The sequence below is a fragment of the Microtus pennsylvanicus genome, chromosome 3 (genome assembly GCF_037038515.1).
Source record: "Microtus pennsylvanicus isolate mMicPen1 chromosome 3, mMicPen1.hap1, whole genome shotgun sequence".
NCBI classification, from domain to species: Eukaryota; Metazoa; Chordata; class Mammalia; order Rodentia; family Cricetidae; genus Microtus; species Microtus pennsylvanicus.
Genome location: NC_134581.1, coordinates 109691733 through 109835911, shown reverse-complemented (window position 1 = coordinate 109835911; position 144179 = coordinate 109691733). Strand labels below are relative to the sequence as shown.

Here is a 144179-nt window from a genome sequence, read left to right as displayed (position 1 = left end):
AAAGAAGCAAATAAATAAATAAAATGGAAAAAAAAGCATATTCATTGAATGGTGTTGACATAACTGAATATCAACATGTAGAAGAATGAAAATAGATCCATCTCTATTGCCATGCACAAAACTCAAGTTCAAATGTATCAAAGACCTCAACATAAAGCCAAATACATTGAACCTCATAAAAGAGAAAGTGGAAAGTACACTTGAATGCACTGGCACAGGAAACCACTTCCTAAATTTATATCCAGTAGCACAAAACCTAAAAAAAAATTAATGGATGGGACCTTTTGAAACTGAGAAGCTTCTGTAAAGCAAAGGGCATGGTCAGCAAGACAAAATGGCAGCATACAGAATGGGAAAAGATCTTCACCAACTCCACATCAGAGAGCTGATCTCTAAAATATACAAAGAACTCAGGAAATTGGTCATCAAAAGAACAAATAATCCAATAAGACATGGGGTACAGACCTAAACAGAGAACTCTCAACAGAGGAAAATAAAATGGCTGAAAGACACTTAAGGAAATATTCAACATCCTTAGTCATCAGAGAAATGCAAATCAAAACAACTCTGAGATTCCATCTTACATCAGTAAGAATGGCCAAGATCGAAAACACTGATAACAACTTATGCTGGAGAGGATGTGGGGTAAAGGAAAATGCCTCCATTGCTGGTGGGAGTGCAAACTGGTACAACCTCTTTGGATATCAGTATGGCAATTTCTCAGAAAATTAGGAAGCAACCTACCTCAAGACCCAGCAATTCCACGTTTGGATATTTTTTCAAAGGATGCTCAATTGTACCACAAGGACATGTGCTCAACTATGTTCATAGCATCATTGTTTGTCATAGCCAGAACCTGGAAACAACCTAAATGCCCCTTGACTGAAGAATGGATAAGAAAAATGTGGTACATTTACACAATGGAGTATTACACAGCAGAAAAAAATTATGACATCTTTAAATTTGTGGGCAAAAAGACAGATCTAGAAAAGATAATATTGAATGAGGTAACCCAGACCCAGAAAGATAAATATAATATGTACTTACTCATAAGTGTTTTTCAGACATAAAGCAAAGAAGAACCAACTTATAATTCACAATCCTTGAGAACCTAGACAACAATAAGTATCCTCAGAGAGACATGCATGTATCTTATCTACATGGGAAGTAGAAAAGGCAAGATCTCCTGAGTAAATTGGGAGCGTGGGTACCATGGGAGAGGGTAAAGGGGAGGGGGGAGAAAGGGATGGGGACAGAGAAAAATATATAGCTCAGTAAAAAGAAAAAAGAAAGACAAAACTAAAAACAACCATATATGATTAGGAATGGTCAATGTCCTTGTTTTCACAGCGGCTGACTGGTTTTTCTCCTCTCCTCACCTTCAGACCCCTTCTTTCTATGTTCTCATTCACCAAACAGCAACCTTTTATCTTGTCCAAACCAATAAAACAGACAAATAATTCCCCTCATAGGAAGTCATAACTCGATTGTCTCTGTAACAGGGTCCATTTCTTTTGGAAGTGGATAACAGTGAGTATGGATACAAATATATGATTAAAACAGGCTATATGAATTAGAAATTTAGAAAATTTCAAAGACTAGATATGGAAATCTACTGAAGATGTTGGTATTTATCTTTATTACTCAGGCATCCACCCCTATTATCCAGTGTCAGAATCTTAGAAACACTTGACCTGAAGTTTAGAACTAAAAAATATGTCTGACTTTAATTGCCAAAATCTTGAAATGTTTGTTTAACCAAAAGTTTGAGAATTATTTTAAGAACATGTTTACTCTGATTAAAAAATAATAGTAATCAAAATAAATAAACAAAATACCATTTCTCATATCCCTTTCAGCTCAAGGTAGGAAGTAAGACTTCCAAAGAGGACTACATTCTGTGAACAAACCTACATCAGAAAACAAACCTCACCTCTGTTTCCTTGTAGCCTGCAAACACATTACCAGGATAACTCAAAGGGTCTCAGATATTGACATTGGGTTAAGAAGTTTCCAAACCAGTGAAACTTCACAGGCTCCTAAGTAGCAATGAATACCATTATTTCAGGGTAATTATGTAGTACATAGGCATTATTGTACTTTTTGTGTAGACAAAAATAAATCCTGGTATATTTGCATATTTTAAAGGACTATACGGTATAATACATTAAGATATAGATGTATTTAAAAGTATATGTCTCAAGATATTTAAATTTATTTCATAGCATTGATGTTGTATGTGAAGATACAGAGGTCATAGAAGAAAAGAGACAAAATTCCAAAAGACTAGCTAGTGGAATTTTTACAAATTAGATTTCATAAAAATAAACCAGACTTCTTATGTTTCTAAGACTGAGTACCATGTTGTCAAGCAAAGTGACCAGGATGCAATGGCACTAGAAGCAAGAACCACTTAAAGCAAATACCTAACAATGCCACTTAAAATACTGTTTAAATTTTTAAAAAAAAATGTTAAAATAAGGCCTGGTGGTGTAGTTCAGTGATGGAACATTTGCCTCAAATGCATGAGGCCCTGGGTTCAGTTAACAGTACTTCAAAATAGATGATCTGGTTTGAAGGTAAATTGTCTCCTAGAGGCTCCTATGTTTGAATACTTGAACTCAAGCTAGTGTCTCTGTTTGAAGGCCATGGAACCTTAAGAAGGTGGAGAATCACTGAAAGAAGTGGTTCAGGGGTCGGGAAGCAAGTCGTGAAATTGTATGCTTTACCCTCCTTTCTGTTTGTTCTCTACTATCTCACTGCCAAGGCAATATGACCACTCAGCTTCCTATTCCAGCTACCATGCCGGCCTAGCATGACTGACTGTGTGCCTCTGCAACTGTGAGCCAAAAGAGTCCCCACCATCATGAAACTCCTTCTACTCAGGTGTTGGTCACATCAGAGAGAAAAGTAACCGATAGAGTGAGTAAGTAAAGGAGTTAGTAAACAAATACTTAACACATTGTAGATTGCTGGTTTACTATCACATATGGCTAATCTCTTAATGAAATCTCTCCCAAACTTTCTCAAAATGCAGCTTTAAGGCTCAAATAAAGACACATTAAAATACAAAAACTAGGTGATATACAACATAATACTGGAATCTAGAAGGAATTTTCACAGCTTCTCCAGCTGCTGGAACTAGAAGCAAAGTTCACTGAGGTTTCCCTCCACTCACCCAAGCATTTCCATGTAAAATGAAGAGACATTTTTTGATGTGGAGATTAAACTCAGAGCTTTGAACACACTAGATAATCCCTGTCACTGAGATGCCTCCCTAGTTGTAGATACAGTTTTTGAGATATTAACAAAACATTTAGTATCTCTAAGATTATCTTGATTCAACTTGTCAAGGAAATGCTATCTATATAAATCTATCATTTATCCTTCTATCAACTATCTATGTATCTATGTATTTATGTATGTATGTATGTATGTATGTATGTATGTATGTATCATCTATCTATCTATCTATCTATCTATCTATCTATCTATCTATCTATCTATCTATCTATCTATCATCTATCTAATCTTCTGTCTTACAAACAAAGCTCCAATTTTGATTGATGCTTCAATTTGTCTATCTCAGGTATTTGCTTTAGAGTAGACTTACAATCAAAACTGGCCTTGTGAACATTGCTCTGGTCAGTTTGAGTGCATGCGCATTAAATGTTTAAACTTCCAAGAACACTCTCTTCAAATGGTCAGTTCTCATGATTGCCACTTTGCCCACTGCACTTGCCCTTTCCTTTTCTTATTGCAACTCAAACTCATTTGCAAGAAAAAATTGCAAGTGTAGCAGCACCTGCAGAATTTGTAATAGCCTTGGCATGTTTGTGGTCTTTCCATTACATAAAAAACAGTCAAGCTGCCTCTTTCATCAGCATAGGTGAAATCCTATGTGACTCATATAGTGGAGGTCTCTAACCCACACAGAAAACTGAAGTTGTCTCTTGTCCACCTGAAGGCTGCCTTCCAGCGGGATGGAGATCCTCTGTTCTTCCACATCACTGTCCTCTGCGTGCATCTCTGATTCCTCAGCTCTCACCTGCTTCCTAATTCTCTAGATCATGGTTCCGTGCACTCAACCTTTGGTTGACCGTGCTGACAGTTCTTCAGCCTTATTTCTGCTAAGAGGTCTGTTTAAGGCTTCTTCCTGGATCTTAGACTTTATTGTCACTCCTATAGGAGTTTCTGGGCCACCCTTCCTCTTGTCTACAACCTCTCTTCATACATCCCACTACAACACTTACTTCGTCAGCTAACGGTCTGGCCTTCTACAAGTTGGTTACTCTATGTGTATGCATCCTGCATTTTCAACTACGGTGAGTAGTTCCAGATATGCCTGCTTCAGAATCCTCTCAGTGAAACAGGATGTATTTCACAAAGTTGCTAAGTGGATTAAAAAGTATAAATACATCTTTGCACATTCTTGATTCCTGTGATAATGGTGCAAGGTTATTTTCTGAAGTCTTAACATCTATGTCTCATATCTCACTCATTTCTATTGACTCTAAAAGAATACAAAGCAAAACTTGGTAATGTATCCTGGAGTGTCTCCTAGGCAACCATAATGACATCTTCCAGAATACAGGATACCTGTTGTTTCTCATCCTCTTACAAAACTGTCTATAAAAACGAAGAAAGAAGATTGCTGTGTGTTGCCATCTTTTGGCTTCATCCATGGTAATTTTGCCATATTAAAAACAAGGTATTCCCTGAGTTTTAGAGCCAGGGAAGTGGATGAAACAGATGTTCCAGTTAGGGCTGAGCTCTCAGTCATTTCTCAACACTTTGGCAAGTTGTGAGGTTCATCAAAGCACTCAAAGCAGTTGCTGATGAGTGGGGAGGAAGGGTCATTTTCCTCTGGGTTTGTAGGTTGCCCACACTCCAGTGGATGGCCCATGTGCCTATGGACAACACTAATTATACTCAGTGGATCTGAAAAGTAATTTTAAAAGAAGTAAAAGTGATATTATGAGGGGAAAATGTTGGGTCAGGTTCAGGAGATAGAGGAAAGCAGAAGAGGGTGAATATAATTAAAATATGTACGTGTATGAAATTTTCAAAAGGTAAATTTAAAACACAATTGAATTTATAGTACTAAAAATTTACATGTCAAAACATTTTACTTAGTAGAATGTTGTAAATTAAAGCATAATCAATTTGTTCCATTTTTTCAGTTAGAATGGAAAGAAAAATCAGTGTAATTTCAATATCAATTCTGTGTTTCTTAAAAGATATATAATTATGTCTACTTAGTAATGACAACTACAATCTGCTAGGCAATTGCATTTGTGAAGTGTTTCATATCTGTTTACTCTGTTATTCCCCTCAGAAAAGAAAGGCAGCAACTGCGCCCACCTCTGTGTGAACCCAGCACGTTAGGTGATTTACTATGTGAGCTGAAACTATAATCTGTCCATGTCTCATAACTCCATATCCAGATGCACTTTCTTATTCCTGTTGAACTTCAAGGAGTTTCCATATAATGTATATTTGATTTAATATCAATAAAAATAATAATCCTTACCATCCCACCAGAGTGGTAAGGTGGACATGAAGTTCCACTCCCAGATGAGAGCTATCAGCAAATGTTACCTTCCAGAAGCGGGGAGAATCAGTTTTCCTTAAGAGTGTGGTCTCTGGCATGTTGACCACACTCCAGCGAATGGCCATACACAGAGTAGCATATGTTGGAATTGATTTAAGAAACAAACAAACAGACAAGAAGTTGGGTGTGTAGGGAAGGGTGATAGATCAGGGAGGAGTTGAGAGGAGGATGAATATGATTAAGGCATAGTGTATGAAATTCTTAAAGACAGGTTTACTACATATCTTACCCCATCCAAGCCTTTTTTTTGCTGTGTTATTTTCTTAAAATACAAAATGTGACAATCTCACAAAAGATTCTGGAGTTAGAACAGACCTCTAGGTTTGTGGGAAGCCTTAGTTGCTATGACTATAGGAAACCCCCTACCTTCTCTCTATCTCAAATTCGTCCTACAAAGTTGTGCGGTGATGGTCTTTAACAGCTTGATATGATAGCAAAGTGCTCACCATAATATTTAGCCACTTTTCAAAATGTTATTTATTATCGCCATTTTCTTGGATATGACAGCCCCTCCCATTTTTAGTAATATTTGTGGATTGTCTATAATCCAGACACTATACTGAGCAATTTTTTATATTGACACTATACTGAGCAATTTTTTATATTGACATTATACTGAGCAATTTTTTTATTGATGTGGCTCAGTTACTTTTCCAGATATTCAATCATTCCAGCTAAATGTCACCGTTACCAATCTACAAATAATGATCTTGGAGTGGAGAGTGCTGATGGCGAGCACAGAGCCCACCAGTGGGTAACCTGCCTAAATGTATCTCCATCCAGCTGTTGCTTATTCCATCACTGTCTGCTGCTTCCACAGCTGAAAAAATGAATTGGATTTTACACAGGCCTTACTTGGTAATATCTCGGGGACAGTATTACTGTGTCCCCAGAGGACACAGTGGCAGGCGCTTCCAGCACAGAACCAAAAGCACATCTGTCCTCGGCCAGTGCAGACTGACTCAGGACAAGGTGTGCTGCTGGAGAGGAGTTCCAGGAGGAAGGCTGTTCTTCACCCCAGCTTCTCGCCATCATTTTGTTCAACTCTCACTTTGCTCAGTTGAAAAGGAGATCAGTCCCAAAATAATTGCGCTCGCCCACACACACACACACATCTTGGATATAATGTTAAACTATGAAGAAGAACATAATTTAGTTTGACCTTTCTATTACTAAAAATCTAACAACTTATTTTGTGAAGGGTTATGTATAATACAGGAAAAATATAATCCATGGAGCTATTTGAGTAAACTTGAGAACACCTCGCAGTCTAGAAAGTGAAGGTAGTGAGAAGAGTCCTGGAGACTCATTTAGGTACTATTGTATATAATCCTGGCTTCTCAATGGTTTAAGAAAGGTCTCTCTGTTTTCTTTTCATCAAATTAAATGTGACGGGGGTTCTATCCTATACATTTGACAAGAAACTCAATTTGAATCTTATATCTCTTACAGTAGTACCAGAGCAGGAGGGGCCTCAACAATCTAGGAAAGCTATCTGTCCTCTGGTCTGCTTCAGTGCCAGGCCCATCCACACACAGCCAAAGTCCAGTGTCTGGAAGGCAAAGGGTCTTAGCACAAAATGGATGTTCCTAGATCTGTACTTCAGGAACTCTCTTACTTTACAGCCTCTCTAATCCACCCTGTGGTTGATTTAAAAGCACTCATCATTAACTTTTAGCTCATATCCTTATGTCACACTGACCCATTCCTAATCCAAGCTATAGTTTCTGCTTCCGGCTCTGCTGGGCTCTCCATATGGCTACAGACACAGCATGGGGTGGGGCAGAGCTGCAGCTGTCATGGATGCCCTGTGGCTCTTGGCCACTTGTCAGGAAGCTTAACTCTGACTTTGGAGTTGACACAGCCTCCATGCTGGATACAATTTCATTCCTATGAAGGACTGATTGGCCAGGTTCAGGTCATTCACAGAACTCAGTTCCACAGACATTTCTGAGTATGAACAATTCTCGACACATGATTACTTTAGTAAGTGAATGTGAAGTTTTGTAGGAGTTCATACCCATGTTAAGGTAGACAGAGGGAGAGTTAAGCCCTAAAGTGAAGGTTAACGAGAACACCAGCTGTTTCTGATGTCTTTCTTTCAAGAAGAAAAAGAAAAGCCATACACTTCACCATGTCTCAGCTCTTGCAATAAGGTCTAACGATCCTGTCTTCAACGAAGGAGCTATGCTTTGTATTGTGGCTTTGTTGAACACACCACCATTTTTAGGATACACCTGGTCTGCTCAGCAGCTACCCAGCACCTAAGGGAAGCTGTGTTAGCTGCCGTGGGGTCTTATTGGCAGCCCTAACCCAGACTGCTGCCATGGTAAGAAGGCAGTGTGGGTGAGAATTTGTTCCCATGTGCCTATTTTGATTTCCTGGGCTAGTTAGAGGGTTAGAAGGAGCCATTTTCTGACTTCCACTGGACTATCACTTACTGCCCAAGCCAAGAACCTGCTATTGTGATACTGAGTTTCCCAAGTATTTTAATTCTTACTATTAGCTTGAGAACTATCAGATACTCACAAACAGATTACAAACCATATTCGTGAAGGATTCCATTTAACACCTGTCTCTCACAAGCTTCTGTTCTAAGAGAAAAACTTACTTTACTTTGGGTCTCCAGACAACAGCATCAGCTCAGTATCTGCACCCAGTGGTCCTTAAAATTATGGATATTTCCATCTCCCCACTGTGTCTAGATGGATGGGTATAGGGATAGTGATGTAGCAGCATGTGCTGTGAGAGAGAACCTCTATCCCAGTATGTAGAAATGGTCCCATCATCACCAGTTCCAAGCTTCCATTAAAAAACAAGATCTAAAAAATGACATCTTTCAATCTCCAGACATAGTCAGAGTCAGCTGTGGTTGTAGGTCCCTTTAGGACCAGAAATGCTACAGTGTTACCAAGCTATTTCTTTGAAAACTCACTGGTGCCAGACCTGAAGGTTGGTTGACATTCAGGAACTGCGGAAACTCTCAGAATCCTGCCCCTCAGTCCTCCTCTTCTGATACAGAGTTTATGTATTCTTTTTTGCTGTGGCTGTTATATTTTGTCAGTAGATGCACACCAGACTTTCAGAATCCTCTCAGTCCCTATAACAACCACTGCTTGGCACTGTGGCTGAGCTGCCTGAACTCAAATGAATAACACAGCGAACTGTGCTTTATTTTGTTCTCTCTTCCCTGTGACTATGAATGGATTCAATTTATAACCGCTTCTCCTTAGACCACTCCTAGCCAGTGCGAAAAGTCTGCCACACAATGTATTAGTGAGGCGCATTTCTCTACATCAGCCCAACCCTCATGAACTTCGTGAATGTCGTTCTTCTGGACCCACCCATGGGACCCTGACCTCCTGTGAGTCTCCCAGCCATTCAATATATACTCACGTCTTCATTCCATGCTATCTGCCAGAGCAACTCAGACACTTAAATTTTACTTAATACGAATAATTAGTTTCCCAGCACCTTTTCAGAGATGAGTTTGCTTCTTCTTCTACGAACCTTGCCAAGGAGTTTCATCTTGTGTCTTTGGGCAGTGGTTTCAAGTCACTACACCCATGCTTTTTCTGTCTAATATTGTAGATTCCTGGATCAAATGCCCTCAAAAGCCAGTCTCGGGTCTGCTTTCTTTTCTCTCCAAAGCCTCGCTAATTCCTCGAAGTTCCTGGTCAAGCTAAATTCCATCTAGCAAATGTCAGAATTTAGTCTTAACACAGGTCTGATGGCCAGGAGTAGGAGTATGAACAGTTCTCTAGGAGGTCATGGGAGGGCTTATAGAAGACAGATTTATGTGGATGCATATGTTCATGTGTGTAGAAGTGTGTATGTACACATGAGTGTGTGTGTCTGTGGAGGCCAGGGGACAGTCTTGGTTGCTGCTCCACTGATGGAGGAAGGTCATTGGTTAAATAAAGAAACTGCCTTGGCCCTGATAGGTTAAAATTTAGATAGGCAGAGTAAACAGAACAGAATGCTGGGAGGAAGAGGAAGTGAGCTCAGATGCCATGCTCCCCTCTCCTGGGCAGACGTGATAGCTCTGCTCTCTGGAGCAGATGCGATGAAGCTCCGACTTAGGATGGACATAGGCTAGAATCTTCCCGATAAGCACACCTTGGGGTGCTACACACATTATTAGAAATGGGCTAGTCCAGGTGCAAGAGTTAGCGGAGAAGAGGCTAGATATAATGGGCCAAGCAGTGATTAAAAGAATACAGTTTGTGTGTTGTTATTTCGGGTAAAGCTAGCCGGTGGCGGGAGCTGGGTGGCAGAATGCAACCTGCAACTCCTACAACAGAATGGCTGCCCAACATGTGGACAACTGAATCCACAGAAAGCCTGAGAAAGTTTGGGAAAGAATAGAGTAAAGCATGTTTTCATGGTAGCAGCAATTTCTCGGGTCTGCTCTGCTTACTGGAGGCAGGCAAGTGCCTCTTCCTGACTCGGCTTTAGCTGCAAAACCATGCAGGTCTTTAGAGGTCCTGCCACGAAACACTTAAACGGTGTTGACGAAAACCTGAAGGAATGCTTTTTGGTTTTCAGCTATAGCAGGGAAAAAGTTGTGCCATTTTAAAATGCCAGCTTTCTGGGTCATCCTGCCAGGGCAAACTCTGACACTTTCAAGCAGGTGGTCCTGACTATGGAGGTTTTGAGTGTTACACCACTCAACTTGCTTGCTGGCAGGGACCTTGAAACACCATAGAGTTATGATAAAAAATGGCTCCAGTGGTATCTCCGCCATGAGGCTGGAAAGCTAAGGAATGGGCTGGATCCAGGCATCAAAGCCACGGCTTTAATCCTACCCAAATTGCTCAGTAATTTAAAGGCTCATGTGTTCAGAAAAAGAGAGAGAGATACAGTAAAGAGAGATTCAAAAACAAAGAAAATCTCTAAATGATTTACAGTGTGTTGAAAATATATGCAGACTAAAAGTTAAAGTTCTTAAAGTAAAAAACAAAAAAAGGAAGAAAGAGAGTAGTTGGGTGTGGTAGGACACACCTTTAATCCCAACACTTGGAAGGCAGAGGGAGATTGACCTCTGTGACTTCAAGGTGTGGTAGCACACGCCTTTAATCCCAATGCCTGGGAGGCAGAGACCAACGGATCTCTGAGAGTTCAAGGACAGCCTGGTCTTCAGAGTTATTCCAGGTCAAAGATATACAGAGAACCTGTCTCAAAAAGCAAAAAGTTAAAAGTAAAAATGAACAAAATAGAGGTTAAAATAAAGCTGCACAAAGATGCAAAATACAATGAGAATCTTGATACTATATGCTGTTATGCTCTGTTTGAATTGTTTGAATGCTGAGAAAGGAGCAACAGATGCTAAAAGATATTTGTTATAAATGCTGCTGAACTAGTCCAACATATATATTTTGAAAATACCTTGACTTCAGAATTTGGATCTAACGATATGATACTTTGGAAAAGAGATTCTTCTTTTGTTTTCACAGACGATGACACCCTGTGGATTGCTTCCATCCCAATATGGTATGATAGACCACACCCTCCTGAAAGGTTGCTGTGAACACCTTCAAAATATTACGTCACTCGACTGCTGACTGAGATGAATCTAGCACACAGGTTATACCATGAAAGACCTAAATAGCAGTGCCCCTATACAGCAGGAAGCAGTTTGGAGAGAAATGACTATGTCCATATTCCCAGATATTGTTTATAAATGTTCTTTTACATTTAAAGGGGGAAATGATAGAGGTATGGATAATTTGCATTGATATGGATTTTGCTTTAGTGATTTAAATTTAAGGTCAATTTTGTTATATGTATATGTGTTTCTGATCTTGATTAAGGTATTGTTATTGTGTAGTTCATTAAAAAATGTAATGTATATAGGTTGTTAATGGAAAATCATCGATAATAGGCTTGTAGTCATGTTCGATTTTCTAGATATATAGAGATATATTTCAGTTAGATAGACATTCTTCATATCTTTCAAAGACTGCAGAATATGGCATTTAATGTTTTAATAACTTAGATTTTTCATGACAATGAGACATGACTTCTCCTGGCAGCACCAATCTACTTCAAGAGGAAGATGGGCATAGAAGAGGATCCTTATGGAGTTTGTTAGCCATTTGGGCAAGAAACTGCTCTTGCCTGGACTGTTGCATAAAATGGACACAGAGAACCCGCAGAGAGAGGACTACTGAACTTGCATAATGGGGGGTTGATCTTTTGGGGTTCCTGACTCATGAAAGAGTTTGTGAGACATTCTGCAGGACACAGCAGATAGTGACTGAACTGCCTTTGAAATTTCCTGCTTCATGGAAATGTCTCTGGATACTATGGGCCTGAAGGCTGAAGATGGATGCCCCAATGGTACAAAAGAACTTTGGGTGACTGTCCAGGCAGCGAGATGTCTCTGTTAATTCTAGAGTTTGGAAGTTGCTTAATTCTTGTTTACTTAGGTAATAATATATCCTTCTGGAGTCTTTGATGGAGTTAAAGAATATATAGATAGTTATAGTTTTCCTTAGTTATGATAAAAGATAAAGTAGATGTAAATATTGTAACTGTAATTCTTGCTTGATAACTGTTTTGCTATATGTAATTTTGCTATGTTAAAGTTAAAGCCTTTCCTTTTTGTTTAAATAGAAAAAGGGGAAATGATGGAGGAAGGTCATTGGTTAAATAAAGAAACTGCCTTGGCCCTGATAGGTTAAAATTTAGATAGGCAGAGTAAACAGAACAGAATGCTGGGAGGAAGAGGAAGTGAGCTCAGATGCCATGCTCCCCTCTCCCGGGCAGACGTGATAGCTCTGCTCTCTGGAGCAGATGTGATGAAGCTCCGACTTAGGATGGACATAGACTAGAATCTTCCCAATAAGCACACCTTGGGGTGCTACACACATTATTAGAAATGGGCAAGTCCAGGTGTAAGAGTTAGCTGAGAAGAGGCTAGATATAATGGGCCAAGCAGTGATTAAAAGAATACAGTTTGTGTGTTGTTATTTCGGGTAAAGCTAGCCGGTGGCAGGAGCTGGGTGGCAGAATGCAACCTGTAGCTCCTACAACACTCCACTGTGTTTTTGGAGACAGCATCTCTGACTGAGCTGAAATGACAATCCAGCTAGGCTGGCTGTCCAGTGAGCTTCTGTCTTTCCATCATTGGGATCACAAGGGCATGCCCCCACACTCAGCTTTATTATATGGATTCTGGGGCTCAAATCCATATCTTGATTCTTGCATAACAAATATTTTGCCAACTAAGTTATCTCCCAAGCCACATAAGTACACATTTCATTCCATTTGTTTGCACCATGGCGAGGCCCTTTAATAGATAGAGAAGTCTTTGTGAAAGGTGCCTGAGAACCAAGAGATTAATCTCCTGCTACCTGAGGTATAGAAACCTTTCGAAACCAAAGCGGTGGCTATAGACATAGCCCGACATTTTTGTACTTTCTTTAATCTCTGACTTGCAAAAGTTTTTGAGCAGGTTCCATGTCATTTCTTGCTCAACCATGGTAACAGCAATGAAGTACAGCACACACAGGAGGTGTGATTTTTCTCAAACATTTCACTTGAATCTTCAGGTCTAGAAAGCACACCATCTTGTAAGTTACTGACATCTGGGTGATACAGATGTCAGCAAGACATCCGCAGCTTTTCCACACAGAAATCCGGATCCAGTGCCACATTGGTCTTTCTTTTTAGTTCTGTTCGTGTGTGTGTGTGTGTGTGTGTGTGTGTGTGTGTGAGAGAGAGAGAGAGAGAGAGAGAGAGAGAGAGAGAGAGAGAGAGAGAGAAGACAAGCACAGCAATCACAGGCCGGCCTGTGGTTGACTGGGGTTCTTCTTTCCTTGTTCTTCTTCTACCTTGTTCTCTGAGGCAGTGTCTCCCATACAAAATTGAGCAGGTTAGTGTGGCTGGTCTCTCTAGCCAGCTCAGTCCAGGAAATCTCCTTTCTTTAACTTCTGAGGCTGGAATTATATGCAAATCCCCACACTCACCAGCTCCCCATGGCTTCTGGGAATTAGAACTCTGGTCCTGTTGCTTATACAGTAACTGCTTTAACCACAGAACCTTCCTCCAGCAATTGAGACTTTTGTTTGTTTGATTGATTGCAGAGTCTGTAACAGTTGCTCTAATACAGCAAATGTAGTTTAAGCTATTCCTGCAATGGTTTGAACAATGGTTCCTCCTGTCAAATTCAGATGAAGCTTAATCCCCACCCTAATTCCATGAAGAGGAGTGGTCTTTCCGTAAGTGATGAAGTCTAGAGGCCCAGGCTCTCAGGAAAGAATCAGTGTGCTTATGAAAGGCACGAGAGAGTGCATACCGTTGTACTCTCTGCCCCTTCTGCTCCATGAGGGCACCACACTATCCTCCTCTGAGAATATGCCTGGTGACAAAGTGCCATCTAGGAAATGGAGACAGACCCTCCCTAGATAACAAGCCTGACTGTGGCTTGACTTTGTACTGCCAGTCTCCAGATCCAGAAAATGAGAAGTATGTTAGTATGGTTTATAAACTGACAGTATGAAGTGCCCTGTTACAGAATCTCAGCTGGGCTAATATGATTAGTAACCACGATGAAATAATGCTCTGGCAGTTCATTTCTTTCTCATTGGCCATTCTAAAGAGAGACTTTTAGGTGAATTGACAACCGATGGATTTTCTTCTCCAACAAATGACTTAGAAGGCAACTGTGGTTATTATGCTTCAGTCCATGGATCATGAAGCACAAAATAATATGAAAGAGACATTCACATTCACATCTCTGTTTACACATCATTGGGACATTAATCTTGTGAATAATCCAAAGATGCCCAGGAAAGGTATTGGTACATGGCTTAATTACAGTTGACTTATAGATGAAAGTGAGAATGCATTCAAACCAACAGTTTTCTGTCTCCTTCCTTATGGCCATCAGGCATTTAGGATAGTTTTATTCTCAAATGTGATTGGCCAAGAGCAGTATTAGTGAACCCATTTCCATCTGCTCTTCTATTTTTTTCTATATTTCTTGATGGCACTGCCATTTTTATGTCCCTACACAATACAATGCAGTAACTGTTGATCTTTCCCTGGTTACTGACAACCAATGGGCTGCCAAACATTGTTCTGGCTGGCTGGTATTTCTCTTCCCCTTTCTGTTTCTACACAACAAATGCTGGTCAGTAATCCTTGCCACCTCATAGTTATGAAATGCCTGCAGTTTCATCAGGTGATGGTTCATTTTAAGTGTTAGCATAAACTGGAATCACCAAAGAAGAGTATCTCAAGGAGGGTTTACCCAGATCAGGTTGACCAGTGGGAATGCCTGAAGGGATGTCTGTGGGGATGTCTTTGGAAATACCTGTGCAGATGTCTGTGGGGATGTCAGTGGAAACTTTTGTGGGGATGTCTGTGGGGGTATCTATGGAAATGTCTGTGGGAATATCTGTAGGACTGTCTGTGGAGATGTCTATGGAAATGTCTGTGAGGATGTCAGTAGAAATATTTGTGAGGATGTCTGTGGGGATGTCAGTAGAAATATTTGTAAGGATGTCTGTGGAACTGTCTGTGGGGATATCTGTGGAAATATTTATGGGGATGTCTGTGGGACTGTTAGTGGGAATGTCTGTAGAAATATTTGTGAGGATGTCTATAGGTGTGTCTATGGGGATGCCTGTATGCATGTCTATGGAGATATCTGTGGGAATATCTTTGGAAATGTCTGTGGGGATATCTATGGAGATGTCTGTGTAAATGTCTGTGGAGATATCTGTGGGAATATCTGTGGGGATCTTGGTGGGAATGTCTGAGGAGATGTCTGTGGGGATGTCTGTGGAGATGTTTGTGAGAATGTCTGTGGAAATGCCTGTGGAAATGTCTGCAGAAATATCTGTGAAAATGTCTGTTGGAATGTCTTTGAGAATGCCTATGAGAATATCTGTGGAAATGTCTGTGGGGCTGTCTGTGGAAATGTCTGTGGGGCTGTCTGTGGAAATATCTGTTGGGATGTCTGTGGAGATGTCTGTGGACTTGTCTAAGGGATTATCTGTAGGAGTGTCTGTGGGCATGTCTTGATTACTAGTGTGAATCAGTGTGGGCTGACACAGGCCACTTTGGGTGGGACCTTTTTGTTGTCAGAATATTTTAAGCTGCATGGGTAGAAAGAAAGATGATCATAACAAAGCATGCTGGTATGACTAGCTGGATCCTGTCTTTTCTGCTTTGATAGGAAGTAACTGGAATTGTGGACTGAAATACTATTAGCTGTGCCACTGGTCTTGTCTAAGACAATTCCCCAAGTGTCAATGTGCTTGTTTGTGCCCGAGCTATCATGTATTTCTGCTGATGTCATAATGTCAGCATAGACCAGAGTTTAAGGAGAATAAGACAGATAGAGGAGGCCCAGGCATAGTCCGTGGCTTGGAGTCAGGCCCACATAAGACTTGTCTTATCCAGACAAAGTTTAGTTAACACAAATGTAGGTGTGAGAATAAATTATTTGTTATTTTTAGCCACAGAGTATGAAATGATTTCTTATAAAATATTTTAGCAGTGATGAACATGAACATGGAATGTCAAATGGTCAATCAATAAAATATATAATATTGGGCATAAGTAAGTCACAGGGATAATTGTTGGGCCAAAATTATCTCACGGCCTGTACCTTGAGGCCTATGGACCCAAGAAAAGCCTGGCTCGAGTTTGAAGGATAGTCTTAGAGTTACTGAGGGGGAATGAGGCAGCAAAATCTGGGCAGATGCCCCTCCAGTCAGAGGGAGGGCTCGGCTATTTCTCATTGGCTGGAGGTTCCCCCACATCACAGTGGTGCGGAAGAATTGTCTGTAATCTGTCAATCATGTTTTAAATAAACGCTGATTGGCCAGGCAGAAAGTATAGGTGGGAAAACCAGGCAGGAGGTAGAAATGATGTAAGGAGAACAGGAGAATTCTGGGAAGGAGGAAGCTGATTCCTCCCACTCCTGCCCAGATCACCGAAGCAGCAGGATGTGATCTGCCCCATTGAAAAAGGGTACTGAGCCACATGGCTAACATAGATGAGAAAAATGGGTTAATTAAGATGTGAGAGTTAGCCAGTGAGAGGCTAGAGCTAATGGGCCAATCAGCTTATAATTTATGGAGACCTATGTGTGATTTTCTTTGGGGCTAAACAGTTGTGGGATACCGGGCAGGACAAAAACCACAATTTTAACATAGTAAAATTACATATAACAAAACAGTTATCAAATAAGAATTACAGTTATAATATTTATATCTATTTTATCTCTTATCATAACTAAGGAAAACTATAACTATTTATTCATTCTTCAACTCCATCTAAGACTCCAGAAGGATAAAATACTACCTAAGTAAACAAGAAATAAGGAAAGTCTAGAAATGACAGAGACATCTTGCTGCCTGGACAGTCACCCAAAATTCCTCTGTACCATTGGGGCATCCATCTTCAACCTACAGGCCCGTAGTTTCCAGCAGACATTTCCACAAAGCAGGAAATTTCAAAAACAGTCAGTCACTATCTGTTGTGTTCTGCAGAATGTCTTGCAGACACTTTCATGAGTCCAGAACCCCGAAAGATCATCTCACCTTTAGGCAAATTCAGCAGTCCTCTTTCTGCGGGTTCTTTGTGTCCAGTTCATGCAACAGTCCAAGCAAGAGCAGCGTCTTGCTGAAATGACTAGCAAACTCCATAAGGATCCTCTTCAATGCCCATCTTCCTCTCGAAGTAGATTGGTGCTGTCAGGAGCAGATGTGTCTCATTGTCATGAAAAACCCTAAGTTATTAAAATATTTTAAATGCCATATTCTGCAGTCTTTGAAAGATATGAAGAATGCCTATCTAAAATATATTTATGCACATCTAGAAAATCTAACTAACATAACTACAAGCTTGACTATTATTGACGATTATCCATTAACAACCTAAATATGTTATATTTTTAAATGAACTACACAATCACAATACCTTAATCAATATCAGAAATACATATACATATAACAAAATTGACCTTAAAATCCATACCAATGCAAATTATTCATACCAATATCATTTCCCCCTTTAAATGTAAAAGAACATTTATAAACAATATTTGGGAATATGGGCGCAGGTTTTTTCTCTCCAAATTGCTTCCTGCTGAATGGGGGCGCTGTTATTCAGGTCTTTTATGGGATAACCTGTCTGCTATGTTTATCTCAGTCAGCAGTTGAGCAAAGTAATTTTTTGAGGGTGTTCACAGCAACCTTTCCGGAGGGCGTGGTCTATCATACCATATTGGGATAGACACAATCCATAGGGTCGCATCCTCTGTGAAAACAAAAGAAGACCCTCTCCAAAGCATCATATCCTTAGACCCAAATTCTGAAGTCATAATACCCTTATAATATCCATTCTGGTTCCACTTGGCAGCCCATATAATGAAATGTCTCTCTGTACTTAGCTCCTTCATAGTCAAAAATTTTAAAGAAAACACAATAATACAAAGAATCCAGACTCTGTGAATTTTCCATTTTTACGTGGCTTATTTTTACTCTATCACTTTATTCTGTCTCTTTAAAGACTTTATACTTTTTTAAAGGCATTAACTTTATTCTCTATATTTATTTTTTTTACTTCTCTGTCCCAAGCCTATGTACACATCCAACACTGTGATCCATTTAAAGTTCTTTTATGTCTGAATCCATCCTATTGTGAATCTGTAATTCTTTACTGTCCAGGAGCATTTCTTAAAATGCTAATCACTTTTTAAAAACCTAAGTTGCACTATGTATAGGTAATACGGTACCACCTGTGTCCTGTCCAGTCTAAATCTTAACTGCGCTGTTACTATGGTAATTATGGTAGTTCCTGCCTGAGACCAGAACAGTTCAGCATGGTGGAGCTGAGCCACTGCTGCCTCATAGCCATTCAGTGCTCCTGAGCAGCACACAGTTCCAGGCACACAGAAGTCCACATTGCCATCAAGCAAGCTGTAACACTTTACTCCAAATGCTCCATTCAAAATATCTGTCTTTAGCAGGATCCAGGCAGAGATCACAATAGTGGCACAGCCCAGAAAGCCGGCATTTTAAAACAGCCAATTTTTTTTCCTGCTGCTGAGTCAGGAAAATTTCTTTGTGGCAAGCTGGGCGCCACTCTGTAGTGAGGAGGAGTGGGTCTGCATCCTGCCACCAACCCACAAACAGCAAAAAAGCTGTCTTAAATTCTCTCTCCCCCCTTTTTAAGCCCTCTCAGGTTTTTCATTATCACGTTGGGTGCCACTCTGTAGTGTGGAGCCACTTCCCTCCACCCAGCTCCTGCACAGCTAGCTTTATACCCGGAAATAACAACACACAAATTGTATTCTTTTAAACACTGCTTGGCCCATTAGCTCTAGCCTCTTACTAGCTAGCTCTCACATCTAGATTAACCCATTTCTAATAATCTGTGTAGCACCATGAGGTGGTAGCTTACCAGTAAGACCTTAACCTTCATCCATCTTGGAGAGAAGAGCTATGGCGACTGCCTGGAGAGGAGAGACATGGCGTCTGCTTGAATCTGCTTCTTTCTCCCAGAATTCTGTTCTGTCTACTCTGCCTACCTAATTTTCTGTCCTATCAGAAGGGTCAAGGCAGTTTCTTTATTAACCAATAGACATATGACCCACTTCCATCAGCTGACACTCACTGTAATAAACTGATTTCCTGCTTTGACTTGACTCCTTATCGCATCTGATTGCCCTGTGTTGTGGGGCTGTGTGCAAAATGGGCAGATAGCGCACTAACCTTTCCCTGGAGGAATAAGACTAAGGAGGCCTGACAGATAATCTTAATAATGCTCATCAAATTGTTTTAACCTTTTCTTTTCTTTCTGTTTTTTAAATGAGAAAATGTTATCAAGCTTCATAATAAAAGGATTTTTTAATTATTTTTCTAACATAAACTTGTGATTCATATGCTAGCACCTCAACATGATAGTTCACTCTCAATGAATGGTCACTTTGACATGACAGTAATCAGTGAGTAACTTAGCAGAACCATGGAGTATATAGTATCCATCTCTCTCAAGGTGATTTATGTAGAACAAAATTGGAAATTCAATTTTAAGTGCACCTAGGAGTTTTATCAAATATTTCCAGGAAAAGTAATAACAGTTTTTATTTACCATACTACATGCCAGGAGCAGCAATGAGTAGCTTGCAGTATACTATACTTTTTAAATTCAATTAAAATTAACTCCATGACACATGTATTGTTTTCCTCACAGCTTAAAATATTTATCTTGAGTCATGCACTTAGTACATGACAGAGCCACACTGCAAAAACAGATACAGCTGACTCCAAACTCATTTTCTTTCCATTATGCCACACACTGAGATGAAAATTGAATTTGCTTAGATATAGTCGAAGGGGTGTCAAAACTAACCTCCATAACTTTCTAAGGGGAGGCCATGTCTTCTGACTTAATCTTCATTAAACCCAAATTTCATAGATAGAAATAAATATAAAGTCATATAAATAGAAATATGCATATTTGTGTATTAATATATGAAGTAGATTTTTATTTAAATATATATATATGCACATTTCTATTTAATAAGCAATTATTTTTCTTTCAGTAATCTAAGGGACTATGATGAGTTAATTCACCTATTCAACTGTCTAATAGAAGGTTATTAATTCTGAACATGTTCTACATACTTGTTCAGAAAGTTTGGAAATAATAAAAGCAAGAAGCCCATGACCTATACTTCAGGGAATTTACAGTACAATTATAAGAGTGATATGCCAGTAAATAATCATTATTAATTAGAAAATGCTAATTAAACACCATGTGTATCCAGTGGATCAGAAGAACCCAGGGTATTGTATACTGCTAAGTGTTGACAGGGAAGTAGGGACATGAGGTCACTCCACACAGAGGATAATGAGTTTCTTCTAGATGTGCTACATTAGAAACACTCCTGTGCAATACAAGGGAAGACATCCTGCAGGAAACTGGATATAATACCTTTAGAGCCAGGGTGCTCTCCGGTGAGGGGACTTTTCACGGTAAAGCCAAGGAGTCAAGCCAACCAAAGCATAGGTTGCAAGGTCACTGTAGAAATGTCAGACCAGGTGAGACACATTTTCATGAACTGTTGCTAGGCCAGTCTAAAGGAGGGCATGTATTAAATGAGACCAGTATTAGATGACATCTGCAAATGACAGATGGGGCAGATGGGGCTTTGTATCAGTAATTGTAGGTTACTGGGCACCCCCAAGACTGGCCCACTTCTACTTCCTTTAGATTATGAGTTTCTCAGAGAAATTAATGAAAACTGTAAATCCTTCCTCAGATAAAACAAGAAAATACCATTTCAAGTTGTTTCAGGGTATTAGTGCATCCTTGGATGGGCTCAGGGATTGATAATACCTGGGAAAGATCAATTGTTGCTACCCAGCCTCATTTTTTCAGACTCCTTTCCAATCATCCTCCGAGGTTCTTCTATAACCTGTGAGTTAGTAGCACTGGAACTGGTGGCAGGTGGCAGAAAAGGCCATTGGTTCCCCTGGGGTACAGGTCCCATCTCCTCTAAGTGGTTGTTTTAGATCCTGCTCTTGTTTCTGGGAATCTATATTAAAAAGCCCACCATCCCCCTATTTCCTTTTCTTGTCTCTGTGACTGTGTCAGGTATTTTACTACTCTTCAGCAAGCTGTCTAATGGGTCCCCCTTTAGAAGCCAAGGGAAAGAATCATCATTGAACTTGTGCAGAGTAAGAGCATTAAATACCCAATGCTATAAAATTTACACAGTAGATTTGGTCACTTGGACCGAGTGAGTGCTGATCAAGTAAACAATAAAATAATAAATAAATAACAGCCTTGGTAATGAAAGGGTGGAACTTGCTTTTCTCATTCATACCGCTGTGAAATGAATGACAGGAAAAGATGTTTATCCTAATGGACATACTGTTTATATTCCTCTTCTTACTGCTTGACATTGTGCTTCCAGATCACTGTTAAGTCCAAGCTCATGACTTTTGAAACCCACTCTCCTAGTACTAGAGACCATTTCTGACATTTAAAAAACAAAACCCCAAACGAAATCTAAGACAGGTTTTGCTTTCTATGATCATTTATCTGTGAACAAAGTGAAACAACAGAGGACAAAGGGCACCGATTAAAATCAGAGTATCTGGGATCCAGTCCCACTCCCAACAGCCATGCTTCTTGGAGCTTGTCCCTATACCGTCCTGATCTTCCAATTTTAGAATCTGAGAACAATACACCCTCTGTGCAGCTCCAATGAGGTGAGTTATACACAGTACTCTTGTTGTTTAAGGTTGCATATCTTTCCCCCCCCTTGCAATGTTTAAATGAAGAAGCCGAGACTCAGACAAGTCTTGAGTCACAGAATTAAACCTCATGATTTTAATTCTAAACTCCTTGTTCTTTCTTTATGGTGGAATAGATGAACATATTCAGTGTAGTGATTAATATTTAGATATACTGCTGAAATAGTTGAATTTGAAATACTGTCTGCACCTCAAGAGACGGCTAGATTACAAGCAGGTAGATGGCTATTGAATTACTTTATGAAGAGGCAAAGCCCCCAATAACTCCAAGACTTTTTGTTTTGTGAAGTGCTATATACAAACTTAAGGCCACAGCTGTGTTGTTTGCCATAACAGAGGAGCTATGAGATGCAAGGAGAAGCAAGAACATCCGAGTTTCTCATGATTAAAGGAAATTTTTAAGAGAACAAATAAGGTAAAGGAAGCACATTCAGCTGTTCTGTTGTGAAGCATGAGACAGAAGCGTTCTCTGCAGAACTTTGAGAAACTCTTATTACAACTTTCTTGGTCAGTGGTCCATGGATGTTTGCTTTCTGAAGGAACGCTGTGGAGTCCTGAGTAGCCCTTCTAGCAAGGCTATGGAGGAGCAGGGCTGGAGGTCGCTTCCTGGAGGACAGCCAGGTGGGCTACAGTACCACTAACAGAAAGAGCCCCACGCTGAACTCCATAAATATCAGCAATTGTGTTACTATAGTCAGCCACCCTCCAAGTCCACAGGGAGCACTGCTGGAGCACTGTGAAACAATGTATGGTCGTTCAACTCCTCACCATAGCAACAAAATCTATTTAAAGCCACATGAATAAGTGAGGGTAGATAAATGAGGATAGACTCAATGTGCTCTAGTTCATCATTAAATTTTACTTTCCTCTAGACATTCTGCCAAGGTGTACCATATTTTCCTTTAGAATTAACCTTATAAAACATTCTTCTCTCTCATTATAGTTACTCAGACCTCAACTGTGTGCATCTTCCTTACACCTACCTTCAGTAGTTCACTCTTTTTTTTGCCATGGTCAGTATAAAATGTGTTTTGAATACTTCAGTTCTTCAGAAGCCCAGCTGCTGCCAGCTAAATGTCTCCTTTAATATACATAGGACCTTTTCTCAGATGCTGTCCTGACCCATCAGGACAGGGGGCAGGGTCCCTTTCAGTGAATTTTACTTCAGTGGTTTCTGCAGGCTGGAATGGCAAAGTCTAAGGAATTTCCCCCAACCAAGGAAATGGAAGCCCAATAATCCTCAAGCCCCAAGAATCTCCCGAGTTGATTTATCTACTTGCTTTTTTAGGCTATTATAAGAAGTTTTGGGAAGGTCTCAGGCAAATGACAAGGTACAGAGTTCAAAATCTACTTATGTCACATTTGGGACCGTGCAGTATAACAATGTGACTTTTTAGGTGCCATAGATAGGGAGATGGGGGAAGGCAGAACTGACCCCAGCAGCCACACAGGATGTTTGATGTCCCGGCTGCAGTTAACTTACAGAAATCACTAAATTGATAGAAACTTGGTCAGCACAACTATTGCTAAAAAATATATCAATGAAAAGCTAAATAAATAACATCAAGAAACAGCAAAAAAGAAAAAAGAAAACCATGCAGTTGTATTAGCTGAAAAATAAAGAAGTAAATAAACAGGCAAAACTCAGAAAAGCCTAAACTTTTATGCATTTTACCTAAATATAAATTTTAATTATTATCTACCTCATGTCAGAATTTATGCTTACCAATATTCCTGATTTTAAAAAAAAGTATCTCAGGCTGTATGTAGTGGCTGGTTCAAAAGCATCTTACAAGAAGACAACTATTGAAACAATGCATCTTTCTATTGTGCCTACCACTCATAAGTGAAGCGAGACAGCTTTTGGCTTTCATGAACACTGCAATTTGAGGGACTGAACATATAGAACGTGATGAAGGCGCCTGAGCATCCTATAATGTGAAGGGTAGTCCTATACACAGAGTAATAACCTCTATAGATGTCGTATGCCCTTACTGGGAGACTTGTCTGTGTTCAAACAACAATGGTGACAGAGGCTCCCAGGCCTGTGTGAAGAGACTTCCTGCATGTAGAACTGCTAGAATAAATCTGCTACCGAGTCATTTGGCATGTTTTCCACTCTATTACAGCTACTCACGTCATTATAGCTCACAGTACTGATTGAGTCTATAGAGCAACCAAATGCAGCAAGACACACATTACTAACAAACTCCTCCCACACCAGGGACTGCACACTGCTCTTAAAGCATCGACTTTGTTTCTATTTTCTGCCATTAAACCACTTAATACAGGGTAAAGGGAATAATCATTTAATGGTAAATCAGTAAAGATAGCGAAAATATTTTGGATTTCTTGTTGAGTAAGAGTACTCATTGCAAATATATTTGACAATAATCCTTCTTAAAAAGCTCTTTTTGAGTAAGACTACAAATTAATGATATTCATGTTGATATTTTCATCTGTATGTTATCACACTACTTTCTTTTTTATGCACCCTGACAAAAATTCTTGGATGATGTCATAGGTGAAAGTCAAACAAGTCTGTCATAAATTATCAATGGCACTCTAGATGTAAGAGGAATTCTCACACCACAGATCTGCTATTGGTTTTCAAGGTATCTACATTTCTCACAGGCATATAGAAACAGAAACCTTATGGTATTCAATAAACATGACCTCTGGAATACCATCAGATTTGATTGTGGTTTTGCTGGTACAGGATGAATCCATTGTTAGAAAAAATTTAATTTCTTATTAAACACGTGCCTTGATGATTAAAATAAAACTGGAAGGGAGTAAGGAGGGTCTATAGAAAGAAGGCAAGAATGAAAGAAAGCAATTTATGTATTTAATCCATGTAATTACAGTGGCTTGGGCAACACAATGCCCAAGAAACAAAGAGTATTCTTCTTATTCTATGACCCATGACTGCTCTTACACTAAAACAAAAACCAAACTTTATCCATCGTCCACATTTTCATTGATTCTTATCCTCTCTCTATTGTAGCTGAAGTTATTTTTTTTAAAGCTGCTCTTGTGGTTTTATTTTTAACTTTATTTTCAAATGCAGGATAAGTTTGAGATTTACAAAAGATTGAATTCTTTCTTGATTTCCAGAGACTAAGAAAGCAGATATTTCTGATATATCCAAAAACATTTTTCAGAATATTTAGAACCTGCAGTTGTGCTAATTTTTCTCATAACTCAAAAAAAAAAACCCCATCTGACCAAAGTAGAGATCTTGATAATAAATGCCCAACAGTTTCTCAGTGAACCACTGAGACCTGGGTACTAACCCAGGGAATTCAAAGCTGTAGAGATTGTATGAGAGTGGGAAATATACAAAAGAGCTACTTCACAATACATGGGAGGAGATACACCGAGAAGTATAAAGTGTTTTCAAGTCAACCATTTGGGATCTAGAAATATTAGGTAATTAAAATAAAAAGAATGAATATTCTGAAATGAAGATCAATACATTTGCTATTTCCAAAGTTGGCGTTGTGGTTATCTTTATCATAGTTTAAGATGTAAAAGTGATTGTCATTCATTGTGAGCCCAGAGAGCTGACGATCAGCCAGCCTGCTGGTGAGGACATACTCTGTCTCACCTTAGAGCCGTGACACATGCTTTCTACACTCTGAACCACTCTTTCTTCGCCTCACTTAGAGTTTATATGCTGCTGCAGCCAATTCAATTTGATTTATCAAAGATGAAATCATTAGTCCTTCAAACCAATAAAATTCTATTTTGTTAATACATTTTTATTAATAAGTTTTACTATATGTCATAGCAGAAATAATAAGTCAAAGTCCCACTAAAAACACCTGTTATGATGACTAATTTTAGAAAAAGAAGCATATAAAAATACCTTTTTCCTTTTATTGAATCTAGATTAATTTTTCATACAGTATATACCGATCACGGCTTATGTGCCTCTACTCCTCTGTTCCTCCCTCCTCCCATCCCATCTGGATCCACTCTCGTTCTGTCCCTCATTAGAAGACAAGCAGGGAAAATAAGAGTTTTCTAAGGGAAAATAATAATTTTTAAAGAGCCATGAAGGATATCTTAGGAATTCTTTTACGGTAGTAGGAGAAAATTAAGGTTTCTGGAGACTCTTTAATTAAAAATAATAAAAGTCCAAACATCATGTTGGAAGTGAACTTTTAACTGAAAACATACTTTAAGTGAAACTTGAAAAAGTGTAGACACGAACCGAATCCCAGATGCTGTACCAACTTCTGAACATTGAGGTAAACTTTTATAAATTGATTTGTCAGTTTATCAGAATGAGGACTATTTCTACTTATTATAAGTGGTTTCTCAAACTATCAATCAGACTCCTTACAAGAAGTGCTGTGAACTTTCTGGTTTATGGGTCATTTGTTTGTTTGTTTTGTTTTCTAAGCTTTGAAGGTGTGTGCTGTCTCCATACACCAAGACTCTTACACAGGTCCCTCTCTTTCCTTGGCCACTTTAATCCCTTTTCTTCACTGGAAAACTTAAAAAAAAATCTAGTGAAATATGTCTCTGTAAAATCTGTCTAAAATTAAAACATAAAATAGTTTAGGCCATGTAAGGGTTAATTTTAAACAGTAAATCTGAAAATTTGGCTGCTGTGATTATAATTTGTAATATGCCCCAAGGCTTGGGAGTTTTAAGACTTGGTCTCAAGTAGGGGGCTCTGTCTGGGAAGATTACACAATCTTTTAACTCATGGTCTTAAGTAGGAGACGCTGTTTGGGAAGATTACACAGCCTTCAGGAGGTGGGGTCTTGCTGAAGAAGAGCATCACTTGGGATGGGCTTTGAGGCTTTACATCTTTGCCTGACTTCTTATTCTTTCTTTGCTTCATTAGAGTAAATGCAGTGTGATCAGACAAGTTCCTGCCTCCCCTGACTGTTCTCCTCCCTCCATCCCTGACTGTCCTCCTTCCTTCCCCAACTGTCCTCCTCCCTTCCCTGACTGTTCTCCTCCCTTCCCTGACTGTTCTCCTGCCATTCCTGACTGTTCTCCTCCCTTCCCTGACTATCCTCCCGCCATCCCTGACCTCCTCCCTTCCCTGACTGTTCTCCTCCCTTCCCTGACTGTTCTCCTCCCTTCCCTGACTGTCCTCCTCCTTTCCCTGACTGTCCTCCCGCCATTCTTGACTGTCCTCCTCCCTTCCCTGACTGTCCTCCTGCCATCCCTGACCTCCTCCCTTCCCTGACTGTCCTCTTCCTTCCCTGGCTGTCTTCCTGTCTTCTCTGACTGTTCTCCTCCCTTCCCTGACTATTCTCCCGCCATCCCTGACCTCCTCCCTTCCCTGACTGTCCTCCTCCTTTCCCTGACTGTCCTCCTCCCTTCCCTGACTATCCTCCCACCATCCCTGACCTCCTCCCTTCCCTGACTGTCCTCCTCCCTTCCCTGACTGTCCTCCTCCCTTCCCTGGCTGTCCTCCTGTCTTTTCTGACTTTTGTCCTGCCTTCCCTAACTGTCCTCCTCCCTTCCCTGGCTGTCCTCTTCCTTTCCTGGCTGTCCTCCTGTCTTTTCTGACTGTTCTCCTGCCATTCCTGACTGTCCTCCTCCCTTCCCTGACTGTCCTCTTCCTTCCCTAACTGTCCTCCTCCATTCCCTGGCTGTCCTCTTCCTTTCCTGGCTGTCCTCTTCCTTCCCTGGCTGTCCTCCTGTCTTTTCTGACTGTTGTCCTGCCTTTCCTGATGGTGTTCTGGCCTTCTCTGACTGTTGTCCTCCCTTCCTGCCATGAGGGACTCTCCTTCTGAAATTGTAAGCCCAAATAGGCACTTCTGTCCATAACATCTTTAGTCCTGGTATATTATCACAGTAATGGAGAAATCTTGAAAACATTGATCTATGCTATACCACATAAAACATAGTAAAAATTGTCCCATGGAAGATGTTGCATGCTGCCTGGAAGCACCCTGTGGTGCTATAAACATCTATAGTTTTCCAAAATGACAGGCAATTGCTCCAATTCCAATTTTCTGCTCCAAATCCAATGTTAGTAACTTTCCCATCAAAAAAAGAAACCACTTAGGTAGAATATAGAATGATGATCGAGTGGGATGTAAATGTCTCTATTGTCAAAGAGAACTATGTGGAACACGCAGGAGAAGGCCATTTCTAGCTGACTAATGCCACACAAGAGGGTAGGGCAAACTGATCAAAGCGAACTGCCTACTACTAATAAAATACAGTCTGAACACACTCTGAGTTGATGCAGAAGCTAGAACGAGAGGGCTAGAAGCAAGTGAGTTTATAACAAACACGGCATGACCATCACAGAATATGCAGCTGAGAGTTTTAGTCTGGCTTTACTTTCTTCAGGTAGTGCAAGGCCCCATGATTAGTGGGAAAGACAGTGAGAAAGTGCTGGGAATAAGCAGCCCAGGGTTAAAAAGGGTCGGTGGAATTTGAACAAAAGAGTAAAATAAAAATATAGACAAAAGAATGTAACAAGATAAGAGGACTTGAGAAGACAAAAAAGCTTAGTGGAGAGGAAGAGAATGAGGAAGGGGAACTGGAGGAGAAAATGACTAAAATTTATTGTATACATGTACGAAGTCAAAGAACTTAAAAATGGGGAAAATAAAACTATTGTATGTGCACGCCACTGCTGCAGAGAAGAGGCACTCCTATTGCTCATGAACTTGGGTAGACTCGTATTGTTCATGTGGGCTACTAGGTGTGCATGGATGCTACTGAGAATTTGAATATGTTAGGATATAAATTGAGAAGTATCCTAAATATAGGATACCTGCCAGACAGATTGAAAACTATAGTTAGTAAAAGTTACACACACACACACACACACACACACACACACACACACACACCAGAGAGAGAGAGAGAGAGAGAGAGAGAGAGAGAGAGAGAGAGAGAGAAATCAAATCTTAAAAACAATAAGGTATATTATTTAGGCTTATTAATTTACTATATTCTTTTATTTTTTTCATGCATTTCATACATTTTACCCAAATTTTCAGGTTCTTTAGGTAAATAATCTTTAGCATTAGTCTGAAGCTTGAAACATAGGCTGTATATTGTGACTAAATACTGAAAAGTTCCTGCTAAAATCTGGGTCTGAAAAGAGGAAAGTAAACACTTTGGATCTCTGCTTTAGTACTCACACCAACTCAACAGAACAGCATGACCTGGGGCATAGAAGGACAGAAATATCTTAGGCAATTTATATTTTTAAAAAATCACCAGACAAGTTTGAAACCACTGATTCTCTACCACGACTTCACAGAAGTAAGTAACAGGGAAAATGAAGCTTGTAAAATCTATTAGGCAGGTTGGGAGAATGCTTATTTGGATATCATGAGCCAAAATCACAGGGATCTTAGCTAATAGTTAAAAATGTTGCATTTACCACACACCCCAGGATGAACGACTCTTTCCTGATTTCTCTTCAATTTCAGTTCTCCGAGTCTTTGACCAGCTGAACTGCTTGTTCCAGGTCATCAAACCCCCTAGTGACTGAAACTCTTGATGTCAGACTGAGAAAGGACACGGCTGGGGCCAGGATGTGACAGCATTGGTGGAGTACTTACACTGGGTTTCATCCCCAGCACTAGAATAAATAACCCAGGCATGGTGCGAACACCTGTGCTCCCAGCACTTAGCAGGAGGAGGCAGGATGTTTGACATTCAAGACCATCTTTGTATTCACAGCACATTTTATGCCAGCCTGAGATGCATGAGACATTGTTTCAGAAAACTAAAATAAAAAAAACCAATACAGCTGGCTTCATATTTCTTTCAGTTTACATGGCAGGAAAAGAGAGTTATGTCCACACCCACACACCCACAATTTCTTAAAAAGCATGCAACAAGCTTTTTGTCATGTTAGGGATAGATGCCACACACTGTGGACATGGGATGTGGAGGAATAGAGCTGGACAGAGCTGGAAGCCTCCAATCTGAGGACTAGATATTGTTTCCAAAGATGTGCTGCAGGCTTCTAAGGTAGAAAAGCACTCACAGTCCTACTCAGGTGTGGCCTATGAACCTCCACCAACAGCCTCAAAGGTGTAGTGCTGACACTGATATCCTGGGATGAGCAACAGAAATATAATTGAGCTTAAGGTTCCTGAAATAGGATGCGATTCATGCCTCATACTGTAAGCTTTTCATGGCTGCTGAGGTCACAGACCCTAATAGAAAATATACTACTGCCTCCTTCCCAAACCAATATAATTTATATCTATATTCTAAATGTTTTCCCTTATAAGCAACACTCTCACTCGCATAGAGAGTTTTTCTTTCAGCAGGCAGAGACAAAATAACCACAGCTGTTGAAATGCTGAGAAGCAGACTCTAGTTGGTAGTAAGGCAGTTCAATGCTTACATGTCAATAATAGTACATAGATTCGTATCTCATACAATACACCCTGACCACAGTTTCTCCACCCTCCACTCCTCCCTGCTCCCCCACACCTACTCTCTCCTTGAGATCCACTCACAGTCCGTTTTCTCTTCAGAAAAGAGCAGCTGTCCAAGAGATGACAGCCAAACAGGAAAAAACAAGATACAATAAGACAAGGCAGAAGCCCTCATATTAAAGCCGGACAAGAGAGCCCAATAGGAGGAGGAGTCCCAAGAGCAGGCAAAAGAGTCAGAGATGCATCCTTTTCCACTGTTAGGAGTTCACAACAGTTTAACATACACACAGAGAACCTGGTGCAGAGCCATGCAGGCCCTGTGCTTGCTGCTTCAGTCTCTGTGAGACCATGTGAGACCTGCATAATTGATTTGGTGAACTATGTTTTCCTGGTGTCCTTTCTCTTTGTTGACTCGTACAATCTTTCTGCTCCCTCTCCCTGGGGTTCCCCAATCTGTAAGAAGAGAAACTAGATGGGGAGCTCTAATTTAGACTATCTCTCAACATAATGTCTGGCTGTGGGTCTCAGGACCCACTCCCATCTGCTACCAAGGGAAGCTTCTCTGATGACTGACTGGACAAGGCACTAATATATGAGTATAGCGGGATATCATTAGGAATCATTTAAGTATTTTTTTGCCAGTCATATTTGTTTCTACCCTAGGTCTCTGGACTATCCAGTCTCTGGTTCCTGGCCATCCAGGCAGCATAGGGTGTGGGTTTCCTCTCATGTCATGGCCTCTCCCACAAATTCTGCACCACTGTTGTCCCAGCCACAACTTGCAGGCAGAACATATTGTAGGTCTAGGGTTTCATGGCTGGGCTGGTGTCCAGGTTTCTCTTCCCATATACTGTAGAATAGCTTCTTGTGCCAATGGGACTGGAACATAGGGGTGAAGGTTCCACGCCCACACCATTTCCACCTCCCTGTGTTCAATGAGCTGTGTGGAAGTTGTTATAGACAATGGGTCAACTGTCAGTTTTTAGAAAGTGACTGCTTGTCCTGGCATCAACCTGGGTTGTTTAGGGATCTAAACCTAAACCTCCTCGGCCAACAACTCTACTGAATGTAACCCAGTTCCACCATTGGAAGCCTGGCCTGGCTATAAAACATAGCCAGATTAGATTCCATATCTTCCATTACTAGGAGTCTTCATGGGATCCCCCTCACAGATTCCAGGAAGTTTCCACTGCACTGAGTTTCCACACCATCCCCAAATACCCCCAACTCCAGCTGTCTCTCCCTGCACTCTCTCTCTCTCTCTCTCTCTCTCTCTCTCTCTCTCTCTCTCTCTCTCTCCATACCCACATCTGACCCTCCCTGCTCCCATCCCCACCTGATACCAGTTTACCCACAAAATTTATTCTATTTCCTCTTTACAGGGAGATCCATGCATAGCCCCTAGAGATCTTCTCTTTACCTAATATCTTTGTATCTGTGGATTATAACTTGATTACCACTTTCTTAACAGATAATGTCCACTTATAAGGGAATAGATGTAGTATTTGTCTTTCTATTTGTCTGAGTTACCTCACTCAGGATAATTAAATTTTTTGGGAGCTGCATTCATTTGCCTGAAAGTTTCATAATGTCCTTTTTTTTAACAGCTGAGTGATACTCCATTGTGTAAATGTGCCACATTTTCTTTATCTATTCTTTGGTTGATGGGCATCTAGAATGTTTTCAGATTCTGCTATTATGAATAAAGCCACTATGAACAAAGCTGAGCAAATGTCCTTGATGTAGGATGGAATGTACTTTGGGTAGATGCCCAAGAGTGATATGCTGGGTCTTGAGGTAGATCTATTCCCACTTTTCTAAAAAACTACCATATCAATTTTCGTGGCGGCTGTATACGTTTGCATTCACTCCCTCTAGAAGTGGAGGTATGCTCCCCTGCTCCAGATCCTTCCCATGCTGTCGCTTCTGACCGGGGTAAGACAGAATCTCGGAGCTATTTCTGTCCTATCAGGCCAAGCAGTTTTCTTTATTAATTAACCAATGAAAGCAACGGATAAGATAAAAGACCCACCTTCATCATTTCCCCTTTTTCTGTTAAACAAAAAAGAAAGGCTTTAACTTTAACATAGTAAAATTACATATAACAAAATAGTTATAAAGCAAGAATTACAGGTACAATATTTGTATCTATTTTCTTTTATCATAACTAAGGAAAACTATAATTCTCCATTCTTCAACTCCATCAAAGACTCCAGAAGGATATAATACTACCTAAGTAAACAAGAAATAAGAAAACTCTAGAAGTGACACAGACATCTCACTGCCTGGACAGTCACCCAAAGTTCCTCTGTACCATTGGGGCATCCATCTTAGGCCTACAGGCCCATAGTTTCCAGCAGACATTTCCATAAAGCAGGAAATTTCAAAGACAGTCAGTCACTATCTGCTGTGTCCTGTAGAATGTCTTGCAGACTCTTTCATGATTCAGGAACCCCGAAAGATCATCTCACCTTTAGGCAAGTTCAGCAGTCCTCTCTCTGAGGCTTCTCTGTGTCCAGTTTATGCAACAATCCAGGCAAGAGCAGTTTCTTGCCCAAATGGCTATCAAACTCCATAAGGGGCCTCTTCGATGCCCATCTTCCTCTTGAAGTAGATTGTGTTGCCAGGAGCAGACATGTCTCATTGTCATGAAAAGCCCTAAGTTATTAAAACATTTAAAATGCCATATTCTGTAGTCTTTGAAAGATATGAAGAATGCCTATCCAACTGAAATATATCTCTATATATCTAGAAAATCTAATTAACATGACTACAAACTTGACTATTATTGATGATTATCCATTAGCAACCTATATTTCCTAATTATACATTACATTTTTAAATGAACTACACAATCACAATACCTTAATCAAGAACAGAAATACATATAACAAAATTGACCTTAAAATCCATACCAATCCAAATTATTAATATCTATATCATATCCCCCTTTAAATATAAAAGAACATTTATAAACAATATTTGGGAATATGGGCACAGTTTTTTCTCTCCAAACTGCTTCCTGTTGAATGGGGGCGTCATTAATTAGGTCTTTTATGGGGTAACCTGTGTGCCAGGGTCATCTCAGTCAGAAGTTGAGTGAAGTAATATTTGTGAGGGTGTTCACAGCAACCTTTCAGGAGGGCGTGGTCTATCATACCATATTGGGATAGACACAATCCATAAGGTCTCATCCTCTGTGAAAACAAAAAAGACCCTCTCCAAAGCATCATATCCTTAGACCCAAATTCTGAAGTCATGATACCCTTATGATATCCACTCTGGTTCCATTTGTCAGCCCATATAATGAAATGTCTCTCTGTACTTAGCTCCTTCACAGTCAAAATTTTGAAGAAAACACAATAATACAAAGAATCCAGACTCTCTGTGAATTTTCCATTTTTATGTGGCTTGTTTTCCTTTATTTCTTTTAACCTCTAAATATCTGTACTCTGTCTCTTTAAAAACTTTACCCCTTTTTTAAGGACATTAACTTTATTCTTTATATTCTTTTTCTTCTCTCTCCCAAGCCTATGTACATTTATCCAACACTGTGACTCATTTAGTGGTCTGAATCTGTCCTATTGTGAATCTGCAATTTTTTACTATCCAGGAGCATTTTTTAAAATGTTGAGGAGTTCTTAAAAACTTAAGTTGCACCATATAGGGGTAATACGGTACTGCCTGTTTCCTGTCAGTCTAAACCTTAAATGCGCTGTTGTTATGGTAATTACGATCCTTTCTGCCCGAGGTCAGCACAGTTCAGCATGGAGCAGCTGCTCCTGCCTCACATCCATTTGGTGCCCCTGTGCTGTGCACAATTCCAGCCACATAGCAAGTCCACATTGGACACATAGTCAGCAGTTTAACTCTGAGACTGAGCGTGCAGCACAGAAACTCTTTTCATCCAAGCTACAGCCAAATCTGACAGGCAGAGCACTGCGCAGTCTGAAAACACCTCTCTGTATGGCAGAAGGAATCCACCATGCTCTTCCACCTGCCTAAGCCTGATTCTGCCATCTGCCCAGGTGCAGCCAGGAGTGCTGAGCCATCTGCATGGTCTCAGAGCACTCTCCTTCCGATCCCAGCGGGAACACAAACATACAGTCCCATAAAAGCCATTGAAATGCTTTAAAGCAAGAGTTTGCACTGGCGGCACAGCCCCAGGAAGCCGCGCTTTAAAATGACAGTTGTTTGGTTTTTTTTTCTGCTGCTGTTGCCGAATCAAGAAATCTCTCTACGGCATGCCACCAACAAACAGCAAAAATCTGTGTTAAACTCTCTCTCCCTTTTTTTAAAGCCCTCTCAGGTTTTTAAGTGGATTTAGCCCATCATGTTGGGCGCCACTCTGTTGTGAGGAGCGGCGAGCTACTTTCCTGGCACCTGGCTGCCGGCACGGCTAGCTTTATACCCGAAATAACTACACAGAAATTGTATTTTTTAAACCTTGCTTGGCCCATTAGTTCCAGCCTCTTATTGGCTAGCTCTTACATATTGATATAACCCACTTCTAACATTCTGTGTAGCACCATGTGCTGGCTTACCAGGAAAGATCTTAACCTGCGTCTGTCTGGAGTGGGAGAATCATGGTGACTGCCTGACTCGGCTTCTTTCTCCCAGCATTCTGTTCTGTCTACTCAGCCTACCTAATTTTCTGTCCTATCAGGCCAAGCAGTTTTCTTTATTAGTTAACCAATGAAAGCAACAGATAAGATATAAAACCCACCTCCATCAGATGCCTGATGGGTACTGCTAAAGGACGATGGGGATGGACTCTGCCTATTCAGTGATGGACCACATCAAAAATATGGTTTTCATGCCAAGTCAGATTATTTCACATACTAATTATGGTCTAAAATGCTTAGAGTCACACTAAAGAGACTAGAGTGTATATCCCAGAAGCCAGAAAGTTGACTTGAAGCTATTACCAGGGCAAGGAAGGAAGGGTCCAGCCACTGGGACAGTGAATAGAATGTCTATCCCACAGTTCTGTCTTCAGGATGTTTCTGTTTTTAGCTTTGCTCTGTTAGCAGAATTTGCTCTCTGCTGGCCTGCTTTAGCTTTGATTCATATTGTCCAGTGATGCATTTTTTTAGTTCTACTGAGACTTTGCGTAAATTAAAAGGCCTAAGTCAAAAGTTAAAACTGTGATTTAGAGTATAGTATAGTATAGTATAGTATAGTATAGTATAGTATTACAGGCCTCACTAAATTGACCCTGAGTTTTATGCTTTATTCCAGACCTATTTGTGTTAAGGATTAAGTTATGTATCTTGAGTCCAGCATAAACCATGACTGGTGCTAAGATCTAGGAATTCTCTTGTTTGGGGGCTGCTAATTGAGTGTGTCCATCAGTGTTAACTCCACTCTTGGAAGCACTCAGGAGAAACACTGATTCCCTGTGAGATACAATGCCCCATTGGGCAGTCACTGGTGTGGAAGAGCAGTTACTATGTGGCATGCAGAAATCACACTCCTAAATGTAAATGACTCATTGTGATCTTATAAAATGGCACTAATGATCCTGAGTCTATGACTCGGCCACAGAAGCCAGTCCAGACCCTCTAGAATGTGTGGAAAATACCTGGAGAACACCTGCAATAGCCAAAGATTTGCACATTCACTACCATGAGAAAGGCTAGGGCTCTGGATGCTTCCCATTTGATGATCCTTTGAATAAGAGAATCACAAGATCAGGGTGGAGACAGCTTCAGGGCACCAAAGTAATCCAGCAAACATTTGGAAAAAGTAAGATATGGAGGGAGGAGAAAAGGGAGGGAGGGGAGAATAGAAAGAAAGAGAAAAAGGAAAAGAAAGAAAACATGTGATACAATAAAACTAGTCAAAAACGCAAACTCAAACAAGAGCCACAGGCCTAAAAACAGGTCTACATTTGGAAGCAGTTAAAAACCCAGTGTTTCTAAAATGATGTACTCCAAGAAAATGGCCAGATGCTTATCAGTTCTTGAGCCTCTTCAAAATAAGCCCCAAATGAACTTTAATACTCTTTGAAATGCATAAACTGATAAAACCCCATGGTCTTTATCCACAACACAGTTTACATCGCCATCCTGTCTGGAGATCTCATTAAATGCAGACACAGTACACCATCCTCTTAGGGAGTAATAAAACACAATATAGGGGATACTCCAACCTGAGTTGTTGGAATAGTTGCCGTACCAAAATTTCTCATAGGAAGTCCACTGCATTACAACAATCCATTGTAAGTGTAGACCTTTTAATTCTAAACGAAGCAAATTAAAACTAAAATGTTAGCATCTACAGTGTGAATATTAAATAGGACCTATGGGACATCCTTCTTTAGTTATGAACTGAAAAGTTTAACTAGAATCTGTTAGAGCTAATTAAAAAAGGAGTGATGACCCTCATTACTTCTGGCTTGTTTATAAAGTTGGAAAAATTAACATTGCCTTATAGACTTTCAACAGTATATTAGCCATCTGCTAATGTACTTATGCCCAAAATGTTTGAGTTTTTGGCTTCATTCAGTTGGCAACTTAGAAGTGTTTTGGTATTCTATGTGTTTATCTGTTGCTGTGTGCGATGTGTGTGTTCGATCGAGCACATGCTCATGGACATGCATTTATGTGAATCTGTGTGCGTGTTCAGGTGACAGGACAACGTCTGCTTTCAGTTCTGGACTTCCACCTTTTTTGAGACAGGATATCCTTTTTCCTGTTGTGATGGCCTGGCTCGTGATCTTTCAAGGAGTCCCAAGGCTCCCTCTCCCTTCCCCTTAGAATAGCTCAGGGATTACAGATGCTCACACTAAAAGGTCCAACTTTTACCTAGTCAGATCTTCAAACTCAGGCAAACACTTCTCTCCACAGCCATCTTTCAAGCCTGTATTCTGATATTTAAACTTGGGTGATGTTTGAGTCTATTTCAACAATCTTTCATTAACATTATCTTCATCTTTAAGATAGCCTAACACATTTGTTAAGAGTCAGGTTTTGTAACCCAACATTCATACAATGAAATCCTGTTACTGGTACCCAGAATGCAACTAAATTTTCAGAGAAAGTCTCTAAAGAGGTAAATGAGATCAACTGAAGACTTATGCATGACATGACATAACTAGTATCTACCTGATGAAGATTCGGGGACACAGACAATACAGGGAGAGAGACATGAAGACCCATGAGAATGCAGCCCTCGGTACACGAAAGAGGAAAACTTTAGAATATATGAAGCCTTCCAGTTCCTTGTGTTGGCCTTTCACCTCGGAGTCACCCAGAGTGTGACCCACTACAAGGAATATGCTCTCTGCTTCAATACCTTAGAAGGGGGGTTTATAACCACATGGAGAAACTCTCAGGCTAGTCTACCTGTAGCCATCATAAAACCCCAAGTAAGTTTCTTTTTTTGGTACTCTTAGGCCATCTGTAGAAGGTCTGAGAGCTCCTCTGCTTTTCTTGGGAAGTCTAATTCATTATTACAATAATTTTGTATCTCATGTCTCTCTCTCTCTCTCTCTCTCTCTCTCTCTCTCTCTCTCTCTCTGTGTGTGTGTGTGTGTGTGTGTGTGTCTGTGTGTGTCTGTGTGTGTGTCTATGTGTGTGTGTGTCTGTGTGTGTGTGTGTATGCGGGAGAGACAGACAGATATACAGAGAAAGACAGAGAAAGAGAAAGAAGGAAATGAGAGAGACATAGAAGAAGGGGAGAGAGACACTGTGACTGCCATCCATATTGACATATGAACTACATTTGATTGAGGTTTGTTCCCCTTTTTCAATCTTCAATTTATTCCTTGAGGATTTCAAAGACTATATGGATACAAAGAAATATGACCATATTCACTCCCATTTCTCCCCCAACTTTTCCTAGATCCACCGTAATACATTCCCTCTCAACTTTATGGTTTTTTAAAATAAAATTATTTGCTAATTTAATTAGTACTGTTCATATGTGCATGGGTGAGGGCCATTCACTGGAGCATCGACAACCTCCCATGGCCAAACCCCAAAGAATATGCAGCTATCCCAAATTTTCAAAGTAAACATGCTACCCACTAAATGAGAATTCTCTCATTTAAAACTATCTCCAAGTAAATTTGCATTAGATACTACTTCAAAATACTTCAAATCAGCCTCCTCTCAGGTAACATGGCTGTTTTGGGTTTACCCCTTACTCTATAAATCAGACAGTGCTCACTTTTTATTCCACAGTGGCAGTTTACTTGAACTCTTGTCATCATAGCCTGACATCCTTCAGTTGCCGTAACCTTCTGTCTGTGATCATCTGTCTTTCCTTTATTGATCTTTTACTACCTGGCTTATAATGTCATCTTTGGGGATGACCCACCCAGCCTCCCACTGCTTGCAAAAGCTTCTCTGCTTTTATGTTGTTTCATGTCTAAATGGAAAGTGTAGAATTTTCTCTTCTCACTGATGCTTCTTGTAGGCAGACTTTTCCTGTCCCACAGCAACTCTCCAATAAACACACTAAGGCTTATATTAATTATAAATGCTTGGCAAATAACAGGCTTATTACTAACTCTTTCATTTTCAGCTAACCCATGTTATGCTCTTATAACATAAATGCTCCTTATTTATGCTCTGCCACAAGGTAGTACCTTTATTAACATGGCACATTCACTTCTTACTGCCTCAGCATTTAACTAGCAACTCCAGACCCCACCCTTCTTCTCAGCTTTCTCAGTTTGGCTTTCCCACCTAACTCTATTCAGTTCAACTATTGGCCAGTCAACCTGTTTATTAAACCAATCACAGTGACACATTGTCACAGTGTACAAAGGGGTTATTCCACAGCCTGCTTGGTGTTTTCCTAGGTTCCCTTTGTGTGGATTCATATCTAATTATTTATCAGCTGTTACCTTTCTTCCATGACCTTTCTGCTGATTTTCTAACACTTTCTTCAGCTCCCATTGGGTCTGTGTTGCACTTAAGCTCAACAATATAAAAGAAAAGTATGGAAAATTACAGACAAGTGCTTTATTTAATATCCAGTTGATTTGAACTAGATGGGACAAGCTTTAAGTCAGTTGTTTGGGGTAGAGGAAGAGCCTCTGACCTCACACTCCAGAGGTTTCCTTAGCCTGTGCCTTATAATGGTCAGTTCTTCAACATATTGAGACAGAAGCACAAAGCTTGTGGTCATACAGCTTTCCAGATTCTAATCTTTGCATCCTCAGTAATTAACAAACTGTGAACAGACCTTTCAGGCAAAATGTGCCCATTGACACAGCAGTGGCATGATTGTTATCAGGGTAACAAACCAGTCTATCATTGGAATGATATTGTTCTTTTTTATGTGATAGAATATATTATCTCTTTTGTTCACTTTATATTGCTTTTTGTATTGCTTTTAGTGCACTTAATACCTTTTTCAGAATGTCTCAGTGTACTAGTTAAATTACCAAAACAGATACTCTTTCAAAACCATTTGTCTTTTCATCCTGAGAAACAGAGCACAGTTTCAGCTCAGCCTAGTTTTAGTTGGAACTATGGTGTGCAGTTTAAGGAAGGTGAGGTCAGACTCACTGCTAAGTAATTGTTGTATTTCATTCAGCACTGTGTCTTTCTGGAATAAATTTTCTAATTATGTAACTATTGCACTAAATGTGATACTCATGACTGTATATCTCTGTGGTTATTTACTAAGCTCCAAGTTAAAAGAGCAAACTGAGAAAATTCTCTCAGTAGCCGTGATTGAAAGAGCCTACTCTGATGATACAGCTAATCACCTGGGGTGGCATGAACGGTAGAAGACTGGAAGCACATTTATTGACTGATGTGGGACTCCCCTATGTATGCTGTGATATGCTTTCTTATCATTGGTTAATAAAAACGCTGCTTTGGTCTGTGGCAGGGCATAGGAGAGCTAGGTGAGAAAACTAAACTGAATGCTGGGATAGACTACGTAGAGTCAGAGAGAGGCCATGTAACCGTAGCAGAAGACAGATGCTGGATGCCAGATGGAACCTTAATGGTAAGCCACAACAATGTGGCGATACAAAGATTAATAGAAATTGGTTAATTTAATATGTAAGAGCTAGTCAATATGAAGCAGGAGCTAATAGGCCAAGCAGTGTTGTGTAATACAGTTTCTGTGTGATTATTTCAGGTCTGGGCAACCAGTAATCAAAGGACAAACCTCCGCCTACAATTGACATCTTCTAAAAAGAGTCACATTGTACCTGTGGTTTTTTTGGTTTGTCATGTTCTAGCCATGGAGATAAAAGGTTACAATGTGGAGTACTACTTGAAATAATCCAGAAATATTAAACAGGAAATGCCAAGGTTACCACTTCATGTTAGTAAACTCTCAAAACCCATCTCCCAAGAAGGACAAATACATTGCTATATTAGAAATAGAAAAAATGAAGAAAACCAATTTATGTGATTAATAGAAGTAATGCCCTGGTCAGACAATTTCTACCCCACTCAAAAGCTCAAAAGCTGGAAGAAAGAAACACCTGGAAATTTATATTTATTCAGTGCTAGTGGTTGAAACCACAAAGACTCAAACTGCTGAGGGCTGGGACAGCCTGGGACCCTTTGGTGGTGTCTGTGCAGTTGCAAATAAGAACATAGTGAATGATAAAATAGAATTTATTAGTAGGATTTTGTTTGGTTTTTTCGAGACAGGGTTTCTCTGTGTGTCTCTGACTTTCCTAGACCAGGCTGGCCTCAAAGTCACAGAGATCCACTTGCCTTTGTCTCCTTGAGTGTTGGGATTAAAGGTGTGCACCACCACCTGGTTTTATTAGTAGCTTTAGTTGTCAACTTGGTACAATTTAGAATCACTTGGGTCTGGAGAGATGCCTCAGTGTTCAAAGTACATTCTGTTCTAGAAGGCATGATTAGATCTCAGGCCCATGTAACCCAAGGTCTAAGAAAAAACACCCTCCTCTAGTCTCTGGGACACCTAAACATTGGTGGCTATACTCATACATAGAGACATATACATAAGCAAAACATTTTTTTTAAAAAAATCAACCTGGGAAGAGAGTCTCAGTTTGAGTGTCTAGATCGTGTTAACTAATGTAGGTTTGTCCTGACTGTGCTGATGCAGAGAAACCCAGGTCCTTTGAGTTTGGGGACACTGAGCTCTGCACTGCCACCCATGCATCCTGCTATTCTTTTCTAAGGAGGTAATGTGATTATATCACTATCTTCACAGTTCCTGCTGTCTCGGCTTCTCCACAGTGACGGGCTGTCTCCTGGAACTCTGAAAGAAAGCCTCAGCTTCTCCACAGTGACAGACTGTCTCCTGGAACTCTGAAAGAATGCCTCAGTTTCTCCACAGTGACAGATTGTCTCCTGGAAATCTGAATGAAAATAGAGCTACAGTTGCAAGGAGGAGGCCACTTGTTTTGCTTTCTGCCACCCAGACTCCCGAAAATAACCACACAGAAACTGAGTTAATTAAATCGTTGCTTGACCCATTAGCTCTAGTTTCTTAGTGGCTAACTCTTACATCTTATTTTAATCCATCTTCATTAATCTGTGCATCACCATGAGGTCATGGCCTACTAGCAAAGTTTCAGTGTGTCTGTCTTTCACAGAGGCTCCATGGCTTCTTTCTGACTCTGCCTCCTTTCTCTAAGCATTCAGCTTAGTTTTCCCCACCCAACTTAATTCCCCTCGTAGGCCCAAGACAGTTTCTTTATTAACCAATGGTATTCACAGTATACAGAGGGGAATCCCACATCACCTCCACTTTTCTGTTTAAATAAAAAGGAAGGTTTTAACTTTAACATAGTAAATTACATATTACAAAATAGGTATCAAGCAAGAATTACAGTTACTCTATTTGTATCTACTTTATCTTTTATCATAACTAAGGAAAACTATAATGATAACTATAAATTCTTTAACTCCATCAAAAACTCCAGAAGGATATGATATTACCTAAGTAAACAGGAAGTACATTGTAAGCAACTTCCAAAACTCTGGAATTGACAGAGATATTTCACTGCCTAGACAGTCACCCACAGTTCTTTTGCAATGTTGAGGCATCCATCTTCAGCCTATAGGGCCATAGTATTTGGCAGACTTTTCTATAAAGCAGGACGTTTCAAAGACAGCTCCACCTATATTGGCAGTTTGTCAGTCACTTTCTTCTCTTTAGCAGACTCTTTTTATTCTTTCATGAAGCAGGAACCCCGAAGGATCATCTTATCTTTAGACAAGTTCAACAGTCATTTCTCTATGGGTCCTGCATATCTGGTTAATCAAACAGTCCAGGCAAAGCATTTTCTTGCCCAAATTGCTAGCAAAATCCATAAGGAGCCTCTTTGATACCCATCTTCCTCTTGAAGTGTATTGGTACTGCCAGGAGCAGATGTGTCTCATTTTCATGAAAAGTTTTAAATTATTAAAACATTTAAATGCCATATTCTGAAGGTCTCAGAAAGATTTGAAGAATACCTATCCAACTTAAATACATCTCTGTACATAAAGAAAACCTAAGTAACATGACTACAAGCTTAACTATTATAGATGACTATCTATTAACCTTTATTTTTAAATTATACATTACACTTTTAAATGAGCTGTACAAACATAATACCTCAATCAAGAACAGAAATACATATACACAATATAGGAAAATTGACCTAAATTTGTATCAATAAACCAATATACATACCAATGCAAAGTATCCATACCTATAGCATATCCTCCTTTAAGTATAAACAAACATTTATAAACAATATTTGAGAATATGGGCGTAGTTCTCTTAACTACTTCCTATTGATTGGGGGTACTGTTAATCAGGTCTTTCATGGTGTATCCTGTGTGCTAGGTTTATCTCAGTCAGCAGTTGGGAAAAGTAACTTGGGGGTGTCACAGCATCCTTTCAGGGGATCTTACCATATTAGTAATCAAAACATATTAGTCTGGAAGGAATCCACAAGTTCTCATCCTCTGTGGAAACAAAAGAAGAACCTCTTTTTCAAAGTAACATATCCTTAGATTCAAATTCTGAAGTCAAGATACTTTTAAGGTATATATATGTTGGTTTCTTAGCTCCTTCACAGTCAAAAAATTCGAAGAAAACACAATAATATACATAATCTAGACTGTGAATTTTTCATCTTTATGAACTATTTGTTTTTATTGTATTTGATATGCATGTTACAGGGTGTGTATGAACTGCTTCTATAGCATATACATATGTGGGCACACATGTATATGCATATGCCTGTATATACATGGCTCTTTCTATCTTCTTGTTAGTCTATCTAAAGAAATAGATTGTCCTCTACTTCTTTTCCTTCTCTTCCTCTCTCCACACACACAAAGAGGTCATTCTGCAAGATAAGCAATTAACTTGATAGTACTTTGAGAAACATCTATTTAAACACTTTTTTGAGGCCTTCAGAGTTGCTTCGATGGTCAAGAACACTGGCTGCTCTTCCAGAGAAACCTGTTTCTTCTCTCAGCACCCATCTGGGCAGTTCACAACCATTTTCAGCTCTAGTTCAAGGGTATCCTACTCCTCCTCTGACTCACAGGTGTACATGCAGGCCAAAAGCCCATATACACTAGTTAATAGAATTTTTAAAAATGAAGAAAACAATTCTTCTATAATGAATGGATACAAGGTACTTTGGATTCACATTCTGATGATAAGGAAAGTGATATCTCTAGCCCTGCAGTGTTAGAGTGTCTCTTGAATTCCTTTTAAACTTGATTCTTAGAATGAATTTATGTTTTCACTTGATAACACATTTTAAATGAGCAAATACATACACAACTCTATAAGCTCCTGCTGAGATACAAGTCTGGCATGCAGTGTGTGTCAGCAGAGGGCCCTTCCCTGTGTTCTAAGAGTCCAGAAACCCAAAAACTCATAATCCAATGTGTGCAATTGGGGACAACCTCAGTTCTATTGTAGAGCAGTACTACTGCTTGCTGTTCAATGCTCTACCTAATTCCAGCCATCAGGGTTCAAGTCAGAGAGCAGGTTTTTCCTCTTAGTGTTGTATTTTTAAGGGGAGTAAATTGAAGGGAGATTGCACAGTGATTTTGTTGTTGATGTTTCAATGTTGCCCAAATGTCCCTGTGCTTACAGATTTAAGTAGATGCTAACAGAAGTCTACTTTTCAATACTAACAAGAATGTTCAGAAGTGACAAAACTGACAGATCTATGTTTTCTTTGCTTGTTAAACATATATAATAAATATATAGTCCTTATAATTACATATGCTACATATTACATTTTTTTAAAAAAAACTTTTTATTAATTATTTTGTGAATTTCTCAAAATGCACCCCAATCCCATTCATCTCCCCATCCCTTCATATCTGTTCTCAGTCCTTGCAATCTCCCCGCAAAGGAAAGCAAACAGACTAAAACCAAAACAAAACAACAACTAAAAAGCTCTTGCAGTAGAAGCTGCAGTGTGTCATCACATAGCTTTACTTGTGGGTGTTCATTTCAATGAGTCACTGAACTGGTTTGAGGTCTCTGTCTTCTTCTGTGCTATCAGTACTGTACCCTCCCCAGCACTCCTCTCAGAGTCCTGTTGTCCTGTGTCCTAGAGAGCCTGCAGCTTTGCTTCTGCAGGCCTGGTCCCTTCACATGCTCCAGCAGTTCTTGGATAGAGTAGATGTTGGGGTCAACCAACTCAAAGCCCTCTATCTGAGCCTGGATGGTACCTGAATTAGTTAGGTACAACTGCTCTCCCACACTGCTCAGGTGAAGGGAAGGGCCATCTCTCCATCAGGTAAGGGCTAGGGCCAGCTTTCCCACAGGCCAAGATCTATTGTGTTGGCTGCCCAGGTGATGTGCTGTCTTTCTCTTCCAAGTGCTGAAGTCAGCAAGCAGCGGGGGCATTTCATCTCCTCTCACACATTCCTGAACAATGTTCCTATATTGTCCAGGTAAAAGGAAGTTCCAGCTCTCTTATCTGTGGCTGCCATCAAGGGGCAGGGCCAACTCTCTCTTGGGCATCCTCCTGGCCTCAGATGGTAGCCCAGACCACAGACATCCAAATGGCCCTCATTGGCAACATGGTTACAGTGAAGGTCCTCAGCACAGATCCCAGTCATAATAGGGCCACAAACTCAGACATAACCCTAGGTAGCAGCAGAGGATTGGGTGTCAGAGAATGGTACAGGCCACTCAGGTCAGCATGGATGCCAAAAGCAATATGGTCCTCAAACATCAACATGGGTTCAGGTGGCAGCACAGACCACTCAGATGAATATGGCCCTGGGCAGCAGCATGCCCCCAGACGTCAGCCTGTCTTCAGGTGGGAGCACACTCATCATACGGGCCTGTTTCTCACAGCATTGCATCTCCAGTTCCACTTCTCTCCACAGTGCAGGAACCACTCTGCTTCTCTTTCCCTTCTATCCACAATGTACTTTATCTCTCCTATTTCTCAGGGTGGGTGCTTGGGCATCCTGTATTATTTTTCTTTTTTTTTCTTTTTGTTAATTGCTTTAATATGTAAAATAATTCCTGAGCTTTGTTCAACAAGTGTTATTCTACAAGACACTTAATTTGAAAACATAAAGATTAAAATAATAATCTTAATATGAATGTATATCCATTCAAATGCCTTTCTGGTTTTCTTTTTTTAATATTTCTTTTTTTTCTTGTTTTTATTTATTTATTTTTTTTATTGAGAAAAAAATTTCTGCCTCCTCCCAGCCCCCCACTCTTCTCCCCTTCCCCCCACTCCTCTCCCCCTCCCCTCACTCCTCTCCCCCTCCCCCCACTTCTCTCCCTCTCCCTCTCTGGTCTGATAATTTATCCATAATGCTTCTTTCTGATACCTTAATAGAACATGAAAATCAAAATGTAGTTTGGAACCCATCCAGTAAAATGGATTGCTAGAAGTGGGATAAATATTCCAGGATGGTTATCTACAAAGCTACCAGCCCAGGCAATGACTTGAATCCCTAGCCAATGTACTTGCGTGTAGCTTCAGTTAGCAGGTTAGGGTCTTTGGATTGCAGCTGTTAGCTTCTATTAGTCATGTTGCACCTAAATGGGCTTTCAACTTCATAATGCCTAAGTCTGAAAAGGAAAAAGATCAAACTTTTGTTATTTAAAATGCATAGTATAAGGGAGACAAGTACTGAAGGAAAAAGGACATAGTTTTGTGGATCTGGGGATGTGGGTCGGTCGATGGAGAGCTTCTTTCAGATATGCAAACCTTGCTCTCATGCCCAGTCCCACGTAAACCAGGCATAGGGAAGCAGGGCTGTAATCCACATGTCTGAAGTGAGTTTTTGGTATTTTGTTGTTGTTATTGTTTTTTTAAGAATAACTCACTTTAGCTGGGCGGTGGTGGCGCACGCCTTTAATCCCAGCACTCGGGAGGCAGAGGCAGGCGGATCTCTGTGAGTTCTAGGCCAGCCTGGTCTACAAGAGCTAGTGCCAGGACAGGCTCCAAAGCTACAGAGAAACCCTGTCTCGAAAAACTAAAAAAAAAAAAAAGAATAACTCACTTTATGTCTAAGAGCCACTAATGAGTAAGTACATATGATATTTATCTTTCTGGGTCTGGGTTACCTCACTCAATATGATGTTTTCTAGATCCATCCATTTTCCTGAAATTTTCACAAAGCAAATAAAACCAGACTACAATTCACAATCCCAGAGAACCTAGACAACAATGAGGACTCTAAGAGAGACATACATGAATCTAATATACATGGGAAGTAGAAAAAGACAAGATCTTTTGAGTAAATTGGGGAACATGGAGACCATGAGAGAGGGTTGAAGGGGAGGAGGGGAGATTCAGGGAGGGGAGCCTAGAAAAAATGTAGAGCTCAATAAAATCAATTTAAAAAAGAATAACTCACTTAAACGTTTCTATTAAAAAATTTAGAAATTAAGAACACTTATTTAAATGCAATAATTAAGCCCTGGTCTAGTTTCCTTTTTGATTTATCTTTTAGTTCCTTTCAAAGTGTATTCAACTGTGGTTGACATTTTTCCAGTTCAAACAAGTCAATATATAGTGTGATGATATATATGTGTGTCCAAATAACTAGGGCCTTTGGGGGTGGCACGTGATGTACGTCATCCCGCTTAACGTAAGGTCTGAAGCATAGGTTTTCTGAAATGAACCTTCCAACTGCCTAGATCTCAGAAGGGACTGTTGTGAGGGCAGGGACAGTGGTGAACTCAGTCTGTCTGCTTCCTGGTGGCTGTTCGGACCTCCTGTATTCCTACCTGCCTCCCCACAAAGTCGTCCTGGTTTTCCAGTTCTGCCCTGACACTCAGAACTGACTCCAATAGGAGAAGGAGCTGAACTGTATCACAGTCTGGGAGAACTGCTAGTTTCCTCAGTCTTTTCAAGTTAATTCCTTTATTTTATACTCACACAGGGATGGCTTTGGCTCTTTGAGAGATGTTTTCGTTTTCGTATGTACGGTTCATGTTAAGTCCCACTAACATAATACATAGTTCTTGCTTGGAGTCCTTTTTTGTGTATCTGATCAGTGCTGTGTAGCTGGATCATAGCTGTGATTTGAGATTCCTCAGCCTCTCAAGTCTCGGTATCCGTGATGCAATTCCTAGCTTCCTCCTGGAAAACAGAACAATAAAACTCCTCAGGAACAGAGTGTAACAGAATGCGGTTAAATCTGCGCCATAAATTTTCTCCTAATTTCAGTGTAATTTATGTTATCTCTACTTAATCCACCCTTAAGGTCATTAAAATATAAAAGATGATTCAGATGTTTGTTTTGCTGTAATTCATTATTCATTTGTGTTTCTAAAGACTAAGACAGTTATGTTATCTCCAAACAAAATTAGCACGTTCAACAAAGAATGTAATAATCAAGATCTTAGGTTAGCCGTTATGGCAAGGCCAAATGTGCTGGCGTGTCTTAAAGCTATTGATTCATACTTATGACCCAAACGAGGCTCCTGCCTATGCACAGAGACAGTTAACTCAAGGTTAGACTAGGAGACACCTCAAGCTCCAGATGGACACCAAGACATTCTGAAAACTCTGTATCAAAGCAGATTTTTATTATATTTACAAGCTTTGTTAAGTATTAACACGCTAAGTCTTTGCTCCTACTACTGAGAATAACTTTCTGCAACATATGTGTTGATAATATGTTCAATAATATTTACCCATGACATATTGACTCATTTACTAAAATCAATATTTCTTCAACTCTACACTTAAGCCACATTTTCAAAAAAAATAAAAGTGGCATAGGAAAGCTTCCAAATTTTCCTTTTAAAAGTATTCAGCCTTCAATTCTAGTTACAAGTATATTCTTATTAGTGTTCTCATATCTTGAAATATTTAACTCACCACATAATGATTAATGTGGTTATTATTTGTACTAAAAAAGAAGTTATTATTACTTAATAAGTAATCATATATTTTTATTTTGGGAAAAATAGGCTCTTCATTATTTATGTGAAGTTGTAATGAATTATAAAATAAGAAATATAGGGAATTTTGGAAATTATGGCATACTAAACTGGAACGTTTATGTTATCTGACATTTACTGTGTATTTGATAAGAGTTAAATTTCTTAAGTCTTGCCTATTATTTGTGAGACATAAATACCGTTTACACAAAGGGGTTTGATGTTTAGTAAATAAAAGTAGCTGTTCTTCTTAGATCTGTGTTTTGTGCTGCCACAAGATAAGGATACTGGATGAGCTAATCTAATTACACTCGCACTGACCTTGTTTGTAAAAGAGAACAAAACAACCATGAAGCACTTGAGGAACAGTTCCCGTATTGTGTGGAAGCCCAGGCTTTTCTGATGTGTCTCAGATGTGCAGCGGCTGCTTATCTTGGCATCAGCTTTACGTGGAAAACTGTTACACACACTCTAACATTATCAGGATGATGCTCCGTGCTGACTCAAACTCCAGCTTTTGGACTGCTAAGGAGAAGATTCTTCAAGTATTTTGTATCATTCAACACTCTGTACCCTCAGGAAACTCTCCCACCTCCATGCCAGTGATCTTCGAGTCCACATAACCTTGGTGAGCTCAAAACTGTTAGGATCATGTCCACTGCCAAAATTTACACTTAGTAGAAACATAAAAGACTACATTTGTAATATTCTCGTGATCCTCAATGTACTAGTTTCAAGTAGGCTCAACATTATTCTTATAGCCTTCTTTATTCAAAACTAGTACCATACTGTGTTCTCAAGGCTGAAGCCAGAAGAGTTGAGAGTAAGAACAAGCCTTTCGAAGCAAACAAATAAACCAAAATTATGCTGCCTGTGTTTCTAAACATCCACGTGGTGGTTTGGGCAATGCAAAGTTTTCTCTGACATATACTACTCCCTCTGTCTTCACCCCACTTCTTTGGGTCCTTACAAACTCATGTGTAGTCATAAACGTTAGGTCCCATGAGCAATTCCAAGCATTGCTTTAAAATCCTGCATCCTACTCTGGTTTTAAGTCTTCATTTTTAAAAATTCATGTACATGGTAAATGTTCCTTGGAAATCATGGCTAATTTAAATGAAATGTTATAAAAATCAGGCAAATAAACACAAATCACTGCTTCCAAAGGCATTAGTAGTTTATTTTCCCAACATTTTTTGTACTAAAATATTAAATAGTCAAACACCTTGGGGAGGGAGGTTTGAATTTAATTGGTTAATTGGTTGGTTAGTTAGTTATTGGTAGTTATACAAAGTGAACCTACAATCTCACATGCTAGTATTCTACCACTGTGTTATAAACCCAGCCGTGATATTAGTGTTTCCAATTCTTTTTAGAAAATACAGTGGAAGTGAGAGAAACCACAAAGGAATCTGGGGTAACCAGCTTCTGGAGATAGTAGCTACATCAAGCACATTATTAGAATACAGTCAGTATCCAATGTTGCAAGTTTTGTTTTTGAAATTTACAACCCCCTGGGCCTACCCTTTATCCTGATGCGTGGAACTTCAAGCACAGGACAACTCAGGTAACATGTTTAAACCTGGAAGAGTAGGGCATGAAATGAGGTGGACTAAAGGCTTATGCAAGAGCCAACTTTATTTAGGGCATCAGGCCATTTCTATTCTGAGGGCAGTAGGAGAGCTAGGCAAGGACATGTGAGCAAAGTTCAAGTTCTATTCAGTCACAGGATAAGGTCACATGAGTTTAAGATATATGTGGCAACAGGTAACAAAGGCAACCATGCTTGGGAACACCATCTAAACACTAGTGGGTAAGGTGATGGCTAATCTGAAGTAAACCCTCTCCTACTATTGCACCAGGGAGAGGCACAAAAGCACATTCCAAGAACCACCCATGTTATGGAGAAACAGAAGTTATAAGACTTTTGTCTCATTTCTTCAGAGTTTTCTCACAAGTTCTCAAAAATTCTCCTTACACGGCTTCATTCAAGACCATACTTTGACAACATGCCCAAACTATGGAAAGAGTACAGAATAACTAAATTTCCCTGGTACCTCCCAGAAACCATGACCTAACTAAGGAAATCTGTCAAATGTTTATGCACATATTTTACTATTTTATAGGAAACACGTGAGCTGATGAGATGGCACAGCAGGAAAAGTCACTTGCTGCCAACTCTGTGTTCTGATTTTGTTTACGTTGCTCTGATAAAGTATCCTGGTAAACACAACTTGTTGGGGGAAAGGTTTATTTGCCTTACAATTTCTAGTTATAGTTCATCATTGTGGAAATACCAGATTAGGAGCTACCTGGTCACATAACATTCGCAGTCAAGAGCAGAGAGGAATAGGTGCATTCATGCTTACCCCCTTGCTTGTTTGACTAAGGTTGGTTTCTCTACTCATATAGGTCAGAAGTTCTTGCCCAGAGAATGGCGCTGCCCTCAATGGGTTGAGTCTTCCCAGATCAACTAACTTCATAAGATAATTTCCCTACAGAACTGATTCACAGGCCAAACAAATGTAGGCCACCTTTCATTGAGGTTTGCTTCCCAGATGACTGTAAGTTGCATTAAGTTGACAATCAAAACTGAGGATTTTAATTAATTTAAATATTGATTAGCATTCATGTGCTTAGTGCTGTGCTCAGTAGTATGCAATGGTGAGTTTGCATTTTAACCTTAACCCCAAGGGATGCACAGTGTAGTAGAAAAGAGTAAGGTTGAGTTAGGTAAAAGCGATGCCTTTAAGGATGTCTGGGTCTCTGGTGTAGTTCACAGAACACATAGCAAAATTGTTAGCAGAGGTACAAAATGAATAAACCAACCAGAAGACAAGATAAGAATTTGAGATTTTCTCTTTCAAAAGAATGCAAAACCTGAGCCATATCAAAATAAATATGGTTCTTACTGATCTGGAGGTTGGAAACTCAAGATCTTGTGTCACATTGGTCCTGGGGATCAAACTCATCATCAGGCAAGGCATCAAATGCCCTTACCCACTGATCCATCCTACCACTGGCCCAAACAATGCCTCCTTTCATATTTAAACTGAAGCAGAATTTCTCAGTCTATATTTCAGAGCACATTACTGATAGGCTGCCACTCAAACCATCCTGTCCCACTAACTGCTCTGAATGAGTTCCACACCAATGGATCTGATGTCTTTGGGTCATACTCTCGGCATCTTCTCATTGTGCAGAAGAAGCAAGACACTCTCCATCACTTTCTTGAGAAGGTTCCTTTCCCCATCACTGGGGACTCTACACTCATTGTATAATCACATCCGACTCCTCACCACTTACTATTACAGAGGTTTCAATGCTTGAATTTCAGGGAACACTAATAGTCACATCACAGCTCCTGGTAACACCTAAACAATTAGGGGAGATGGGGAGAGAAAAGGTAGAAGGGAAGGAGGGGGGACTTGGGGAAACAGGAGGATCGGGATAAAGGAAGGTTGGATAGGGGAGCACGGAACCACAATTCTTAGTTAAGGGACCCACTTTAGGGTGGGCAGGAGACTTGACCCTAGAGGGGCTCCCGGGTGCCCAAGCTGAGGTCCCCAGTTAGTTCCCTGGGCAGCTGAGGATAGGGAACCTGAAATGACCCTATCCTAGAGCAATACTGACGAATATCTTGCATATCATCCTAGAACTTTCATCTGGCGATGGATGGAGATAGAGACAGAGACCCACACTGGAGCACTGGACTGAGCTCCCAAGGTCCCAATGAGGGGCAGGAGTGAGAACATGAGCAAAGATGTTGGGACCACGAGGAGTGCACCCACCCACTGAGACAGTGGAGATGATCTACTGGGAGCTCACCAAGGCCAGCTGGACTGTTACCAGAAAAAGCATGGGATAAAACTGGACTCTCGGAACAGGGCGAACAATGAGGGCTGATGAGACGCCAAGGACAATGGCACGCGGTTTTGATCCTACGCAATGTGCTGGCTTGGTGGGAGCCTAGCCAGTCTGGATGTTCACCTTCCTAGATATGGATGGAGGGGGGAGGACCTAGGACTTACCACAGGGCAGGGAACCCTGACAGCTCTTTGGACTGGAAAGGGAGGGGGAGAGGAGTGGGGGGAAGGGGAGAGGGGTGGGAGGAGGGGGAGAAGAGTGGGAGGAGGGGGAGAAGAGTGGGAGGAGGGGGAGGGAAATGGGAGGCTGGTGGGAGGAGGTGGAAATTTGTTTTTTTTTTCTTTTCTTTATCCTCCTTTTATCAATAAAAAAATTAAAAAAAAATGGCAACAATAAAATTAATTTCTTGAAGTGAATGTTTAAGATAAAGTGTCCTTTAAGGCTAATTTTTATTACAATGCAATTCTTATTCACAGGTGGAAATTCAGACAGAAGCTTCAAATTCATTGAGAAAAGCCCTTTAAAGATGTCAGTTTTTCAACAGCATCTCTGATTTTTCAGAGGGTAGTTTTTCTTGGGGACATTTCAAATTCTGAGTTCCCTGGAGTGAATTTAAAGTATAATCTTCCTTGTTAATTTTTGAGAGACACAAATATCTGTATAAATTTAGCTCTGCTCGAACAAGTGCTAAGTGCAGTTGTTGATGAGTAGCCTGGGGAGTGATTAAAATGGAAGGACCTGGAAGGACTAAGCTATGAAAAGAGAACAAAGTTCAAAATTGAAAGGACAAATGGACTGGTTGAGAACCAAGAAGTCAAGTAGATCCATAAGAAATGATGAAACAGATGACTTGGGGCAGATTAAGTACTCTAAGATATAGACTGGAAAATTTTATCCAATATGAAAGGAGATGTATCTTGGGCTGCAAGATGACTCAGTAGGTAAAAGCGCTTCTTACCAAGATTGACTACATGAGTTCAATCTCTGTGACTCCAAAGATGATTTATCTTCTTACTTTGATGTACAGGCCATCACACACACACGCACACACACGCACTCACCACACAGTGTAAAGATAGTATTTAAACAAGGCATTTCTATTCAGTTGATAAAGGATGGCCTAAATAACATGTGAAGATGCTGTCATGACATTTGTGCAGAGAAGGGAATCTGTAGGGATAAGATAGGTGAGGATGCTGATGCTAGGATACAGGCTCTGGGAATCATGATCAGGCAGTAAGCAGGGAGAAGGGGAGAGCCTGAGGTAGGACTGAAGTAAAGCATTCCATAAGGCAGTGTTCATTTATAGAGCTCCCATAGGACTAGGGGGAAGGTGCCACTCTTGAGAACTTCTTATCCACACAGACTATACAGCAAAGGGTCAGGATGCTGAAATCGTTATGAACTCTCAGATCTGAGCTCTGCAAAGCAGCACACTGACAGAACGAAAAGTGATAAAACTCAGTTCTTAACATTCTGTAAGCATATGAAAGGCTCTGTAAGGTCAGAGTAAATGTTACCATATTAGCTAAAGTGGAGTGGAGTCATCAGAATGCTATGACTGCATGATCAATTCAGAACCATTTATTGCATCAAGAAACTAGGTTTTCCAGATTACTAACAGAGGAAATGGGAATTTAAAAAACAAACACAAAACATGACCTAGAAATGATAACATTGTTTCATGGTCAAATGTCAAGTCTCTGACGCTTGTGTGATTATGTTAAGCCAAGGTTCTCTTTTAATCACATTATGCTGGTTGAGGGGGATGTGGGGATCTGACAGATCACATTTTAGAAAAGTGTTTACTTCTAACTTAAATATAATTGTGGCGATTGGTGTTAGAACTTTCTAGTTATATAATGCCTTCCTTTATATAAATATCAACATCATAAGTAGTCATCCTTAACAAATACACACACAAGCATTGCTAAATAGAAGCAATAAGGTGCATTTGAGTGTGTGTGTGTGTGTGTGTGTGCATGTGTGTAACACTAATTAAAGAGGCATGAACTTGACAGGGAGAGTTGCAGGGGGAGAGAGAAGGTGGAAATGATGTACTCACATTTGAAATTCTCAAACAAAAGTTTACAAACTTAAAATAACTGTCACATTTTTTAATAGCACAGAAACAATGTAAACAAAGTACAGTGAGTGCTTTTGGAACAAGAGCAAAACACAGAAAAGGCAGAAATGACACAGTTCTGTTAACCTCAACAAAGATGGGTTCTGTGCCAGCCAAGTTTATAGTGTGTATAACAGATGGGAAGAAAAAACATTTAAAAATAATATCTGAAATAGTTAATATGATCATATAAATTATGTGTCTTGTCAAGAAAATATTTGCCTGGTATGGACAATTTTAGAGATCCCACTAAGTTTTGAGAGTACAATATGGATACTTTCTTCAGATGATCTATGTAACTAAAATTGAAGACGTGAGATGGACCTGTATTTTGCAGTGGCTACCGACAGCACATAGAATGACGTTGTTGGGTTTCTGCGGTTACATCCAAAAATCATCATCAAGAAATTCCTGCATGAAAATATTAATCCCTTGTCAAGTGTCATAATTAGTACACATCTTTTCCCATTTTGTTAGTTGCCTCTTGACACTGTTGATTGGTTTCTTCTTAAATTATACAGCAACTTCATGGGCTGATATAGTACCATGTATTTTGTACATAGCATCTTTACTTTATGAATCTTTTCTAAAAATTATTTTCCATTGATCTTAAAGCACACGATTCTTCCAGTAACTTCATTATTTCCTATCTTATATGTAGGCCTTCGCCCCATTTTAAGTTGATTTCTGCGTATGGTGAGAGAGGAGAGAGAAAGGTTTATGTCATCTATTCAGTCAATCTACACTTTTGATTAGGACATTCTGTTTACATTCAAGGTTATTTTTTATATCCTATAATCGGTTAATTTCTGTGTGTGCTATTTATGTGCTCTTCATTCTTCTCTTGCTTATCTCAGTGGTTTAGTGGCATTATGGGCTAATGTTTGCTTCCTTTTTTCTTCTACATCTCCATTTCTGGGGCATTGTGTACATTAGTGCCAGGTAATGTCTTCTTGTTTCTGAATACAGGGCTCCCTCAAACATCATGAGTCTGGTCCAACAGGAATAAATTCCTTGATCTGCTCATCTTGAGAACACTGTACATCTGTTTCATTTCTGAAGGAGTGCTTTACCAAAATCAATTCCCTTGGTTGCCAATATTTTCCCCCTTCTTGCTTTTCAGGGCTCTGACCATCCCATCCTTTTCTCTTCAGAAAATTATGCTTTGGCTTCAGCGGGGATTTTTATAAGAGTGACAGCATTTTTCCTGTGCTTAGAACTTGTTCCGTCTTAAACTTTGGACAGTTTGAAGCACCTTTCGGCCTACACAGGCTCTATTTGTATTCTATGTCAAATCTCCTGAGCTACTGAGCTTGGTAGATCTGGAGGTCCATATCTTCCTCATAAGATGGGAAATTTGGGTATATTTCATTAACTAAGATGTTTATGTCCTTCCCCCGTTCTGGACTACCCAGCATCAATATTTGCTTAATTCATCGCCTAGGATTGGAAGCTTTCTTCATTGTTACTTTTTTGTATATGCTGCTGACTATTATAAGAGATTGCTTTCATGTTCAAGACTTCTCTCTTCTACTTCTGCTCTGCATTTTAGATCCAGGGTTTTGTTTTTGAATCTTATTATCAGTTGAGGTCTTTCATTCCAGGACTTCCGTTTGGCTGTTTTCCATGCTCTCTATCTCACAGCCAAGTTTCTTATTTGTATTGTGAATTACCTCTATGATATATTTGAAATGGCCATCTTCTCAATACAGCTCATTGGGCTTCCTCAGAAACATTGTTTTGATTTTTATCGCATAGTCCCTCCACTTTCCTCCACTTTGGATCTGAGCAATGGTGCTCCTTGGAGGGATCATCTTTCCTTGTTTTTTTTTTTTGTTTTGTTTTGTTTTCATACTTCTTGCCATCCTTTGGGAATATATACACATCAAGATCAGTGTTTCCACCAACTTTGTAGCATGGCTTTTGTAGTAAAGACTACTACATGCCTTAGAAAGACAATTTGGTGGGAGCTGGAGACATAACATAGTGGTTAAGAGGACTGGTTCCTCCTCCATGGGACCTGGTTTCAACTGACTGTTAAAGCAGGTCACGACTGTCTGTAACTCAGGTCTCAGGGGATCTGACTCCCACACACAGACACACATGCAAACAAAAAAAACCAATGCACATAAAAAATAAAAATACAGTAATTTAGCTCTGTTGATATATTACTCTGAGCTGATAATAACAATCACTTCCTTGACCACTTAAATAGGTGATCATCATATAATTTTTGAAACATTAAACAACATTTCTTAAATATAGATGTATATTTATTTATGTTACATTCACATAATTGGCACATCATCAAAATTTTACCATGTTAAGTATGAAAAAACGAAGGGAGAATTGGGGCTAATGGGGACTAATTAATTAGTGATTTTATGAAATAGTTGAATAAAATTTCCTGATAATTTAGCTGTGAAATGTCACCACACATTGAATTTTTGTAGCACAAAATAACATCTTGTCTACTTTTATGAAGTTTATACTCAGCTTATTTTTCTGCATGACATCTGATCAAATAAATCTAGATCAAATAGGTATAATAAAATCAAGCTATTAGATAACATCCTTTGCATTATTGGAAAAGTGGTTTTTGTATTAGAATGTTTTTGTTCATGTAGAAATCATCAATTCAAATATGTTTAAAAGATAGATGATTATTTTCAAGTATCAATAATAAATTTATGGTATCATTCCTACTCTCAAGCATTTTACAGTATTCAAAAAAAATCTATATAACTTAGTGAGCATCATTTTGGCATTACTGTATGTATAAACATCATAATAAATATCAAATTCTCATGTTAAAAAATAAAAATAAATAAATAAACAAATAATTTTTTAAAAAGAAGAAAAAAGACACTTTGGTACAATGTGCTGATTTAGCTGCAGTTGGGCACAGTGATGCTGTCTCTATAAACCTTCCTCATGCCATAGTCAGTGGCTTTGGGTGTGATGAGCGGGCAATAGCTCTCTGAGAAAGTGCAGCTCTTCACATCAGCATTTTATGTAAATGCATCATGGCACATAGAGGCATGAGAGGGCACCAGACCTCCCCTCAACCCCAGTTCTGTGGGCTTGGAGGTTCATGAGGTTCGTGGAAGCTTAGGGAACTGAAACTTTCTATGGTCATAATTCATGTCTTCACATCATATATGTCATATTCTTTCGTATCAATCTTTGACGTGCCTTCTTCCAAATGCAGGCCTAGGTGACGTTCTACTTCTGAATCCATGACCTCTGACAAGCCTCTTCTAGCAGCGACAATCTCTTCATGCTAAAAAGCTGGGAGTCAACTGCTGAAAGTCATCTTAGTCTTCTCTCATTTTGTCAGAGAACCAGCACGCTGCAGGAACTTGGCAAGAGTTGTTGCATTGTAATGCCCTTGTAATTCCTCTTTTCTTTTTACAGATGCTTGGTATGCAGAAAGGGCTTCTTTTTCCCTTCTACAATTTACAATCTAGTTGATCACTGCCACACACCTAGGAAAGTGTTTCACCACCCCCTTCAGTGATGGGGTAACTTCACGTTCAGATATCAAGTGACCTCACTCCAAACCCAACTTTCCAGAAATCTGCCTTCACAGACCACAGTTGTGGATGGTGGAACTCTCTGAGAATTAGACTCTGAGGTGTTTTATAGAGAGTGCCATTTAAGGGTACTTTGTACCTTGGGAGGTTTGGGGAGAAGAAAGTTTGTCTATGGTGCACATTCAGCAGCAAAGGCCACAGGGAACACAGCAACATGACGTTAGATAGACTTCAGATAAGAATAACTCACCCGTGCTTCACATTTGTCCACCACACTGGTGTGGACATGGCATGTAGTGTGTGCACAATAAGTATCTGTTGATTTAACACACTGCTAAATTCAAAGAAACCATTTCTAAAAGAAGAAAAGGAAAGCAAAGTGTAGTGGACATTGACAAGATGGCCACTAAACTTACAACCTAATATTCTCGGAGAGTTAACTAGACCACTTGTCCCAGCCTGCACTAAAATTTGATATGGCCAAGAAGCTAAACCCTGAACGATATAAGGTGAGAATAAAGGATAAGCTTGATATACATAAAAGTGCCAATTTTTCTCATCCAGAGGACTTGGGCTCTGGAAGATGGGGTGAGTCCCAAGGTATAAGGAGACCCTGTATAGAAAGCCCATGAGGGATACTGTCCATCATTAACAGAGTTCTAGTGAGAGTCAAGTTTAATTGAGAACCCCTAGAATTTGGTGACTTCTTTGTAGCAAAAGCATTTTCCTGATGGCACGGAGGTCACATGTATAATAAAGGAACTTAAGGGCGAGGACAAATTAGGAAAAAGACAAGTAAAGCATATCTCTAATGCAAGAATGAGTCATGTTTAAGTTAGTTTGAAATAGTCAGGGGAAGAGTTTTTAAGTAAAATGAATCCATTGAAACTGATTGAAGGTGAGTGAAATTGCCTATTGAAATGCATTAAGCAGAGACAATAGTGAACAATTTGACAAAATTTATTTTTAGAGGGACATTTTTCCGAGATGAGGACCAAGAGTGACAATGAGGATGCTAGTACTGAAGTCCTGTGTAGACTGTACTGTCTACATTTCATCTAACTCTGGGTCACAACCACTTTCAAATGGGTGCCTAGTCAGGTATTACCAGGTTTTTCTGCACTGGGCAGAATTTTTTTTGTAAAACCTGCCTCTACTAATTTTCCATGCACATAAATGTACATGTACTTCCCATTACCTGAGTGAAGGCAAAAAAAATGTGCTCATATCAGTGGCAAATAAGGTTTAGATGGATAACCACAGTGTTACAGTTTAGACTGACTGTGCAAATAAGGTATAGATGTATAACCACAGTGTTACAATTTAGACTGACTGTGCAAATAAGGTATAGATGTATAACCACAATGTTACAATTTAGACTGACTGTGCATTCTTTCAACCTCAATGCAAAATCCATTATTTACAGAGATATTTTGAATTTATTATTTACTAGTTTTATTGTGAAAATTAGCTAACTTTTAAAAATGGAAATCTGTTTTGGAATCCATCATTATTGCCTCCCAATACCCATAATTATAAAAATCTGATTTAGCTAAAGCAATGAGCCTTACAGATAGAAAGAATTACAATAAAGTAAGCCCTATTCACAGGCTTGATCCATGGAAATGTGCCCATTTTCCTATGCACATGTTATCACATTTCTCGTTACAAATGGCTCTCTACAGATGCCAACTTCTATTAGCAGAAGTAAGTCACAGAAGAAAAGGCTCAAACCCCTTGAAGGCACACTTGCTCCAGAATCCACAGACATCCATCCACTTCTCCTATCTTGCTTCTGCCTACTGCTTCTTGGAGGGGTCTGCATTTTCTGGCTGCAAGTCTTCTACTCTGTCAGTCAAGCAATGGATAGTTTGCCTTCTAACTCTGAACATATTTCTCATTTTCATCTTAAAATCTTTAGATTCTTTGGTTGAAAAAGAAATTGGATTATTGGAGAAATGGAAGAAACAAAAGAAAAACCAGATCATCATGAACTGTGCTTAATAAAGGAGATATGACATCAGTAAGGAAAAGATATCTTCTTTTTATATTAAAATCTTTAATTAGTTCTGAATTTAGTTCTCAACATAAACCAGACTTCCTCTCTTATATGTATTTTGCATAAAGTTAAAACTGTTGTACAGATTTTGGTGTTTTTTTTTGAAATTTAAAGTGGAAATACATAAAGGCCTCTGGAGGCCAGATCAATTAATCTATTGGAAAATCAGCCATCAAGTTGGAATACAGTATTTGTTAGGGATCTGAATCAGTGCCTCCATACTTATGTAGTGTGCACAGGCTCTGAAGTCAGTCAGCAACAAGGAACACATACATGTATATATACGTACTTACTTACTTTATAAAAGAAAAAGAGTCACATTCCAACTTGTCCCAAATCCTGATGTGCTACGAAAGTAAAAGCTGGGGGAAAGTTAAGCACAGCGCTAGACACTTGCAGCATTCATTGCACAGTGGTGTGAATATGGTGTGTGAACTGTCATGACCTTGCTGCTCTGGTCTCTGGTTGTGCAGCAGAACCTCCTTTCTCTCCTCACTGTTACAAAGATGGGTTTCATGGATGAGAAGAGATTTTTCCTCTCCTAAGTCTGCTTCTGTTGAGGCTTTGTTAATTTCAGTGGCTCTCAAAGATCATTCAAAGAGAACAGAAAACACTAACAATAGAATATCTTTGGTTACATTTTTATTTATTTATTTATTTATTTATTTATTTCTCTCTGCGTGTTCATGTGTGTGCTCTTGTGTGTTACCATGAAGCATGAGTGGAGGTCACAGGAAAGCTTAAGTGAATCATTTCTCTTTGTCCACTGAGTGGGTCCCAAGGACTGAACTTATGCTGTAGGCATGGTAGCAGGCACCTTTACCTGATGAGTCATCCCCAGAATATCTTATGTATCATTTAAATGATTAGCTCACTTTTTTGGTACTAAAGTCATCAGCATTCACTGGATCACTGATATTTCCATCCAGATGGAAGTGCCTCTGCACAAATAGGAAGCAGTTCAGTTGAACACACAGGTTGCCTGAGAGATGAGATTAGCACCACATTATTCTTCTTACTTTGCTCTGGTAATTATTCAGTTTTATTTTGAAATTTAAAGGAGAAGAAAACAGATGCCTAGTGAGATTTCACTTGATACAGGAGAGAATAAGCTAATACATATTGCTAGGATGGTACCCATAGATGAACTCAACAGGAAATAATGAGTATTAAGGCATTTGACTATAATGCTGAAGCTTGGGTAGGATAAGAAATTTTCAAAAGTGTGAGGAGACATCAAAATGCCAAATGTTTTAATTGTGGTAGAATAGGACATCTGAGAAGAGATTATAGACTAGGGATTTCTAGAAATATGTCTCCTCTGGGAATGGCAAGAATAGAAGATCTCAGTCTTCTGAATTATGTAGAAGATGTGGTGAAGGTTGACATTTTACCAATGAATGTAGATCACCAAAAGACAGACGGGGCCACCTGTTAACATTGGGAAAGTCCTTGGGAGGCTTCTGGCAGGCCCCCAGGTCAAACATGGTCCAGTCATTCCCAGTCACTGTGGAAGACATGTTTCACCAGGAAAAAATGGATGATGAAATAAACATAGAGGATGAATCAAAAATTACAATAGAAAATATAAAACATATTTTGGCAGACTTCTATAAATTATCAAAGACCAAAGCTAAGAGTACTGATAAATGACTTTAAAATTGAAGGATTACTGGACCTGGGTGTGAATGTAACTATGATTACTCCAGAATCTTGGCATCTGAATTGACCTCTTCAAGAGGCAAGTGTTCAATTCCTAGGAATTGAAACACTATCTCAAGTGAAACAAAGCACAAGATGGGTTGAATACATAGGGCTAGAAGGACAGAAAGGAAGGCTGAGACCAGATGTGACTAATATTGCAGTAAATTTATGGGGTTTTGACCTGTTGCAGCAATGGAATACACAGATTTATATTCTTGAAGTCCTGAAACTCATATTTCTGGAAAGGGTATTATAAGGTACTATTTTTTAAAAAAAGGTCACCAGCCATTCAGGTTACACAAGAACACAAAATAATTAGCAAACCTTCAGAGGTACTAATGGCCCTATCTGTAAAATGGTTAACTGAGGAAATAATATGGGTTAAACAATGGCCTTTAACAGAAGAGAAACTGCAGGCTTTAGAACAGCTGGTACAGGAGCAACTAGATGCTTACCATATTGAATAATCAACCAACCCTTGGAATTCTCCTGTATTTATTGTTAAAAAAAATCTGGAAAATGGAGAATGGTAACAGATTTAAAAGCTGTCACTAGGACAATTCACCCTATGGGCCCTCTACCATCTGGAATTCATTTGCCTTCCCTATTATCAAAATGATGGCCTCTTATATTTATTGATTTAAAATACTGTTTCTTCACTATACATTTACAAAAAAGGACAGAGAAAAAATTGCTTTCGTGGTGCAATAATTCTCAGCCTACTAGGAGATATCAATGGACCATCCTCCCACAGGGAATGCTCAATAGCCCCACCCTGTGCCAATATTTTGTAAGTCAGCCATTGGAATAATATGAAAACGATTTCTTAAATCTATAATGTACCATTACATGGATGACATTTTCCTATCTGATTCAAATGTAGATAATTTAGAAAGAATGTTTGAAGAAGTAAAGAAAGTTTTGCCAAATTGGAGGTACAAGTTGCTCCTGAAAAAATCAAATAGGAGATTCTATCAATTACTTATGTTATCAAATAGGTTTAAAGAAATTAGAATACAAAAGGCACAAATTAGGAGAGACAGATTGCAAACTTTTAATGACCTTGAAAGAGTGCTAGGGGACATTTCCAATCTGTGACCCATTGTTGGTATAACACCTGATCTAACAATTCATTTAAACAAAACCATAGATGATGACAAAGGCTTAAGTAGTCCCAGGGAATTAGTGACTGAAACTGAGAAAGAATTTACTTTGATTGAAGAGATATTACAGAAGGCACATGTAGATCAGGTGAATCCACATCTTAACTGCATTCTAGTCATATTGTCCTCTAGAATTTCCCCTACAGGAATATTAATGCAGAAAAAAGATATTATCTTAGAATGGATCTTTTTATCACATAAATTGAGTACAAAATTAAAAACTTATGTGGAAAAAGTCTCTGAATTATAAAAGAAAGTTGAGACTTAGTCAAATAGTAGGAACAGACCCAGCAGAGATTATAGTATCTTTTATGACTGATGAAATTAAAAATTATGGGAAGATAAAAGACTGATTCAATAATCATGCTTTTATTAGAAGTGATGGCCATCATGGTTATACTTTCCCAAATAAAAAAGATAATGGTCCAGCATATGTCTCTAAAAGAGTGAAAGAGTTTTTTGTTTATTATAATATAAAGCATATTAAAGGCATACCAAACAATTCTACAGCTCAGGCAGTTATAGATAGATCAAATCAAAGTATAAAGGATATGTTAAACAAACAGAAAGAGATGGAAAATAACTCCAGAAATAGATTGCATAATGCTTTATTAGCCATGAATTTTCTTAATGCTAATGAGAAAGGAACAATGGCAGCAGAGAAACAGGGGATAATAGAAGAAACTTATGAATTAAATCAGCCAGTATATTCCAAGGATGTGTTGACCTTAGAATGGAAACCAGGAGATGTGCTATATTGTGAAAGGGGTTTCACTCTTGTTTCCACGGGAGAAGAAAAGCTATGAATGCCATCAAAATTAACAAAGATTCAGTTTGCAAAGGACTAAGCTCCTGAGGAAGAGAAATGACAGCTCATCCACAAAGGTGACACTTATACAGGTCATAAGGAAACCTCATAAGGGTTTTGGCAGGGTTCTTTTCTTGTCTTTGCAGGAAAATACTTATCTTCAAAAAAAATGTGAGACTTTGGACATCTAGATGCCTAAAGTAGAAAAGATAACTATCCAGAAAGGATCACCAAGCAAAGAGAAATCTGACTTATGATGATATATCACCTTCAGGATAAAATTTCATTGCCTGAACATGTATACATCTCTACTTAAAAATTAAAGCTGGCTTTGGAGCTGGACAGTGGCCATCCTCTTCTAAATCCAATCATGCTGTTAAAAGAAAAATTCAGAGTCCTTGTCCCATATGTTATATCAGGAGCCAGGATGTATGGGGTGCACAGGATTTCTGACCATGGCAATTAGCTACAAATGCTTAATAACCATACCTGTGATGAGCTGTTTCATTCCTGTAAGAAAACAGATATTTGTAAATCAATTCAATACAAGGATGTAAGAGTGTAGTTGAAGAGGAGACTTAAATTTTCCATTCTGGAAACTCCCAATCAACTCAAAATGAAGCCCTCTACTTCTCTTTCAGGATGACATATACTTCTTGGATCATTGTCAATTTCATTATTATTAGCAGATTATAATCAAGAGTGAGCACTATGTGGGTTATTTTGACAAAATACCTTTGACCAGACGATTTACTCACAAGTCTGATGTCTCTCACAGGTTTTAAAGGATAAATGGCCAGATTCATGGTGCTAGGCCAGGATTTTTAGGAGGTTTCACTTCCTGGATTGCATATAGCAACCTTTTTAGTGTGTACTTCTCAGTTCTCTTTCCCTCCCCCCCCCTCTTTTCTGCCCCTCTCTCTATCCTTCCCTTCTCCTTCCCTCACTCCCTCTCTTCTTTGCTATCCATATCTGTGGTGTGTGTGTGTGTGTGTGTGTGTGTGTGTGTGTGTGTGTGTGTGAGAGAGAGAGAGAGAGAGAGAGAGAGAGAGATTGTGACTGGGTACAATAAGGAAAAAAAAGCTATACATGATGTTATAACTCCCATCAAGATATTGGTTTCAGATTAGCTATGAAATATCCCACTAATTCAAAAGATTATTTGGGAGAAAATTAAGGATGAAATAACAATGAAAATTAATTTTCAAGATATGCAGGTGACAGAGAAATAGCCTCCAAGATACAAAGTTTGCCAAATGTTAGAAGCAAAACTGGTAGCAAAGTCTTGCCGAAAACCTGGTATGTTAGGAGTTCATATCAAACAATGAGTCATGGAATGACCTCAAGTCACAAGACACATAAAAATTCCTACAAGAAGACCCAACTCTAAAAGATAGTGCTTGTCCTAGTCAGCTTCTCTGTTGCTGTCATGAAACACTGACCCAAAGCAACTCTGTGGAGTAAAGGGCTTGTTACTCCATCATTGAGGCTAACCAAGGCTGGAACTGAATCAGAAATCACAGATTACTGCTGCTTGTTGACTTGAGCTGGGATTGTGCTCAGCTACATTTCTTACACAGGCCAGGCTCACCTGCCTAAGTATAGTACTTCCTAGAGTGGGCTGGGTCCTCCTACAACAATTAGAAATCAAAAAAATGCCCAATAGACACTATTACAAGAACTTAAAGATGAACATGTTTGGAGGTAGTATTTCCTGAATTCGTGCACATCAAAGAACTATATTAGCAAGTGTTTTTAATAATACATTATTTGTCATTTGACAAGTTTACACATTTATACAATATACTTGATCATATCCATACACATCCCAGGTTTCCTTTCAACTTCCTTTTTCTCTCTGGCTACCTCCAACAAACTCCCCTCCAACCTTCATGCTTTCTTTTTTTGTCTTGTATACAGTGAGTTCAGTTGGTTCTGACCAGGTGTACATGAGTGTGGGACCACCCACTAGATCATGAGTAACCTATCAATGGCCATACACCCACCCCAAATGACCGACCTTTTCTCAGCAGCTGCCAACTGCTAACAGCCCCTAGCTAGGAATTGGGTCTTATGAGACCCTCTCCTTTCCATGCTGGAAATCTGTCACTTATTCTCAGCATTTTAAGCAGGTAATCTTTAAAAAGACAATAAACCATGTGATCAGACCCCAGAGATATGTGGAAGAAGATATTTGGATAACAAACAGAAAAAGAAAAACCAGAACCCCACTGAGATTCCATCACACACATCTTAAATTTTCTGAAATTACAATATTCACCAACTGTTTTATAGGTTATGGCATAATTAGAACTCTAACACCCTAAGAAGAATAAAAAATGGTGCAGCCACTGTGGGAAGTGGTTTGACAGTTCTGTATACACCTATTGCTTTGGTCCTTGGGGCTACTATCACAAAGTGTCACACACGCATTGGGTAGCTTAGATGCAACAGAAATTTATCTTGCACTAATCAGGACATCAGCAAAGTAGAAGGTCCAATTTCTGGTGATAATCTTCTCTCCAGTTCACTAACAGAACTCATCATTGTGTCTCCATAAGGCAAGAGGCAGTTAGCAGTACATGGCTCTCCCAACAGCCACACCTCAAAGGACCATCACGATGGCAACAGAGTCTATGTATGAATTCCATGGAGAGCATAAACAGACCTCAGAAAAGATAAACAAATCTAACCATTTCATTTGTAAACATTTATACAAGAAAAATTAAAGCATATTTATACAAAGATATGTATATATATTTGATTGTAAATTTCTAGCAAAACTTATAAATCATACAACTGTTTATCAGTAGGTGTATATGCAAAGATACCATAGTATTCACTGGATTTCTACCCAGCAACAGAGAGGAAACTATTGATATATGCTATAATAGAGTTGAAATTCAACGTATTATACAAAAATAATATAAGGAGAAATAAAATCTAATGTAGAGCACATTATAGAAACTGGAATAGAAATCTTTGTTTATAATACCTTTTTTTCAGATAATCGAGTGAACTTCCATTGAAATGGTTTATTTTAGGAGGGTACAGGTAGTATGCAAAATGTATCTGAAGAAGCTTGTAATACCAGGAAGCTGCAAAAGTGCTCAAAGTTCAGTTGTCCTTTGTATTAGTTGACATATTTCACTCCACAGCCACCCATCTTGACTACACAGCATAGTGAAATATGCCAACTGTCACAAAGGACAACTGAAGGATCTCCCAAACTCAAAGCTGAAAAACCTCGAGGAACAAAATGTATCCATAGTGACACATAGAAAGATGGGATAAAATAGTAATAAGGTGTGCTCCCATGCAGAATTATAAACAAAGCTTCCAGTTAGTTACTCCATCTTAATGGAAAGAGAACACAACTTTCCACATCCATACATTTCCACAAATGGCTCATAGTGGCCTCCTTCCAAAGTGTGGAAACAATAAGTATATGAGGAACTCTGAGACCCACTGCTTCACACAGGTACTCTAGGCCAACATCCTACCATAAGTCCTGTTCACAGTGAACTTTTAATCCAAGATAGTGAAAACAATGCTTGTCAACATTGACTTTCTTTCCCAAATCCATGAGCCTTGCCTACTTAGAGAATGCCATCCTACAAGAGTTCTCAGGACTACCAAACTGATGGAAAACAAGAGAAACCATTGTAGCCTAGAGGAGCCTGGCAAGCCATTACAATAGTGAAACAAGGTGTCCTTGGTAAGTCCTTGTGAAAGAAAATGGAGATTAAAGGAAAACTCTATGTGCTCTAGGTACTAGCTAAAAGCCACATACACAGCAAGCAGCCTGTGTTCTCTAATGGTGGGCTGCAGTCTGTATCTTGTACAGGAAGCAGACACTCACTTATTCTTTATTCTCTGCTAGATTTTGCTCTGAATCTACAAATATTTTGAAAGGCAAGGCCTATTAGTAAAATCTTAGAAACATTTATATCTAATACATTGTTGGAGGAGGGCTGTTTGTTTGTTTCCCAACTGCTCAGCCCCAAAATAATCACACAGAAACCATGTTATTTAAATCACTTTCTGGATCATTAACCCTAGCTTCTTATTGGCTAACTCTTACATATTAATTTAACCCATTTCTAGTAATCTGTGTATCACCATGAGACTGTGATTTACAGGGTAAAGTTCCCAGTGTCTGTCTCCATCAGGGCTACATGGCTTCTCTCTAACTCCTCCTTCTTTCTCCAAGCATTCTGTTTAGTTTTCCCCATCTAGCTCTATTACGAAATATATCTGCTATAGGCCCAAAACAGTTCCTTTATTAACCAATTGTATTCACAGCACACAGAGAGGAATCCCACATCATCTCCCCTTTTCTGTTTAAATAAAAAGGTTTTTTACTTTAACATAGTAAAATTACATATAATAAAAAAGTATCAAGCAAGAATTCTAGATACTATATTTATACACTTAAAATATATCTCTGTACATCTAGAAAATCTAACTAACATGACTACAAGCTTGACTATTATAGATGATTATCTATTAACCTGTATTTTTAATTATATATTATATTTCTAAATGAGCTGTACAAACACAATACCTTAATCAAGATCAGAAATACATATACACAGTATAATGAAATTGACCTTAAATTTCTATCAATAAACCAAGATCCATACCAATGCAAATTTCTATAGCATATCCCCCTTTAAAGGTAAACAAACATTTATAAACAATATTTGGGAATTTGGGAGATGTTTTCTAGACTACTTCCTGATGTTTGGAGGTGCTGTTAATCAGGTCTTTCATGGTGTATCCTGTGTGCTAGGTTCATCAGTCAGCAGTTGGGCAAAGTAATTCTTTGGAGGGGTGTTCACAGCGACTTTTTAGAGGATACTTGGGTGCATCAAACCCATATTAGTTTGGAAGGACTCCACAGGTTCTCATCCTCTGTGGAAACAAAAGAAAAACCTTGTTTCTGAAGCAACATATGCTTAGACTCAAATTTTGAAGACAAAATATCTTTAAAGTATATATGTTGGTTACTTAGCTCCTTCATAGTCAAAAAATTCAGAGACAACACAATAATTACATAATCCAGATTCTCTTTATATATTCCATCTTTATGTGTTTTATTGTTTTTATTCTATTATTTTTTAATATTTTATTATCTTTACTCCTTTAATCTATGACTGTACTCTGTCTTTTTAAAGACTTTGTTTTATTTTATTTCTTTGTAAACCATTTACTTAACTTTTTATATTCTTTTTCTTCTCTCTCCCAAGCCTACACACATTTATCCAGCACTGTGACTCATTTAGAAGTCTTTTATGTCTGAATGTGTCCTATTGTCTATCTGTAATTCTTTACTGTCCAGGAGCACCTTTTAAAATGCTAAGCACTTCTTAAAACTTAAGCCACACCATTGCTAAGGGAAATACAGCAGTGCCTGCTTGCCCTGCCCAGTCTGACATGGCAGAGCTGTTCACTGCCTCTGATAGCCAGGCACAATGCCCCATCTCTAGCCACACAGCTGGTCTATGTTGCCACCAAGCAAGCCATAGCACATTGCTCACAAACTCCATTCAAATGCTTGGTTTCCTGAAAGAGCCAGAGGTCACACTGGCAGCACGGCCCAGAGGGCCAGTATTTCAAAATGGCAGCTTTTATTTTCTACTACTACTATTGAATCACAAAAACCTCTCTTAAAGGGGCCATGCCTCTGCTTGCTTCTAGCAAACAGAGGCCACCCAAGAAAATGCTGGTACCGAACCATGCTTAACTCTGTTCTTTTGTGTCTAGGATTCCTTTTTAAACTTTCTCAGGTTTTATGTGGATTTAGTTAGCTAGGTGGGTGTCAATTTGTTGGAAGAGGGCTGCTTGTTTGTTTCCTGACTGCTCAGCCCCAAAATAATCACATAGAAACCACGTTATTTAAATCACTGTTTGGTTCATTAGCCCTAGCTTCTTATTGACTAACTCTTACATATTAATTTAACTCATTTCTAGTAATCTGTGTATCACCACATGTCTGTGGCTCACAAGTAAGGTTCCCAGCATCTGTCTCCATTGCGGCTACATGGTTTCTCTCTAACTCTTCCTTCTTTCTCCCAGCATTCCACCTAGTTTTCCCTGCCTAGCTCTGTTCCCATATACATCTGCTATAGGCCCAAAGCAGTTCCTTTATTAACCAATAGTATTCACAGCATACAGAGGAGAATCTTACATCAACACATAGCGAATAATTTAGTATAACACTTAGTGAACCGGGCAGGACTCCAGAGCCCTAATATACAATGACAGAGGCAGATCACTGGCGACTGGAGTGGGCAGTGAAATTGCAAGGAAGCAATGAGAAAGGATAGTAAAAGGGGATTTTTAAAGAGCATGAGTGCACTTTTGAAGACAAAAAGTCGGCATCTCACTTAGTCTGTGGCCAATGTTCTTCATATACATTATACATACACATATACATACATACATACATACATGCACACATACATATATACATACATGCATGCATAGGAAGATGTGTTTAGGAGGCCACTGCTAGCCTCATTTCTTTCCTTCCCACACTTACTCTCTGCTCTGTCCCTCCTTGCTGTTCCCACATTCCATTTTACCACTTGATGCCTTAAGGACATAAAATAACTGCTTCCTTTAATTCTCTTCTACCTCCCCAATTCTCTTACATCTAAATTAGTCAGCAATAACTCATTGCTTGGATAGTCAACGCCCAAACCCAGTGGTCCAATGCAACAGAAATTTACTTCTCATATGTAGAACCTCCCTGGTGACTCAGGCATTCAGGGTCCCTGCCTCTAGCAGCCCCACCTGCCCTGGAGCGTTGGAGCTTTGAATGTTTCTTCTAGACCTGGGTGAGAATAACTGCAAGGCATTTGCATAAATAGACCTGGACACACTCAAAAGAATTTTTCTAAATGGCTAGCTCAGTTTTGAATAAGGCATATTTAAGACAGTGTCATGATACCCACCGATCTTGGGGAAAGCATGGAAACAATTATGCGTGTATATGATTTATAGCTGTGTATGAAATATTTCAATTACTCATGTCACTCCACAGTGTTCTCATTAATTTAACCGTGATTTATTGTTATAGGTCAGTGAGAATTATTCTAAGAGTAGAGAAACATTGAGAGGAGAAATCACTGCTTAGCCTCCCCCCTGGAGCTCTTCAGATGGGACACAGGGTATTTACTTAGGACTGAAGGGAACCTTATGAATATATAGAGATACGTTAGGACAAGTCAAATATGACACTCAGCATTCGAACTTCCCATACAGGTAGAGATGTTACCAGCTGCCTTCCACTCCTAAACTGCTAAGTCACATCGGTGGCCCTCAAAAAGAATGTGACCCCCTTGTAACAAGAATAGTTTGAATGTGCCTCCTCCATTTAGAAACGGGTTAGACAGGCAGCCAGTAATACACACACACACACACACACACACACACACACACACACACACACTTGCTGTTCTTTCAGAGGGCTCCAGTCAGCCCACACAACCAGCTATAACTCCACCTCTAATGGCCCCCACCCTCTCTCTTCTGGCCTCTGAGCACAATGTGGCATGCTCTTACAGAGACATACACATGTAATAAAAAATCAAAATATTTGAGACCATTTTCTATATATTTATTTTAAGAGATAATGTCATTAAATGCCATTCTTTATGTAGAATATTTACAAATTTAAAATCCATACAGTTTAGCTTTTGATAGGATATATTTTTCTCCCTTCTGTGCCTGGTATACTTAATTGATAGGATAAAATCTGATATGCGTAAGAGGTTTCTTCCCAGAGCACTTGATATTCCAAGTGGAACTCAGACTAGTGGGTGGCAGGAATGCCAGCTCCAGAGTTTTGGATCTAGCCCGTGATTGGCTAAGGAGGGGCTTTGGGCGGGCCTTCCTAGAGTGTAAGGTTTGTTAGAAAGCTATGGAGTCAGTCTAGACTGTCACTATCAGTGATGCTTTGTAGTATTTGCGAGTGTGATGATTCTGCAAGCCCAAAGAGAACTTGCTTCCCTTGGGGTTTCCCTGAGGAACCTGAAACCAGAGACTGCTGAGACTGGAAAGAACCCAGGGAGCTTTAGAAGCTGTCGCCGCAGTAGGATGACTAAGAATGGATTGCCCCAGGATTTTAGCTTGGACTGTGGTGCAGACTTCCTAGATGTCCGGCTTTCTACCAAGGGAACAAGTCCGCAAATAGCAGAAGCCCTTTTCGCAGCACCTATCACTTCAGCGCGGGACGCTTGAGCACCCAGACAGACACAGAAAAAGTCTTTTGAAGAACTCTTCCAGTTCAGAGATCAGCTTGCTCTATCTACCTCTTCCTGCCCTCACCCCACCGCTGGGACAGCGCGACTGCCACCCTTCCTCTGCCTCTGGGTGGAGGGTAAGGACAGGAGCTGACCAGCACCGCCCCTCCCGGCCAGGAGGTGGAGATCCCAAGGGCCCTGCGCTTCAACACCCACTTCCCCCTCCCTCTGCCCCTATATCACCGGCACCCCCTCCTCCTTCTCTTTTCCCTCCTCCCTGGAGACAGGGGAGGAGAAAAGGGGAGCTCGGGTCGTCATGACTGAGCTGCCGGCAAAAAATCCGCGGGCACCCCACGCGTCGACAGCCGCGCCCTCCCCCACCCACGTCGGGTCCCCCTCGCTTGGACGCTTGGACCCCTACATCTTTCAGAGGAGCCAGCCGTCGAACACAGCGTCTGTAGTCTCGCCTATACCCATTTCCCTGGACGAGAGGCTGTTCTTCCCTCGGTCCTGCCAGGGTCCGGAGTTCCCAGGCGGAAAAGCACAGAACGAGCGGTCGTTGTCCGAAGTGAAAGGAGCGTTCACTGGAGTCGGCGCCTCTCGTGGGGCAGGAGGGAGCAGTCCCAGAGCCCCAGAGAAGGACAGCAGACTCTTAGACAGTGTCTTAGACACGCTACTGGCGCCCTCGGGAACTGAGCAGAGCCACACCAGTCCTCCAGCCTGCGAGGACATCACATCTTGGTGTCTCTTTGGATCGGAGCTTCCAGAAGAACCCCGCAGTGTCCCTGCTACCAAGGAGTTGTCCCCGCTCATGAGCCAGGCAGAGAGCAAGGCTGGGGACAGCTCCGGGACAGGAGCGGGGCAGAAGGGGCTGCCCAAGGGGCTGTCACCACCCAGGCAGCTGCTGCTCCCGACCTCAGGGAGTGCTCATTGGCCCGGGGCAGGAGTGAAGCCTTCTGCGAAGCCATCTGCAGTGGAGGAGGAAGAGGAGGAGGAGGAGGACTGTGGTCTAGAGACTGAGGGCTCCGCGGGTCCGCTTCTAAAGAGCAAACCTCTAGCACTGGAAGGCACGAACAGCGGAGGAGGAGTTGTAGCCAGCGCGCCCGCAGCGGCCCCAGGAGGCGTCACCCTGGTTCCCAAGGAAGATTCCCGATTTTCTGCTCCCAGGGTCTCCTTGGAGCAAGACGCTCCCCTGACGCCCGGGCGCTCCCCACTGGCCACCACACTGGTGGATTTCATCCACGTGCCCATTCTGCCTCTCAACCACGCGCTCCTGGCAGCCCGCACCCGGCAGCTGCTGGAGGGGGACAGCAACGACGGCGGGGCCTCAGCCCAGGGCTCCATTGCCCCTCTTCGAGGCTCGCCCTCCGCTCCATCACCGCCAGTGCCCTGCGGCGACTTCCCAGACTGCACCTTCCCGCAGGACGGCGACCCCAAAGAGGACGCGTTCCCTCTCTATGGCGATTTCCAGCCGCCAAGCCTGAAGATCAAGGAGGAGGAGGAGGGAGCCGAGGCATCTGCGCGCTCACCGCGCCCCTACCTGGTGGCTGGAGCCAGCGCTGCCACCTTTCCAGATTTCCCGCTGGCGCCGGCGCCGCCTCGAGCTCCCTCCTCCAGGCCCGGAGAGGCAGCGGTGGCCAGCGGCCCCGGCAGTTCTGCGGTGTCGCCCGCGTCCTCTTCGGGATCCGCGCTGGAGTGCATCCTGTACAAAGCTGAGGGCGCGCCGCCCACGCAGGGCTCGTTCCCGCCGCTGCCCTGCAAGCCCCCGACCACCGGCTCTTGCCTGCTCCCGAGGGACAGCTTGCCCGCCACTCCGGCTGCCTCGGCAGCCCCCGCCATCTACCCGCCGCTAGGTCTCAACGGGCTCCCGCAGCTGGGCTACCAGGCCGCCGTGCTCAAGGACAGCCTGCCCCAGGTCTACACGCCTTATCTCAACTACTTGAGGTGAGCACCTGCCCCGGGCCGCTCTGCCCCACCCTCCAGCAGCTCAAGGTAGCAGGGTCTCCACGGGAGGCCTAGGGTCTCGACACCCTCTTGCCTGTCCCTCCCTTCGTTTTACGTTTTCTGGGGGCTTAAAAGGGGTGCAGACAGTTTTGTTGCACCCTCCCTCAAACACTGAAAACTTTCAGAAGCGGAACTACCCTGTTTCAAAACCTGCAGAGATTGTCCTGAGAACCGGGTGTTGGGATGCCTTGTAGTGAGTGCTTCCTTAGATTCATTAAATACTTCCTGAAAAGTACAAGGACCCTCTCTCTCTCTCTCTCTCTCTCTCTCTCTCTCTCTCTCTCTCTCTCTCTGTGTGTGTGTGTGTGTGTGTGTGTGTGTGTGTGTGTGTGTGTGTGTGTGTGTTGGAGAGACTGAGGCACTAAGGCACAGGTCCTCTGGGAGGGGTGGGGCCTAAATGTGGCTTCAGAACTGAAAGCAGAAACTCCTCAGGGATCAGATCAGGTCTCTGGCCTAGTTTTTCCTAGGAATCTCAAGAGTGAAGTAAACTGCAGAAGGGAAGAATTTGGAAGGTGGGTTTATACTCAAGTACAGTGCTGCCAGAAAAAAAAAACGCTCGGATCTGTAGTCTTCTCTGTTGTGACCAGGCGAACTAAAGTCAGTGTGTTAACGATACCTTAAAATAACACCTACATTTATGTGTTAGAGCAATCAGTCATTACAGGGTGGTGTTTTCAAAACGGAACCACTGCTAAGTTCACTTAAACTCCCAAAACTCAGCCGTGTTTGCTGTGATCTCGCAATCAGGAAGGATGTCACATTTCATCCTCCAAAGACAAAATCCCTTCTGTATAAAGGACTCTTTTTATTTATTAAAAATATTTCTGCCTCTTCCCTGCCTCCCATTTCTTTCCCCCTCTCCCCACTCCTCCCCCCTTTCCCCACTCCTCTTCCCCTCTTCCACTCCTTTCCCCCTCCCTCTCTAGTCCAAAGAGCAGTCAGGGTTCCCTGCCCTGTGGGAAGTCCAAGGTCCTTCCCCCTCCATCCAGGTCTAGGAAGGTAAGCATCCAAACAGGCTAGGCTCCCACAAAGCCAGTTCATGCAGTAGGATCAAAACACAGTGCCCTTGTCCTTGGCTTCTCAGCAGCCCTCATTGTCTGCCGTGTTCAGAGAGTCCGGTTTTATCCCAGTCCAGCTGGCCTTGGTGAGCTCCCAATAGATCAGCCCCACCGTCTCAGTGGGTAGGTGCCCCCCTTGCGGTCCTGACTTCCTGAGCTTGGGGGAATGGGATGGTTGGGATAAAGGATGGATGGATATGGGACCAGGGAAGTAGATATCCTAATTAAGGGAGCCATCTTAGGGTTGGCAAGAGACTTGGCTCTAGAGGGGCTCCCAGGTGTCCAGGGAGATGTCCCCAGTTAGTTCCTTGGGCAGCTGAGGAGAGAGAGCCTGAAATGACCCTATCCTATAGCCATACTGATGAATATCATGCATATCACCATAGAACCTTCATCAGGTGATGAATGGAGATGGAGACAGAGACCCACAATGGAGCACCGGGCTGAGCTCCCAAGGTCCAAATGAGGAGCAGAAGGAGGGAGAACATGAGTAAAGATCTGTTTTTAACCGGGAGATCCTAGCTTTGTGAACGTGAAAGGATGTTCTGGCCCACCTTTTATGATTTTTAAAGAATGGCTAATAAATTACAGGTTCAACGAATCCATTATAGGCAGTTTATGAAGTTGCAAGTTCAGTTCACCTGACTTTGAAATGTGTGTGTGTGTGTGTGTGTGTGTGTGTGTGTGTGTGTGTGTGTGTGGTCCTGGGAGCTGGGGATGTGGCTCAGTTCCTAGAAAGGTGGCTGCTTGCCCATCATACACTAAGCCCAGATTTCTGTCTCCAGCACCTCATAAACTGGGTATGGGGGAAAATCCTCTATTCCTAGCACTTGGAGGCTGGAGACTGAAAGTTCATGAGTTCAAGGCCTGTGTCTGGTATGTAGGAAGTTTAAAGCCAACCTGGCTTTATGAGACCTATATAAAAAACTAAAACACAAACCAAAAATATGACTAAATCATATGTTTCTGTGTAAAAAAAGGCTTTGGTGTCATCAATGCCAGTTTAAGAAAACTTTCTTTATCAGACAGCAGTGAACCTAAAACTAAGTGGAGCCTATTTTGCGTTTCAAGGCCAGACTCGGAAACCAGCCAGAACCCACAGTATGGCTTTGATTCCTTACCTCAGAAGATCTGTTTAATCTGTGGGGACGAAGCATCTGGCTGTCACTATGGCGTGCTCACCTGTGGGAGCTGCAAGGTCTTCTTTAAACGGGCAATGGAAGGTAGGCAGACTCATCGTCAGCCTTCATCTCCGTTTCTGCGTCATGGAGATAAGCGAATACTTTTACATTTCAATTATCCCTTGTTTCTAAGAAACAGTGACATCTCTTTATACCTTAAACTGCGATGCTATTTTAAGAGTGTGTGTGGCCTACAATGCCCGAGAGTCGCTGTGGTTGGCTATTATAACTTAGTGATGTGTGACACATTTTCAACAGTCCATTTTAGTTCTGACACTGGGGACCGTGCTGCCGTTCAGTGATTCTCCTCCTCTCAATATGCAGTTTTATTCTAGTGCCACAGACATTTGTAGCTACTGCATAAATCAAACACTGGGTTTTATGGCAAAAGAAAAATTATGTAATTAAAGTTTTTTTTACATGTTCAGAGTGTGGTTATAAATACATGGCATATTTATACACGTTGGAGAACATCTGATAAAATTGCAAATTCTGTTTGTATTTTCTATAAATACATAGGGATATATATATATTATATATAATTCTAAACAAAAGTCTAGTTTTTTTGTTTAACATAGTCTTATGTGTACAAGAGGACAGGAGCAATTGCTTATAATAACTGGACAACCTGGATATCACAGTAACACAATTTCCCTAGGACTATCTTGCTTTAAGTAAAACATGAACTTTTTTTTCTCTTTGGTTTTTAGAGACAAGGTTTCTCTGTAGCTTTGGTGCCTGTCCTGGTGTAGTTCTCATAGACCAGGCTGGCCCTGAACTCGCAGAGATCCACCTGCCTCTGCCTCCCAAGTGCTGGGATTAAAAGCGTGTGCCACCACCGCCTGGCTAAAACATGCACATTTTAAAAGAACATTTTAGTTACCTTCTATAGAAGCATTTTAAAATTTATTCCATCTCAGTAAACTCCAAGTCAAGCATGTTTACCTTTGAAGATAAGAATACAGCTAAAGATCGTGTCACAATTTGATGCAGGAAATAGATGTATTTTTTAACAAGCTGACACAAAATGCTGAGGTCACACGTGGGCCACGGCTGAGATGCCATGACCACACATGTCAGCTGTCTGGTCTCCTCTTTTAACAGGCCCTGCCCACTTCTAAGTGGCTGTGGAGAAGCTGGCGCCTTAATACTTTAAGGGCTTCCAGTGGGGCTCTGCATAGAAATACGTGTCTTTTGTTCACGGTTAGAAGGTATTTCCTCAAAGTGATTGAAGTGATATTGAATGCACTCCACTTCAAGGGTCCCCAAGTTCAATGAGACACCCTTCAGCAGCAAGTCTGGGGCAAGCAGGAACACCTTAACTCTTCAGACTTGTTACTGGAGTCTTGAGTACTCCTTCCATGTTAGGGTTCTCTGTAATCTATAACATCCGTAGACTAGCATAAATTTATAATTGAGCATCTTCTTTTAGATCCTCCCAAGGTCAATTATTCTAGCCTATTTCTGTTTTACAGATAAGCCAGTCTCAAAGACACAAATCTGCGTAATTATTAGCTGATTCTCAGTGGATGTATATTAATGCTCTTAACTGTAATGCTTTGAGTTAAATGTGCTTTTGCTTTGCAGAAGTTACTCCACCAAACATATGCACAGAATGGGGATCATCTAACTCATTGCCATTGCAGTAACATCTCAATTTACTCTCAAAGACATTGTAAGGCACTGTTTTAAAACAGAGCAGAATTAAAGCACATTTTTCAGCGATGCTTACAAGAAACAACTAAAAATAGATATTTAGAAATACTTTTATAAATCCTTCGTGAAGTTAGAGCAAGGTTGTAATACTCCATGGGTATGTGTGTAGCAATTCTTATGTGCTTCCTATATGTAGATTCATGCTAAACGTTCTCTTGTATGACTTCATTTCCCTCTGTCCTGAACACAAAATGAAGAGTTACCATATACAAAAAAAAAAAACCAAAAAACGTTTCAATAAAGATTCTCTTTAAGCACCCAGATAAATACTCATAAAGCTTAGGAGATTATATGGTTTCCTGTGGGAGCAGAGGGAAGGGCTTGAGGGCTTTCTTTTTCAAATGTGTGTGTGTGCATGCGTGTGTCTGTGTGTGCGCGTGTGTGTGCATGTGTGCATGCGTGCATACGTGTGTGCGTGTGTGTGTGTGTGTCAGAGGACCACTTGTGGAATCAGTTCTCTGCTTCCACTTTTGCATAGATTCTGAAGATCAATCCCCACTGTCAGGCTTGCACATCAAGCTCTTTAACTTACTGAGCTGTCTTTCTGGCCTGTGAGCTGGGATTTGTAGGTTCTAGAATAATAAGGGGAACTTCGGGGAACATATATGCCCATCAATTGGCTAAAGGGCAAAGAGGTTTCTAAGCATGGAGGAGAGCTGTGAAGTATACACACTCAGGGAAGACAGAGAGTTGGGGTTTGGGTGAATTGGGAATCAATGAGCAAATGCAAGTGAGGGGAGAGAAGCTAGAAGTTTCTAGAAATTAGAGATAACAAGAAGAACTTCCGTGGTTTGGTGAAATTACAATAGAGCTGGACTGTGAGTTAATTAAAGGCAGAGGTCTGTGTACAAGCCAACAGGGTCAGAAGGAGAACAGCAAGACAGTTAACTGAGCTTATGTGAATGGCGGCTCTGGCATCACAAAGTACCTCCTCCTTCCCACTCTCTAAGTATTGTAGGTTCTGCTGGACTCACCTCATCTCCACACAGAGGCAAACTGTTCCTCCCTCCTTGCTCAGGAGGGAATCAAGCTGCCTGTGCGACAGTTAGGAAGTGGTCAAGTCAGGTTCCAAATCCAGATGGTGTGCTCCAGGTCTCAACCCTCAACCACACACTTCCTTTCAGACATGTTTGTCAAGTGAGGAAACATCTAGAATGCTAAACAAGAATATTAAGAGGATGTAAAGCTGGGGCACTTAGAAATGTGTGGTAGAAAGATGTGCACCACGCTCACATTTGGTGAGGAGTCCAGAGGAAAAGGCATCCCCAGTGTGGGGAGGGTGAAACGAGGAAATGGGCAGGAATCACACAAGGTCTAGCAAAGAGATGAAAAAGAAGAACACCTGCCAGTAACTGGTTTTATAGGAGAAGCAAGCATTTCTTACTGGCTTTCTCTGTGTACACAATGACAAGAAAAATACTAGGCATTCAGTAAACAAATATTTTCCGTATGAACTGGTCATCATAAGTAATTATTGCTGCATTCTCATTATTTGAATGTTTGACTACATGACAAGATTGCTAGTATAGATATTCAGTGTGATATGATTGAGCAAATACCATAACATAATTAAAATGTATTCTTTATAAGACTCAAGTCTACATAGCATGGATGTATTTGCAATTGTTTTGTTATAACATTTTAGTTTAGGTATTAATTATTCATGAATTAATTACCCGTTGTAAATTAGTTCCTTACTGAGTACTTGTCATGCCAAGGCCCTTTGATAAGTACTGGTGTGAGATTAATAAAGCAATGTACATATAACTGAGCACTGCTTGAGCAGTGATATTCAGAAAACGACATTCCATCAATACCTGCTCATAACTAATTCCATATGTAGTGGTTTATTTATGTGGTGGTTGGCTCCCTGAAACACTGGCCCCTTATCAGAAATAAGGGCATTTAGAAATTGCTGAATTAGCGAAGAACTATCATGGGTAGGCCACAGTGAAAACAGGACAGAGGTGTATTGTGTTTATTAAGAAAATGCTTCAACTGGTGAAAAGAATTGATGTTTTAAAATACGACTGACTTAGCATCAATTTCCTCCTCGGTACAGTTTAACCAAGAGGACTGGTAGAAGTGTGTCCACACCACCTGCATGAGCTGCATTTCCTCGACCTTTAAGTTCGGTACACTTTATCTTCTGTACTCCACAAAACTATCCAACAATCTCCTCCACTGTAATTTATGTAACCAGCACTTGGGCTCTTGAGAAGATAATTCACCAGTTGTATTTGCTTTAATGTGCTCTCAGAAAGAGGTCACCCTTTGGCAGTTTTCCCATTACCCTAAAAATAAATGTGTAGCAATTCACTGGACTTCATTTCCAAACCCACTGCCAACTTCCCAAGTGAAGGTCATTCTGTCGAGCCTGATGATTAATAAACATGGTGAGAGCTATGACACAGTAAAGTAAGGAGGAGATGGAAATATAGCCTTGAGTGTTATATCTTTGACCATTCTTAATGACCCTTTGGCACCTGTATCTCACTGACAGCAATGTACAGAGGGCATCCATACTAACCATGGCAGCTATGCTCCTGCTGGAACTTCTGAGTCCTGAATTTTCTTCTCACTGCCCAAAGAATATGACAGTGCATTGTACTTTAAAAAATTAAAACAATATTGAGAAAGTTTAAGTCTTCATGGTCAACACTGTTAATTTTCTCCCATCGCTATGATTCTTCTGTGTCTAACTCAGTGTATAATATTTTAAAGCGTTAAAACATAAATAGTATCACACTTTTTCATATAATGATGTGTGTATATGCATTTTCATGTGTATGTATATGTATGTTAGTGGATATATGTATATTATATATATGCAAGCTTCTGTATAAATGTGTGTGCATGTGTATGCCTGTATGGGAGCGGATATTCATGTGTATATACATATATGTGTATGCCCTTGTGTTTCTGCGTGTGTATGTGTGCATGTGTATCTTAGTCTTGTTCTATTGCTGTAAAGAGACACAATGAACATGGCAACTCTTATAGAGGAAAGCATTTAATTTGGCCTTGCTTGCAGTCTACCATCCTCATCATGGTGAGCATGATGGTAAACAGGCAGACATGATAGCTGAGATTTCCGTATTTGAATGCAAAGGCAGCAGGAAGAGGAGGCAATGGGTCTGGCTTGAGCATTTGTAACTCCAAAGCCCACTCCCAATGACACACTTATTCTAAGAAGGCCACACCTACTCCAACAAGGTCACACTCCTAATCGCTCTTAAGTAGTGGCACTCACTGATAGCTCAAGCATTCATACATATGAGCCTATTGGAGCCATTCTCAGTCAAGCCACCCTTGCCTCCATAAGTGCATGCATGTGTGCTTTTATTCATATATGCATGGGATTTGTGTACACATGGTTACATAAGTGGGTACTTGTGTGTACATATATGTGAATGGATGATGCATGCTGGTGTGTGTTCCTGTGTGCATTCATACATGTGTATAGGTTGAAGTGTATGTATATGTGCATACACATGCATATGTGTTTATGCTTAGGTGTGCTGTATGTATGTGTGCATGAATGTAGGGGTGTAAGTGTGAGCATATGCATATAGTTCTAAATTTATCTTTTAAATTCTCTATAATGCTTTGTAGAATGAAATTCCTTCTCTCCAAGCGTTGCTGAAGTAAGCATTGCTTGTACTTTGTAAATTTCTGTTCCAAATTCTCCAGCATTTAAATTATTTTAGTGAAACCTCTAATACACTAAATCCCACTGCCAACACTCTTTTGTTCACTCATTTATTCATTTCAAAGTTATCTTCTTTTGCTACATTTAAAGATGGATTGGGCTGGGACTACAGAGATGAATACATATGTAATCCCTGCCTTCAACCACCACAAATGTAAGAAGGGGAAACTCAAATGCAGCAACCAAATCTAGTTTCCCAAATGTGCACACACATGCCATGCATGCATGAGTGAATGCACGCAAGCATACATACACATGCATAAACACAAGCACATACCCATATATGCATGTGCACATGAACCTGCACTTCCACACAGACACACTCATGTACACACATATTTACACAGAAGCATGCACATACGTCCACATATGCAGCTATGCACACACATTCGTGCACCCACATACATGTACACACATGCGCATGTGCACACGCGTGCGCGCACACACACATTATTATATGGAAGGAATGTGAAAATGTTCTGGAATGTAATATCCTGGAGTTGTCGGAGACAGCACCACATTGCAGGAGTCCAGGGAATGCAGGATATCCCACTGCATCATTCGACGGTACACGAGGGTTCACTCTTCTAACAGACCCTGCCTGGGCACCAGTCGAACACATATAACTTCTTTATGAACCCAGTGAAGTTTGAAGTACTATTTTATATCTGTTTTTTTAAAGAAATACACAAAGAATTGCCATTTTCCATTAAGTCTGATTCTAATGTCTGTCTCTGTCTTTTAACTTCAGTTCTTTGCCTATTTTGCATTTGAACAAATATAATTACATTCAGAAGTAAACGTGCTCTTCCCCAGGAGACTGGGTTTAGAGCTGTGTTCCTTAACTCAGTGCTACTCCGTTTTCTGCTCAGAGCAGTTCTGCATTGTGCTGTTTATTTGATTTATGCTTCTATTCCAAACTTTATTTAAACAAATGATTCTAAGCCAACACACACACACACACTTCTGTAACAGGAAATCCTAAAGTCCTTAGTCAAGTGTTTAATGCTGCCAGAGCAAATCCTGGGCAGGTCCTTAGTTTGTGAGGACATCTTTGACATTGGTGAACAGATAAGAGGACACTGTTTGGTCAAGATTTAGCATGAGAACTCTCCCATAGTCTAGTTGAACACACACACCGACACCTGAAAACCATTTCTGAGACAGATACCTGTCTCTTGTTAGCAAAATAGTGTCTCCATTGATCTTAATTAAGACAGACTTTAAAATGGACACATGGGTCACTTCTCTTGATTTTTAAAACTTGTCATCATTTAAAGCATTTGAAAGTCACATAGGAAGGTGGTGGTGTATCTCTGCAATCCCAGCCTTAGGGAGACTAAAGCAGAAAATCTATGTGTTTAAAGTCATCCTAATCTACAAAACAAGACCATAGTTTCTAAACGAAGTAAGTCATATATTCCGTACTTGTTCAACCCTAACAACTTACAGAAGGGAATAAATACAATATTTACTGTTGCTGCATGAGTTCACACAATTAAACATTGGATGCATGCTCCACTTAATTTCTCTTTGGGAAGTTTGTTTTTTTCAATGAACTATGCTATGTTATTTTATAATATGATGATTCTTATAAACCCCATCTTCTTTCTTTCTTTCTTTTTAATTTCTATATACTAAAGAAGAAAAATTTCATGCTCACAAACTTTATCTACTATTAGGTCAGTTTTAAATTCATTTCATCTTAATTGCTGCTACATCTGCTCTTTTCTTGACTTTTTTTTCCTTACTAACCATTTTTTGGAGGCACATTATACAATATAATCATATCGTCTTTAGGAACACATGCATAGACTTTCCATTTTTGTTATTGTTCCATGATCAAGGAACAACATACAGGATTATGTAGATAGCATAAACAAAATTATAGAATGGTTATAACTAATTTTTAAATGAAGGGACTCTCCTGAGCTCATTTGATTCACTAACGCATGGTTAGCCACTATAGTAGACTGTGAGGCAGACTCTCTTTTTCTCCATATATCTATGGCTTTAAGGAACAGCAGAGCTGATTCCCTCCAGAAGGCCTCACCCTCTGTGTCTGTGGATACTGTGTCTTCAGTAGAAGAAGACAGAGTTCTTGGTGCTGAAGAGATTCAAGTGCATAGGGGAGTGGCCAATTAACAAGTGGTCCTGCAGTTTGGTGGAATGGCTGTCAGTGAAGTGGCCAGAAAGCCCAGATGGCTAACGTTACTGTTTTTATATGGCAGAAACCATGCTAAATACTTTAAATTATGTCTTCTATCCCCCACAATAGTCTTTCAACAAAATTTACCATTCCCACTTCAGAGGGAAGTGGGCCAGGCCTCATAACTCATGTCAACCAAGTCCCCCAAATAAGACAGAGCACTGGATGAGAGCACTCACTTCATCTCACAGAAGCAAAAGGCGGGCTTTAGGGCTTCCTTCTCTGCACATCCATGTGTCTCTTTATTGAAGCAGAACTTAAGAACCATTAAAGTCATTTTCCAATGCATCTTCTGCTATTGTTAACTCAGAGAAAATATCCTCAATGGGTTGAGCTAGCTCCTATCTCAAAAATGAAGAACAAAGTAAAATTGAGCAGAGAAAAACCAGGGAACCCTAGGTAAATCAATCTACCAATCTACTTTGCTGAGCAGCAAACAGAGACCAACTGTTTAGGAGTCAAGGAAAGTCTCCACTGATGTTTAGGCATGGTGTGTGCAGCTGGGACCGGGTGCATTTGGGCTCCTGCTCATTGGACCCACGTTTTCCAACTGTAAGTTGCCTGTTTCAATAAGGAAATCTATGGAAATAGTTGATGAATTAATAACGCTGATCTGCCCGGACAAGGTATAGTTTCAATAGTAATTGCTTCCTACGCTGTAAGGAATATCTTAGGGAATGACTGCAAAATCAGAAGTGAGATGCTGGTGTGATCCAAAAGAGATTTCAAGTTGAGGTTATAGGTCACGTGACATGGAAGTGCACTGAATTCCTCCTTCAGAGAAGTTAGCTGTTGTGGCGGGCAGCTCAGGGCCTTACAGGAGCCACTGAGGTTGATTTTAAGCAAAAGATGCAGAGAAACAGTAGGATGTTGAGAAGTGTGAGCCACTAAAGACTCTCTCAGCACACACAGTCATATCTCCTTTGCACAGTACCTAAAACTGGCTTTTCAGCCTAAAGACAGGACATCTACGATGCTGGCCTTTTCTATGCTGACAACTTTCTCCATAGAACGGCAGATACTGGACAGACTGCAAACACAATATGACTTGCAAACAAACATAATATTTTTTTGTTAGGAAAAAGAAAGTATCTCCGCATTGGGACGCATCTTTGTTGTATAGAGAAGGTTTGGAAAAGCAAAAGTACCTGGTCGTGAGTGCCCTAGACAGAGAAACTGTAAAGACCAAGTGCCCATGGTTACATGCTTGAACACTTGTAAACAGACATTCTAGATTGCTAATCTGCCTAAGAGTCTCAACAGTTAGTTCATGAGCAAGTTTAACAATAGTGACATTTATTCAATACTTCCTTCATGCCAGGAAGTTTCCCAGGCAAACAGTGTGGAAGTGGCAGAGCTGAGACAGGAGCCAGAACCTTCTCTCCTGTGATGTCACACGTCATCCATCTGAGAGTGTGAAGTGTTCATCAGCGTTTGTAATAAAAACTCATTGACATCAAGGAAGGTGCAGGTTGGATAACTGAATATTTAAAAAGAAAATTCCCTAAATAGGAGGAGATATTAGTGTCTTAACTAAGGATCTTTCCCTGTAAGGAGTCCTTTCGTTCTTCATGTTGTCTGGGAGACTCCCTTCCTTTCCCTCCCCTCTGCTCCCATCTCTTTTCCCACAGAGAAGGCCAACTGATAAACAAAATGGAAAATGCTGGCATGTGTTACCAAGTATATTTCTGTAAAAGACTTGGCTCCACCCTCCTCAGCAAGTGTCCAAAGCTTCATTTGTTCTAACCACCCAACTGACCACTTTGCTACAATCCCCCATGATTACACTTAGGGTTCATTGTGATGCGACAGCTTCAAATGGTCTCATCTCTATCCTTGCTTCCAGGTCCTGCTCCCATCTTAGATACCAAAGTGATGCTATTGAAACATCATTCCTCTCCAAAACCCCATCCCATGCCCCTGCGCTCTGCTTCTGCCGATAGACAGTGGCCTCCAAGTCCTCAGATAGTCTCATTTTCATGTTCTGCTGCTGTCCTCACTGGCTCTTTTGAACAACTGGGTGTGTCTCCGCTTCTCCACAGTGATCTCACTCTTCCTTCTCTAGTTTCTCTTCCTAGCATTTCCTTCTCACCCAGCACATTCTGGGTACCAGTTCAGATGCAAGAACTGAATGTGTCAAGTGTTGGTGACCTCCAATTTTATTCCATGTTCATTTCTGTGCCATACTAGCAGATTGTGTATTTTAACACTCTTTTCAGTCATCAGCACATTAGATCTTAGAAGAGCATACTTTAAATGCATTAAGTGGAAGAAATAGAAGGAAAATGTGAAGAATAACCTTTAGATTGCTATAAATGAGAACAGCATCTGAGAAACAAGAATTAATGTCAGAAGAAAAGAACTGAATGAGGTTCAAAGATGAACTTAGATGAGAGAAATACACCAAACAGTAAGGTCCAAACCTCAGTGATGAAATTAAAATCTCTACTGGGGGCCAGAAAGAGCAGAAGATGACCCTAATTTCACAGATCTCATAGTGAGGGTGTTATTTCAAACTGGTGAGAAAAGAGCAAGCCTCTGGAAATTATGCAATAATTTATTGCTAAATGCTACGTGTTAGTCATTGTGAAAGTCTCCCTCTCATTTAGCTCCTTTTCTCAATACGGAGGCTATGTATAACATCCATCTTCATCGCTCCATTGCATATGGAAAACAGATCATTTTTATGGGGTGGATACTGATTGAACTGACTTTGGAAATTTATTTGACTGCAATGAATGTGATATTTTCACTTTGTAGTTTGATAACAAGCCTGGTGAACAGAAAGTCAATATTTAACTCATTGAATAATAGGTCTCTGAAGAAGATAAAAACCAAATCCAGTAAAAGCATTCATTAGTTATAGAAAACAAACTTCTGGCATATTTTCAAATGGGATTATACAGGCAAATAGTAGATAGTAAATAAATATTTGCTTATTGAACCGTCAGAATTACTAATGAACATCTGGACCATGTCTGTTGAGGTGTTGCAAAGTTTATTTGCATCATTGTACATTGAACTACTGTTTTCTAGATAAAAAAAATGAAAGCATAGGAGATTAAATGAGTTATTCAAGGTCATGGGTATAATAGGTGGGAGAAATTGGAATTTAGATAGCAGAAGTAAGTTTAAGAACTACGTAAAAATCATATTTAAAAGAACAATGGGACTTGGTGTGTCCTAGGAACTTTAAAATTACTGAGACCCTAAAGATTGTGTGTATATAAGCATTATGCCAAATATTGACCACATTAGAAACTAAAACTGATATTACAGGGGTTGGAGAGATAGCTCAGTGCGTAAAAGTACCTGCTATTCAATCATAGGACAGGAGTTTAGATCCTGGCACCCTCGTGCCTCTGGCAACTCACAAATGTGTGTGTGTGTGTGTGTGTGTGTGTGTGTGTGTGTGTGTGCCATCCCTCCAGCCCTGTGATGATATATATTTTATAACTTTGATTTCTTCATTAAAAAATAATCCTTCAGTTATTAATTTTCTGAGCCAAAAATTTCAGTGATGAGAATAGCGAATAAAATTGTCATCATAGGTGTCTCTGATTATTACTATATTTTTCACGTTTTATGAGTCTCTGACAGGATACATGCACAGCAAATCCCACTTGTTATTTTTAATTGAAATTGACATATACTCATAAACCAAAAGAAGAATGGCATTGTTTTATAAGTTTTTAAGTAGTTTTAATATTGGCCTTTTGAGGACAGCTGGAGTCTTGTCTGCATCCACATTCAGTCTGCAGTTTGGCTGAAGCCTGGGAAGGGGTGACCACACAAGGACACACAGCTGGAAGACGGATGGTGTTTGGATGGTCTTTTAGGCATCACAAGTGGAAGCTATTTCCTTTGAGACTGAACCCGGATAGTTTTCTACTTTATTATTTTTTCTGATTTTTATCTCCTACAAAACATCTCATATTTCTTTCTTCCAAAAGGAAAATTTTCTATTTTTAAAATACAATTTATAATTGAAATATTGAGCTGGGCAATTTTTTTAAATTTAGTTATCAACTTTCAAGGCCTCCAGAGTGTGTGTCCCAGAAACTCCTAGAGCTTTCCAGTGAGTTTTGTGTCTTTCTCTCACCTTTTCCTTTTTATACTTTTATGATGTTTGTACATCCAGTGTGTTTTAATCCCTTGAATTTGTGTCAGTGTCATAGTTCACTTTCAGTTGCTAACAACATAATACACAGGCGGGATGAGTTACAGAGGAAAGGGATCTATTTCTAGCCCGTGGTTCTGGTCCAAGTTGAGGGGATGTTCCCAGGTCCTTCTTGGTTTCTGAGTTCTGAGGTGGTAAAGGGTACATGTTGAGAAAAGGAGCTAACCTGAGGCCCGGAAACTGGGTGTTACAGCAAACCCTCTCCCGAGATAACCCATAAATAAGTTATCTCATTCTCCTAAACCATCAATGACACTCACAGATTAACTCACTCTTATGAATCACACACTCTGCCTGTTCCCACCTCATTGCTGTCTCTTAATGGTATTAAACATTAGCATGAGTATTTGAAGGCACAAACCACCTCTAGTGCATAGCACCAGTGTGACTTTGGTACACTTTTCTTGGCCTTCCATAAAGTCAAATTCTCTGCTACTAGAGGTCATCCCATTCCCTGTCCACTACTTCATCAGCAATTTCTCAAAGGGATACAGGTTATTTTGAATGAAAATATTAGTCTTGAATACTCTGGTTCCTGGTGTCTATTGCAACCAATACTTGGGCAGACTAGAAAATATGTTTTGAGAAAATGAGAGGGCCAAATATGTGTATCATGATTTCACAATGCTATCCTCCAGATAGATATTTCAGGACCACATAGTTCTTCATTTTGAGGGATGTTCTGCCCATTGTAGGATGCTTGGTAAGGTGACTGGAGTCTCCTGCATAAGCACCTGTCTAAGTATACCAACTAAAGTTGTGTTCCTTCAGAGGTGCATTTTTGCCTGCTCCCTACAGCTTCACCTCCCATTGTAACCAAGATTCTATATTGTTTTGGTTTTTGTCCTAGACAATTTACCTTCTCATTCAAAGTTTGGGCATGTTTGTGAATTCATTGTCTTTGTCCTGGTGCATTTTCTAGACCTATTTTATGGCTAAAGTAGCAAACCTCTTTAAAAAGAGTTCAGTTTTTGTTACTTCCTCAAGCCTGCCCAGATCATGTCTTAGTCTCTCATCCAAGTCTTTTTTTCCTTTAAAGAGTTTACTCATACACATGAACAAATACAGACAAACGAACACACACGCATTCACACACGTATACACACACGTAAAAACAAACACATACACACACGAACACATACACACACGGGATCTTAACAATCTTAGCATCATCAGTCCCTTGAAATGGTGGCCCTTGGCTACCTCCAAAGGAGCTACTGTCCTGGCCTTTGTTCCTAGACTGGAAGATTCCACTCCAGCATGAAGCATCCTTTCTGGTAATATCTTAGGGATTTGGCTGATATTGCACAGTGAGTGTGATGTGTAAATGCCATGGAAATCTGGTCAAGACACTGTTTTATTAAGATTTCCGACACAGAGGGAAATGAATGGGATAATGGAGTGTATAGCTGAGGCCTTTGCTCCAATTTCAAACCAGTTGTCTTTTACTTCCTAGCTCCCATCCATCCTTTCTCCTGTCCAGGCCATGTTGCTATCACATATTTTATCCATAAGCATTTATGTCTGCATCTCTAAAACACAAGGATCCTTAAAACTCTTAAATGCAATACCTTGACACACTTAAAAATCGAGTAGTTCTTTCATACAATCTCAATGTGTTCAAATTTGTCCAATTTTCTCATTGTCCTTTTATGGCTTGGAAATGCATTTTCAAATTATTTATTTTGATAGAAAACTTTTCAGGTACTGAAGGCGTAAGTCACAAACAATGCCACACCAATTTGGGATTATGATTAATAGGGTGATATTTATTTAAAGGGGAAAAACTTACAGATCACTGTCCCAGGCAACTGCCCTCTACGCAACGCAACCAGGAGTCTAATCGCCGGCAGAGCAGAAAGTGAAGAGAGAGAGGAGAGGGAAGTGGCCGCTTTTTTAAAGGGAGAGAGACCACGCCCCAAGGGGCTGGTATCTCAGCGGCGATAGGCTGGAGGAGTGGGAGGACCTCCCGCAACACCTCCCCCTTCTGTTTAAATAAGAGAGTTCTAAACCTACTATGAAATTATATACAATAAGTACAAATATCCTATTCTAACTAGCTTAGGTCTTGTATAATAAATAACTTGGCCAAGTCATGAGAGAAAGTAACTACATTTATATAGTCTTCAACCCCATCAAAGATCTGAGAAGGGAAATAATGTTACCTGGGTAATTAGGAAGTTCAGTAAAACAACTTCTAAAACATGCAACAAATCACAGAGACAACTAGCCACCTAGGCAATCACCCAAAGTCACATTAGCAGCGTTGAAGCAACCAACTTTGGCTAAGGCCTAACATAACTGACACACCATTTTCAAAGGCAAGCAACTTTTCAAAACTATCTTACCCTGTCTTGGCAGGATAAGACAGCCCTGTTTTATCCATTAATGCACGCTCTGTATCTTTGTCAGTGGTTGAGGTATGGGCATTTCTTTGCCCCAAGGCCAGTTCTGCCAAAAGGAAAGGCTCCAGGTGGAGTTTCTTTGGTGCTCAACATTCTCTCGGGAATAGAGTGGTGTTGCCAGGAGCAATTGTGTCTCACTACCACAAAACTCTGAGTTAGATTAAAGGCCATTTTCTACAGCTCTTTGAAGAAGTTGAAGATTATCTATCTATACTGAGTATAATCTCTATATATCTAAAGAACCTGATTAGTCTAATTATAAATGACAAACTTAGATGACTATTAGTCTATATAATTCTCAATATCTATCTAACTTAAAGACTAAGACAATAAACGACTGTGAAACAAATGAGGACAATGACCTCCAAATATAAACAATGTACAAATATACATTGCAGTGGGTAAATATATATCAATACACAAACATTATATAAGTATCTTAATCAGAGGTAGAAATGTACACTGCAATATGGTAAATATATACAATACAATATATGTCAATACATAAAAAATGTTTTAAACAGAGGTAGAAACATGAATGCATACAATAGTCAATACAATTTAACTTTGTATCAATATACAAGAATCTATATCAATATATTTGTCTAACAACAGTAACTCACAATTACAAATCTATTATCCCATCATCCCTCTTTTTTTTTTCAAAAAGATCCCTGAGCTTATAAAATTCCTCCCCCAACCCTCAATCGTATACTAATTATAATCAACCCCTAAATGATGTCCCTAAACCCAAGGGCAAACTTTACTGGGAGAGGGGACGTCGTCCTCTAGAATTACTTCCAGCTGTCATAGAGGCGACGTTCTTTCTGGGGGATCCTGTGAAAGTAAAATGATGGTTAAATTTCAAGATCAATGTCTTTTAAAATTGCCAATAGTCTCTGAGTATTTTGTGCAGGTCTGGCCAAAATGTTGTATAAGATGTGCACCATTTCAGCTAACCAAGTTGGAACTGTCTTGTGCAGCTGGTACCCAAAGCAGGTCTTGTTGTAGCGCTATCAGTATCATGACGTCATATCAACCAGGTGGAGTTGTTGTTATGGGGCCCCATCTTCTTCCTGGAAACTTCAAATGTCACTTCAGGAAAAACTCATTGTTCATTATGAAAAACTTAAGCATTAATCATATAGACATATATATATATATATATATATTCAATGAAAGACATGATAGATATATTCAATGAAAAGTATGATAGATATGAAGAAAAGCAAAGATGTTTTCTAAACTCATATTTCTTTCTGTCCCATATCATGGCTCTTGACATGAGACAGAAACTCCAGAAACTCTGGGTTTTTCTCTTACTAACAGGCTTGGAATTGGAGAAGGACTGAGCCAGAGTCCAACTTCAAAACCAGCTTTATAAATTTAGAAATATGGTTTAATATTACTTACACAACCCTTTCAGTGTTCTTGATATTTCCTATTGGGCAGGTATTTTTCCATCTGTCAGTATCCAAATATCCAGGGTCCCTTGAATTTTTCAAAGATGAGTGTTTTCCTGTGGAGATAAGAACAGAACCCTGCCCCCATTCTATATGTTTTTCTTACCACCTGTATGAATATCATCATTGTGGATGAGTTGTCATTTCTCCTTTCCAAGAGGTTTCTCCTCTTCAAATCGAAACTTTATTAATTTTGATGGTATCCACAATTTTTCTTCTCCTGTGGAAACAAGAGCAAAACCCCTTCCCCAACGTAGCACATCTCCTGGCTTCCATTGAGAGGTCAGCACATCTTTGAAATAAATCGGTTGATTTAGTTCAGCAGACTTTTCCATTATCCAATGTCTCTCTGCTGCTGTCGTTCCTTTCTCATTAGTGTTAAGAAAATTCAAGGTTAATAAAGCATTATGTAATCTATTTCTGGGGGTATTTTCAGTCCCTTTCTGTTTGTTCAGCATATCCTTTATAGTACGATTTGATCTTTCTATAACTGCCTGACCTGTAGGATTGTTTGGTATACCTGTAATGTGTTTTATATTATAATAATCAAAAAAGCATTTCATTTTCTTAGATACATATGCTGGACCATTATCTGTCTTTATTTGTGCAGGTATACCCATGATGGCCATAACTTCCAATAAATGTGTGATTACTGAATCAGCCTTTTCTGAGCTCAGGGCAGTAGCCCATTGAAAACCTGAATACGTGTCTATGGTGTGGTGTACATATTTTAATTTACCAAATTCCATAAAGTGGAACACATCCATCTGCCAGATTTCATTTCTCTTAGTACCCTTTGGGTTACTCCCTGCAGGCAACGGTGTTTGATTATAGAAAGAACAAGTAGGACATCTCTTTATAATGTCCTTAGCTTGTTGCCAAGTAATGGAAAATTCTTTCTTTAGGCCTTTAATATTGACATGATGCTTCTTATGAAATTCTGAGGCCTGCAACACACTTACAATCAATAATTGATCAATCTCAGCATTGCCTTGGGCTAGAGGACCAGGCAGACCTGTATGGGACCGGATGTGTGTTATGTACATCGGACAAAGCCTGTTCCTGATTATGTCTTGTACCTGGATAAACAATGAAGTCAACTCTGTGTCATCTGGTATAAATTCAGCTGTCTCAATATGCAAGATAACTCTTTCTGCATATTGTGAATCTGTAACTATATTAAGAGGTTCTTTAAAATCCCTTAGCACCATAAGAATGGCATATAATTCTGCCTTCTGGACAGAATTATAAGGGCTTTGTTCCACCTTACTCAATTCATCTGACTTGTAACCTACTTTCCCTGATTTATTTGCATCAGTATAGAAAGTACGGGCTCCAGTTATTGGAGCATCACGTACAATTCTAGGAAGAATCCAAGAAGTTCTTTTTATGAGGTTAAGTCTACCACTTTTGGGATAGTTGCTATTAATTTCTCCCAAAAAATTAGCACAAGCTCTTTGCCACGGTTCATTGTCTTCCCATAACTTTTTTATTTCTTCAGTAGTAAAAGGCACTATAATTTCTGCTGGGTCTATACCTGCTAGTTGACGAAGTCTCAGCTTACCTTTTATAATTAATTCAGAGACTTTTTCCACATAAGTTTTTAATTTTTTACTTGGTTTATTAGGTATAAATATCCACTCTAAAATAATATCTTCCCTCTGCATTAGAATCCCTGTAGGAGAAATTCTGGAAGGCAATATGACTAGGATGCAGCTAAGATTTGGGTTCACCCTATCCACATGTGCCTCCTGTAATTTTTCCTCAATCATTGTCAGTTCCTTTTCTGCTTCAGCTGTCAGTTCTCTTGGACTATTCAAATCTTTATCACCATCTAAGGTTTTGTTTAAATGAACTACTAGATCAGGTGTTATCCCAACAGCTGGTCGTAGACTGGAAATGTCTCCTAACAATCGTTGGAAGTCATTAAGAGTCTTTAAGCGGTCTCTCCTAATTTGTGCCTTTTGCGTTTTAATTTTCTCTAACCCTATTCTGTAACCTAGGTAATTAATAGAGTTTCCTCTTTGAATCTTTTCAGGGGCAATTTGTAATCCCCACCTAGGCAAGACTTTCTTTACTTCTTCAAACATCCTTTCTAAAGTATCTTTATTTGAATCAGATAACAAGATGTCATCCATGTAATGATAAATGATGGATTTGGGGAATTGTTTACGAATTATTTCCAATGGCTTACTTACAAAATATTGGCACAGTGTAGGACTATTGAGCATACCCTGTGGGAGGATAGTCCCTGATATCTCTCATTAGGCTGAGAATTATTATAAGTAGGCACTGTGAAGGCAAATTTTTCTCTATCCTTTTCTTGTAACGGTATAGTAAAAAAACAATCTTTCAAATCAATAACTATAAGAGGCCATCCTTTTGGTAACAGGGAAGGCAAAGGAATTCCAGACTGTAGTGGGCCCATAGGTTGAATTACTTTGTTGACAGCTCTTAGATCTGTCACCATTCTCCATTTACCAGATTTCTTTTTTACAACAAACACAGGAGAATTCCAAGGGCTGGTTGATTCTTCAATATGGTGAGCATCTAGTTGCTCTTGCACCAGCTGTTCCAATGCCTGTAGTTTATCTTCAGCTAGAGGCCACTGTTTGATCCATATTGGCTTCTCAGTTAGCCATTTTAAAGGTAGGGCTGTTGGTACCTCTAAAGGTTTGGTATTTGCTGTATGTTCTTGTATAGCCTGAATGGCTGGTGACCTTTTTCCATAATACCTCATCATATCCTTCCCCGAATTATGAATTCCTGGAAATACAGGAATGTTAATCTGGGTATTCCATTGCTGTAGCAGGTCACGGCCCCATAAATTTATGGCAATATTGGCTATATATGGCCTTAGTCTTCCTATTTGCCCTTCGGGCCCTATGCATTCAACCCATCTTGTGCTTTGTTTTACACGAGATAGGGTTCCAATTCCTAGGAACTGAACATCTACCTCTTGAAGAGGCCAATTCGGATGCCAAGATTCTGGGGTAATGATACTTACATCCGCACCTGTGTCTAATAAGCCTTCAATAAAAGTGCCATTTATACAGACTCTTAGCTTTGGTCTTTGATCATTAATAGAAGTCTGCCAAAATATACGTTTACTCTGTCCTACTGGGTTTTTTGACTCATCCTCCACACGTAATTCATCATTTAGACCAGTATTACTTTTTACAGCAGAAATTGGAGCTTTTAATTTTCTTGGTGAGGCACGTTCTCCACTGTGACTGGGAATGACTGGGCCACTGTTGGCTTGGGGGCCTGCGAGAGGCCCCCCATGGAGTTTCCCGATGATATCGGATTGCCCCGTCTATCTGTTGTTGACCTACATTCGTTGGACCAATGCCTGCCTTTACCACATCTCCTACATATACCTGAAGGCCGAGGTCTCCTATTTTTGTCATTCCCAGAAGAGATATTATTCCTAGAGATTCTTTGCCTGCAATCCCTTTGTAAATGTCCTAATTTACCACAATTAAAACACCTGGCAGTTTGATGTCTCCTCATTGCTTTGGAAATCACTTCTCCTACCCAAGATTCATCATTATAGCTAAACGTCTCAACATTCATCGTATGCTGAATCCATTCATCCATAGGTGCTGATCTAGACTTTAAAGGCCCAATTATCTTTTTGCATTCTATGTTTGCATTCTCAAAAGCTAGAGATTCAAGAAGTATTCGTCTAGATTCTGGGTCTGTTACCCCTATGTCCAGAGCCTTAATCAATCTTTGCAAAAAGTCAATAAAGGGTTCTCTCTGTCCCTGCCTAATTCTGGTATATGATTCAACCCTTTTTGCTGGATCTTGTATCCTATTCAAAGCATTTAAAGCTGCTTGGTGACATAGACACAGTACTTCATCGTCATAAAGAGCTTGGACCTGTGGATCAGCATATTCTCCTGCACCAAGAATTTGATCTTGGGAAACCTCAATACCTTTTGCTCTTCCTTGCTGTTCCATATGTTTGGATTCTTCTCTGAAATAAATTCCAAACATCAAGGAAGGTCCCTTATCTAAAACTGCAGACACTAACTGATGGAAATCATGGGGGATAGCTCTAGCATTAGAAGCCCAAGTCTTTATCATTTCCTTTACATATGCATTGTGCAAGCCAAAATTAACAACAGCTTGCTTAATTTCTTTCAGATCATTCATTGCTATTGGTGTCCATCTAGCTTCTCTGACTCCCTTTGAGCCTTTAGAAGTTGACGCTTTGTCAGAATCAAGTATAGGGTATGTCGCTAGAACCCTGGGTAAGCCAGTTCTAATAGCTGGTGGAGGCATTGTATCCTGTCCTTGTGCCTCCTTACTCTGTTCACCAGCTGCAATAATTTCACCAATCTTTTCAAACCTTTTTATCATTGTCTCTCTTAAATCCTGAATCTCTTGACCTGTATATATTTCCAGTGATTTCACTGAGGTATCAATTTTTTGGTCCCCATTCTGCACCTGTGATTCCAAAGCTTTAATTTTTTCCTTCAAAGATAACATGTCCTCCTTAGACTTTTCTTGTATATCATGTAGATTCCCATCTTGGAGGTACATTCTGTCTGTTACCTTATCAAAACTTTGTGATAAACTCTGAAGGTCAAATTCAATAGCCCGAACCCTTTCAGGTAACTTTCTAATACCCTTGGATATGGAATCAATTTTGTCTGTCATAGTATCCACTTGTTCAGATAACCTCTGATTTTCAATAATTTTAATCCTGTCAATTAGTTGTTCATTATTAGTTCGTAAAGATTCTATCATTCTTAGGAGTGCCATATTCTTCCTTAATGATAGAATATGGAAAAGAAAACTGAAGCCTAGTAACAAGCAAATTAAGGTATTCCCATAATCATATAGACCTTGTATGATGTAATTCATTGTATTAGTAAATACAAAATTACTAATCCATTGTATTAGTGAAAACAAAGCAGTAAAATTTGCGTTAGAAACGAAAATTGCCATATTACCTATTGTCCAGCAGGTGGCGCTGTTGCAGAATCGCGATGAAAACATGGTCCTGTTTCAGTGCCTTAGTAGATGTTAAAAACTGGAAAACGCAAGTTTCTCAACAAAGTAAATGTAATTAAATCAATTCCAGAGATGGAACCAGAAACCCAGAATCCAGGGGTAGAGAAGAGCAATCTGGAAGCTGCTTATGCCTCCACGTGACAGAGTCACCCTGTGGGGTTGCAGCTTTCAGCAACCGCGTGCTCTGGTTCGCGCCACTTTAAGAGCTGTGCTTGCAAGGGAGATTTAAAAACAACTCAGAAAAGAGCAAACCACGGGAGGCCAAGGCTGCCGTTGCAAGGCACAGGCAGCGGCTGAGGAAGCAAGGGCTCCCGCCAAGCCGAACTTGCGGCCGCCAAGCCGAACTTGCGGCCGCCAAGCCGAACTCGCGGCTGCGAGCCGGGAGAGGTTCTAAAACCAAACGTTGGGTGCCAAAATGAAGGCGTAAGTCACAAACAATGCCACACCAATTTGGGATTATGATTAATAGGGTGATATTTATTTAAAGGGGAAAAACTTACAGATCACTGTCCCAGGCAACTGCCCTCTACGCAACGCAACCAGGAGTCTAATCGCCGGCAGAGCAGGAAGTGAAGAGAGAGAGGAGAGGGAAGTGGCCGCTTTTTTAAAGGGAGAGAGACCACGCCCCAAGGGGCTGGTATCTCAGCGGCGATAGGCTGGAGGAGTGGGAGGACCTCCGCAACAAGGTACCTTTAAAATAGTTTGCCAGTGTTGTTCTATGTCAAGGCGCTTCTATGTCAGGGAGGTTGTTAAAGTGAAGATTCCCAAATTCCACCTGAACGTAGAAAGAGGCCCCTAAAGTTCCCTTATCTGTGCATGTCTATCAAAACTCAGGTTTCTTTCCCCATCTCTTTGGTCTCTTCCTCTAAAGTGCCTGCTTATGTTGTGATTTAGTTGCAGAGACTATGTTTTGCTTTTTTGAATGCCCCCTTCATCCCTCTGGCATCGGCTTCCGCCTGGACTAAGTTCTATGGGATTCCTCATGTCCTTCTTCCCTTAGTTCTCTCCTGTTCGCCTTTGGCTTAGCTTCCATCCTCCCTCCAGCCTTCTCTAACCTTGACTGCAGGTCCCTCGTGCCTCCTCTCCTGTCAGAAGAGTCATCAAACGGCTTTGTCACAGTTCTGGACCTGCTCATCTAGAATCCCCAAGCCTCCCAAGAGTGGAGACTGCGTCATCTTGTTTACTCCTGCAAACCCAGACCCTGCCACGGGCCTGAACCAGAGCCAGGATTTGGCAAATCATCCTGGAAACGGAAACCAAATTCAGATGACGGTTTATTTCAGCCACATAAACTAGGGACAGTTCCGCTAGCAGAAAACACCCAAGCTTTGACTGTGTACAGTATAAAAAAAAAAATCTCAAGCATTCCCATGTCTGGGCAAAGCACAAACTCTAAACATCTCTTCCCAGGATGTTTTTCATCAGGTTTGCTGGCAGTGTGCTCACTCTCTTTTTCTCGGCATTTGCAGACAGATATGCAACAGGTATCCCTGGAGAACCGAGAACAGCAAGTAGAGTATCATCCACTGAGAGTTTTCTTTTGATCAAGGAATGGTGGTCATCTGGGTCAAGAAACGACATGTTTTAGAATCAGTATTTGCTCTTTGCTCACAAAACACAAGGCGCCCACTTCTGCACTGTCCAGCCCCTCCTGCCTGTTGAACATTGAGAATAAGGCTTGTCCAAAAGTTGAAACGTAGCGTAAATGTCACACACGCACGCCACTAAAGAGTTAGTAAGAAACGATGCAAAATATCTCACTGAAATTTGTGTGATGGCTTCATGTTCGAAATAACAGTTTGGACTTATTCCATTAAATGAAAACATCATCAAAGTTAAAAAAAAGAATTTACTCATACAATACATAGATAGAGATAGTCGTTGGCCAGACACTTCTACTTGCAAAAGTTCTAGGTCAGTCAGAAAATCCATCTTGAATAAAGAGTGGAAGGTTACAGCATACATGCAGAGGACCTGGTGCGGGCCATGCACACTGCTTCAGTCTCTGTTATTCAGGGGGCCTTCTTCCCCTGGGGTCCTTCTTTCCTTCTGACTTTTACACTCTTACTGCCTCCTCTTGCATGAGCTCTGAGAGTGAGTGGTAATTGATGGAGACATCCCATTTAGAGCTGAGTGTTCAAAGGTCTCTCCTCCGTGTAATGCCTGACTGCCGGTGTCTACATTTGTTTCATCTGCTGCAGGAAGAGGCTTCCCTGTGATGGCTAAACAAGCACTGTTCTGTGAGGATAGCAGAATGTCATTAAGAACCATTTTATTACCACATTTAATTTTTCTTTTTCTAGATCAGTAGTATTTGGTTTTCCCCTAAGTTCCTGAGCTATCTACTTTCAGTTCTTGATCACCCGATCAGTGTTGGGTATGGACTACATCTGGTAGAGTGGGCCTTAAGTCAAATAAGTTATTGGTTGGTTACTCCTACAAGATTTGTGCCACCATTGCCTTAGTGTATATATCCTCATACAAAAAGGGTTTATGTTATTCTTTTGATAGAATGTAGAATACCTTCCTGTAACAAAGCAGCTGGGACATATGGGTGGAGCTCTATGTAGGCACCAGCTGGACATCAATACAGGTGTTGTCTTCAGCAATGGGGCCTTTCTGTCAGTTTGTGAAGAACAACCCTATGGTTTTGGCAACAGCTTGGATCGTTTGGAGATTCCCATGGGCCCCTTTGGCCAACAATTTAATTAAATATAACTCAATCCCAGTATTGGAAGTATCACTGGGTGACAAGGATAGCCAATGGGGATTCTGTCTCCCCCATTATTTGTAAATTTTATTTAGATCAGTTTTATATATGTATATACTTTAGGAAGTTTCTTTTGTATTAGGTGTTTGTACTATCCTTCAAATTCCCTTGATTTTAGTGTCTCTTCCCTATTCCCTCTCACTTGCTATGTGTGCGAAGATTCTCTGTGTCTCTGATTCTAGTGCCTTCTCTTGTGATCTTCTCCTTCTGTTGGTTCGTCCTGTCCAACTTTGGTGTGATGGCTTTTGTTTTATGTTATTATATTTTATTTTGTCATATTTTTGAATGAATCGTTACCACTAGGATAACTATTAACAACTGAACTGTCACTTATCCCTGCTGGGAGAGGAGCAATGAGTTTTCTCCAGTAGAATGACAGTATATCAACCACTCCAGGACAGGCTTATGTCTAGTAGTAGCTGACAAAAATATAATGGACACAGTTTTTGTGTATGTGCTTCTATTTTGTTACAGTCTGATGTTTTCTTTTCTTTTGTCTTTAGGGTATGTCTATGTTTCGTTTTCTTAGTTTGGGTGGTTTTGTTGTATCGGATTTTTGTTTGTTTTTTGAGAAAGAACTTAAAGTTGGGTGATTTTGGAGAGGGAGAGGATCTGGAAGGACTTACTTGGGAAAGAAGAAACTGTGATCAAAATATATTTAAATTTAAAAGTTGTTTTAAATAATCAAAAATATAATAAAAAATTTATCATGATAAAAAATGTTTTAGATATCTACTATTCTCTATGTAGATAGAGTTTTTAAGATGTGGAAGAAATAAACACATAATCAATTGTGGGAAAAAGAGTGAAGAGGTACATGAAAACCCAGAGCTGTCTCTCACTTCAACACCCCTGTTCCTATCCATCCACCCACTGATGAACACACACACACACCACAAAGAGAAGCTTGCTGCCTTATAAATCTAATTCATGATAAAAGGCATGATATAAAAGGCAATGGATTCTTTATAAAAATGTTATATAATGAAAATTCTTGAAGGGGATAAAAATGATTGCTTTTATTTTCTGTATTTATGTATTGCCTGATAATACATAAAACTTTTTAGGTCTTATTGCTGTGTATGACTATATTCAAATGGCCATAAGTGAAAAATAAGCATTAAGATAGATATATTTATCCAACCAATGTTTATCAAATTCTTATTATACAGAAATGCTAAAGTTTTAAAAGGCCAGCTTCTACTGGGAAAAACAGGCATGCAGACTTTATGAAATGAGCAATTGGTCCACAGAAAAGTATGTAAGGTTTTCTGAAATTAGCCAGGTTAGACCAGTAGGGGAAGAATAAGTAGAGCCTTGAAGGATGAGTCAGAGGAGGGGAGGTGGTCACAGAAGCATAGAGAGTTACTGATAAGACAGGGACACTTGGCATATGAGATGATGAGACTCTGAACATAAAAGGGCATAAATAATTTGAAAGAAAAGAGGGGACGGGGATAATTTGGCTGAAAAGTGCTGCTGCATAAGCATGAAGCCTTGGCCATGTATGGGGTGTGTGCCTCTCATCTCAGTGAGGAGGGCAGAGCTGTGTGGATTCCAGGGGCTCTATGACCAGCCAACATAGCCTAATTGGTAAGCCCAGATCCAAGTAAGAAATCATTTCTCAAAAATGAGGTGGACAGCTCCTATAGAATAACACTAGAGGTTGACTTCTAGCCTCCACACCTACACAGCTGCACACATACATGCAGACCTGCATAGTCACACCCTGTACACACCTGTGGGAGCACACACATGCACACACAAACATACAAAGACACGCACTCACATCCACCCATACACAAAAATGCACACAAAGAGAAGGTATTGTTGTAATATGAGCGGCGGGGCTGCGTCCCCAGCACCCCGGCTGCCTGGCTAGCTTATACTCCGAAATAATTACACGGACACTGTATTCTTTTAAACACTGCTTGGCCCATTTCTATCTAGCCTCTTCTAGGCTAATTCTCGCACCTGGACTAGCCCATTTCTAATAAGGTGTGTAGCATCCCAAGGTGCGCTTACCAGGAAGATTCTAGCCTATGTCCATCCTGGGTCGGAGCTTCATTGCGTGTGTCCCAGAGAGCAGAGCTATCGCATCCGCCCAGGAGAGGGGAGCATGGCGTCTCTGCTCCAGAGAGCAGAGCTGTCGAGTCTGAGCTCACTTCCACTTCCTCCCAGCATTCTGTTCTGTTTACTCCTCCCACCTATGTTTTAACCTATGAGGGCCAAACAGTTTCTTTATTGCTTAACCAATAAAATCAACAGATTGATATATGATACTCCCACATCAAGGTATATTATAATATATGTTTCTACATCCTCCCATCTTATCTCATTCAGAAGTAGATGATAGATTTCCCTAGGAGAAAGAACTATCAGCATGTTGTGTTATACACTTCTTCCCTAGGTTTCAACAGAGGCAGATACTCTGATCATTAATTGGGAGCTAAACAGTATCTTCTATTGTGACATGCATCCAGTTAATTCCTGTTGCATGTATGTGAGTAGTTTAGTAGACTGCCCTCCTATGGACTTGCAGAATGACCATGTTATATTGGACTGATGGGAAACAATGCTATACACAGAAGCCATCAAAATAAGGAAGCAAATATGTCTGAGCATGATGCACTCTTAAAAACAAATTATAAGCTGGGAAAGATTGTTGGTAGAAAAGTGGAGGCAATAGACATGGTACCGGGCTGCCACCTCAAAGTTCAAGACTGTATAGATTTCCACAATAAAGTTGTTACAAAGCCAGTTCTTTTATTCTTGATTTCTTTTTAAACCTAAACATGTACCTAAAGGAATGGCAGCTGTAATGAAGTCCCTTACATTCTTAATGGCTGGAAGTTCTGAGCAAGCATTGTGCTACAGAAGCAGTGTCCAGACTCCATGCATACATCACTCTAAGAGGACTCTTGGGACTGCATGGTTGCTATGTTTCTTTAGCCAAACAAACTGCATAGAAATTAACCTGTAGCTACCTTCAGTCATGCTGTGTCTGCTTCGTGATTTGGATGGCCCAGCATTTGGTTCCAAAGATTATCATTTAGAATGAGTTTCCAGATACTACAAAACCATTCAGACCATTTGTGCATCCATCCCAGAATTCTATGGGTGTCCACTGGAGTGACACAAGACAGGTGATGTGAGTTATGTCAACCCCTTAAAATTGTGACTTTATGCCAGTGTGCTCAACTATCAGAAATGCCCTGTCCCACTTGATTATAAATGCTGGATTACCCAGATCTTTGCCTCTCCTGATATAAATATTGATTTCAATTCGATAATCCCAGCTTCCTTCTTTAGGTGTAAAGAGTTGTTTAAATATTTTTAACACTTACCATCACCTCGTTTAGGACCTGAAGTCACAGGCGAGGTATGTCTCATTTCCAGGATGTAGGGGTGGCCAGCAAGAGGTGGGGGGCATTAACTTCATGTTCAGTGTCTACCCTTTGACTTGAAGTCATTAGAACTTGTGAATAACCTGTACTTTTTCATTTTTTAGGGCAGCATAACTATTTGTGTGCTGGAAGAAATGACTGCATTGTTGATAAAATCCGCAGAAAAAACTGCCCAGCTTGTCGCCTGAGAAAATGCTGTCAGGCTGGCATGGTCCTTGGAGGTAATGTTGATATTGTCATCAATAGTATAGTAGTTTATATTTCTATTATAACATTGAGTCAGAAGAATCCCAACTTTTCATTCATCTTTATTCTTGTTTTTTTCTCTTTTATTGATGGTGATCATTCATAGTCCAGTTTGATACAATCCTGCTAACTCTGTAGACTTCCAGCATGCTAAATTCTGTTGGGAAAGGAACCCCCATCCATCTATGTTGTATATTGGTAGACTTTATGGTAGTGTCTGGACCTTTCTTTAGGTAGTATGGGTTGGAGTCTAGGCTCTGCAAGTGATTTTAAATAATTCACCAACATTTTGGGGATATTAGTCTCCTAAACCGTAGAATAGAAGATCAGAGATCTCTTTAAATTTAGAACTTGATTCTGAAAGTTTGTAAGATGCAGATTAAGAAATAACAAACTAAATCAGGTTGCCACCATTGACTAAGAATCCATTTCAAGGCCATACAGTAGTCACTCCCTGTCTGTGCTTTTGTTATTAGACTGCCTCTGGCTTGTAATAATATAGCAGTAAACGCAGTAGAGTAGAACCTGTTAGATGGCAAGTAGCTAAGCCGAATGACTCAAGTTCAAATGCCCATGTGGTGGGAGGGGAAAACCAACTTCCCAAAGTTATAGTCTATTCTCCATATGGGCAGTATGACATATGTGTGCCTGTGTCACACACACACACACACACACGGAGCGAACCGTGTTAAAGTCATGAACTAGAGAGACAGTAAAACACTTGTGTTATAAATTTAAGTACTTCAGCTTAATCTCCAGAACCCACCTTTTTTAAAGACCCAGATGTCACTGAGGCTCGGTGGCTAGCCAGTTCAGCCTACTTGGCAAGTTCCACAACTGTTAGCAGACAGTTTCTTACAAGAAAAGACAGAGGAATGACACCCATGGTTGTCCTCTGGCCTCCACAACCACACGCACACGAATGCATGTACACTCTTTCACACACACTTGCTCTCACACACATACACACAAACATTTTAGTGCCAGTCTTTAAAATAATAATGAGCTTATTTTTTGAAAATTTCATGTGCTTTGATCATATCCATCCCTCTACGACACTTCCTAGACTTACCCTCAACTCCTACCCACACAACTTCTACCCCTTTCTCTCTCTAAGAATAAAATCCTGTGGGATCCAGTTTGTGTTGGCTGACTTCTCCTGAGCACAGGGCCTACCGTGGAATGTAGCTGATAAACCCAGTGTCATTCCACAGGGAGGGGGATAGTCATGCCTTTCACAAGAATGTCTACGAATCAGTTTTGTATATAGCTAAAACCTGTCAAGAGCACAATGAAGCATGTATTACACCTTGAGATTAAAAAGTTTTCTTCTTCCTGGAGCTGCCTAAAGCAAGCTTGCTTGTGTTCCCTCAATGTTCCACATTTCTTCCTTTGGGATATGTTATTTTTAGACCAATATTCTTCAAATTTAAAACCTCACCCAAGTGTTATTTCCTCCCTAAAAATTTTGCCAGTGTTCTTGGGCAAAATTAACACCCATTCAACATACTGGCCACTTTGCTGAGCTGCAATAATTCACTGAGTTGCCGCATTCCTAGTATTTTATGGTTTTGTGATTAGAGGCTATTTTCTCCAGGTCAACGCCCAAGTCTCAAGTGTATCCATACAATGCCTGGCTGGGGAAGTACTTAGAGGCCATGACTACATCAGTACACCCACCTTCAGTACTTCTCAAGCCCTGAGCCTCACGTTCTTCCTCTTCCCTTTCCAACTTTTTTCTTACAAGTCTTTGAGACCTCCCACACTTTCTCACAAGTTACTCATCTTGCTACAAAAAGGGCTTGGAGATGCTGTGACCCCTTCCTGGCTCCAGCACTGCTTTTTCTATTTCATGGTTGTCTTAAAGAACAGTAGGATCTCTGATGTAATGATCTTCTTTCATCAGGATTATAACATTTTTATCAATCAATTCTTTGAGAAGTTCATAGTGGATTTTGTTCCTATTTAACTACTACTCCTCCCCCAACATTTCCTAGATCTACCCCTCACCTTACCCAACGTTGTGTTCTCTCTCTCTCTCTCCTTTAAGATAATTCACTGAGACCAGTTTACACTGCCCACATACTAATGGGTATAGGGGCATCCACTAGACCCATCTATCAGGAACTTTAACCTGGAATTCTCTCTTAAATGCCTTTGAAATATTCTTGCCTTTGGCCACAGATTATAAATGGCATTCTGGGCAGAATCTTCAGAGTATGTGTGATGCTGTGGGGTCTAACCTAGGGAGTCTCATGCTATCTCAATGTTCCAGCCTCTGCCCTGGTATCCAAGCTTGTATAATCTTTTCGTGTCCTCTCTATACAAGCATCTTGTTAGTTTTCCATTATTCAAGCCATACCCTAACAGCTCCATGATAACCACTCTATTTTCACAATTTTATGTTATCACTGTTTTATCTTAGATCCTTCCATCTTCTGGCATCTTTCTTCCTTCACTCCCCTTTCTCCCTCTTTTGTGATGCCAGGCAAGCCCCCTTGGCACTCTCTCTGGGGCTCGAACAGGCACTGTCTCACAAACTCCAGCCCTCTGGGGATTGTATTCTGCAGTGGGGTAAGTGACACATACCAGAGGACAAAGATTTTGTGAACAACGTTGAACAGGTGGATAGATGCATGCATATCAGGAAGACAGCTTGTCCCTGAGCCTCGCTCCAGTCCACATCTTTATCTGACTTAGCTCTTTCTGAAACAATGAGTTTGATGGTGGTAGCTTTCCTAAAGCAGAATGAATACGTTCCTAACAGCTTAAACATACATTCAAGGTACTGCCCTAAACAGCTTCTGTAGCAGAAGTGGTTTTCACTCCTCCGGAGAATGAATGGATCAGACCAATATGGTTTGTGGAGTGTGTTACACACCCTGCTTAGTGTTGTCCTTGCTGATCCTACTTTCAGAACTGTCTAATCTCTACCAAGAAAATGGAATGGAAAAAGTACAGGTCTGAGTCTGGAGAGCATGGGGCAGAGTCCACCAGAGGAAGATGTAGAGAAGCCAGGAGTATACCACAGCCTTTGTGTGATCTGGTTTCAAGAGATTGTAAAGTGGGGAGTGAAGGGAAGTAAAATCCTCCTGGGCCTTCTGTGAACCACTTGCTAGAGTGCCTGGCATCTTTCAGAGCTCCTCTAGTCAGTGAGGCCAGGTAAATGTGGTCTTCCTCTACAAATGGGTTTCCTTTACATGCTAGGCTTCATGTAGCTTTCTCTACTCCCATTTGCCCTACCTCTACAGGAAGGCAGCATGCTCAACCCCTGTGCCACACCGTGTTATGCTAAGAAGGATAAGGAGAGGGTGAAGTCTGAAAGATATGGCCCAAGTATTGAAGAAGAGCCCCAGAGTGTGAACTCTTTATAAGAGAAAAGGGGGGATGGTGTGTATAAAGGAAATAGTATATATCTGAAAAAGGATAATGCTACACATCTTGGCGAGGATATTTCTAGAACATAAGTCAGTGGAATGGGAAGAAGTGAAGCTTAGGAGCCATCTTGGAACATCAAGAATCTTTCCATTCAAAAGACAGTATAGAAGTGATCTTCTCAAACAAATTATCCTTGGTCTGCCTATGAATAAACCCACTTTTCACACTCAGTTGAGTCTTTCATCCCTGAAATTCTTTCTCTCTCCTCAGTTGTCTCCACCACCCCTGTGTTCTGGGTCACCTTCATCTGTGTCTGCATGTGATTTGCTTCTGCCTGCCTTCTTTCTCTTCACTGCTCATGAACTCTGACTTATATTTTATCTTTAGTTCAGCACGGGGAAAGGAAGGATTCTGTGCCATGGTTGTATACGAAAGTAGCTCCAGACCATGGATAGCAGCAAGGTCAACTTGGAGAAAACCCGTTGCAGTTGCTTCAGATTTCTTTATATATCTTCTGTTTGTGGGTAAAACTTGTTCTACGGCTGCAGCCTCAAGGGTTAGAGAAGCATCTTGAGCTAGGAGCTTGCTGGCCAAGCTTCCTTGTCAGTACTTCTGGTTGCCTGTCACTGACTCCACACTGTGTCCCAGACCTTCTGAAATATTAGAGAAGTTAATCACTTTGAAGAGTGTACCTCCATCAGTAAACTACTTTTATGTGTAATGGTCTTTTGAGAATGAAGGGAAACTATTGATATTTAAAATGTGACAATAAATATAAATGAGAACTGGCATGCAAGTTGGTTCTCCATTTTCTTAATATAAAGATGCAAAGTGGCCAAAACAAACATATAGCCTTTTGGGGGATGTTAATGAAAGAGTAAGACCTTTGTTGTGTAGTATCTAATGCAGAAACTCAATAAGTTTATGTAGAATAAAGACAGAGATTAATTCTTTAAGGTGGTATTTAAAGTATGTTTGCCTTAGGAGTCTCCACTGCTTACTCTGTCTTTACCCCAGAAATAATTAAGTATATACTATCTTTCCTCTTTAAAAAAAAGATATTTTCAACAATATTCCAAACCACCACTGATTGAAATTGTTTCAACTTAGTTTATCTTTCAAAACAATATATTGTCTTTAGAATAATTCAATCTCATAATGTGGACTAACCTAATACAGCGTTTTTGGTTTGTTGTTTGTTTTTGAGTTTGTGTTTTAATTATAATGTTTCTCTTTTCCCTGTCCTTTCTTAAAGTCTCCTCCATACTTTTTTTTTTAAATTCATGGTCTCCTTTTTTCAGTAATTGTTATTGCATCCATATACGTATTTGTATATACATATATCTTTCCAAGTATAATCTGTTGAGTTTAAATAGTGTTACTTGTCTGTATGTTTTAAGGGATGACCATTTGATACCAGACAATCAGTGTGCTCTTCCCTGTGAAAGACCACCTCTCCCCACTCCCAGCTTCCTTCAGTTGTCTAAAGTTCTTTGCATATAGTTGAGGCCTTGTGAGATATTCCACATCCAGTTGTCAAGTTCGTTATTGTCATCTTTGTTCAACTCACGTTCATGCAGTCATGTTGATGGGACTTTATGGGTGTAGCATCTGACGTCACTAGGAGACACAGTCTCACAGCAAACTCCCTGATCCTCTGACTCTCACAGTCTTTCTGTTCTTTCTTCTGCAATGCTCCTTGAGCCTTAGGTGTGGGAATGTTTTGTAGATGTAGCCACTGAGGCTGGGCTCCTCTGCACTGTGGTTGGCTGAGGTCTTCTGAAATGTTCTCTGTCTGTTGCAGAGAGAAGTTTCCTTGGTGATGGGCAAAGAGTACACCTAACTGTGGCCGTAAAGATAAATGTTTACAGACTGCTGTTAGGTATTACACTGGTATAATAAATTGGTGGTTGTAGAATCTCTTTCAATAACCAGGATTTTACTAGTACTGAGTAGTTAGCTAGGTTTCCAGTAGCAGGCATCAAACATTTTTAGAGAAGAAATTTTGGGATTAAAAAACTCAGTATATTTCAGGACTGTATATTTAAAAAAAATCATAGAAATCTAGTGGTGGCCTAAGAACACTACTAAGAACAAAAATACAACAATAGCCTCCCTAATTATATCATAAGTGAATGTATACAGAATTATCAGAAAGAAGTGGTCAGTACACTTCAGGATCATGGGATTCAAATATAAGTGAACCTTTCTGAGAGTAATTGACAGGAATCTGCAGAACAAATCATCCAGCTCAGGTCACCCAGGAAGAAGGTCATTCGTGCAAAGGACTAGATTCCTTGTCATCCATCACAGTTTAAATTCAACTCAAGTTTCCCAAGTAGAGAAGGCTGTACTTGTGAGTTGAGGATGATGTGCCTACTTCTGACTGACATCAGGGTAGTTCAGAGCTGGCTTCCTCCACATTAAGAGGAGAATACTATGGAAGTAATTACTTCTTACACACTGCTGAAGAAGGACCTGGCACTCTCCTCTTTCCCTCCAGGCTTCTTTCGTTTCTTCCTTCTTCTCCTCCCCCTTTCTCTCCCTGTCTTTCGTCAGTTACATTTGTCCCTTCTTCCTAAGATTTCTCCTTTCATATACAAACCTTTGGAATAAAGGTGAAATATGAGAGGCAATTCTTGTTCAAGATTCAATAATATCCTATGGGGAATGTCAGAAGAAATATGGTTTTGACATGTCAAGACAGAGATTCTGTTAATAGACTGTTTGTTCCTATCTGCTCCAGTGACTGTTCTCATCCTAAGAATGATGTTAAAGTTCTTTGGTCTTTCCAGTGCCTGGGATTCTTGATGTTATGAATCACTTCCCTGGCTTTTCACAGGTCACAGTGAACTTTTACATTTAGTACATTGCTGTGCATCACTAAGTAGGAAGATAGTTCCACCCCTAAGGATGGTGATATAACTTCTCAGAAGGGTTTCGTATGTCTGACTTCTTGCCTTTAGAATGCATTTCTGTATAATGACTCATGACTCTCTCCCTCCCCCGTCTCTCTCTCTCTCTCTCTCTCCTCTCTCTCTCTCTCTCTCTCTCTCTCTCTCTCTCTCTCTCACACACACACACACACACACACACACACACACACTCAGAAAGGAATACAGTTCATTTACATTTATGGAAAAATGTTCGTCAAAAATAAGAAAATCTTTACATGGAGGAATAATTAAGCAAATATGTTACAAATTAAATGAATAAGTAATGCTTGCTAGAAAGTTTTTTGTAGCTACACGTGTTGTTATTTTGCTTTTGTAGGGAGTCATACACTCAGTTTTCTTAAGTTGTGTGAGGAAACAGTTTCTGGCCCACTCCCTGCACCTCTCCTTCACACGCAGGTCAACCGCACTTCTCTTCCTGTAGGGAAACGATGCCCTGGCTGAGGACCATGCATTGTATAGTAAAAGTTTTCTTATTTCTTTGGCATTTTCCTCAATGCTTCACCGCTACACTTTGCCTTGAGAATCCTTCCAATCTGAATTCAGGTCAGAAGCGGAGAGGACTGTTCTGACATTCAATTATTATAATAAAAACTGAAGCCACACCCCCCTTCATGCAAGATCATTGTGATAGTGGCTACCTCCTTTTTCTCTGACCTTCACCCAGTTTTCCCCTCAGAGGCAGCCCCTTTTCTAGGCTTTCAGCTCACATTTCAGGAGCCCAGAGCCCTGATCTTGCTCCCCATCCACTGCCCTGAATTCTTCAGCTTTGTGTTGTCTTCAGATCACTGTCTGGGTGTGCTTGCTACACCCTCCCACACGTGTGACCCAGAAACCACCCTTAGCATTTCAGTCTCACTTTTCCTTTATGCTTAACACTCTTCATTTCAGAGCTACTTTACCACTGCTGACTAGAACTGCTTCTAGTGTCTACCAGAACCCTATGAGATTTGTCTATTAAGCGTACTCTGTACCCCATTTCTTATTGGACTATTTGTTCTTTTGATGACCAATTTCTTGAGTTCTTTGTATATTTTGGAGATCAGCCCTCTGTCTTATGTGAGGTTGGTGAAGATCCTTCCCATTTTGTAGGCTGTTGTTTTGTCCTGTTGACTGTATCCTTTGCTTTACAGAAGCTTCTCCGTTTCAGAAGGTCCCATTTATCAATTGTTGCTCTCAGTGTCTGTGCTGCTGGGGTTATATTTAGAAAGTCTTCTGTTCCATAGCACTCAAGTGTACTTCCCACTTTGTCTTCTATGAGGTTCAGTGTAGTTGGTATTGTGTTGAGGCCTTTGATCTATTTGAACTTGAGTTTTGTGAATGGTGATAGATATGGATCTATTGGCATTCTTCTACATGTCGATATCTAGTGTTATGCTAGCACCATTTACTGAATATCCCTTTTTCCCCCATTTTATATTTTTAGCTTCTTTGTCAAAAGTCAGGTATTCGTAGGTGTGTAGAGTGGTATCTGGGTCTTCAATTCAGTTCCATTGTTCCTCCTGTCTGTTTTTATGGGAATACCAGGCTGTTTTTAATACTGTAGCTCTGTAGTAGAGTTTGAAGTCAGAGATTGTGATGATTCCAGAAGTTTCTTTATTGTACAGGATTGTTTTGACTATCTGGGTTTTTTGCTTTTCCATATGAAGTTGAGTATTGTTCTTTCAAGGCCTGTGAAGAATTTTACTCGGATTTTGATGGGCATTGCATTGAATTTATAGATGGCTTTTTGTAAGATTGTCACTTTTACTATGTTAATTCCACCTACCCAAGAGCATGGAAGACCTTTCCATTTTCTGGTCTTTCTTCAAAGATTTAAAGTTCTTCCACTTGTTTGGTTAGAGTTAATCAAAGATATTTTATATTATTTGAGGCCATTGTGAACCATGATGTTTCTCAGATTTATTTCTCAGTCCATTTTTCCTCTGTGTACAGGTGGGCTACTGATTTTTTAAAGTTAATCTGTATCCTGCTACATTACTGAAGGTGCTTATGAGTTATCAAAGTCCCTTGGTAGATTTTTTGGGGGGGTCACATGTGTAAACTATCATATCATCAGCAAATAGTGAGTTTGACTTCTTTTTTGATTTGTGTCTCCTTGATCTCCTTTTGTTGTCTTATTGCTCTAGCTAGAACCTCATGAACTATGTTGCATAGATATGGAGAGAGTGGACAACCTTGTCTTGTTCCTGATTTCAGTGGGATTGCTTTGAATTTCTCTCCATTTAGTTTGATGTATATAGCCTTTATTATGTTTAGGTATGCAACTTGTATCCCTGCTTGCTCCAAGACATTTATCATGAAGGGATGTTGCATTTTGTCGAAGGTTTTTTCAGCGTCTAATGAGATGATCATGTATTTTTGTTTGTTTGTTTATATGGCAGATTATACTGACAGATTTTCATATGTTAAACTATTCCTGCATCTCTGGGATGAAGACGACTTGATCATGATGGATGATTTTTCTGATGTGTTCTTCAATCCAGTTTGCTAGTATTTTATTGAATATTTTTGCATCAATGTTTATTAGTGAGATTGGTTGTACTTTTTTTCTTAGAATGTCTTATATGTTTTGGGTATCAGGGTAATTTTAGCCTCATAAAAAGAATTTGACAATTTTACTTCTGTTCCTATTGTGTGGAACAATTTGAAGAATATTGGTATTAATTCTTCTTAAAAATTTTTGTAGAATTCTGCAATGAAACCTTCTGGTCTTGGTATTTTTTTGGTTGGGAGACTTTAGGTGACTGCTTCCATTTCTTTAGCAGTTATAGGTCTATTTAATTTGCTTATTTGGTCTTGATTTAATTGTGGTAACTGATATTTATCTAGAAAATTGTTCATTTGCTTTCAGGTTTCCAATTTTGTGAAGTACGGGTTTGCGAATATAACCTGATGATTCTCTGGATTTCATTCATGTCTGTTGTTATGTCCCCCTTTTCATTTCTAATTTTGTTAATTTGGATATTCTCTCTGCCTTTGGGTTAGTTTGGATAAACATTTGTCTGTTTTGTTGATTTTCTCTAAGAACCAACTCTTTATCTCAGTGATTCTTAGTATTGCTTTCTTTGTTTATATTTTATTGATTTCAGCTTTCAATTTGATTATTTCCTACAGTCTAATCCTCCTGGGTGAGTTTTTTTTTTGTTCTAGAGTTTTCAGGCGTGCTGTTAACTCACAAGTGTGGGGTTTCCAGCTTCTTTATGTAGGCATTTAGTGCTATGAACTTTTCTCTTAACACTGCTTTCATTGTGTCCTATAAATTTGGGTATGTTGTGTGATCATTTTCATTAAATTTTAGGAAGTCTTCAATTTCTTCCTTGACTCATTGGTGATTCAGGTGAACATTGTTTAATTTCCATGTGTTTTGTGGGCTTTCTGAAATAAATGCTGCCGTTCATTTCTAGTTTTAAGCCATGGTGATCTAACAAGATAAATGGAGTTATTCTGATTTTTTGTATCTGTTGAAGTTTTTTTGTTACCTAGTATGTCATCAGTTTTTGAGATGGTTCCATGAGGTGCTGAGTAGTAGGTATATTCTTTTATGTTTACATGTAATGTTCTATAGATGCCTATTAAGTCCTTTTGATTCGTAACATCTGTTAGTTCCCTTATTTCTCTGCTAATTTTCTGTCTGGCAAACCTGTCCAGTGGTGAGAGCGGGGTGTTGAAGTCTCCCACTATTAGTGTGTGGGGTTTAATGTGTGTGTTAAGCTTTAGTAGTATTTCTTTTATGTGAGGGTGCCCTTGTATTTGTGGAATAGATGTTCAGTATTGAGATTTACTCTTGATGGATTTTTCCTGTGAGTAATGTGAAACATCCTTCTTCGTCTCTTTTGATTGATTTTCATTTGAAATCTATTTTGACAGATGTTAGGATAGCTATATCAGCTTGTTTCTTAGGTCTATTTGATCGGAATTTTTTCCCAACCCTTTACTCTGAGGCAATGTCTGTCTTTGCAATTGAGATGTGTTTCTTGTATGCAACAAAAAGATGGATTCTGTTTTCTTATCCAATCTGTTAGCCTCTTTCTTTTTATAGGTGAGTTGAGTCCATTTATATTAAGTGATATTAATGACCAGTGATTGCTATTTCCTATTATTTTTGTTTATGTTGTTGGTGATGTTATTGTTTATGTTTTTTCCTTCTTTGGGATTTGTTGGTGTGAGATCATCTATTGTCTGTGTTTTTGTGGATGTAGCCAACTACCTTGGGTTGGAGTTTTCCTTCTAATACTTTGTGTACGTCTGGGATTGTGGTTATGTATTGGTTAAATATGGTTCTCTCATGGAATATCTTGTTTTGTCTGTCTACAGTGATTGAAAGTTTTGCTGGGTATAGTAGTCTAGTCTGACATCCATAGTCTCTTAATGTCAGCATAACCCTTAATCAGGACCTTCTGCCTTTCGTTGTTTCCATTGAGAAATCAGGTGCAATTCTGATAGGTCTGTCTTTATATGTTACTTAGCCTTTTTCTTTTGCAGCTCTTAATATTCTTTCTTTATCCTGTATGTTTAGTGTTTTGATTGTTATGTGGCAAGGGGACTTTTGTTTTTGATCCAGTCTATTTGGTGTTCTGTAAGCTTCCTGTATCTTGATAGGCATATCTTTCTTTAGTTTGGGAGAGTTTTCTTTTATGATTCTGTTGAATATATTTTCTGTGCTTTTGAGTTGGGCATCTTCTCCTTCTTCTATCCCTATTATTCTTAGGTTTGGCCTTTTCATGGTGTCTCATATTTCATGGATATTTTATGTTAAGCTTTTGTTAGATTTAATGTTTTCTTTGACCGATGAGTATATTTCCTTATTGTATCTGCAGCACTTGAGATTCTCTCTTCTATTTCTTGACCTCTGACTTCCATGTGCCTATACACACACTAAAACCACATGCACAAAAACACACACAATACATACACATGCATACACACACACAAACAACATATATACACACATACTTGGACCCATACACATACCTGTATACATACATACATACATACCTGCATGCATGCACACACAAGGGATTAACAGAAAAAGTAATTAAAGTGACTGTTATTGCTTATGAGCTATATAATATGCAAATTTTACCTTAACTATTTGTCAAATGCATACACTAATTTTAAAATGAATATCTTAATATCAGATAGGTAAAATGATTGACCCTAGTAATAAAAGTTTTATAAAATGGCAGGATTCATATACAGATATGGCCAACCCAAAGTTCATTTTTTACTATGATATAATACCATAACTGCGATGAGGGAAGGGTTATTATGTCTTTTCTAAGTACTTTTAGAACAGACTAACACTCATAGCGGGAGGTAGATTATAGAGCTAGGAAGAGTCTAACAATTTTGTTCTTCAGGAAAATATCTCTTAATATACTATAAATTTCTTTAAATCTTAAAAGTAATTTCCTGGTATTCAAAGTTCTCCTTTAGATACATTGCTTATTTTTTTTTCCTAAAGAGTCTGGTGAGTCTGAAGATTTCAAAATAAAGGCAATTAGAAGGCCCTCAGTGCAGACAAGTCAAAATCTTCCCCTGACTGTATTAGCTACAGTTGCCATATTCCCTCAACTCACTGTGTTACATCGATTTCATTTGTAGTATGTCCACTGTTTAGCATGAGTTTTCTGTTTATTTAAGGATCCTCTCTGTCTTTCACCTTCTAAATAAAGACCCTTCAAAGTAGGTTGTATGTTATGCGGTGATCGGGTTCTATGCTACACTGTTATACTCCGGACCAGGACCTACACTTGGCACTGTTAAAAAATCATAATAAGTGAACATAGCTTTTGTTTGAAACATTGTGTCTATATTAACCTCATAAACTTTGCAAATCACTAGACTTCCATGAACCTCATCTCTAAAATGCAAATACTAATATTTATTCAAAACTTGATCTATTAATTAGGACATCTGAGTGACCCAGTTAAACATTTGGTCACTCTTTGACTCATGAAAAGATTGAACCATGGGCATAACTGTGATTGATTGATTCCAGTTATATTATATCTAATCAACATGGAAGGAATTTGAGGCTTTTATTAAGGGATATTTTTTAATCTAGTCAGTGTGTAAAATGCTTTCTGTGGTTCTCAAAATGATACCAATATTTCACAGTGTCATCACATACTGATGAAACCAGAAAGGGGATGTGTAAAAAAAAGAGAAAGAGGGTAAAGCGCCCTACAGTAAAATGTAAAGTGTTGAGGATTGCAGTGGGAAACAGGGCAGCTGTCACAGTAAAGAGACTAAAGTTTAAGGGGTTTTCTGTGGTGTTTTGTGCTACATTTTTCTTGTGTTATTGTATTTTAAAGCATAATTAAATGCTTTAAAAGAAAAACAAGAGGGTTGTATGATGAGGATTTTTAGAGAAGAAATGTGATCACAATCCCTGAGTATTTAGACAACAATGAGGACACTAAGAGAGACTTACATAGATCTAATCTACATGGGAAGTAGAAAAAGACAAGATCTCCTGAGTAAATTGGGAGCATGGGGACCTTCAGGGAGGGTTGAAGTGGGGAGGGGAGAGGCAGGAGAGGAGCAGAGAAAAATGCAGAGCTCAATAAAAATCAATAAAAAAAAGGCAGGTGGATCTCTGTGAGTTCGAGACCAGCCTGGTCTACAAGAGCTAGTTCCAGGACAGGCTCCAAAACCACAGAGAAACCCTGTCTCGAAAAACCAAAAAAAAAAAAAAAATGTGATCACAGGGTGACTCCCATATTATTCTATTTTCTTGTCCATTTTATTTTTTCCTTCCTTCTCTTCTTCCTTCCCTCTTCTCTCTCTTCTTCTTCTTCTTTCTTTCTCCTCCTTCTTTTCTTTTTTTCCTTTTTCCCATGCACATGTACACATGTACGTGTGTGTGTGTGTGTGTCCATTCATTTGTCTGTCTCCCTGCATATTTGATAGCGGAAAGAAAATCTAGCTCTCCCACTGAGTTATATCCCAAATACCTTTCAAGTTTATATTCTGAGATGTTTTATTTGCTCACTAAGTTACCAAAGTTGGCCTTGAAATCATATATCCCAAATACCTTTAAAGTTTATATTCTGAGATGTTTTATTTGCTCACTAAGTTACCAAAGTTGGCCTTGAAATCACTCTGTAGTCTAGGATGTCCACACCTTTATCGTTTTCCTTCATTGACTTCCCAAGTACTCAAGAAGCAATCATGTACTACTATGCCCAGTTGTCTAATGCTTTCCTTCTTCTGCCTTCTCTTCTTTTTTTCCTCCTCCTGGTCCTCCTCATCCTTGTCTTACTTCTTTTTGTTCTACTGCCCCTTGTCCTCCTCCTCGTTGTCCTCCTCTCCTTGTCCCCCTCCTCCTAACCCAGAGAGTCCAATAGTTATTTAACCCAAATCTGATGCCTAAGATTTTCCCCTCCCCCTCTTTCTTTGAGACAAGGTCTTACATAGTCTAGACTGGTTTTGAACTCCCTGTGTGGTTCCGAAACAATGATTTGAGGTCTTCCTGCTTCCCCCTCTCAAGAGCTGGGATCACAGTTATGTGTCACCATGCCTGCCCGGCTTTCTTCCACTTTCAGATTGGTGATAAAATCTACAGTGCAATGGATAAAAGGCTTAAAGAAGGTGAAACGCTGTTAGTATAATGAATTCCTATGTGTTCTTTCCCTTTTGTCTTCTCCCTAGGTCGGAAGTTTAAGAAGTTCAATAAAGTCCGAGTTATGAGAGCCCTCGATGGTGTTGCTCTCCCTCAGTCAGTGGGCCTTCCTAGTGAGAGCCAGACCCTAGGCCAGAGAATCAACTTTTCTCCAAATCAAGAAATACAGCTGGTCCCTCCACTGATCAACCTGCTCATGAGCATCGAGCCAGACGTGATCTACGCCGGACATGACAACACAAAACCTGACACCTCCAGCTCTTTGCTGACCAGTCTCAATCAACTAGGCGAGAGGCAACTGCTTTCAGTAGTCAAATGGTCTAAGTCATTGCCAGGTAATTTGTATGCAGTAACATGCATTAAAAGGTGTTATGTTTGTGATACTAGCTGGATGTTGAAATAGTCTGTACAGTAGGCCATTCATCATGTAAACAGTTCCATATGTTTAGCCATTCAGACTTCTTGTCTAAGTCTCACATGTGTGTTTGGTTCGGTTGGTAGAGCACTGGGTTAGCATGCATACACCCTGGGATCAATTCCCAACATACCTGCTCACACATAAGATTCACACAGGCTATGAAATACAAAAGAAGTAGAGAACATGCTGAGAATGGCTGGTAGTTATCTCTATGAAACAGTTAAGAAACAGCATAAGTGTATCGTTAAAGAACAAATACAGTAATTCAGATAAAAACATGTTAGCCATCTACTTACAATGTTGAGTTCATTCTAAAACCTAACTGGTTTCTTTTTGCTTTATGTCTTATGAGTGAGTACATATTATACTTGTCTTTCTGGGTCTGGGTTATCTCTCTCAATATGATGTTTTATAGCTCTATCCATTCGCCCACAAATTTCAAGATGTCGTTATTTTTTTCCACTGTGTAGTACTCCATTGTGTAAATGTACCACATTTTCCTGATCCATTCTTCGGTGGAGGGGCATTTAAGTAGTTTCCAAATTCTGGCTGTGATAAATAATGCTGCTGTAAACTTAGTTGAGCCCATGTCCTTGTGATATGATTGAGCAAAAGTGGTATTCCTGGGTCTTGAGGGAGGTTGTTTCTTAATTTTCTGAGAAATTGCCACACTTACATCCAAAGGGGCTGTACGAGCTTGCATTCCCACCAGCAATGTAGATGTGTTTCCTTTAACCCACAACTTCTCCAGCATAAGTTGTCATCAGTGTTTTTTGTCTTGGTCATTCTTCCAAGTGTAAGATGGAATCTCAGAGTTGTTTTGATTTGCATTTCTCTGATGACTAAGGATGTTGAGCATTTCCTTAAGTGTCTTTCAGCCACTTTAGATTCCTCTGTTGAGAGTTTTCTGTTTAGGTCTGTACCCCATTTTTTATTGGATTATTTGTTCTTTTAATGACCAGTTTCTTGAGTTTTTTGTATATTTTGGAGATCAGCCCTCTGTCTGATGTGGGGTTGGTGAACATCTTTTTCCATTCTTTAGGCTGCTGGTTTGTCCTATTGGCCATGCCCTTTGCTTTACAGAAGCTTCTCAGTTTCAGGAGGTCCCATTTATTAATTTTTTCTCTCATAAAACAAAAAAATAACCAGCCTACAATTCACAGTCTCAGAGAGCCTAGACAACAAAGAGGACCCAGAGAGAGACATACATGGATCTAATCTACATGGGAAGTAGAAAAAGACAAAATCCCCTGAGTAAATTAAGAGCATGGGGATCAAGGGAGGGGGTAGAAGAGGGCAGGAGAGGAAGGGAGGGGAGAGGAGAAAAATATACAGTTCAATAAAAAAAATAAAAATAAAACCTAACTGAAATTATCAATCTGTTCAAGATAAAAATCAAATGTGCATACTCATGTAACAAATCAAAACAGTACTCAGAGCAACTGTAGTTTCTAGAACCAGTGAAGAAAACAAAATTCCCGGAGTCAGCCAGGTACCTGGAGAGAAATGAATTTCAGTCACTGTTATCTCCCATCCCACTCACAAGAGGAGCATGGCCCCGCTGCAGTGAGACCTTGTGTCTTTTCATGGAAGGATTTCCCTTTTGTTGTTGGCAAGGTTTGTCCCTCAGCACAGCTCTTGAACAGCCAAGGGGCTGGTAGAAATATAAGGATAAATTTCTCACTTGGTCGAATCTTAGATAGCAGATTCAAGCAAAAAATAGAACTATTAGTGAGGCCTTAACCTCATGATTAGAAGCAGAATAATTCTTTCAAAAATCACATGCTCCTCACACCAGTAACATCCTTGAACTGTTCATTTTTTGACATATGGTCAAGAATTAAACACATTATGTCCTTTTTGTCCTAGAAGAAATTCAATTAGTTTTGTTTTTTTTTAAGAATTCCTTCCCAATTTGCCTGACTGCATTTCTTGGCTATTATTCTACCTGAAAGGTTTGAAATATAATAGATGAATTGTTATTGAACATCCAAGGTTTTGTGAAACTGAAAACAGATTCCTGTTTGTTAGACTTTCAGAAAGAGCCGTATTGAGAAAAGTTAATAAAACTTGGTATTCTAATGAAGATGAAGTAATTCTGTAGATGGGTCAGAATGCCCAGATTTTCATCCGCTTTATTGCAGCTGACAGACCTTGGACGGCAACTTTTTCCATTAAAGAAAGTTTTGAATATTTAAGACTTACCGTGAAGTGATAGATCTTTTCTAAGCAAATGTGGTACTGACATTGATAAAAATAACTGTTTTTATGTGGGTGTTCATCTGTGGTTTTAATTTTCTATTTTTTCATTAATAGAAGATGGTGACCCCTTGGCTGTTATTGCTGTGGGCCACTGTTTCTTTTGTCTGGATTTTTGGAGACTCTTCATTGTTTAAGAAGATTTACTGTCAATGGAAAGAAAGCAATTAAAAAGAACATTTATTCATTTTAGATAAAAGCTGTTTTTATGTTAAAATGTTTATATATCAAGATATTTTTACCTCCACACTAACCCGAAAAATAATGAGAAGAAATTTCTGTACTGAATTTGGTGGCAACTTTTCAAATGCTGCAGAATATAATTCATATGTGGCAAATCCAAACAATGGTCACACCCTTATGAGTCCCTCTGATTCTGTTAATGACACACAAGGGCAACACTGAGGTGAGCCAAGTTTGTGTGGACTGCACTCTTTAAGCCTCACTTGCGAGCAGTGCATTTAAAGGGACACTGCAGAATGGCTGCAGAGATGCTCGAGGAACTGGTAGCCAGTTTTCCTCTGAGAAGAACTGAAAGGGACATGAATTCAATGTTGTTATTGTTGCCTTTCTCATTGCTGTAAATTGCTAACTAGTATCTTAAGGGAGTGGAGGTTTATTTTGTCTCATAAGAGGACACAGTCTATCAGAGGGAAGGTATGGTTTCAGAGAGGAAGGCAGCTGGTCCTGTTATGCCCACAGTCAGCAGGGAGAAAGATGAAGGCAGATGTTCAGTGTTGCTTTACCTTTGTATCCAGTGTGAATCCCAGGCACGGATGGTGGATCATCTCTCTCCTCACAGACAGACCAGGGTTTGGGCTCCTAGCTGGTTCTAAACCCAGGCAAGTTAGCAGTCAAGAGTAACGATCACCATGGCCCGCTGTTATTAGAGACTCTGAACCGATGTTAGCTGACTCCACACACAATTAGTTACACCAGGTTCTTGCTCAGTGACACAATCAGTGCCTACCCACATGCATGCTGAGTGCAGATCCTAACAATAAATAGTGCTGCTGGGAAGAAAAGCCAGACGGCAGGATCACGGCATGAATGAACTAGACAAAGCACCCCTTCCATGTGGGCACCGGTTAGCACAGAAGAGAAGTTTATTTTATTCAGTTACTCATTTGCAATGATATCATCAGTTGTGGAAAATGGGCCTTTGTTAAAGAAGCCTTAACTATAAGCCAGGTTGTGTATTTACATATTCACAATGAAAATATAGCTGTATTTGTTCATGCACATCCACTGTTGGAAAACCTGTTGACAGAAAAGCTCAGCGAAGAAGATATCAAAATCAAATTAAAAGTATAAGTTTAGAGTGATTCAGTGGCAACTTTGGGTGTGACTGTGCAGGTGCCGTGGGTCTCTTGTTACCCAGACAGGGTTTCCTCTTCTCCTCTTTGTATCATCTCTCACTGTTGTTGATATGCCACCGTAATTGCCATATTCATAAATTTATAAACCACCTCATAGAACACACTCCATTTCTTGCTTAGTATCTGCTTGTGGATGACTTTATGTGGGAATGTATCTGAGCATTGTATTCCTAGTTAAAGCATGAAGTGATATCATCTGCAAAATTTTAAAACTTAACAATACACATTTCCTCTATTAAATAGCTTTCAACACAGGGAGAAATGTGGGACATCAACAATAGAATAAGACACAGAAATAAACGGAATAGGGACAGATGAATACCTTCAACACTGGTTCTAAAGGAATGAAAAAGGAGACAAATTAATTGTGGAAAGAGAAAACTCTTTGCTTAGAAAAACCTGTGTGCCTGGGGGTTACAGGAAAGGAAAATTGTGAATAATATTTGATAGTAATGAAAAAGCAGGGGACAGTGATCCTCCATCATTCAAATGCGGGGACTCTTAACATCAAAAGTTGATATTTTTCAGTTACCCCACAGGAGAGCAATGAAACACTTTAGTAGTTACTGAGAAAATGCATCCGTGTAAATGAACTCTTGGATACTGCTGCTGTAAGTGCTGGCCTTCTGATGATTTTACCACCAAATTCAAAAACCAATGACAATAAATTAATTTGGGTACAAGTGGTGAAGAATAATCGCTCACATAAATCACTGGCAGATTGAGTAGGGTCTTGAAAGGTATAGAGACAAAAATTAAATTAGTAAGTACTTATTCAAAGCACAAGTTCAGCCTCTCCATCAGTAAATTGTAGAAGACCTAAAACAGTCAAGGACTACAGAGAAAACATTGTCTTGTCTCTTCTCTGTACTTGGTGAGATATCTACCCAAGGCTGGGCTTCGGTACTCTAACAGCTGCCTGTTTGAGTACGTCCCTTCTTGGTTTCAATGGACCACTTGACATAAGGATCTGAAGACAGGAACAATATTTTCATCTTATTCTACCTTTCAAACATGAATCAGTGGCAGTGTGACAAAGATTTTTCTTTCTTCCCATGAACGAACGAATATTTCAAAGTATTGTCTTCAAAAAGTGATGAGAAAGGTATAAAAGTAGCCTTCCAGAAGTTAAGTTTGACCTGACCAAGGCTTTTATGAAGATTTTCAAAATTTATTCCTTAACTTTATTTCATTGAAATTGCCATCACCAATGTTGACTTTTGAAAATTGTTCAAAGTTGAATGACTGTTCTCAGCCCATGACAGACTTCGATGCCTGGGGGCTATTGGTAGAGTAACTACTTCCTGGTGAATCTCATCCTTTGTTGTTCATGGTTTTCCTTCCAGGTACTTGGTTTCTCCCACACACTTTTAGCCATTGCATATTTGTTCTTCCACCCACACCATATATTTTCCCTGTCTGGAGTTCTGTCCTCTATTCTACTGGCTTCTCAGGCTGCACATTTTGAATGAACACATTTGTAACTTGAATAATGGCACCAACCTAACCCCTTCAGCCATGTATTCCAAAAGCTCGTAGCACATCTCCTCCCAGATGACCTCCCAACTCAACATGTCTTTATAGTGCATATGTTGAAACCACTTTTCTGTATCCTGAAATAACACCACAGCCAGGCCTTCAGAACCATCTTTGCCTCTCTCCTCAGTCATCCCCTACCAATGTCAGCTCTATCAACACCTCTTATTCAACACATGACTCTTTATACTTCTACTTCCATGGCTTGTGATGCAGCTTAGTTTGGTCATCAACTTTTATGTCTTTACCTACATTTCAGCTCTCAAACAATACTCTAACCCAAGAATCATCTTTCTAAAATAATTGTAACCAATCATGTTTTTCCTTTTCCATTTCAGAATAAAGTCTAAATTCTGTATTTAAACCCCATGGCCCTCCTGTAGCCCAGTTCTGGAAGTGACAGCACTCCTCTGAAACTTCCCTTTATCCCACGAAATCTAAGGTACATTTGCTGGGAGTCTTTGCTCAGTTCCTCTCGTGTTCATCCTGGGTTTTCTCTACCTGGAGGCCCATTCCTTCACTCACATATTCTGCTGGCTTCTTACCCCCCTTAAGCGTTCACCCTCTAATTTTTCCTCTATCTTCCTAGACTGAATCCCAACACTCGGGAAGAGGTCGAGGCAGGGAAGCGTCTTAGGTTCAAGATTGACCTCTGAGACAAGTAGTATCTTGTGAAGTTCTTGATCACAGCAGGTCATTGAATGTGTTGGTGATGTACTGCCTATTCTTTTCTGTGGTCTGAAAACGCACAAACATGGCGACAGTTGCAGGTTGTGCCCCGAGGTCCTGAGATGTGTCATGCTGTGCCTTGGTTGAAGTTCACTGTTTCAACTCTGTGACAGTTTTTAACAGAAATACAACTTGTACATTTTTAATAGAACTTTGGAAGTCACAGCAAGTCTCACATGCCATCTGTTGTCTTTTGCTTAGCCTTTTTTCATCCTAAAGTATTGAGAATTGGACAATTCACGGTCATTTTTTTTCAAGGATTATTAGGTCAAGACACTTAAAGAAAAAGACCTTTTTCACACTACTTGTTAAGCACAATGAGCCATCGTCCACCACTTCCCTACAAGTACCCTTTTCCAGTTTGATTATCATCTCAAATGCACTAAATCTCTCTAATCATTACCGCCACAGGAATTTGATCTCTATGTTCCTGGCTTTGTTTCAGTATAAAATGTTGGAATGGTATCTCAGTTAATGGGGGGAAACTTTGGGCTTCTGAGTCAGCCATGTTCAAGTCAATTTAACATTGGACCTTTTCCACAGACACACCTCCAAAAGGGGGAGGGAGTCGGTTATTTTCTGAGTTCTATTCTGTCAGTGGAAACGTATTTTCTGCTGTGAATGTTAGTAACTGAGTCGGTTTTGAAATATTTCAATAAAAGTTGTCTTTTGTACTAAAAGAAAGTAAAGTGCTCCTTTATTTCAAGACATTGATGAGCATAGAACGCAAGAGGGAAACAAAAAGGCCGTAAGAAAGAGAATAAAGTACTAGAAACACAAGCAGAATGGTATTTCCAGAAAAGAAAAAGAATCATATATATTTAACTTTGTAAAAGTTTTAAAACCAGTAAGAAATTAGTATAAAACAAAAGCTTAAGGTGAAATCTCTAGCATCGTTGCATCAAATACTTAGAAATTTTACAGTACATTAGAAGTGTTCGAAGTGAGCATGAATATTATAGAATATAATGAGTTAATCAGTAGAGGTCGTAATAAGCATTCTATTACTATTTTTATATACCTAATTCATTGAGCCTCACTTTCTAGTAGTCTGTAATATTATATATAATAAAATTCATATGTGCATATGACACAATCTGATAGATAAATATATATACAGAATCAGTATTCTGAAAATATTTCAAATACACATTTCATCAAGAATGCTTAATTGTGTGTGTGTGTGTGTGTATATATATATATATATGTATGTATGTATGTAATTTGTATGTACCTATTCATGCAGATATGCGCATGGGTAGAGTGTGCATGTGTGGAGGCCAGAGGTTGACACTGCGTGCCATTTCCTCTTTACCATATTTTTTAAGACAGGTTCTCTTACTGAACCTGGGGCTCACTCGTTTGTCTGGAATGGCTGGCAGCAAGCTCTAAGGACTCAGTTGTCTCTGCTTCCCCATAGCTCTGGAATTATGAGACACAGGAAGCCTTGCTTTTTTTTTATAGGAATGCTGGGAATGAAAACTTAGGTTCTTGTGCTTGTGTGATGAGCGCTTTGCTGACTGAGCTATCTTCCCAGGCCAGTGATGCCTAATTTGTCTTCTGAGTTTATTGCATTCACAGCCTTTATATTTTAATTATATTTATGATTTTTGTAACATACAGGAAATGCTTTCTGGCTTATAATTTTGCTCTTATTTTGTTTTGGGCATTTTTCTTTTTTTCTTTCCTTTTATTTTTAATACATATTGTTATTTTGACACAGGTTCTCACACAGCCAGAGCTGGCCTAGAACTTACTCTATAGCCAAGGATAAACTTGAGCACTTGATCCTCCTGCCTACAGCTTCTCAGTGCTGAGGTCACAAGAGCACAGGACCATGCACGGTTCATTTATTTTAAATTGGGGATTGCTTCTCAATTTGATTAGTTTCTTTTCTATAGTCATTAATCAAATGAGAAGTCTGTTGCTGTATCCATCGATGGGTTAAAAATTATTTGCATATTCCTCAACAAAAATGAACAGTTATCCTGAATCTTTAGCCAATGATTGAATTGGTATCTTTATCCTATGGCCTAACTTGTTCAATGTAGCCTAAAGGCAATGCTAGAGTCAGCAGTGCAGTTGAGGCCTTCCTGCAGAGCCTTTGAATCACACCAATACACAGCTCTAAATGTGCCTCCTGTGGGGAATCTACACCTTAAAAAATTTTAAAAAGTAAAAAAAAAAATCATATCTCTTATGAATTGATTCTGGATCTTATCAAAGAATGCTGAATAGTTAATGATAAGCAATACTTGTGCTTTATGTGTTAAATTTATATGGTACTTATATTTTAGTAAAGTATACTATAATACACTTTAACATTTACACTATGTGCTAAAATACACACTTTTCTGAAATGACATACCACAGATATATATACACTTGAAGAAGTAGTTAAGTCTTATGAAAATAAGGAATTCTAAAATTACTATGCTACAGTTGTTTTTGGCTTGAGGGAGTCAAAGTAAGTTAGATTTGTGGACGCCAACACCATCAAAACAAAGGAAAACAAACTATTCTAATCATAAAAAAAAGAAAAGAAAAAAGAAGAAAGGGAGAGAGGGAGGAAGGGAGGGAGGAAAAACCCTTGAATCTCACATCAGGAAAGAAGGAAAACACCTCTGGAGGGCGCCAGGACTCCATTAAGCTGAGGTGAAGGACAGGTTTGGAATACAGCACAAAGTGAGACATCCGTCGGGACAATGAGCTGGTACTCACAGATGCATACATCCCTTGGGCCCATCAGTACCCTCTACCACACTCAGTAAATAACCACCCCTTGTCGTTGCTGGTTCAGATTCAAAATCCTAGCAGTGTGTGCTTCACAAATCACACCAAGCAAGATGCAGAGGGCAGCAGGGCATTTATCTGCTTGCTTTCCTGTTAGCAGCATTGAGTGTTACCAAACTCCAAACGGAGGGACTCAGTAGTCAAGCAGAGACAGACAGGATGTGCCTCAAAAAAGCAGAAGGTTGCTGGGATACCATTGGTAGGGGGCACACTCGAGTTTTTCATCTCCAGGGATGGCTAAGGAATACTAAGACAAGTGCCATTCCTCAACTGTCCCCATGGTGACAGGGCCATTGGGAGCATGTGCAGAGAACCTGAGTGTCTACCTCACCTATCCCCATGGTAACGGGGCCATAGGGAGCATGTGCAGAGAACCTGAGTGTCGAGCAGCAGAAGTGCCTTCTCCCTCAATAGCTAGTGGACAAAGTGTTGCTCTGGTTTTATTTCTGAGCTAGGTCATTTGTGAATGGAAAATAAGTGGTTTTCAAAGAGCTTCATGGAAAGAGTTTGATGCTCACATAAAACATTTATTTTTATTTAATCTTAAAATATTAAATCCAATTTCATTATTCAGCTGTTATAAGTTACAGTGACATTCACATTCATATTCTTTCCCTGATGTATTCCCAGGCTTCAAGCTCCTTTACTCAACTGCAATCAATATTCCCAAGGCCTCCCAAATATGTCCAAAGTTTGTCACTTTTATCCTATTTTGTCTCTTTGCCCTTATTTCAGATTTGGGGAAAGCTACTGAAAGAAGTGTTTAAATCCTTCTTGCTTCCATATGCAAAACAAGTGTCTTGCATTTTCTTCTTCAAGTGTTTCCCTGACACAACTGATGCAAACTCTCCCCCACTTCTCTCCCTAACTCCTCCACTCTCTCCCCAACATCCTGTCCTCTTTTACTTTCTTTTTCTTTTCTTTTCCATTAATCACTGACGGGGTCAAATTTGTGCTTCCCATATACTCACCGTATGGGGCCATTCATACGAGTCTGGTTGACCTACCAGGGACCACATCCTTAAAGGAAACTGACTTTCCCTCCTTGAGAAGCCATCAATTGTCTATAGGTCCTCTGGAAGGGGTGGGGCTTCTGAGTTCCCCTTCTCCATGCGGAATGCCTACAGGTTTGAACTTGTACAGGTCCTATACAGGGATTATGCAGGCAAAATAGCTACTATGGGTTTATGAGGTCAGGATATCATGTCAAGAAGGCACTGAAAAACAAATGTCACATGTTCTCATCCATGTGTGGATACTAGCATTGATTTCCATCATTTAAACATTGTATATAGCATGAAAATTGGTCTCAGTATAGGTGCGGCATGAATCCAGATGATTAATTCAGTTAACCATCCCCACTAACACTAAGTCAGTGACTGATGTTCATGACATATGAAGTAGCTCCCCCCTTATCTCTTTTTAGGCTGTGTTATTTATAAGTTTTTCGTGACTTTTAGGGAAACGTCAGTATCTTGTTTCAGTTTCCTACGGATTTTTAACATTGTTCACATGATTTCTGTGATTGCCTTCTCTCACAATGTTTGCAGGTTTCCGGAACTTGCATATTGATGACCAGATAACCCTGATTCAGTACTCCTGGATGAGTCTGATGGTGTTCGGCCTGGGCTGGAGATCCTACAAGCATGTCAGTGGGCAGATGTTATATTTTGCACCTGATCTAATCCTAAATGAGTAAGTTGTGATTTTTGGTGCTTTTGTTATTATATCATGATATGATTTGTAAAACTACATTGCAATAGAAGATCCTGTGTTTAGTGTCCTAAACAACAAAAATTTCCTGAGTTTCTGAGAATTGCTTTGTTTGATAAAGTCACCTTTCTCTATTCATATATATATGTATGTATACGTTATGTATTATTTGTTTATTTATTTTGTGTATTGTGAGTGTGTGGGCGATCACACATATGGCACAGTAAGCACAGTATGGAGATCAGAGGACAACGTGTGGAAATCCTAGGAATTTAAATCAGGTCGTTATCCTTGGCAGCAGAGGCTGTCATTAACTGAGCCACCTCACCAGGGTTTATCCATCTATATCCACTGTACATAGTGCAGGGATTCATAAAGACATTTTCAATAAGTATATGCATTTTAACACTGTCCTCCATTTCTACCTGCCCCTGCCAGTCCTCTTCACTTCTCTGGACAGTTTTCTTCTGTTTTTGTGTCATTGTGTCGTATATACACACATTACATAATATATCCACGTGTGTGTATGTGTGTATATGTGTAATCTAGAATCCACACATGAGAGAAAATGTATTTGTTTTACAAAGTCCAGTTTAATTTACTTTACATGATGCCTAGTTATATCCATTTATCTAAAAACAGCATATCCATTTATGTAAAAAACATAGTTTTGTCCTTTATAACTGAATAAAATTCCATTATAGATATGAAGTATATACAAAACACACATGTATACACATACCCATGCACACATGCAGAGTTTCTTTATCCATCTATAGCCTGGTTACTGTGAATCATGCAGCAATAACTATTGATTAATTGATGTGAGGGTCTCTATGATGTGTTGATTTGGAGGCCTTCAGCAGTGTATAGGTTGGGTAGATCTATTTTTACTTTCTAAGGAGCCTCTATACTGATCTCCTTAGTGCAGGACTGGTTGACATTCCCAGCAGCAGTGTAGAGGGTTTCCTTCTGCCCACACTGAGTCAGAGCGGGTTGTTATTCTAACTGCCGTTCTGACTGTGGTAAAATGGGAAGATGAAATCTCAATATAGCTTTAATTAACTTTTTCTTGATGACTCATAAGGATGAACATTTTTCATATGTTGATTGGCCATTTGTACTCTGACTTTTGGGAACTGTCTGCTCATTTCATTAGCTTGTTATTGATTAGGTTATTTGATTTTTGATTTTTAGGTTATGATCTTTGCATATTCTAGATATTAATCTGATGTCAAATATGTAGTTTACAAAGATTTTCTCCTATTCTTTTGACTTTCTCTTTACTCAGTTTTCCCCTTGCTGTACAGATGTAAGTTAATTTTATGAAATCGAGCTTGCCTATGCATAGCATTATTTCCTGAGAGTTTGGAGTCCTTCTCAGAAAGGCTTTAATCTATGTTTATCTATTTGAAAGTTTAAGTTAAATTCTTTGTGCCATTAACTTGTTATCTGGAGTCCTTTCTTCCTGTCTGGAAATGTATTTTTATCTCAAATTAATATTTTTATTTTTTCAAAAACTTACTGAGGGGCTGGAGAGATGGCTCAGCGGTTAAGAGCACTGACTGCTCTTCCAGAGGACCCGGGTTCGATTCCCAGCACCCACATGGCAGCTCACAACTGTCTGAAAATGCAGTTCCATGAGATCTGACACCTTCACACCAACGAACATAATAAAGTTAAATAAATAAATAAAAGTTTAAAAAAAAACCCAAAAACTTACTGAGATGTACATTTCAATATAAAATTAAATATTTGTCATATCAAATTAAGCTTTCAGACTTTTATACTTGTGGAAACAATGACATTTATCAGAAATATTTTTGCCTGACAGTGCTTGTTTACATTTTAAAATTAATCATAAAATCTTCTACAAATATTTCAATTTGATTTATTATATCTGAAGAGTTTTCTGCATGTGGTCTTCAGGTGGTAAGAATTTGCCTATGACGTTGTCTACACTGTTCTGATAGTGAAAGTCAAGTTGCAAACATCTCTGCTGGTAACTGACACTTGACTGATGTCTTCACAGTTGACAATCTTCATGCTTCATTCATTCCTCTTTAACTTATAGTCCCTTGATATAGGCAAGAACTCAGCATCCTTCCTTAAGAATTCAGAAACTGGGGTTCGGGAGAACTGGATAACCTGCCGCAGACCTGGGGGGTCAGGATTAGCCTTAATCCTTCTGTGTGGGTATCCTGTCTTCATCCCACTGTTCCTCCAGCCGCACTGACCAGTGTTGACATCACAGAATACACATGCTCAAGAGAATGCCTCAGATAAGATGCCTCCATCTTCAGAGCTTATCTCAACCGTTCCGATTATTTAATGTTTAACACCATTCTTCTGTTTGTTTTTATGTGGCACCACATATATCCCCTAAAATGTCAGTGCTGTAAATTTTCATGAACTGAAGCAATCCATTAACAAGTGCAGAAAATTATATTTACACATAAAAATACACATGTTATTCTGTAAATGAAGCATTTTCTGGCTCCAAATGCTCAATTCCTGCAACATTGCCCTTAGTTGATTTAGGTATTTAAAGCATGATAATAAACCAAGAAACAATATTAACTTTGATCTATGTGTATTTAATGTCATTTTATGTCTAAATGTTTTGCCTTAAAAATTTAGTGAATGTTTAGAACCATTTAAAATATCAAATATTAAGTTTTTTTATTAAATATATCAGTAAATTCAACAACAGAAAAGAAAATTGCCGAAATCTTGTCTACTGACAAGTTATATAACAGCCTGGCTGATAGGCTCTGGTTTGTTTTTTGTTGCTTTTTTTTAATTTTGTGCTGGTTTTCTTTTCCGTGCCATGTGTGATGCAAGGCAGAGGATGAAAGAGTCATCGTTCTACTCGCTGTGCCTTACCATGTGGCAGATCCCACAGGAATTTGTCAAGCTCCAAGTGACCCATGAGGAGTTCCTCTGCATGAAAGTCTTGCTCCTTCTTAACACAAGTGAGTACACAAGCGTGAAGACACTTATTACCTTACTTTTTAGCTCACAGGGTAACTGTCAAAAATATAGTCATACATACCAGGTATAAAATGTAGATCATAACTCTGAAGGAGTAATCTCTAATATATTGTCATTGACCTTAAGAAAGCGTTTTGGCCTTTTTTTTTCATTTTTCTTGGTCAGTCATACAAGACTAAAATAGCCTAGCTGATTTCTTTGTTTTACATGAAATATAATTACAAACTTATTTACTTAATTCAGTTTTACAAGCTAACTAATATGACATGAACACAAGATATGCTTCCCATTATTAAACCTACCATGCACACACAGAAATATTCACTGTGCAACACATAGACACTTGTTTGGAACTATTCTCAGGGTGTGGGGATGGTTTGACTGTGACAGCAAATGGCCACAAGGATCACTGACTTGGTGCATCTGCGGTGTGTGTGTGTGTGTGTGTGTGTGTGTGTGTGTGTGTGTTACTCAGACAGTCCCAGGGCAGGGGAGGGTGGTATACAAGAAAAACTCAGGTTTCTCCCACTTAGTGGCCATACTGTATTATATAACTGGAGTCCTCAGTTGCATTCGACTACAAATGAACACATAAGGAGTGGGTGGAAGTTTGGGTGCAAGACTTGAAAGTTGGAGACAGCCATGGCAGAAGGGAACAAATGAGGACAGAATCTGTTAGCACGTGGTATACACTAAGCCTTTCTGTACCTTTCCCACACACCGCAGGTTCAGCCTGCAGAAAGATAAATGATGCTTTGATTTGCAAGAGTCACAGGGAGTTAAGACCTCAGGATGGGCTGACGTGCGCGAGTATCTTTCTCAGCATCACAGGGACTTCTGCTAGCGGCACAAATCTCAGACAACTGAGGAAGGGGGGATGGGATGAGAAGGAAGAAGCAGTTCCTTAGACTAGAGAGTACTCTCATGGAATCCCCACGAAAGTACTAACATGTCCTATGCATCTTAATGAAAATTTGAATAACATTTCGGCCAGTGGGGAGAACTGCACAAAGAGTTTGGAAAAACATCTTAGATCTAATGGGATAAATAAGTAAGCATTACAAAGATATGAGGGGAATGAATGTCATGTGCTTCTTATAGTCCAAGAGATGGATGGATGCATTCAAATGTCACACAGCTATTTAAACACTATAGTCAACATATCATAAGTTAATAAATAGCAACAATGTTAAGAGAAACGGCTTCATATTTAGAAAAAACATCAGTTTATTTTGCTCAAAAATATAGATATGTATATCTATATATCCAGATAATTCAGTTAAATGTAAATGTTAAAATTGCTTAAAAACAAATGAAGAAATACAAACTTTTCAAACCTCAAATAGGAAAAACCTCTGTAAAACAAAAATTCCAAGTCTAGGCATATGGCCTGGCAGTCAAGAGGGCTAGTGCTCTTGCAAAGGACCGTAGTTTCATTCCCAGCATTGCTGTAGGTGGCTCACAGCCGCCTGTATCTCTAGGTACAGGGAATCCAACGCCCTCTTCTGGCATATACAATCACTCACACACAGTATGTATATGCTTTCAGATACACACAGGTATATACCTTCACACACACATGCAGGTAAATAAAAACAAATTCAAATAAACAAAATGGGAAAGTTGCAAGGGAAAGTTTGATAATCTGATTATTATCAACTCAATTTCCTATGTGCCATAAAAATTAAAGCAAAACTCCAGGAACAGGTAACAGATTTCACACAAGCTCTAAAAAATTTTCTAGTAAAGGCGTTTACCTGAAAAAATAGTTTCATATTCACATGTCAGTGTGAATTATCTATAGGGATTTTTTTGGAAGCTTAAAGAGAGGTACATGATTTTGAAATAATTACATTATAGAGTAACTGAAAAGAAGAGATTGTAGTGATCGTAGGCATGCATGTCATATATCTGTATGGTTGTAACACAAGAATCAAATGTTCATTGAATATTGCAAAAATTGCTCATGAGAAATCCCTATGTATTCAGGATCTGAGCAGCTGAAAATTGAAAACCAAAGAGTTATTGCTTTGTTCTCTCTTTGGTTTGCGTCTTTATCCAAAAGAAGAAGGAAGCAGTCAACACTGAGGAGTGGGAGAAATGGTGGTAGCTGTGTACAGTTTTCTTTAATCTGAATGCACTTTACAGAAAATAATGCAGAGTAAAAATCACAAATGTTGCCGGACAGTGGTGGCGCACGCCTTTAATCCCAGCACTCGGGAGGCAGATGCAGGAGGATCTCTGTGAGTTCGAGGCCAGTGTGGTCTACAAGAGCTAGTTCCAGAGCAGGCAACAAGTGACACAGAGAAACACTGTCTCGAAAAACAAAAAAGTCACCAATATGTAGTGTCATTAATTGAGGAGGTTTTGAATTTTCCTCTTGGCAATCCATACATGGCTCCAGATACAGCTCGCCTGAGGCTGAAGGTTCACGTGCAGAAGTGCAATGAAAGAAGCAGTGAAGGCAGAAAACGATGAGCTCTGGAAGCAGTGAGGATAGAGGGGGAACGTGGAGTGAATATATGAGAACTAGCAATTGTCGTTAAGATCCATGGAGAATTTGTAGGGAAAGGAGCTAAGACTGTGTGTGTAGCTCAGTAGTAACAGACGATGCTCAGTTTGGTCTGAGCACACAAATACACAAAGGCAACCCTGAGGAAAATGCCAAATTTTTTTGTTTGTTGTTTGTTTTGTTTTTAAAGACAGGGTGTCTTTGTAGCTTTGGAGCCTGTCCTGGAACTAGCTCTTGTAGACGAGGCTGACCTCGAACTCACAGAGTTCCGCCTACCTCTGCCTCCCAAGTGCTGGGATTAAAGGCGTGTACCACCACTGTCCAACGAAAATGCCTAAAATCTTAGCAAACATAGATGATGCTCACTCAGTGTCAGCACACAAATACTGACCCGAAAAAAATACCTAAATTATTAGCAAACATATGGCAAGAAGTTAATTATCTTTAAAGAAATAACAAAACATGAATGCCTACATTCACTATTATGTGTTACTATTGTTCAGAAAGTGTTGAACACTGCAATTAAGTGATGATAAACGATAGTTAGAAGAGCTGTCGGCTCGTGTTATAAACCTTGCACTTGGAAAGTAAAGGAAGGAGTATCAAGAATTCAAGGTTATTTAAAGCTGCATAATGAGTTTGCATCCAGTCTGAGCTATATAAGATCCAGTCAGGAAGGAAGGAAAAGGAAGCCAGCTAACAGCTATGGATAGAGAAAAGAGGAGACTGGAAAAACTATTGGAAATATACCAAGAAAAGTAACTGAATCAATGAATAGACAATGAATTGTAGTGATGTTTCACTTGTATTCAGCTTGCCTGAAGATCAGAGAGTAAAAAGCAGCCACCCTGGTCAGCCTTACAGACCAGGCAGTGGTGACTAACCACACTAGTTTGCCATAGAACCCAGATGGTAGTGATGCACACCCTTAATCCCAGCCCTAGAGAGGAATATAAGATAGGAGGAGACAGCTCACAGACAGTCTCATTCTGAGATTCCTCAAGGCAGGATCGCCATTTCAGACTGAGGTAGAGGTAAGAGCCAGTGGCTGGCTGTTTTGCTTTTCTAACCTTCAGATTTAACCCCAATATCCGTCTCTGGGTTTTTACTAATCATGCTACAATGAATAGTTAAGTCAATGAATATAAAGTAAATATTGAAATATGACCAGCTTTCCTCACATCAGCAGGAAAGCAATCAAAAATGTCATGAAGCAATGTTAAAGTTACAAAAAAGATAGTTTTCAGGATCAATCTTAATAAGAAATACTTGAGATTTACATGAAGAAGACAAAACTATATAAAGAAATCCAAATAGTTGTTTAAGAGAAAAAGTAAAATAAGAAGACCCAGAATGGGACCATAAGTCAAGTAAAACAGATATCTGAAGTAAGACTATAAAATAATGCCAAGGGCTTTTTTGAACAGATGCTACATTAAATGCATAGTTCATAGATACAAGTCTGAAACATAAGTTGGTCATATAATATTCCACTATTAAAAGACTTTTACATCCTGATTTTACTAATTGCACTATTGTTTACCTATTTAAATTTTTCTGTTTAAAATTGCTTGTATATGTATGTATATAACTTAGAAACTATATAAATGATATGCTAGTTATCTAGCTCAGAAATTCATACATTGCTAGTATCTTTTTTTTTTTGAGACAGGGTTTCACTGTGTAGCCCTGGCTCTTATGGAACTTGCTGACCTTGAACTTGGAGGTCAGAATGTCTCTGCTTCCCCAGTACTGAGATTAAAGGTGTGCCTCTCCACTACCTGGTTTATTAGTGTCATCTTTTTAACATAACTGCCACTTTTTGTTATTTCTATGCAGTTCCTCTGGAGGGATTGAGGAGCCAAAGCCAGTTTGAAGAGATGAGGTCAAGCTATATCCGGGAACTGATCAAGGCGATAGGCTTAAGGCAGAAAGGGGTGGTCCCCAGTTCACAGCGCTTCTATCAACTTACAAAACTTCTTGACAGCTTGCATGATGTAAGTATTTTGTTTTTCAGATGAGTTGGTGAAAATTTTGAGAATTTCTTTAATCTCTTAAATAATTAAATGATAAATTCTGGGTCTTGGGTAGCATTTTTCTTTTTGACAGTCTAGGACCCCAGTCTAGGGTATTGTGCTGTCAACACAACCTCTCGAAGCATTCATGGAAACTAATATAATCTAGATAGTCCCTCTTAGGTGTGCCCGAAAACTTGTCTTCTGGATGATTCCAGATCTTGTCAAGTTGATGGCCAGTATTAGCTGTCACAGTGTGGTTTCTCCAAATTCTTCATAGTTGGGCTTTAAAAGATTATAAATATCATGCCATTGTATTCAATGTTGACCTCACAAATATCCTTTTTACTAGTGTGTATATCATTTGGGGATAATTTAATGGACAGTACAAATTATCATATTTTTTCAGAATAAATTATAAAGTGTGTTTTTGCTTCAAAACATTAGTATAGAAGGTAACACTCTTGTCATTCTGAGTTTATTTGTAAATAGTTTTGCTGATGGCACTCAGGGAAGAGCTTCGTGCTTTCCACGATTCTACTCAAGGCATAAAGAAATCATAAGTTCAATTATTTACATTCCTTCTGGGTTACTGTTCCTATTCTCTACTGTGATAAGCAGCCCAGAAATGTTCAACACTGGAACTAGATTAATAAAACTTGACATACATATCATATTAGAAACCAGTTTTTATTGCTATTGTATAAGAAACCACATAAAATTGACAGTCAAAGACATAGAAAAACTGCCTACTCACCAGGTCATCTTGTGTGCTTGAATTATGAATATTTTATGAAGTTGATGAGCTACTAGAATTAAACTTTTACAGTACAAATCAGAGAATAAAAAGCTTAAAAAAAGAAACTTAAAGGATAAAGCATCAGTACAGAATACAGGAGAAAAATTCACAGAGCCTCAAAGAAATACTATGGTGCTTTGCAAAAGAAAAAAAATGAAAGCCTTCAAAAAGGAACATTTATCAAAAAATCAATTAATTAATTAAAAATGAATAAACAAAACTTTGGGGCAATTAAGTACAAAATCAAAGACATGAAAATTCAACAAGTCATGAAACACAAAGGATATTCTCAGTAGAAAATAATTTAAAACCTAAAACATGATAAATCAGATTTCATTCCCAAATTCAAATTCATAGGAATTTATAAAACAAAGAATATAGGAAAATAAAGGCAGGGGAATTATCATGAGAGTTTCTCAAACAGAAGGCTATGAGTTCTCTATTTCTCACTTTTCTTTCTCAGTTTTGAGGCAGGGATTTGCTATGTAGCCCATACTGACCTTCAGCGGGTAGCAGTCCTCCAGCCTTGTGTCCCTTCTCTTTGCTAAAGATGTGAATTTTCTAAATGTAAGGGACAAGAATATGGGCGCTGCACAGTTCATCCAAGGTACACTATAATAGCTCAAACCAAGAATGAGAATATCCTAAGCATACCAATCAGAAAAGAAATAACTCACATGCACACTGCCAGCATTCTGAATGACACTGTATCTATGGCAGTGCCTGAGCAGTGTCTTCAGAGTCATGGTGAAAGGAAAACCGCCAGTCAAACAACCAAACAATTGCAACACCACCATCAAAGCCTGCCATGCACAGAGTCTTCAGAGGACATCTTAGATATACCCTTTCCTGAGAACTATATTAGGATCCCTTCCTTTTGAACAAAAGCTGTAGGCAAAGGAGATTCAAGCCAGGAGGTATGTATGGTGATGCCCTAGCATACTAACTGGGAGGAACAATAGGAAGCCTCTGTTTATTGCTCCATTCTTACCGTGACCAGAAAGACAGCACTAGACCCGAGAACACCAGCTCCAGGGTGAAAATGGGGCCAGGGATTGCTACTGTGCACAATCATGTTGAGGTGGTGTTCATAATCCTGACAGAGAAGTGGATTGTGACTTTGTGTCAAATGGAGAGAGAAATAAAAGAGATAAGATATAAGACAATCAGATCCTGCAAAATAAAAATGAGCAATGAAAGAAATAAAATTCAATGCATCAGGAAATAATTCTAATCTCCCTAGTAAAAATGTAGGATACTGCTTTAGCCAAAATTGGAATGTAATAGTAGAAAGATGTCTATTGAGGAACTCCTGGATTTTGCTTCTGTTCTTTTGTTTGTGGTCAATCTTGCAGTAGTATGAGACTTTTAAAATTGTGTACATAACATAGTTCATTAAAATAGAAGTTGAGCCTGTTGGTATAAGCCTGCATGTACTCAGTGATGCTTAGCGGGCCAGTGCAGGAAGCTCACAAATTCACAGAATTCACTGAGCTACAGGGAGAGTTTTCAGTAGTCTGGACCACTTAGCAAGAGCCTGTCAGAAAATAAAAAGGAAATATTAAAGAGAAACTGGCTGAATTACTCAGTGGTACAGTCCTTAGGTCACACACCTGAGACCCTGAGATTTATGATTTATGTTAGGTTGCTGAAATTGAATCCATAAATTGCTGTGTGCAAAAGCTTGATTAACAAATAGGATTTATAAAATTATTGCATTTTGAAAATGTATGCCTTTACGTATTTGCAATACTATATGTATGTCTACAAACGTGCATAAAAAGAAAAAAATGTTGAAAATTAGATCAAAGTGTTCACTTTAGAATATTGGAATGTAGCTAATTTTCATTACTTTAAAATATTATACATTGGGGCTGGAGAAATGAGTTAGCAGTTAAGAGCCCTTTCTCTTTGTAGAAAACCTTAGTTCAGTTCTCAGCATTGACACGCAGCTCACAACCTCTTGTAACTCCAGTTCCAGTGGCCCTGATGCCATCTGCTGGCTACCACGGCGCTGCATGAAAGTAGTGCACACACATAAATACAATTACTCACACATATAAGACAAAAATAAATCTCTAAATTATGATCAGCACACTCCATCGGGAATATAAATCATTTCCCATGTCATCCTAGAAAGTGGAGAGTTTTCTGCATGTTGGGAAGAATGAACAACTGGACAGGTTTCTCCAGTGTTAAAACAAAACAAGTTATGGGTTTTCAACAGTGTCTGCGTTTATTGCTTTCTCACAATATCTACCCATTTACTAAACCAACAGCTCGTGAAGCAGCTCCACCTGTACTGCCTGAATACATTTATCCAGTCTCGGGCACTGGCTGTGGAATTCCCGGAAATGATGTCTGAGGTTATTGCTGCACAGCTGCCCAAGATCCTGGCGGGCATGGTGAAGCCTCTCCTCTTTCATAAAAAGTGATGTCTTTGCCTTGTTTGCTTTACAAAAATTGAATCTTGTGGTATGTCTGTTTTGTCTTGATAGGATGGTCATGTCTTGTGTCTTTATAACGTCCTTCCAGCCGTCCATGTATACATATAATCCTGTGTCGATTTATGAGAAACCCTGGGAAATTCTGGTTTTCCTCTGTAATGCCTAAGTAGAGTTTTGAAAGTGTTTCATGTACCCCTATTTTCATTGAAAGTTTATTTAGTTAAAAAAGGACTAAAATTTATTGTATATGTAACTATATCTCATCTGTATTATTTCATACTTTTCAGGTGAGAATTTGTAACTTTTACACCTAACAGTTAACCAATCTCCCATAGAGAGCAAAGTACCCCCACCCTTAACAATAAATCATACGTGCCACTACTGGGTAGTTGGTGGTCTCCCCAAACCAAACCTTTAAAATGGTAGTCGAGGATGGAACCTTTCTGTGAGAAAATTCATAACCTGAATTTTCTCAAATTTTCAAAGAAGTTTTAATGCAGAAAAAGGAAAAAGAAAAAGAAAAAAGAAAATAAATGAAACAGGAAAACAGAAAGGGAGCTGGAGCGGGTTCACGTTTGTGAAACTAGGCAAACTGTGGTTGGAAGCAGAGGTAACGCTTTGCCAGCAGCTGTGCACTGCTGAGGGAGAAGATGCCTTCGATGCGGCCCTATGAATGTCAGGAATCAGGAGCTCTCTTCTCTCACGGGAATCCGCAGTGTTGGCTGACCTTGCAGACTCTGTCGCCCTTGGTAGGTCCGTGTCCTTGCCAACACGAGGGCGTCTTTCCTCCAATCCTTCCTTTGCCCATCTCTTCTTATTAACATTTTATCAAACAGGCCTTGAAGGCAAGAAGAGAAAACGTGAGGAAGTAGGTCTGAGGGAAGGGGTACACACCTTTACTTTCTTGGGAATAATGTTCTTTTTTAGGGAAATGTAGGAAGTGAATCTCAGGTGGGAATGCTTTTAGTGCCTCTCTCTGAATCTGAAAGAGATGATTTAGAAATAGACCAATCTCAGGTGGAAAAGTTTTGAGTGCCTATGCCCCAATTCCGAGTGAGTTGCTTCAGGAAATCCTAGATACTTGCTTGAAATAATACAACCAGGTTCAGTGATAATAAAACACACAATTCACTTTGTCATTTGTACTTAAAATTTTCATTTGAAAGACAGACAATAGTTCTTTACTGAAATTAATTACTGGGCATCTGCTAGTTTAAAAAAAGCTCACACGTGTATACATGCCAAGTTCATACAAGTGGTAAGTTCACTAAAAGTCAGTTACTGTTTGCTTTGATTAGATCATTAATATCAGTTGAGTCATATTATATATATTTAATATATACATATATGTATATATACAATAATTTCTCTAAATTAACAATAAATTCTCTGAATTAAGAAAAAAGAACTGGCTATGGCGTATCCATAAACAATAAGTTCCTTAGTACATTTAGAAGAGAAATTAAAATAAAGATCAATCAGGACTCTTGACTTTGTTCATTTCGTGCATGAGGAAATCATACTGGCTTACCGGCTGCACAGCACCTTGGTCAGAGCAGCCAGCCAAAGCTTCACCCAGGTACTGCAGCCATCAGCTTTAGTAAAGAGACTGCTCTTCCTCACTGGTCTGCATGGCTTCTTCTGCAATGTGTCTTAGGTACACTAATCTTGACTGGTTCTTCATAACCCCACAGATGTATGCACAATCTCTCTTCACCTTTCAGGCCAAAGGATCTGATTCTGCTATTTCCTCACTGAAGCCTGTTCAGGGACTTCCGCTCAGCCATCGTCTACACATCAGAATTTCCAAATGGACTTTGAAAGCGCGCGCGCGCGCACACACACACACACACACACTTTTATTTTTTATTCTTTTGAATCTTGGTCTACATTCTTAAAAGTTGCCCTTTAATTTGTCAACTTACTATATGCTGCTATTACGTTCCTTTGTTGGCCAGAATTTCTCCACTCTCACTCTTGAGCCAGGCGCGTGTCAACCTTCAAGACCTGTATTGCTTCTGTAGAGTCTTCCTCAGTCGGCCGCACAGTGACTCGAGTGCTCATATTGAGTGCCCTGTGGTTGTCTGAATTACAGTAATACCCAGCTGCATCGCTCAGATGGTCCATAGGTCTATGGGCTGTGATGAGGAAAGACCGTATGTTTCTTGGCAGAGAGTGGACTGTTATATTTGTTCCCTTGCTGTGACTTCCCCAATCACATTAAGAAACTTCCCATGACTTTCTCACTCACTTTACCTGCAGCTTTGTTTCTCTTTATTTCTAATCTGTGTTTTCCCTATCCTGTGATAGCTTGCCTTTTCTTAACAACAACATGGTAACATATTTTATATGTATTTAGAACAATAATCTGTTTCCTGTTCTAAACTTTACAACAGAATGAATGGAATAATATTTCCTTCCCTATAAAAGATTCTACAAATAGTTAAGTACTCTTCCATTGTTTTATATTGCAAATACCAATGTAAAATTATCCCCTTATTTCTGATTTTATTGAACAAATATTTTTGAGTCCCTACTATTAGTGTAGGGAAATATGTTAACAAGATTAAATAGAACCTGGAGCTAGAGGAAAATTATGTGTAACTCAAAAAAGGGACATCCCAGGAGTAGTGTAAATCTAGTGATGCTAAATAGAAGGCCATCAGATACTTACGGGATATACGAGTTTCATTCTTCACATTTGATATGGGCAAGGCATTATTTATGTACAATTTAAATTGGATAAATTCCAGAAAAGAATAGTATTTTTTAATTAATAATTATATAATCTAGGCTACTGTCAGCAATTTATTTGCTTTAAATTGGCATATGCATTGTTTTATTGGAAAAGTCTTCAATACCATTTTCCACAAATATAATCACAATAAAAAACATTTTAAGATCTGCCATATAGAATACTTAGGTAAAATTTTCTTCTGTGGCCGGTGTATGAACTGTGAGAGATTGGTGAATGAATGTAGCCAAGGCCAATATCATGAGTTCTTTTCCTCAAGTAACGGCCCCCGGAACCCTGGATGCAGTCCTTATCAAGTCCTTTTTCCGCTGAATTAAAGCACTGACTGGCTAATAGTTCCCATTGTCTACAGCACAGCCTCAATTCAAGCTATTGAGAATTTCATAATTTATTTCAGCTAAGCCCTGTTGTCTTCAGAACTGGGTTTTATTATGGCCCTTGTTTTGCAACTGCCTAAAAATATTTGATATTCTTGATCTTGATTGCCATCATAGTTTAGATGTCTAAACACCAGGATTTACTATTTAAGGCTAAGCTTAGAAAGAAAAACATTCCCAGAAGAACACGACATGACCAAGTGGAAGTTACCTCATCGCAGAGTCTTTTCTCTACCATTTCAGCTATGACGACTCCATTCCTATCTAGTCATCGTAACCTTTATCTCCATCCTGCGGGTCATGTTCTGTGGGCTGCTCTAGAGGAAATTACAGCAGAAGAACACAGGCTCTATATCATGAAATACTTGAATGTTACTGAAGCAGATTTTGTACTTAATGACAGATTTCCTTTACAAAGGTTAGAAAAACTATTTGTGTCTCAAAAGATGATTGTGGACAGTATCAATTATTTTGTGCAACTATTTTGTTTCCAGTGTTTAAAAACATGGCACCTTAGTTAGGCCATACTTTTTCATTGTACTTTTTGACACTGAACCTTAACTTTTACTCCTGTACAGGTATGAAATAAAATATTTTTTACGTAGCCATGGTGCATCAGCTTGTAGCTTCTAACTTATTTCCAACTAAGTGATGAACTTAATGATGTATATAAAGGGCTAACTTAGTACTATGCCCTCTTCTTGGTCATTTGCTGGCTACATGAGTGTAAGCTAGTGCTACATCATTAAACCTTACCCAACTCCTTTGCAATTAGTAGGCACAGGGTATATATCTGCATACATACACACACACGTTCAGAAATGTTAATTTCTATAATTCCATCTTCAGCATGCCATAGTTTTGGTGATAATTTTATCAAACCAAATGCTTTCTATAGCAAAATCAAGGGTCTGGAAAATCTAATTGTTTTCCGTCTCCCACTGTTTACTATGAAATATTTCACTTAATTTGAAATGTATTTTTTTTTCTGAAAAAAGTATAGTCTTTTGAGTTTAGGGCCTATTTCATAAGAAATCTAAAGAGAATATCACCCTTTGCTTCTAACATCTAATAATAGTACTTAGTTTTTACAGTTCTCAATAACTCTTTAAAATCCAGACAGCTTAATTTCAACACAGCTCTATATATGCTCTATACTCTTGTCATGGGTTGAATTCCATCTATAACATTTGACAATGGGCTCTAAAACTCATGATAAAATCAATTCCCCGAACAGCATTGTTATTTGATAATGCTAAGGATCTCCCTACCTGCTTGATCTGATGGCTTTAATTCCTTTGATAACTACTACACCTTTTTTGCTACTACTACATCAGATTTTGCTATGAATACATAGACATTAGCATCATTTCTATTTGCCCTTATCAATCAGATAGCAGGATGAAATATGAATCCTTTAAATGTCTTCAAAACTCCATAGCCTAATATATAAGAAGCACTCAAGACTTGAAAATATGTTTTCACAATTAAAGATACTGTGGGCTCTTTTTTTTTTTACTCCATCATTCAGCAACCCCTCCCCAGAGGCTAGAGAGAGCTGGACAGGGGGTAGACTCCAGGGAAGGCATAGCTTTCTCTGTCCTATGATCCACCTCTTAAATGTAGGAAACATCTTCACCTTTTATATTCCTAAAGTAATTCAAAGACAAATACTCTAGAAAAACGTGTAAACTCTCAAGTTGCTTGCATGCACTAGACTAGATCACGGCATAATTTTCATTAGCTGAAGATCGCCAGGGCTCTGTGATGTTGCCACTGTCTTTATTTGAGGTTGGGCACCAAGCACAATGTCTGCCTCTACCTTCAGCCTGCCACTTCTTTAGCATAACATTATTTTACACACCCTGGCCTTTAAAGTCAAAACAAGTAGAGGGCCATAGAGCAGCTAATTGTCCACCCACAGAATGAAATACACAGTCCAATATAAATTACACTCCATATC

At 39.6% G+C, this 144179-nt stretch overlaps 1 protein-coding gene across 1 annotated transcript; it reads left to right on the top strand.

Moving 5' to 3' along the window:
- Positions 1–72336: 72336 nt before the first annotated feature.
- On the top strand, positions 72337–139584 carry Pgr (progesterone receptor). Its single transcript, XM_075966836.1, has 8 exons — positions 72337–74096; positions 76286–76437; positions 103387–103503; positions 117520–117825; positions 128155–128299; positions 131162–131292; positions 135663–135820; positions 138917–139584. Exons 1-8 carry the CDS (start codon positions 72469–72471, stop codon positions 139070–139072), a joined length of 2793 nt encoding a protein of 930 aa, XP_075822951.1. The 5' UTR covers positions 72337–72468; the 3' UTR covers positions 139073–139584.
- The last annotated feature ends 4595 nt before the right edge of the window (positions 139585–144179 follow it).

Coding starts and splice junctions, on each gene's coding strand:
- Pgr (XM_075966836.1), top strand. CDS start 72,469: ATGACTGAGCTGCCGGCAAAAAATCCGCGGGCACCCCACGCGTCGACA. Junction 76,438..103,386: donor CTTTAAACGGGCAATGGAAG/GTAGGCAGACTC, acceptor TTCATTTTTTAG/GGCAGCATAACTATTTGTGT. Junction 128,300..131,161: donor CCTGATCTAATCCTAAATGA/GTAAGTTGTGAT, acceptor GTGTGATGCAAG/GCAGAGGATGAAAGAGTCAT.